Source organism: Telopea speciosissima, chromosome 3 (assembly GCF_018873765.1).
Source record: "Telopea speciosissima isolate NSW1024214 ecotype Mountain lineage chromosome 3, Tspe_v1, whole genome shotgun sequence".
In the NCBI taxonomy this organism is placed as follows: domain Eukaryota; kingdom Viridiplantae; phylum Streptophyta; class Magnoliopsida; order Proteales; family Proteaceae; genus Telopea; species Telopea speciosissima.
Window position 1 is genome coordinate 22294672 of NC_057918.1, and position 107828 is coordinate 22402499.

Sequence of the window (107828 nt, forward strand, 5' to 3'; positions counted from 1 at the left end):
TGGCAAATTTGCATGTTCCTTTATCTGGGCGTAAGAACCATGTAACCAAGTTGCATTCTTTTTCCCTTTCTTTATATATAGACTTCAAAAAATACGATCAGAATAATCTTAAGAATGTAAACCCTCTTGCAGAGGGGGTGATGACGTGCTCTAAGAATCATTTGTAACGAATCATGGTTATACACATTGGTACCAGTGGGCATATCGGCGTTGGTCTTGGCTGATATTGATATGATATTGATACGAATCAGGTTAATATAAAACATAATTTAAAAAATGATCTACTTTTTAACTGATATACCTAATCCGTATTGGTATCGTATCGGTATTGGGTTTTGGCAATATTGATACGTATTGTCTGATAAATACACCGATACAATTCTAATATTTAGAACCATGGTAACAATCCAAAATAACAAGAGGAGTCCATGCTAAGGCAAATGGTAAAATCTGGACTATTCAAGAATCTTATATTTCCAATATCAAGCTCTTGGACTATTCCTCAATAAAAATAATAATCTTTCAAGATTTCAACCAAGGGGTTCTTTAAAAAAAAATTATGTGCTTATCATTGGAAAAAATGTATTGAATTTCATCCTTCTACTTTTAAATGGTAAAATGAAACCATCAAAGTGGATTGAGCTGAAATTTACCAAACAAATAGATGATGATAAGGACAACGGCCCACAAACAACAGAAATGAAACATAATTTGCATTCAGCTCTAGGTCTAAGGTGTCAATTTGGGACCGGAACTAAGAACTGACTTGCTAAAACTTAGAATTAGAATGCACAATTAATAAACATGACTATTCTAGGTTCTAATTTTGGAACTAAGTAATAAACACAAGTCTATTCTGGGACGAATTTCCCAATGGTTAACTGAAAGATCAATTAGGAGCCAACTAGAACTAGAACCACCAGGACCCATTTAACAGACTCTATTTAAGGTAAGTTTTAAAGCTTATGAGGAAGAAGGACTTCACGAGTTGGGTTTGGCGTGTGAGTTGTTTGACAGATCTATATGCATGCTTAGGAGTGCGAGATTTTTCTCTTTTATTTATAACATATATATATATTTTTTCCCAGTGAAGATAAATCTTGACATTCCACATAAAAACTGTATGAAATAACTTTATTTTTTGAAAACTTCTTTTACCTGACATTAAATAATTTTTAAGAATAAAACAAGGGATATCACCTTCATCCCATCATACGGTTATGTACATGGCAATGCTGATGCACCATTTAGGAATTAGAATCACACTATCACATTAAATTTACCTTAATATGGTGAGCACTGAGCAGAGCTCCTCTCCCATGCACTTGTGCGCCACATGGGGTGCAGTGCATATCGTACTGCTGGGGAGCTCTGATCTACATGTCCGCACACATCCCGACGTGCTGGCATGTGGATCGAGACCTCCCCAGCTGCAAACAGTGCCGCGCTGAAGAAGAGCCCAATCCAGACCAAAATGAGGTTTCACTCGCCATTGGTTAACAACCGGTCTGGTTTAGAAAACAGTGACTAGACCTGATCAGGCCTCAGTTAGACCAAAATCAGGTGTGGTTCTTCAGCAGGAAGGAAGGAATCAAAATCCTCTCGGAAAGGCTGGAGCCTGAAAGGGGTTCCAAGTTCAAACTCCAGTTGCAGTGTTCCATGCTCTATCGATTCGACATTCTCTCATTGAAGTTGTTATTCCGCTCGATTTCAAAATCAAAAATGTTGGAGATGTTTGGCTACACTGCTATCAGGCAGTTGTCTCAGATGATTGCGTCTGTTGCCTTCTTTCATAGTTCAGAGTATGTTCTAGCTGTTGCTATTCATGGTAGATCCAATGTTACTTTGAGCTGTACGTGCTCTCTCTTTCTCTCTCATGTTGTTGTATAGGTTTCTATAGTATAGGAAACAAATGGGTAACTGGGTGTTGCGTTGTTACCAGGAGAAATGTTTTAATTTAGTGGGCTCTTATAGCATTTTTTTTAAAACTTTTTCACTTTGACGATTCAAATTGTGTTTAATGGGATTAATGATGAATACTTTGTGTTCCTCACTTCTACTGCTTTATGGGCTCTAGGCCATCTCTAACTCTGGTGTTTCAATTAATTGTTTTGAGGCTGTGTTAGGGTTTATTGAGTTGGTTTCTTTGGTTTGTTCATCTTATTCCTAAATTTCATTAGGATACATGGTTGCGATCCCGGTGAGTAATGAAATTTCTTCTTTGCGTGGTTGGAAAGAAAGTGTTACAAATAACAAACTGGAAAACTAGCGTCATGGACAGTAGCTATTCCAACAAATAGAAAACTCTTGAGGAATCTAGGTGGTTCTTGCTTCTTGGCACCAAGTTTAACCCAGTTTCAATTTTGGCTGAAAATGGTCATTCAGTGAGCTAAAACATTCCACCTCTCTGAGATTATGCATAAAGGTCGTTGTTGGGAAAGGAGTTGGCGAAGAATCAGTGGATTTCTGCTTATAGAATTATTGTGTGTTGTGTGCCAATGAGTCTGTAAAAGAATTTTGATCGAGTTAATGATTAAACTAGTCTACTTGAAGAGTTGAATTCTCACTCGGTGTAGTTCTAGTTGATTTGCTGGATAAAATCCATTAAAGGAAAAAACCTACTTCCAGTTTGTGATGGACTGATGGCAATCTTCCAAGGTTCTGGCATAGGCTGCTTGAAGCCCTCTATGGTGCTCTTTGGTGACTACACCAATGGCTTCACTGTTCTTAGTTAAAATTAAAACCATCTCACCTTAAGGTGTTTCTGTTGAACCATAATGGGTCCTCTGCATGTTGGACAAGGGCAAGAATATGCTTCACAATGGCTACATTTAAGGGTTGTTGCTCGGTGAGATGATGAAAATTTCAGGCTGCCGTCATAAAGACAGCAGGTTTGAGTGGAAGTGTGGCAAATTTTTGCAAAAAATCCAAGATTAGGACTGATTCTAGTCAAACCATCCCAGGATCCTGAGAAAGAAGGACTTGCACCGGGTTATGGCCCTACAAAAGTTGCATTCAGTGAAGCAATGTCTGAGGTCTTTAGCATTGGATACTATCATCGTTGGGTAGCTTGAGAAATTTGGGTGAACAATGGAGACTTCCCATTGGATTCCAGTAATGCCTTTTCTTTTACTCAATTTGTTTACTATTTTTGAGAACAACGGAAATAAATCACAATTTCGAATTTTGAGTGTGTTTGTGTCTTTCAAAGTGGTTGTTTCATATCAATGTGCTTTTTAATGTATATGGTTGTTTTATACATTTTGTGGAGTGCTCATCCCTGTATATTCTTGGACGTACTTCTCTTTTTCGACAGAATGTTTCAGTGAACTGTTAAATTTCTGCCCTCTCTGCTGAACATTGGGTTTTTCTAGTTTAAAGTTAGATTTTGGTTAATTTGCAGCTCTTCTAATCAGCAAACAATATGTTTTGGCAATGGGCTGTTCTTTTTTGGAATACTTTCTCGAAATACTTCTACTGCCATGGTTGAAGGAATATTGGTGGATAAGCAACACTGGTCTTGCTCTGGTGCTAATTGGGGAGGTAATACGCAAAGCTGCTGTTATAACAGCTGACCGCGCGTTCACGCACATGATCAAGGTTCGTCATGAAGACCAGCATGAGTTGGTTACTCATGGAATCTACAGGTACGTGCTTAGTGCTTGTAGAACTCCATCCTATTGTAAAACTTGTGGTTTTCCAGGAGAAATGATCAAGTGTGGATTGCAAGGTTTCAAGTGCTGGTATGGGATTGGGCAGATTTGCTGATCATTATTGCTGAACCTGGCAAAAATGGAGACTCAGTGCTTTCTTCCAATTGATCTCCCACAATCCACCTTTCTGCCTAAAAATTGTTAGGACCCTGACTGGGACTGTCCTCTTTAGATTCTTGCATTAAATCAAAAAAGAAAATAAAAATGACTTGGGTCTAATTCATCAGACCAAAGTCAAGTTTGTTTAGGGTTCTACACCAGCTTACAGTCTTGGTTAAAAATCTTTGATTTAGATCCTTTTCATATTTTTAGGTGTTTTGCAGGAATCCATAGATTGGGACATGTAGATGCAGGTCTTTTTTTTTTTTTTTCTTCCATTCTTTTGTGGCGGATTCAGTTATGTTTCCACATATGAAATGTTTTTCTTCCTCCCTCCCCCACCAAATTGATCAAGAACATACTTATTATTTTATCTTTTCAAAATAGATGTTGGGAATTGGGGTGGGAGGGGGGTTTCTTTCACCTGCTATATGGTTTACGAATGTCTTGCATCTGATCTATTTATATTCCTTCAAAATTCTATTTGTTTTTGTCAGGTTTCTAACAGAAAAAGTAATTATGCAATGACGGTGGTAACTGGTAACTCAATATGTGTGGGACTAGAGACATTGATCAACTCCAATAATTTTCATGACTTTTCATCTTTTTTTGACAGAATATAAAATGGTTCATTTAGTTATATATTCAAAAAACAGATTATATATTAGGTTTATATCGTTATTCTTAAATTTGATATTTGTGGATTGCTTTATGAAATGATTTGAAACAATATCTAATACAAGAAACCAGTGTTAGCTAAAAAAGAGAAACAGAAACAAGAAGAAGAGAGGAGAGAGAGCGGCAAGTCTTGAGAAGAAACAAACTCACGGTTTGGTCAGTCTTCCAAACCATGACCACTGTGATCCGTTATATAAAGTAGTGAGTTCAAGAAATTAGAAGAATACCCCATACTACTAAACATTACATAAAAGACTATTAAACCCAGAATTATATACCCTAAATACCCACTTCACTTTTAACACTCCCCCTCAAGCTGGATCATATACATCATCCATGCCAAGCTTGGAATTGCCTTTCCGGATAGTGGGATTAAGCATAAGTTTGGTAAACATATCACCTAGTTGATCTGCAGAAGAACGAAGGGAGTATCAATCAACTTCCTCATTACTGCATCCTTCACAAAGTGTCAATCAACCTTACTATGTTTGGTCCTTCTGTGAAATATCGGATTGCTTGCAATAAAGATAGCAACTTGATTATCGTATAATATCTTCATAGGCTTAGTAACCAGAAACCCCAACTCTTGAAGCATTGATTTCAACCACATTAATTCGGCTGTAGTATGAGCCATGACCCTATACTTAGCCTTAGCACTAGAACTGACCATAGTTGTTTGCTTCTTACTCCTCCACGTGACAAGATTGCTACCAATAAAAGCACAATAACCTGTGGTAGACCTCCTATCACCGTCAGCACCAGTCCAATCTGCATCAGAGTATCCAACCACATCAGTATGTTGATGAGGTTTGTAAATGAGCCCTTTTACTGGAGCACCCTTAAGATACTTTAATATTTGATATACCTCGCCTCCCAGTGAGCCTTCTTAGGTCACTTCATATACTAACTATTAATCCCTGTTAAGATTATCGTGTTTTAGTTATTTGGGGTTATGGGTTATTTCTATCTTTTATGGTCTCTCTAGTTAGTTCTGTTTAATTTTATGTCTCAAGGGTATTTTGGGTGTTTCTTATTGTAATTCACTTAAGTTTGATTATAAATAAAACCTGCCTCTCACGATTTAGTGATTAACTAAATCGTGAGAAGTCTTCTCTCTTTCTCTCGGTTTTGACTTCTTCTCTTCTCGGATCTTCTTCTTTCTTCTTTGCTTTCTTCTTCTAGTTCTATTGCTACGAGTTAGGTTTTATCTTGATTCGTTACATGGTATCGAGCATTGAATTCCGATCCACGAGATTCTCCTTTGCTGCTGCTTGCTTTGAAGGTTCTTCATCCCTTTATTTCTATCGTGGTCTATAGCAACCATATGTTGCTTCTATTGATCTCGAACTCTAGTCATATATTCATGAAGGACTAGAGTTCCCTGCTATCGCAACGATTGTGTATGTTCCTGTCGTTGTTCAAGTCCTTGAAGATTGGTTCCTTGCTTGCCTAAAATCTTGACAATCGATATTCCAAAACCCTGTGGAAATCGATTTGTTTTTCTTCTGGGATCTGTTCTTCATTATTGCTGCTGGATTTACAGTGATTATACATCATTATTGCTGGTTATCTTCATCAAAGATTATACCTCTGTATTGGGCTGTTCTGCCCTATTCTTCAAGGCTATCGATTTTAACCTGATCAGGGTTTACTTTTGGGCTGTTATCGACATTGGTGTTTACATCTATTATTTTCCCTAATGGCTGATTCTAAGTCTTCTACCGACAACTTTAACATTCAGATTACCAGTGTGAAGCTGAATGGTGCTTCTAATTATCTTCTTTGGTCTCAAGCCTTTGAGGTCTATATCATTGCTCGCCGGAAGATGAAATACCTTACCATGGCACCTCTGGAATATACTGATGACAAATATGATGATTGGAAGTTTGAGAATGCAACCCTTCTTTGCTGGCTTTGGAATAGCATGGAACCCTCCATTGCGTCTAATGTTATGTTTCATAAAACTGCCAAGGGTGTTTGGGAAGAACTCAAGGAAAGCTACTCTCAAGATACAAATCTGTCCCGAATTTATGACCTCTATGAGAAATTCTTCACTTTTAAACAAGATGGAAAATCCCTTGGTGAGTATTACAGTTCATTGAAGGGGATGTGGGAAGAACTTAATGTATACCAGCCTATCTCTACTGATGCTGCTGTAATTAAGTCCCAACGATCTGAATTTTTGGTTGCCAAATTTCTCTCTGGGTTAGACTCTGATCTTCAATCCATCAAAAGTCGATTGTTGACTGGAGAGAAGATCCCCTCTATGAATGAAGCATATTGTCAGCTCCAGAGAGTTGTATCCCCTTCAGTGGTGAAGTTTGATTCAGCTTCTCCCAACAAAGATAATTCTGCCCTTTTCACTTCTATTGGAGGGCGTAGCCGTGGTGGTGGTGGTACCTCTTCTCGCGGTTGTGGATCTACTTTTGGGCTTGGTCGTGGAGTTGGTTCTGGAGGTCGTGGGACTATGTCTAACACTGTTGGTTCTGGTTCTGTTGATGCTGGTTCTAGATGGTGTACTCATTGTAATCGGTCTAATCATACTATTGATAATTGTTGGCTCAAACATGGCAAACCACAGTGGGCCCGTGAGAAGTTTGCAAATTCTGCCGTATCTGATGGAGGGGCTGATTCTGTGCACTCTTCCGACCTTGCTCCGGGATCCTCTACTGATGGTGGTAACTCTTCTAATGACTTAGTCTCTCAACTCTTACAACGAGTCCAGCAACTTGAGACTTCATCTTCTACATCTACAGCTGTCCTTGCCCACTCAGGTACTACTGCTTGTTTTGCGTTCTCATCCTCTCCGTGGGTCATTGACTCCGGAGCATCTTCTCACATGACCGGTAAGCCTAATTTGTTTTCATCTTACACACAGTCTTCTATGTCCTCTCGGATTTCTATTGCAGATGGATCCTCCATACCAGTCACTGGTCATGGGAAAGTTTCCTTGTCTTCTGACATATCTTTACCTAATGTTCTTCATGTTCCCAAGCTTCCTCTTAATCTTTTGTCTGTTAGTCAATTAACTAAAACTTTGAATTGTTCTATAACCTTTCACCATTCTTATTGTGTCTTTCAGGATCTTGCAACAAAGACGAAGATTGGTGGCGGGTATGAGAAGGGTGGCCTCTATTACTTTGATTTGGGAATTACATCTATTGCAGCGGTTGCTACTTCTCCTGGCATATCTCCTTTACATTGGCACTATCGGCTAGGACATCCTCTCTCTAAGCTGCAGCACCTTGTTCCCAGTTGCAAGTCTGTCTCCCGTATCGAGTGTGAAGCTTGTGAGCTTGGCAAGCATCATCGTACTGTTTTTCCTTTGAGTCCAGAGTCTAGGAGTACTTCTTTATTTCAGTTGGTTCATTCGGATATTTGGGGTCCTTGTAGGGTCAAAAGTTGGTTAGGGTTTTCTTATTTTGCTAGTTTTATTGATGATCATTCTCGGATGACATGGCTGTACCTCTTGAAGGATCGCTTTGAATTTGTGTCTGTCTTCAAGCAGTTTTATAATGAAATTCGAGTTCAATTTGGTGTTCATTTAAAAGCTTTGCGTACTGACAATGCACTTGAATTAATTCAGCGTGAGGTCTCTCATTTTTGTTCTGACAATGGCATTATTCACCAAACTACTTGCTCTTATACACCCTAACAAAATGGTGTGGCAGAGCGCAAAAATCGCCATTTGTTAGATGTCACTCGTTCTTTGATGTTTCATATGCATATTCCCAAACTCTATTGGGCCGATGCGGTGTTGACAGCCTGTTTTCTGATTAATCATATTCCTTCTTCTATTCTCAATAATCAAATTCCTTTCAGCATAATGTTTCCTGATCGAGCTGTTTTCTCTCTTCCTCCTCGTGTCTTTGGTTGTCAGTGTTTTGTTCATGTGCTTCGCCCAGGGCTTGATAAGTTATCTCCTCGGGCTGTTAAGTGTTTATTGCTTGGCTATTCTCGTACCCAGAAGGGGTATCGATGTTTTGACCCTGTTACTCGCCAACAGTTTTCTTCTGCTGATGTTACCTTTTTCGAGAATTCCCCTTATTTCGTTGGTTGCTCCATTGATGTTACTCTTGATGTGGTTGGTCGGGTTGTTGCCCCTGCTCCTCTTCCTCTACCGATAGCTGCCCCTCCTATACAGGTTTATGTGCGTCGTCACCAACAACAACCGCTGCTTCCTCTTCAACCTATTGAGGCCGCCCCTTTACCGCCACCAGCTGATTCTTTGACTGCAGATCCTACTGTTGATGATCTCCCTATTGCTCAGAGAAAAGGTACTCGTACTTGCTCTACCCGTCCTCTTTATCCTCTGGCAAATTATGTGTCTGTTTCTCATCTTCCCCTTCATTATCGTGCTTTTACTACTGCATTACATTCTACTTTTATTCCCTCTTCTTATACCATTGCTATGTCTCACCTTGAGTGGAAAAATGCTATGCATGTGGAGATGGAGGCTCTCATCTCTCGTAAGACTTGGTCTTTGGTTGATCTCTCACCTGGTAAGGATCTTGTTAAGTGTCGTTGGGTGTACACAGTGAGGTACAATCCCAATGGTTCTGTGGAGCGGCACAAGGCTCGTTTGGTTGTCAAGGGGTTTACCCAGACCTATGGGGTCGATTATTTTGAGACTTTCTCTCCTATTGCAAGGCTGAATTCAGTTCGTATTTTGCTTTCTTTGGCTGTTAACCTTGACTGGCCCCTTTTCCAGATGGATGTGAAGAATGCTTTCTTATATGGTGATCTGCAGGAGGAGGTGTATATGGAGCAACCTCCTGGTTATGTTGCTCAGGGGGAGGATAGTGTCCGAGTTTGTCGCCTTCACAAGGCAATTTACGGACTAAAACAATCTCCCCGTGCCTGGTTTGATAAATTTAGCAGTGTTGTTGCTGGTTGTGGATTCTCTCAGTGCTACTCTGATCACTCTATCTTTGTTAGACGACAGGGGTCTAATGTGGTCATCTTAGCAGTATATGTTGATGATATTATTATTATTGGTAATGATGCTTCTGGGATTGCACAGGTGAAGACATATCTACTTGACAATTTTCAGATTAAGAATTTGGGTAACCTCAGGTATTTTCTTGGCATTGAGGTTGTTCGCAGTTCTCGCGGTCTAAGCTTGTCCCAAAGAAAGTATGTTCTTGATTTACTTGATGAGACAGGTATAATGGGTTGTAAACCTATTGATACTCCTATGGACCCTCATGTCAAGTTTGGTGCTTCTGATGACAGACTTTAGTGATCCACACCAGTATCGACGCATGGTCGGTAGACTTATCTATCTTACAGTTACTCGTCCTGACATTTCCTTTGCTGTGGGTGTTGTCAGTCAGTTCATGCAGATGCCTAAGCAAGTTCATTGGGAGGCTGCTTGTCGTATTTTACGTTACCTTAAGGGTGCTCCTGGCAAGGGACTTGTCTATCGCCGTCATGGACACACTAGCATTATTGGATTTTCTGATGCCGGTTAGGCTGGATCTGATGGTGATCGTAGATCTACTACAGGTTATTGTACTTTCTTTGGTGGTAACTTGTTGCTCGTTCCAGTGCAGAGGCTGAGTACAGAGCTATGGCTCACACAGCTGCTGAATTGATGTGGGTTCGTTCCTTTACTCATGAACTTGGTTATTTCAGTGATCAACCCATGGAGATGTACTGTGATAACCAGGCTGCTATCTATATTGCCAACAACCCTGGGTTTCATGAACGAACCAAGCACATTGAAGTTGACTGTCATTTTGTTCGCGATGCTGTTCTAAAGAAGTTGATTACTACTCCTTTTGTTCGATCCCAGTTTCAACTTGGAGATATGTTTACCAAAGCTTTGTTTCAACCACAGTTTGCAAGTGGCTGTTCCAAGCTGGATCTTGGTGATGTCTACACTCCAGCTTGAGGGGGAGTGTTAAGATTATCGTGTTTTAGTTATTTGGGGTTATGGGTTATTTCTGTCTTTTATGGTCTCTCGGTAACAGTAAGACAAATTAGTTTTCTGACTAATCTCTTGTACCGGTGCTTGTCATCAAACTCCTCGCCATCATTTGTCCCAAACTTTAAATGCGAATCCATACGCATATTAACCAGTTGGAAACAATCATACCAGTCTCAGACAAAAGATCTAAACGTATTTTTCTATGAGATACTAATCCCTTTTTTACTCCGAAGCACTTCAATACTAAGAAAATACTCGTAAAAATGCTCATGTAGATAAGATTTCACCTCTATAATCCTAGATGCATCATCCCCAAATGTGATAATAGCATCAACATACATAACCAATACAATTACCCTAGAATCCCAGCGACGAACAAACACAGAATGATCAGAATAGCACTGCAAAAACCCGCATTGAGCAATAACTGAGCTGAATTTATCAAACCGACTCTAGGTAACTGTTTTAGGCCATAAATTGTCTTGTGTAACTTACAAACTCTTCGAGCATTCTCCTCCTGAGCAACATACCTTGAAGGTTGCTTCATATACACCTCCTCATAATTTTTAACATCCAACTGATATAATGGCCAATCATAATTCACAGCTAAAGAAATGAGCACATGAACTGAATTGAGCCGAGCAACAAGAGAGTAGGTCTCCAAGCAATCCACGCTATGTTTGGGTGTAACCTTTTGCAACCAAACGGGCTTTTAGTCATTCAACAAAGCCATCTGGATTATACTTAATAGTTTACACCTAGCAACACCACATAAGATCTTTACTAGAGGTAAATCCACCATAGTCCATGTCTGTCGAGAAATCAAGTATCCAATCCCATCTTGTTGGGATAAGGCTGAGTTGTTGTTGACCTCTTACAGCTATGGTTTTGTTTGTTTGGAGGTAACATGCTCAGAAGTAAAATAAAGTAAGGGAAAAGTTGTTGTCTTTTGGCATTAAAATAGTGAGAACCATTGTAAAATCTTACACCCCTTATTTATACTGATGGTGAAACAAACTCAGAATTTACAATTTTACATTCCTTTTATTTATTTATTTACTTCTGCCCTCTTTTTTTCCTGGTAAATACATCTGCCCATATAATGTCGAACTGAGAGGAGCCTATTTTGGAGGCCCAACAAGAGTCGTATGCCTAAGCCCCAAATGAAAAAAAATCCTTTGCCGTAGGTTTCATAAGCCTTTATCAGCTGATGATGCTGTTTCAGCCCAAACTAATTTGATCATACAAAACTGCGTATGACAGTATCAGAACCTGAAATCAGTACCTGTGCTCAAAAGAAGAAGAAAGAAAGTAGAAGGACAGAAGAGAGAGAGGAGAGAAAAGAGAGAGTGAACAAAACACCCCACGCTTATAGAGAACAGAACTAAATTCTAATCATGGGAGGGGGAAGCTTTATAGCATTAAAACTATAACGAAATTACAAGAAAGGACATATGCTTATGTGTAAATTACACTCAAGGATATAAACCATAAAGATACTGACAGAAGTACTCCTTTGACACTAACAATCCTTTAACACTGAGAATTTGTGGAGTTTATGGTCCTTATACCAGTAAATCCATGCTCATGAGGTACTAGAATTAGGGTTTGATTTGATGGTTGATCCTATTGAAGTTTTTGGCTGATTGATCAACACTTCAAGTCATTATAATGATTTTATCATACTGGTCCGGATCTATGTTTCATTAATGTTGTAAATATTTGAATCTGAGATGGGAATGCATTATTTAATGTATTTGACACTAAAAGTTATGATTAACTTATTTTGCTGAATGATTTAAGTTTTGTGTCGGTACACATCTTTTTTTGGGTAGACAAAGAGATGGATTTTTAGTGCTGAATTCCAGCAGAAGTCTGGGTAGGCCTGGACCTGCAAAGGGTCATATTAGTGTTTAAACTCATTTTTCTTTTTAGGGTATCAATGAAATTCTTTGATGCTTGCTGCCATCTGTGATAATATCATAATAGTTTTCAAATCCTAGAGGTTTTATGCTTTAAAGTTGAAGATTGGTAAGTCAACCCTTGGTTTTCAACTGATCCTTTCCGGCGAATTAGATGGTCTTCCTGAGCAGGCCTTTTATTTGGAAGGTAACATCGATGAAGCTACCGCAAAGGCTATGAACTTAGAAGTGGAGAGCAATTTGAAGAAATGACCTTAAATCTTTGTGTACTGACTCCTAATACGATTCCAAATAGAAAAACTTCAATCATTTCGATTTATTTGAGTTTAGTTTGAAAGGGGAAAAAGAAAGGTAATATTTATCCCTAAATATTAATCCGAATCGCCTATGAATCTCAATGACCAAAATTTGGCAATTAACGCAGGAAGGAGCTATAGAATACGTGTTAACATGTTGGTTAACCGTATTCTGAAACACGGAAAAAAATCATTGGCTTATCAAATTATCTATCGAGCCGTGAAAAAGATTCAACAAAAGACAAACAAATCCACTATTTTCCTTCTTTTCTTCTCCACACTTTTGGTTTTCTTTCTGCAAGATTACTGCTGATGATATTCCTATCCAATTGTTATTTTTCATATGGTTTTGTTAAAACCTGTAAAATACCATCATAAACCATACCACCGGAACACCCTGTCAACCAGTAGGGAAATCTTCTCGTTGGTGCTGATTTTCCAATTATTCAATAAACTCCAATTTTCTCTCTTACCACACCATTCCTACCACTTTGCTTGCTTTGAAATCCTCTAGGATGCTTTCTTTCTTTGTTCCTTTCTTCTTTTTTGATAGGAAACAAAAGGAAATCTTTAGTAGCAAGATGCAGGCTTAAAGCCAAGAAAAAGAAAAGGCACAACTATTGACAGCTTGATGAACAAGAAAGACCCTCACCAAAAACCACTCCCTTTAAAAAAGAAAAGAAAATGTATCTTCATTCTTCAGAGACATTCGATAAAAACGAAAGAATACAGACAAAATTAGCATGGCCCTGTGCAAGGATGACATGCACAAACTGGGAAATGATCCCTTTTTTTTTTTTGTGTGCTTATCCAAAAAAATAAGAAAAGAAAAGAAGAAACACAGACAAACAAGCCCTGATGAAAAACAAACTTAAGAAAAATTACAATATTAACTTGTAACACCAGTGCTTCTTTCATGGAACCCTAATTCCTCTCTTATATAGTAACTTTTTTCCTTTCTTGGATTTCTTGGAGCATCATCCATTACCTTCTTTTATTTTATGAATCACTGAAATCAGCCTCAGTGCTTAAGCTTGACCTTAGATCTCCTTAAGCATTGCAAAATATCCTATTTTATGTTTCCTTGCATGGTAAATATACTCTTTACCAATCAAAATTATGTACGTGCGAGCACACCCACGCCCACACATGCATGCATGCAATTCCTTTCTATGTTTATTAAGAAAAAAGAATAGGAGAAACAACCTAGCTGTTATGGCATAGTGGTATGAATTGTTTAGGGTAAATTACTGATCACCCCTTGGTTTTCAATTGAAACTCAGATCACCCCCTGGTTTTTGAAAAAACTCCAATTACCCCCTCTACAGTAATGTGTTAAGTCTGCTGTTAGTTATTGGGGTGAAAGGACTATTTTACCCTTGTACTAAAACATAAAAATTAAATTTACAATAGTACCCTTCCTTCATCTTCAACCTAAAATACCCCACCCTTTCCTGCAACTCCGCTGGCAGCACCACCACCACCGCTGGGAACAGTAACAAATCACTTCAAACCGGAATTCCTTCTCTGCAAATTTTGATCGCATCACATAGAGTTCCAAAACCAGCGGAGGGGGAGAGGAACAAATAAAATTCCCTAGAGCCGAGAAATCCGTGATGAGAGGGTTAAGGGGAGATAGGGATTTAGGGTTTTCAAAATCATCACAATCGTTGAATCTATATTGGGGAAATTGGGTCTAGAGAAGTGAACGTAATTGAAGAGAAGATGATCGACTACCTGGGTTCGATTAGAATCGTAGCAGGAGTTGTCAACGCATGCAGACAGTATTATGGTTTTGCTGTTGTAGCTCTTACGGTGGTGGCTCCTGCAATCGATGGTGTTTCCTGGAGCGATTCGAGAGCCGACCAAAGATGCAGACATAGAAGGTTCTGGTTACCCATCTCCGTCCATGCCACAGCGGAATCACCCATCTCCGCCTACATGAGGAACCTCCAGAGCAACCATTGGAAAAGCTTTTGAACTCTAGATTCCAGATGTATTCCCATCTGTGCCCATCAAAGATGATCTAACCATCACCTCAATGTATCCAGATGAATTATCACTTCTAGGTTGTGGTATGAATAAGGAGCCCATTTGATTTTCAAGTAGAAAACAAGAACCAGAGGAATTGGAATAGAAAAATCCCCAACAAGTACAGTTTGAACAGAGATGTTGGCAGTAAGAAAAATTCACATATTTAATTGGATTTGAGAAAATATTTTCGAAGTAGCTCAAGCTGGCACCTAGACTTGTGTACAATACCGTTGTCGATGAATTCGATTGAATACCACCGGTGCCATTTCTTGATGAATTAGAATTACAAGGAGAAGCCAAGGGATGGGATTTATCTGATGGCAAGCAACCTTGTCTGCTATCTTGATTAATGCTGCGAAACCCAGTAGGACATGAACAAACACCTAGCCTTGATCCAGCAGAAGCTGTGCGCAACCCAATTGAGCCACAGATGTAAGGAATTTGACAACGCGATGTCTCCGTCATAGTTTCTGATGTCTTCGTCGCCTCTGCCATTTGGGAAGCTTCCATCACCACGGGCGCCAAATCACCACCACCATTGCCACAGCGGCGATGTCTCCGTCACAATTTCTTCTCTTTCTTCTCTCCGGTGACTCTTCTGCTTGAGATTGAGTTGCAGGTCATGGGAGGAAGAGAGTGGCGTGAGGAAGAGGATCAATTTTGGGGTTTTTAGATAAGAGTAAAATAGTAACTCAACACTGGTTAAGGGTAGTTTAGGGATTTAAATTTATTTAACTGGCTGACATCATCACTTAATAACAGCATAAAACTAATGGTAGGGACTAATTTGGCATTTTGGGGTCTAAACCAGGGGGTGATTTGAGTTTCGATTGAAAACCAGGGGGTGGTCTGTAATTTACCCATTGTTTTATGTTGTTTAATATACAAATAATTGCAGTGGGCGAGCCTTGGTGCAACAGTTAAGTTGCGCTATTGTAACCTGTTGGTTGCGGGCTCAAAACTTGAAAACAACCTCTCCTGTGAAGCAGGGGGTAATGCAGCGTACATTTGCCCCTCCCAGACCCTTCAGTAGCGGGAGCCTTGTGCACTGGGAGTCTGGGACGCTCTTTTTTTTTTTTTTTTATAGTATACAAATAATTCCAATTCATCCTGAGAAACAAAATTAATTTAACAACCTGATGGCCTACTAGGAAAGTTATCTGGGGACTGAATGCGCTCTGCAAAGCTATCAAAGGAAAACCATTAAGCTGAATGAGACAACTCAAAAAGTGGAAGGAAATTAAAACCCTAAGGTCCTTTATTTGAGAAAACTGTGTAATTCAGTCTATGATAAAGGAATATGAGGTCAATATGGAGATTGAACAATGTTAATGATTCTTGCATGGGTGATACCATTATATTAGCATCATTTTTATTGTCCTCAATATTTTGCTTAGTTTTTCCAACATGCTAAATAACTTAAATTAGAATATTTTAAAGTATTTATAGAATCTTTGCAGTGAGTCTCAGCTCAGGAATATATGATTATGTTTTACATATTCATCAGTACTGAATATTATTAAGTGAGACTGGTGTGTGTGGATACTGTTAAAAGAGAATAATTGTATTTGGAGGGCACAACTGTTTCACTAATATATGTTTCAGAGTGTCAAGTGAGGATGTTCTCATGAAAGCACAAAGCAGCCTTAGTTTTATTGTTCCTTAATAGTCCTAAAGGAGCATTTTAAAGTCCATGATTCAAGCTATTTCTTATTTGAACTGCTGAATCATGTGGCCTTCTTTTTCCTATTTTCTTACCCTTTCCTTTCCTTTCCTTTTCTTTTCTTTTTTTTGGTGGGGAAGGGGGGGGGGGGGGGGGACAGGGTTAGTTTTCGTTTTCCTTTTGGATTGCCTTAACATCGTTTTTTTATTCACTTTGCATGGAAGTCTTGAGGTGCATATATTTGTTTGAGGGAGAAAAGTTTGTTTTGTATTCATGCTTGGAGCATATAGGTATTAATTTGTCTTGGCCTTTATTTGCTCAACAGATTTGTCCGTCATCCAGGATATTCTGGCTTTTTCATCTGGGCAATTGGTACTCAAATAATGCTATGCAATCCCATATGCATAGTTACTTTTATGCTGGTTACTTGGCGCTTCTTCTCAACACGGATACGGTATCCTTTTTTCTTGTTTATGCAGGAGAAAATGAATAGTAACAGAAGTATCTCATGAAACGTCCTTCAGGGACTGCCCATTTTAACATTTTGTAAGCTATGCTTAATCTTTGCCTAGTCCACCTAATATTTCCAGAGTTGCAGTCCTCAATTAGTGAGTTCCTCCTAGTGTTGAATGAAACATCATTCCTTCAATGGGACGTTTATCTTGGAACGTTTCCTATATATAGGATTGCAGATATGAAGAGTATTACTTGAGGCAGTTTTTCGGATCTCAGTATGAGGAATATTCACGACGAGTGCCATCTGGCTTGCCATTTATAAAGTGAATGCCTGAGAAAATTGTGAGCATCCCATTATCTGTCTACCATTGCTTGTTCACTGAACTTCAAAACTTCTTCCATGAAGTGATCTGTTTCTTATCTTGATTGCAGCTGTGAACAGGTGAAGGGCAACCAAATGTTGATTATTGCCCTGTAATAGCACCAGTAACCTTGGGTGGAGAAAGGATGCTCAAAATGGATTCTTCTTTTCTTCATGGGAGGATAGAATGTGAGAAACATGGCACCTGGAAGATGAGAATAGCACGTAGGTTGCTGCCAACTGGACAAATGTATAATTGAGAAATAACTGTCAGCTCTGTATTGTGATTGTGTTCTAATACATTTTAATGTGAAAGAAAAAGAGCTCATTTGAATATTGTTTGTCTGCCTTTATGTCTGTTTAGCGTGCCGATTTTAGATGTTTGAGTATCAGCTTCACACACATGCTCATCCAAATGATTTAATAATTGGTTCCAAAAAAATAAAAAAATCAAGTATTTTTTTTTTTGTCTGCTGGGCAGGTATCAACAGTGATCCTCGACGCAGAATGAATCCCTGGTTGTTGTTTACGATGTGTTCTACATGTAGTAGGTTATGATTGGAAACCATGTTTATCTCTTTTTTGTAAGTGTTCAAGGGCCTGCTTTTAAAAAAGCAGGACAAAGTGAAAACAATCAAGAAACCCCATATCCCAAGGAAGTATCACGACACTCTCTGGTCATGGAACATTTATGAAATCGTGTTAGGTATTTCTAAGCTTATTTTATGTGTTTCTATGTTTATGGTCTCGTATGTCTCTCGTATTCTTCACTTGTCAAGGAACCATGCTCTTTTTCTTTTTTCTTTCAAGGCTACAGTATTACAGGATTACAAAGCAATAGAGGGATACAGAACTGTAGAGAAGTGAAGGATCAGAGGGCAAGAAGGGAGCTGCCGACTCTGAGGACGAGAAAAGAACAGCTGACTGCATTGCATCAACCACTGATTAGTGGCGTCCATCACCGTGCTATAGTAGGGAACAAGACTGCACTGCAGCAGGGTGATGTCACCAGCCACAGAAGCAAGGGGCTATCGATGGAACTATGCTCTTGAAAGTCCATATTATTTTGCAGGATCAAGTTTTCCTCCTCCCGTGGTATGGGATTCCATTCACAACGGGCGTCAGAAGGGCGGGAGAAAGCATCACAAGGGTGTTTTGGGAGTTTTCTAAAACCCTATAGGGATTTGTAGACTTTAGGATGGTGGGTAAACCGTCCTCTATAGGTGGAAGAAAACTGTCCTATTTTTCATATCTTATATTTCTTTGAGATTGGGAGTGGGAGGGGGGGACACTACCAGGCTGCGTAGCTTCTGCTATTGCCTCCTTATGTCTCTCTCTTCCATCCTATGAAATTATATATTTGACCCTTACTGTGGGAGTGTGGGGGCATGGTTTTAGGTATCGGTTTGGGATTGACCAACACTGATACCTAAGCCATCACCTGATCGGTGAACAGTACAAAGGGTATTATTGTTAAAATACAGTCAAATATTGATATCTTTAATAGCAAAATCGTCTTATATGACCGATCAAATACTGATCCCCACCAATACTGATACCAATCCCGATCCGACTGATACCTAAAACCATGCTATGGGGAGAGAGATAGATAAAGGGAGGAGTTAGCATACACTACACAGACAGACAGGGAACTCAATCCCTTCATTTTCTTTGCTATAACTACCAATATTTGTATGTCCTAAAATTTATAAAAGGGCAAATTTGCTGCACTTTTCAAGCATGCAGACCTTCATGCATTTTTAAAAGTAAAAGAAACTTGTAGTTTGCTCATGATTGAGGATACACAGATAGTTTTGTTCACTTCAGTTTCAAAATCCAATCAGAAAACAAATCAAGGATGGGTCTGCTCTCCTTTTCACTGACCTAATGAATGGTGAATGATAAGCGAATAGTTTAGTACACTTCGTTTCAAAATTCATCCAGAAAACAAATCAAGGGATCTGGCCTCTCTTTTTTTTTTTTTTTCCCTTTTTTTCTGATTCATGGTTCCATTTAAATCCAGTTTGACCAACCAGTTGAATCGGGTTCTAAAACTACACAATACACAAATAATGCAAATTATGGTAACTTTGCAGGAATACAACCACATGGGAGGTCCAACTTTGTCAAACCTTTGTCCAAAGTACCTGTTGTCCATGAATCATTGTTGCTAATAGCTCCGAAACATGTGAGCATCATTGTCAACTAAGCCATTAACATTACGATTTTACAAAGGATTTTCTGAAATTTGTTAACTAAGACTCAACATTTTTGGAGAATCTATCTCATTCTAATTTCCTACTCATCAATCATGCCGCCAAATATATTCTATAATCTTCATATAATCAGTTTACAAGAAAAAATAAATAAATAGAAGAAAAATATGAAAAACAGAAAATCTCAAAAAAAATGTACCATAATTCTCTCTTCTAAATATTGTAGATGACAAGCTGGTCTAATCTCTCAAATATTATTGCCTGTTTTGCCTTCAAATTGAAGAGTACTGTAGATGATTCATAGTTCTTTTCTGTCTTAAGAACTTCCAATAAAGATTCTCCAAACATTTACTTCTGCTGAAATGAATGGAACTTCAACTAGACATCAAGTGCAGTTTTTAGAGATGACCTGCAATTTCAGTCCAACCAATCTAATTAGCTTAATGGTATCTTAAGCATTTGTCATGTATGCTTGCATGTTTCACACAAGTACCATGAGAACTGTGGAAAGGAGAAAATATGGAGGCATTTTTAAAAATTCAACCAGCTGACTGGCAGGACCTTGAAAAATATATACGTCCAGAACTTTGGTCATTTAGATGAATTCCGTCATCCAACAAATTATATAGTTACAATGGGTAAAAGATATGACTGGAAAGGACCTTGAAATATATATTCGTCTAGAACTTTGGTCATCCAACAAATTATATAGTTATAATGGGTAACAGATAGTTCATCTCTTGTGTTCTAGGACAGTCCACAAGAACTCAAATTCTTGAAGGATTATAGATCAGATTGATGCAACTTGGCCAAAGCTTCGTTTAATTGAACGGTTTGAACCACAGCAGCCACCCACAAGGTCAGAGGTCAGTGTGATAAAGCAAGAGATTGCCAGAACTCTTATACACACACACACACAGATTTAACTTGCCTCAGATATTAGTGGTCTAGCATGCTCCTCCCACTCTGTAGCCCATCTGGCAGAAGATCCTGTTTGCAAAGCACCACTCCTCAGTGACTTCAGGCCATCACATTCATTAGGGAAACCCTTAAAGAGCATCTGCATGGGTTGACCAGTGGAACAATTGAAAGAATCACTCAGGAAAGTAAAATTAGAAACAACTTTACGACATAATCAAACTTCATGTAAAAAACATGCAGAGAAAAGGAAATCAATCTTCATTTCAAACCAGATTATCCCAAATGTCCTATCCCAAAATTTTCTTATATCACCTGGTCCTAGTCTAAACCAAAAATTAAATCACACTGACTTTTGTTTATGCAATGAGATTTGTCATTCATACTGATGACTGAAAACTCAGGAAGCAATATGGATCAAAGCATCAGGAGTGTTACAATTGCACTGTTTGGGTTCTAAACTTCTAGTTGCCCTTGAACTTCCCTCTATTACCAGGCAAGCAGATTGCTAAATCCCCCACCCAAGAAAAGGTTAGTGTCAATATTGGCAAAGATTTGAGGTTGAAAGATAGCCTTGAGCCTCCTACATTTTGATACCAGATTAACCACATCAAACATGTAGACTTGATTCCAAGGATGCAGATAAAGGTATTGGATAAAAAAATAAAGAGATACTTCGTGCAAGGAAAAAGTGGTGCATATACAGCAAAGAGGTGGTAAGGACACCGAAGACTGCAGTCACAAGAAATTCTGAAAATTTGTCTGGGCACTACTACAAACATCCCCCCTGACCCAACCCTCCTCCCCCTCCAAACAACAAAAAAAAAAGGAAAAAGAAAAAAAATCCAACAATAACTTACCAGGAGTTCATCAGCCAGCTCGGATGATGACGAAAAGAGAAGTCCATTTTTCTCATTTTTAACAAGCTCCTCAATGCTTACATAGAGTCAAAATAGATTAGATTAGAATGAAGAATGAAACAGCATTTCGAAACAAGCAAATACCATAAGGTACTGGAAAAATAGAAATCAAGAGTTTTACCATGAGAATGAAACAGCACAAACTGGCAATCCACACCCAAACATATCCACAACCTAGTAACAGTTATTTCCAAAGATGTCTTCACAAGTCAGATATTCGGCTTCAAATTTCGCAAGAGTCAAAATAAATGATGAAAGTACCTTCATGGGGAGGTCCAAGCCAGAAGAGGATGTATGAAGACAAACCCCCAAATCTGCTGATCCTATAAGTATAGCAAAAGAGTATAGTTATAGCTAGCAAAATAGTAGCAGAGGAAACAAAAAGAGATCAAACAATCCACAATTAATAGCCTACCAAGAAGTAATGGATAATCCTCAGCAGATAGCCACATAGTACGGAAAGCCACACGTTTCAGATGTAACCTCCTTATTTTCTCTTCATATTTCTCTCTTTCTGGCCCTTTACCTTTTACGGTTATGGTAGTTGAGACACTCAATCAAAATTCCCCATGACATAGCAAATTTCGAACAAGAAAATAACACAAATAAGAAGTCCTACCAGTAATAATAAACAACAACCTTGGGTATGGGTATTGTCTCCCACTGTTGACTTCTTTCCAAAAATCTTCTTTTTCAGTTGAGTCATCCTCATTTAAGATTGCAGCAACACGCCTATCATACATAACTGCTGCTTCCAATAGCATACCAAAATCTTCATCTGGCGTCCTGAAATGAACAATCAATATCCAAGACACTTCATTTGAAAACCTTAGTTAACTCCACTGCAGATTATGTTCATTGAAGTATCCAACCCAAAAGCTTAAGCTATTAGGTGGAGAGGCCTAACTGGTATATGAATGCATCCAAGGTCTCAAAGTTTTCAAATATGGGATTATTCCCAATAATATTCAGCCAACATCTTTCATCTATATTATCATCAAATTATATTAGTCATGTCACACCTAATTTTGATGGGAGGAATATGCATTTCACATATGGGTTCGTTTTGATAGGCAAACATGTAACCAACTTTTAGTGAAAAAATGGCTATGCTGTTCAAGGAAACCACACTAGGCTTGCCATAATTTTCGAATGAAAGCAGTAACTTAATTTTCTGCAACAGCAAAACTTATAGCCAACTTAAGTACCTAACCTTCTCTAAAGTTTTCCTTGCAAAATTATCCTGTTTCATTTTCGATAATGGTATTTCATCATTAACCATCATTGTTGCAAAAAATCCCAATATAGCAACCACTACACAAAAGAATCAGAGAAAACTTATTCTTTATCAGTAAAGTAGCAACATTGCTAAGGTTTTTGTGGTTCATTTTCCCTCATCTTTCTTGACATAATATGCATAGTCTTATGGTTTGATTAGAAATTTATTTTGGTGCCATTTTGACCATTTCCCCGGAATCTTTCAGTTTCGGCCATGGTAGAAATGGCCACTGAAATTGAAATTTAGAACCTTGGGCATCAGTATGCATCTCAATCTTGGAAAGATATTTGAGTCTTTGGCCAAGGCTATTTCACGTCCACAAAAATCACCATATGAACTCACCAGCTTGTACTACTAACAATGAGGGCTGGCCGGTTCGGCTTCAAGAAAATGCCACTATCAATTCGGGTTGTAAAGAGAGTCTCATTCAAATCACTGCTACTGATACCTAGGTTTCCTGCAAGAAGAATTAAACTTACCCTGAATATCACTAATTTTTCACTGAACTGCTTCAGAAACAGGAAAAAGTTGATCTATCACTTGATTATACGTTACCAGTATTGACACAATCATAAACACCATGAAGATGAACAAGTTCTTCATTTAGTCTACAAAACAACTAAACAGGTCGAGATGTTACACCTTAAAGCTCCTGTTAGAGATATCATCATAGAAACTTGAAACAGAAACACTTTGCTAACCTCATGCTTCTCCTGAAGTGAAGCAGGACGAAAAAATTCAGGAGGCTGATCATATAAAACAGTTGCGCTGATCATTTAAATCACAGAAGAGAAAACATTAAACACTTCAGACCCCAAAAAATATCCTAAAAAATGCAAACAGCAGGAGACAGTGAACTTGTCAGGTGATCTGCTTACTTGATTCCCCAGTTCTGAGCTAATTCATGCTGCATTGCCTTAGTAACACATAAGGAACCATTTGCCATCTTTCCATAATGCTTCTCAATCCTTTAAAAAAGAACTACTAAAAGAGTTAAAGGATTTGTGTCAAGGTGAGAGACAGACTGTGAAAAACCATTAGTTTTTGCAGGCAAAGACAGTTAATACCATTTGTATACTGCCACAAAACGACTGCTTCTTCCAAGGGACAAACCCAGTAGAGTATATCCAAAATTATGCCAATCAACAACAAATGCAGAACGCCTCAGCCTGCTTGCCCATTTTACAGCAACCAATGTTGGAACAGAAGGTGGATTCTGTGGAAGGCCATGGCAGAAACATAGAATCAATATTGAATTAGATATGTGAGGATTAGAGCTGCCAGCCCAAGAAGAGAAGCATAAACAAAATTCAATGACAGGCAGTATTGCAGCAGTAACTGTATATGGAAATGAAATAATATGAAGAGGATAACCTTGAGAAAATATCCCAAATTAGTGCAATGGTTCTTCTACATATCTCTATGCTCCAGAAGAGCTAGGCAAAGACAAGGTTTAAAGTATCGTATCATATCGGGCTGCGTCGGCCAAGTATAGATATTGGAAGGCCTCGATACGATATGGTACCGATATTAAACTGAAAAAAATGTATCGACCAGATAAGGTCGATACATGTAGGGATGTAAACGGAAATTTGAAAATCTGTATTCGATCCGTGTTCGTATCCGTTTAGGAGAATCCGAATCCGTCCGAAACTAATCAGATACGAATATGATAATCCCCCTATCCGACCGATTATTATCCGATTCATTTAGCAATCCGACAGTAATAAAATATCTGAAATATATCTCTGTGTTCGTCTATCCTTTTAAGTTACCTTATTGGATTTTTTTTTATCTTATTTTTATAAATTTATAAGTTAAGATAATGTGCTTCTTTTTCTAGATTTTCTATTGGTTTATATATATTGTTTTATGCAATGTGATACATGGAATCACATATCTATTAAAATAAATACAAGATAAAATCAAAAGTAAAAAACGTAAGAAAATCAAAGACTAAGAAGAGTAGAAGAAAGGGTAGTTGCTAAACTCTCAAGTCTCAACCCTAACCCTCATCATAAAAATGGTAAAGATGTCAACGGATAGTTGAAAATTCGTATTCGATCCGTGTTTATATCCATTTAGGAGAATCTGTATTCAAAAAATCACTATCCGGAAACTACCCGAATCCGTCTGAAAACCGACAGGATATTATCTGAATCCTTCTGAATATAATTGGATACGAATATGATAATGCCACTATCCGACTGAATTCGATCCGTTTACATCCCTAGATACATGGTCAATACGCTTTATACGCCATATAAAACCTGAAGAACACGATCCGCGACTCTGCAAACACTTGTCAAGAGTTCAGTATTGCTCTCGATTTGTTTTTTTTTCTGCAAAATTAACTTGATTACTTGCTTCTACCATCAAAAAACGACTCTAGCAGTGTTGATTTCATCTTCATTTGGAGATTGAATAGCTTGCAATTAAGGATAGAAACTAGATCTGCACAAGAACAGGAGCAGGTAACCCTCAAAACTCTGATATTTTTGCTCAATTTTTCATTTTTAGTGTCGTTTTTTTGCAATTGATTGGAAATCAATCTTTTTGAAAAAAGTAGATGAAAAATGATACAAAAAAGAAGACAAAAAGTGGTATTGAATTTGAACAAAAAGTAGATACAAGTATTCACAGCTGTATGGCACGTGTAACCCCACTTGCTTGTCGCACTTTTGGATAAACCGCTTTCTTTTGTTACCTTATTGACGAAGGGGAGGGAGGGTGATTTGCTTCTTTTTTTTTTTTAGCTGGAGAAAAAGTCTTCACTGCTTGATTCGCTGAGCCCGGCTCTGTAGGCAGCTTTAGTGTGCGGTGGAGGGAAGGGGCTTAAAGCGACAGAACTCATTAGATTAATGAAAAATGACCCAAATAATTGCATCAAACAGGGTTTTTGCAATGATTTGTGCATCTAAACACTAATTCTTCCCCAAAACCTAAAATACATGTCTTTATGAATTGATCTTTTCCTTAAAAAAAAAATGCTTGTCAACGATTTGATAAAATTATATGTGATGGAGGGCAATGAGATCTCTTAATTCCAGTATTTTATATTTGTAATTTTTTTATTTTCTATTTTTGTGTAAATAAAAATGGACTCACTAATTATGGGAAAAAATTATGCCAACGGATGTTAAATTTGTCTGAAATTTTTTCTGCAAAACATGAGTTCTTTGATTGCAGTGTTTTCTGGATCTGTATTTTTTTGTTCATTTTTAGTGAAATAAAAAAAAGAGAGGAAAGAATATGAAAAAAATATACAGATAATATGTGTTTATTTGTCTGAAAATTATATGTAGAGGATGAAATATATTCTCTCTTTGATTGCAGTATTTTTGTGAATTTGAAATATTTTTTCTTTTTTGGTTTAAACAACAAATAAAAAGTAAAAATAAGAAAAAAATAATGATTATGGGTGTTAATTCGTTTTAATTTTTTGTTGTAAAGTTGAAATACATGACTTCTTTGATTACAATTTTTTTTTTCTATTTTTGTTAATTAGTGTCTATTTGCAGGTAAATATGCTATGATTATGTTTGGTGTTCAAGAAGATGCCGCCAAAAAAGACTAACGTTGGTTGAAACTATTTTCAAAAAATAAGGGGCAACAGATTACATTCAAGATGCAACTTCTGTGATAGTGCCGATTATAAAGGTGGGGTAACGAGGCAAAGTAATGCATGGCAGGAGGGTATCCAACTGTGACCAAGTGTACAAAATTGCCTTGTAGATTTAAGCAGGGCAATGCAAAAATATTTAAAGGCAGCTACAGATAAAAGAAAGAAGGCAAAGGAAGATTAATGTAGTCCTAGATAGGTAGGAGACCTACTAGGAGCCAGTTCAACCAGGATATAATCTGAACAGGTCATCCGAATGGGTGAAACTTGAGTTTTAGGTCAAAATTAGGGTTAAAGTTAGGTTTAGGTTAGGGTTGTCTTATATAGTAATGATGGGCAGGTGTAGGGAAGTCTAATGGTATAGGTTTTATGATGTTTGAGTGAATGGAAGTAGGTTAGGTGAGTTGGGCAGCAAGATAAGGTTATTTGAGACAATTCCTAATGGAGGTAGGAGAAGGGGATTCTAGGGTTTAGAGATATGATTAGGTTACTAATTTCAGAATTAACATGTCATGAAATCAACTACTTATTCTGAGCATGAAATCAGAATCGAATATGGTTGAAGGTCTGAAACTGTGCTTTAATGGAGGTAGGGGCAGAATGGGAAATATGAGAATATATTCAAATCATGCCACAGGAACTTCCCAAATTAGGGTTAATAGAGGTATGGTGAAAATCTGAGTTCAATCAGATGGCTGGTTTGGTAGATCTCAAAAATCACCTTGTATGTGACTTTCTAGAAGGAAGAAGAATAGTTGCAAAATTTCTTACTTGTTGCAGGTCTTCAATGGCAGCAGCTTTGAAGATGAACAATGGGGTCTCGATCTTCACGATGCAAGGAGATAAGTAGCAACCTCCCGATCTTCACGATGCAAGGAGTCGATTGGAGATCCACCAATCCCTTCCACCTTGAGATCCACAAGGATATAGACTCACAAAGAGCAGCAGCAATGGCAGCAAGCATAAAGCTAATTTTTATTTATCAAATTCGTATTCAATGCTGGCCTCCCTTACAAACTTATATAGAAGACTCAAAAATAGACTTAGACACTAAAAAGGAATGGCCTAACCCAATCCTTAACCTATTAGCTAACTTAAACTGACTAGGAAACTGAAATAGACTCAAAATAGAGTCATAATCCAGCCCAACTAAACAACTAAAAGAAAAACTAATAAAATCACTTAAATTGAACCATTGGTTGAACTGATTCAATTTAAAACACCAAATAAAAAGCTAAGTATGGAAATAAAACTAAGTATGGGAGCTAATCCCGTATGCAACCTATTTACCCATATTTTAGGCCCATAAAAGTGGCCTATTACATTAGAAACCCATGGGATCAAAGGCCCTACATGTATGTAACCCAACCCTAGACTTATTCCTAATAAAAGAAGCCCAATTTGGTGATAAATCTGCAGCAAAGATGATGAAAGGTTCATAGAAAAACTGATGGAGGATTTGACGACTATAAAGGATCAGAAATGGAAGGGGAAAGTGAAAATGCAGATTTGGCCCATGCAATGCATGTGTCACCACATGAAAAGAGACAGCAAAATTGGAACAAGGAGCAGTTGAGAAGAACTCATTCTTCTTGACCACAATTTCATGGTACTAGTCAAGCCGCTAATGGCTTATCATCCCATCCAAAGACAGGAAAGAGCAAGGGTAAGGAGCCGGTCAGGGTTAGTAGATCACCTAACGTTCGGGATATGTGGTACCGGTTTGATAGAAGTGGCAAGGGTAAGAAGAAGATTCCAGACATCCTTGACATAAACCTTGCTGCCCTCAATGAGGGTAATGCAGGCCAACAAAGGATAGAAAATTTTGATGACGCTCCTGCTGCTACACAGTCTGCTCCACTGAAAGTGTGTCAGCGGTATAAGAAGACAGTGGAATCTACTTCAGTTCCTCCTGCTTCATAGTCCGCCACACAGTCTGACCCTCCCGCTGAAGCTCCTACTACCTCCTCGGCTCCTGCTGACTTAGCAGCTGCTCTTCACAAGGGTCCCATTCTTGCGCTTTGAAATCCATGACTGATTATCTTATAAAAATTTTTGTTTCTACATCACACCTTCCATCTCCTTTACATAACTTTGCTTTCTCCTTATCTACTAACTCCTTTCCTACAACTCATCAGGAGGCTTTATCTCATCCTGGGTTGAAAGTGGCTATTGAAACAAAAACGGATGCCTAGATTTCTCGACAAACATGGACCCTAGTGGATTTACCTCCAGGTAAGGCTCTTGTGCAGTGTCGTTGGATGTACTCAATTAAGTACAATCCAGATGGCTTAGTTGAACGGCTTAAGGTCCGTTTCGTAGCAAAGGGTTATACTCAGACCTATGGTGTAGATTACTTTGAGACCTTTTCACTTGTTGCTCATCTTAATTCAGTCCATGTACTCATCTCTTTACCTGTGAATTTAGACTGGCCTCTATATCAATTGGATATTAAGAATGCATTCTTATATGGTGATCTACATGAGGAGGTATATATGGAGCAACCTCCAAGGTATGTTGCTTAGGGGGAGAATTCTCACAGAGTTTGTAAGCTACACAAGGCAATTTATGGCCTAAAACAATCACCTAAAGCCTGGCTTGACAAGTCCAGTTCAATTATTACTCGGAGCGGATCTCACAATATTATTCTAGAGTAATAGTTTTGGTTGTGTATGTCGATGACAATATCATATCTGGAGATGATGCATCCGAGGTTACAAAGGTAAAATCTTATCAACATCAGCATTTTCAGATGAAAGACTTGGGTAACCTCAAGTATTTTCTTGGTATTGAAGTGCTATGGAGTAGAAAGGTATTAATCTATCATAGAGAAAATATGTGTTAGATCTCTTGTCTAAGACTAGTATGATTGCTTCTAAATCAACCGATACTCATATGGATCCACACCAGAAGTTTGGGACAAGTGACGATGAGGAATTTGATGACAAGCACCAGTACAGGAGAATAGTAGGGAAACTCATTTACCTAACTGTTACTAGACTTAAGATATCCTTTATTGTTGGTTTTATTAGCCAGTTTATGCAATCAAATAAGAAGACTCACTGAGAGGCAGTTCGTGGTGTCCTAAGATACCTTAATGGGGCTCTAGGAAAGGGACTCATTTATTGACCTCATCAGCAAGTTGATCTAGTCAAATTTTCTGATGTAGACTAGCTGGTTCTGACGCTGATAGGAGATCTACCACAGGTTATTGTACATTTATTGGTGGCAATCTTCTCACGTGGAGAAGCAAGAAGCAAACGATTGAGGTTAGATCCAATGTTGAGGATGAGTATAGGGCTATGGCTCATACAAGTTGATGCAATTGAAGTCACTGCTTCAAGAGTTAGGTTTTTCAGTTACTAAACCTATGAAGATGTTCTGTGATAATCAAGTTGTTATCTACATTACTAGCAACCCAAAGTTTCATGAAAGGACTAAACAGATTGAAGTCGACTGTCACTTTTTGAGGAATGCAGTTATGAAGAAGCTAATTGTTACTCCATTTGTGTCTTTTGCAGACCAGCTGGGTGATATGTTTACCAAGCCTCTGTTTTGTCCTAAATTCCGGAAGGGCTGTTTCAAGTTGGGCATGGGTGACTTATATGCTCCAGCTTTTGTGTGCACTCTCATTGGCCCCCACACTGGTGCAGGGGCTACACAACCGGTTAGCGTTCTCTTACCCTATTTCATATTATAAATAAAGGGGGTGGACCACGATAAAGCTAATCTGGATCTATCGTGGTCTAGTACTGTTCTCTTCTTCTTCCTTCGGTTCTCTCATCTTCTTCTTCAAGCTTCGTGGGGACTGGTTGTTTGGTTCTCTGTTGTTACATTTTTTATTGGGATTAGTTTTGTAATTTTATTTTATTTTATTAATATATGCTTTCTTGGGTCATCAATCAGCAGTAGGAGATTGCGTTCAATTAAGTGTGAAATTCTGTTTTCAGATTCCAAAAAGGAACAGGCAGTTTTGAGTCTATATATGTGATGCAAGCTATCGATTCTTGGATGATTGGAAGTACTTAAAGAAGTTTTTGTTTTACCTTCTGATTGCCAGTCGTGAGTGATGCAGATGCCAAGCTGTTTGGCAAGAAATACACCAAAGGAACTCATGGGAGAAGGGCTGGTTCACTTACCAATTGGTGGACCAACCCAATGGGCCATAGGGCCAACCAACTTTGTGTTGGGCCAGCCCAATAGGGCTGGGTCTCTCAAACCCAGACCGTGGGGACATTATTGTCAATCTTTATTGACATGTTTTGGGACTTCAAGTGTTGGCCGATATTACCCTTGGTGGGGACCACATAAAGACTTCGGCTATCACCTTGGAGGAGTGAAGATTTTATTATGTTTCTATTTTATTTCAGCCCTAGTTAATTAGAGTAGCTTCTATTTTCATGTTGCAACTTATTAAGTTTCTATTTCTATTCTTACTTGAGGTGCAAGTATAGCCCTCTTTATATTGTAAAGGCTGTTAATACCTCCCCACAATTTACTGTTGAATGAAATTTGTTAGCTGCAAAATATGGTTTCCTTTGTAAAGTATGAGCATGACTTGAAGGGCTGTTAGGAGCCTGGCTGGGAGAGCCGAATCCCATTATCTTTCTCTTTATTTCTTCTTCCTCCTCCCTGTTCCAGTACCTGCTTCTGCCTGTGACTGTTGCTGCTACTGAAGATCACCACCCGAAGGCTGAAGACATCCCTCCATCTCAACTATTGCTGCTGCTAATTGATCCTTCGACTGAAGCTGTTGCTGCACCTCTGCAAAACCCCGTTGGCGGCAAGTTTCTAATTTCATAACTCCCCATTCCATCAACAAACCCTGCTGGGTTTTGAAGCACATCGTCCCCCTTTCATTCCCTCCACTCGATCCTCACTTCCACTCCATTCCATAGGCTGGAAGCCTGGAACCCTCCATATTCACAAACCACCTATTTTCATTCTCCACCCTCCATATCCACTTCCGCCCATCAAGATTGACCCAAACTTGCAGACAAGCCTGCTACCATCAAGGCTCCTACACTCGGTTATCATTGAAGTCCAAGATCAGCATTGTTTTGGGGGTTTTCCATAACCTTCTAATTTGGTGTTTCTCTTATATCTCAACATCCAACCATCACAATTGGATGAAATTTGGAGCCAAGGATCCTCTTACCAGCCTCTACACTCGATCCAAGTTTGATCACCATCACATGGCTGGTTTGGTTTAAAACCCTAAGCTTCTAATTCTGAGTTTATTCCAATTTTTTAATTTTGTGGGTTTTTGGGACTAGTAACCTAGTCTTACATTAGTGAGCAATAGTTTCTCTTCCTTCCCTCCATCTCAGTTCGATCCAGAACTGATTCTCTGTCAGGTATGGTTGTTCCTCACTGATTCTTCTCCTCTCTGTTTCTATTTTCCCTTGCGAATTCCTGCCTATTATTGTTGAAATTTCCTACCCTCTTACTGGTTCTTCCTAGTTTGGGCGGTAGTGGTAGCCCAACTGTACTGGATTTGATCTACCTCATCCTTTCACTTTGAAATTTGGCATATTGAGTATACTACTTGGGGCAATTCTGCCTGCAGAATTTGAAGTTAATACTTTTCATGGTCAGGATATTAGCCCAGTTCAGATCTGGTTTGGAGTTGTCCACCTGAAACAATTTCAGTAATTTGACATCCTTTTCTCATAGTCCAAAATTCCAGGTCAATCGGTTTTTCTCACCTGAAAACGAATCCATCTTCCACTGGTTGGTGGTGTCGTAAGCATAGTTGTCAAGGCGCCACCTAGGCGTCCAGGCTCTTTCTTGGGTCCAAGGTGACAACACGCCTCGTTGACACTTCACGAGTTTACATTGATTTATATTTATTGTTTTTTTTATGAATATGCTTATATTATATCATATGTTTTATTTATTATATGTTTGTTTTCTCATATTAGGTTATTATTAGCATAATTATATCCTATTGCATTGATATGGCTTCTATGTTTGCATATAAGCATAATTATATAAAATTATTATTGTGTTAAGAGTGGTTTAAGGAGACCAAAAGAGGTCTCGGGATTAGCGCCAGGCTCTAATCCCGAGAATCTCAATTAGCCTCCTTATTTTTGGTTTTTTACTTATTTGCCCCCAACCCTCCTTTATATGTTCTCTCTTTATCTCGGTGATAGTTTTATGAGATTCTAAAGGCTGTGCTGCAGCACTCTTCTTCCTTCTTCTTCTTCTCTCCTCTTCTCTTCTTCATTATTATTGCAGGTTACACATTGCTATATTACATATAGTCATATACTGCACCCTTAGGCGGGCACCTTGTCACCTAGGCACCCCTCCAACGCCTTGGGTCACCTAGTCATTGGGACAACTATGGTTATAAGGAAGAAGATGAGTAATATTAAGTAATTGCACATAATACCCCTATTTCTGAGAATTATAAAAAATCCCTCTGTTTTCTGTTTTTATCTTCCAGTCTTTCCTGAAATTTCAGCTTAGCCCTTTTCATTTAAAATCATTACTCTTCTATTCCCAGCTACTGCACATAAGAACCTTATTTCTCAGAATTTAAAAAAAAAAAACCCTCTCTGTTTTCTGTTTTTAACTTCCATTCTTTTCTGAAATTTCAGCTTTAGCCCTTTTTCATTTAAAATCATTACTCTTCTATTCCCAGCTTCTGTTCACCTCTTTAAAAGGGCCCTAAACTATCCTGAAATTTATGAAATTACCATAGATCATATTATTGTGAGTTTTATACTTTGGTGGGCCCATAGCGACCAAATTTAAGGGTTTCGTAACCTGTGATTGACCAGAAGTGGAACCTATAAAGAACTCTTTTACTAACATAACAGAAAATAGCCAAGTCTCTAAAGTAACTCACACATATTATACTGCTGGACCCATTACTTATTTCAAAAAAGACTATACTTAATTAATGGTTTACTTAGCTAAGATACTGACAAGGTCCCACAAGGCCTAGACTCCTTAAATAAAAGAAATTCATATGCCTCCTTAACAGTCCAAAGTTGGACCTTCTATTTATGTCCATTAAAAATAACCTAAAATCTAATAATCCAACCCATGTAATAATAGGCTCAATTCTTCATTCTAGATTGCATTTAGGCAGTAATTGGATGGAATCTATATATGTCCAAGCTCAATCAGAGAAGAAGGTTAGGGGGTACAGAACACGTAATGCAGGAGCATACTAAGAGCCGAATTGAATGGCCAGGATTTACTCCAGTAAGCGTAGGATCAAAATGAGTAATAAAAGGACAGAATTGTAATTGTAAATTGGCCATGTGGGCCAGATAGGGAAAGTCTTTTATTTAGTCAAGCAGTGAGGTACAGTAGTACTATACATGTGGGCTTCTTTAGAGATTATCTAAATTTCTATTTTGTTAGTAAGAGTTCTAAATAGTTTATCTTTCGAGTCCTGTCTTAAGCTAGGAAGTCATATGAGTTAGTTTAGGCAAGCTTTGGCCCTTAAATTTTGAGTTTCTTGAGTAGTTTTAAGTCTTTTGACTGCTTATGAAATTTATTAACTGTAGCTAAGGTATCTATCTAATAAACTCCGTCTATATTGTTTTCCTCCACTACATCTTCCATGCAATTCCTTCTTATATATTCCACTATTGATCTGCTGTTTCTTCCCCCCCCCCCCTCTCTTCAATCTCTTTATATGCTCTGTTTCTGTTTTTTTATTGGTTGCTTCTGCTATTGATACAGGACAGAATATCATTGTCTCTCGATTAGAAAATACTGTTCCTTATATTCCTACTCCAGCGCTATGTATCTAATAATAGTTCTAATTTGAAATTATCTACAGTACTATCTCTCATTCAAATTCAGTTCCTATATCATGTGAACTGACATATGGTTAAACTGGTCATTAGGTCCGAGATTTTAAGTATAGTTAAACTGCAAGGTACATTGGAGTATTGGGCCCAATTGAGCACTAGATTAGAGTTTGGTGGATTTCTGATCAACGATTTAAAATTTTTCTCGCATTAAGTCCTAATCTGATTTTAATTCTAAGATTTTCAGATTTAGTTTTTTAACAATCAAACCATTATGACACCAAACAAAGAAATAGCCTATGCAAGAAACTCAACAACAGCATCCCAAACAATAAACTAATAATTACCATTATACCAAAAAGAAATATTCTTCTATGTAATGAAATATAACAACTTTACCTGCACAATGAAAACATCTGGAGAAGGTATTTTAACACACAGAAACCAAAGAAGCATAAAGAACTGAAATAATGGCTTAAGTAGAAGCAGCAAAGGATAAATTATCTTCGGCAAACCCTTGGGAACTGTTGGCCATTGAGCCTGCACCCAAAACGGATAAAAGATGACTATATTATTTCATTATAAGATGTGTATTGTGTGAAAAAGACAAAAAGAATTATTACCATTTTGTGAATATGAATAGATTGATCCTCTAAAAGAGCAGCATGGGGATCAGAACCTGTTCATGCATTAAATCTAAAAATGAAGCACTTCGTAGAATATCAATGTATAAGACTAAAAATTCTAAGAATTATCAAGGCTTTATCATATTAAAAAATAAAAGGACCAAGAAGCAAAATTTTAATTAGGAAACAGGAAGTTCTGTTCGGACAAGGATGACAAAGATATTGACGGGTAATGGAGGAGAATGCTGAAAACAGTGTGCATGAAGCAGCTGACCGAGCTTACAATAGGATGGGATTTCTTGGTTAGGAGGTTGGGAATATAGAACAAATTACCTCATTTGATTGCAGATCTGGGTTTGAACAAAAGCAGAAACAAAGAAAATCCTTTATGGGGTCACAATAAACACTTCTCACTTAATATCTTGAGCAAATGGTGTTTACCCTTAATATACCCTTCAGAACACCAGTTTCTTTAGTTACAAAAACCAGGGGGTACTCCTAGACAATAGCTAAGCCATACTTTGAAACCACTACTCCTTCCAACATTAGTAAACCTTAAAAACCATCTAGAAAGGAGATCTTGTTTATTGTAGGTATGCTTCTAAGGCACAGCCACTAATTTTATGTATTCATGCGTAGTATCCCAGTCCATGAGGTGATAATTATGTTCATCTCTCCATTCAGCTCAAAATCACCACTAGATTGTTGTATCCTCCTTGCAGTTGAAACCAGGACCAAGATAGCTGATATGTAAGGATACTTGCAAAAAGAGCCCTGATTAGAAAAAGCTTATTGTCTTTTAATAAATATTCACAATATCAACAACTTCCTTTCTGATGCTCCAACTACCCTACCAATGGAATTTTATAGTGGCTCAAAGAGGCATTCTGCAAAATGTATAAGGCAGGGGCAGAAGACAGCAATGTATGAAACCCAAAAACTGGTCCAGATTTGGAAAACACGGTACATAACCTGGCACTGCCACTAAACACCACAAAATTCCATCTCAAATCCCAAGTCAACTTCCTCATAGCTATGCTCTTTTTACAGATGTTCAACAATAACCCAACATTTTTTCTTATAATTTAGAATTTGTCCTTATCAGCATTTTATGGAAGCTTCCCTAATTTTACTTGCAAATCTCAAAACATATATGAACCAGTGTTTAATTGATCATTTAGTAATAGATTATCATTTGACCATTTTACTGGTAAAAAGTCTCAAAAACAGTAACCAAACTATAGAAACCAGTGCTATTATGCCACAAATAGTTTGAAAATCAAAACTTTATCTTCACTTTGTAGATGAGAGAAAGAATGGGAGAGGTACAAAGAAAAGGAATATCCCCATAAACAGGAAAGATACAAGACTAACCCCAAAAGTTCCAAGGAAAAAATTCATAGAGGAAAAGTGCTCCCATCCAAAATCCTCAGCCAAACCACACCTTCCATAGCTAGCTCATTAGGCACCTTACTTCTCAATCTAGGCCTCCATGGGGGTATAAGATATTTGCCGTTAAAGACATGACAAATAGTTCCCACAACCCACAAAGCATGTGAGCATCTGAGGAAACTCATGATTGCAAGCCTACTCTAGCACAATCGCTGAACCACCTTCAATTACTAGATCTTTTGGTCCTGCCATTACAACAACAACTCGGCCTTATCCCAACTCAACGGGGTCGGCTACATGAATCTTTGAAGGATCTTTTGGTCCTGCCATTAGAGTGCTGTATATCCACCCAAAGATATAGAAGTTCAGCTAATGTGGAACCAGGCTACCATTGGATTTAGTTGGTTTGTGCTTCTTCTTGACCAACGAAGGTATCATTTGGTAGAGAGGGAAAGAGTATGTTTGGCGAAGGAAAAAGGGGGCTCAGTATAAGACTTGCAAGGGAGATGAACATTACCTTATTAGGAAAGGTTATGGAGATTAGGAGAGTGGAGTTGGACTGGGGGGGTTATGGAAGCAAGTGATATAACGCAAATCTGAAACCAAGGCTTTTAGGGAAGACAATGGTACAATACATGTGCAGAACAGGTGTAAACAGAGATGATAAGAAAAAAATAATACTGATACAGAAACAGAATAGACACATAATTTCCAGAAACAGTAAGAACAGTTGTAGGGTTTTTAGAATGAAATTTTATGACTTCCTAACTGTGAAACTCAAGTTGAGTTCTCAGAGGATCCAAAGTAATAGTTTGAAACCAGAAACTCAGAAATCTCTGGTATTCTACGGGGTGGGATTGGACTGACTTCAGAAATAATAGTAAACAGACCAATGGATTAACAGTGATATTTTAAGGGCTTTCAAACTGGTATTTGACACAATTTTTTTAGCATATATCAAAAGAAACTCTGACAGAATTAGGAGGCCTTTGGGTGGCTTTTGTGGATTTTTGTTTATGCTTTGCATATGCCAAACTTTTATATCCTCCTCTTTTTCGCCATTTTGCTTGATCAAAACTATTAATTCATCAGGGAAAAAAAAAAAGAATAGGCTGATTCGAAACAGAAACACAGTAGCAGTTTGAGCCAATAACAGAGCATTGAGTAGGGAGTTTAAGAACTGGAAATTTTGATCTGTAATGCAGCTCTCTAATATGGAGTATAAAAGAATAGAAAAGGTAGAAAATAAAATAAAATACGCTTGGAATCCAACCACAAACCACCTTAGAAACCCACCCAAACTATAGAAATCCATGTCAAAACTGAACCATGAATTGTAGCAGACAGCAGCAGCTTTCATTCATTAAAAAAAATCATAAACCTCGTTGCATACACCCCTATTTACAGAGTATGGCCTCAACCTTAAGACTTGAGTTACAAGCCGATGACTTACTATTCTCAGAAAAAGAAATTAAAAACTATCCAGGAGCATAGGAACCGATAGAAAAATAGATGCTACTCTATGCCTAAAGCTAGCTCTCCAATTACAAAATAGAAAATCAGAAATAGAAATTAAAATTTGAAAAGAGCTGCTGGCTGCAAAATCAGATAAGGCAGCTGGAGCTTCTAAAAGCAGCCCATGGCTAGGGTTTTCTAGCTGTTTTTCTCTTTCTTTGCATGAATTTTGTATCATGATATGTTGAAGTACGGTTTAGTTGGGAAGGGAACATTTTAAGAAGGGACTAGGGAGTTAGGCTCTTGACAAAGTACGGAAGAAGATGAAAAGCACCAATTGCTCTCTCTCTCTCTTCACAAGACCCAGCACCATTTATCCTTCCCACCTTTCCGCCAATCTCTCTCTTTCTCCCTATGCTTTTGGGCCAGTGCCGAACCCAGATGGGTCAAGTTTGGGCTTTGAGATCCCAGCCTAATGTTAGGCCAAGGTGGGCTTAATTGAGGACGAATAATCCCTGTATTGGACTGGGTTGGGTTTTCAAGGGATCAGGTTTTTTAACAACAAAGAAAACAGAGAAACAAAATCAACTAGAAACAATTTTATTGTTTTGCAATGGAAACATGAAAATTATAGCATGATCATTGGTGTAGGGGCAAGAACCTTAAAGGATATTTTTCCTTATCACTACTCAATAACATGGAATCAAAATGCTTTTGTGGAAAGATCACATGGGGAGAGTAAGTGGAAGAAGATTCTGGGCCCCAACATATACGAAGAACCTTTCATCATGGCCTGGTTCAAAATTTTGACCAAATGTCAAAAAATTGACAACTTATTTTGGTTTTGACATTGGTGAAAACAAAATGATATGCGACTTGAGGGGAGGAAATGTTTCAGCAGAATTGCCAAAATGTCAAAACATTACAAAGCCAACACTAAAATACTTCATTTCGCAAAATGAGGTCAAAATTTCGACCCTTTGGTAGGTTTCAACTTTCAACCAAATTATGCGGAAGCCGGAAAGTTCCACAAATCCCGATTTCTGCTAAAAGTCCTTCAATCATTTGCTGGATCAAGGTGCTGACAAAGTGATTTAGAAAGGTGGCCTGCACCAAAACCGTGCTTACACTTAGATGTCCAGTCGACTGCTGTGCCTCAATAAGTTTCGGGGAGAACCAGCTAGCTCAAGGTTCGAATGGCATTTCACCACCTCTTCCCACTGACCCCCTTTCTCTTCGGTCCAAAGAGACAAAATGTAGGACTGGTGCCAACAGTTCATCACAGAAGAAAGGACTCACTGAACCAGGATCACTAACTAATACTAAAATAATAGAAAAAACTGCCTTTTCTATATACTTTATACTTTCCCCGGTTCCATTGTTACTGTGGGCCTTACGAAATCGATCGCCTCACATAGATATCCCTTCAATACAAACAGTTGCCGAATTGTAAGTTGTACTCATCTACAATGTCACTTTTTGACATTGGTGTAATGTTAAATGGTTCCACACTGTGTAATGTGGAATGCTTTTCAATTGTATGGTTCTTCATAATGCATATTTCAATTGTTTAAATTGAATGTTGTGTGTTCTAGGATTAAATTATGTGTAAAATATGTTATACAAGGAAAAGGATACAGCAGGCTACAATGTATAATAGGCTACTAGCAACCTAGGGTCCGAAACCAAACTACCACATCTAGAATTTTTTTCCCTCAATCTAATGATTCAAACAAGTGTAATCATGGTAAAATAGGCGATCCCCAAACTTTCAGGGAAAAAATCAACTTTTTGGCCACCAAAATGGACATTTCGGTTTTTTTCACTAAAATGGACCAGATTTTAGTGAGATGCCATTTTGGTGGTACATTTCGGTTTCGACAAGGGTCGAAATCAAAATCTTGAATCTTGCACCACGGTGCTGGTTCTTTTCCTCATAAAGTTGTATGGAACCAGTGCATTTCATGAGGACAGCTATTTTGGAGAAGCATCTAATGTTGGACAACCTAATTTGAAGGAATCGGAGGTTGAGAAATTAATGCAGCTTGTGTTCTGAAGTAGAGTAAGGATGTTAATCATTTTTTTCCTTTTTGGTAAGATGTAAGTATGCTATGCTGTTCAGGGGGAGATCCTTTTGGTGGTGGAGGCTGCTTGGAGTTTTGCTAGTTCCCTGTTTTCTGTTATAGTGGGATGGGAAGGGGTTCCTATTGAGTGGACATTTACAATTGTATAGAAAGTAATCCCTTTTGCAATCTGTCAATCTGTGGAGGGACAGGAATGCATTTTTAAGCCAAAGAATAAATAGTCAGCAGAGTGGCAAGGAAAGCTAGGAGATTGGTTTCTAATTGGGTTCTGTGGTGCCCGACTTTTAGGGGGGTGAATATTATAGTAGATGGGATAGTTGGGTTGATTTCATAAATGGGCAGAATGACTTGTGACTTTAACACTGTAATGGTGTTGGTGTTTCTTTTGTAGAAAGTCCCTAGGTGGATTGCTGGCAAGTCTATAGCATCAGGGTACATGTTGCCTTTTTTGACTATTACTAATGCAGATTTTTTTACTTTCTTTATTAAAAAAAAAGAAGGAATCTTTATGGGATAATAATTTAATTTTCTCTTCTTCTTTTTTTGGGGGGGGGGAGGGAGGGGGTTGGTTAGGTTTTATGTTAATTTATTACTTTTAGTAACTCATTTTTATTATTTCTAGTAATTCACAATTTCCATTTTTAGTAAAGCAAACTTTACCATTAATAGTAAATATAGAAATAATATCCATATTAATTTTTATTTTATAATTTCGATCAAGTTTCTGTTTTTAAGTCATGGTGTTGTATCTGATAATGTTTTAGAAGTCTAGCTTCTACTTTTACTTAAGATAAGAGAGAGCCGAGTGAGAAGTCCAACAGACAACTTCAGAATCAAAAGCAATAAAAACCATGCAACTAAGACACTTTGATGTGGAAAAAAACAAAGAAAAACGCTTATTTTAGTGAAAATGAGCCTTGAATTGATAACATCTGTGTCAGGCTTTGGTCCAATAGGTGTTAATCGTAATGGAGGCTGCTCTAGACCTACATTATGGGTAGTAGTTAGGAGCACAAATTTTAGAGTCTACTTGCTATTTCTTTTCTTAATTACTATTTTCTAAAGATTTTTATTACTTTCCCGTACCCAAAGGGATAACTTCAGTCAAAGATTAGTTTCTATTCTTCTATCAGAAGCAAAGCTTCTAGAAGTCTTGCTAGTTTCTATTTTCTGTTTTTCTTAGGTTTTAGGTAGTTTCTATTTTCTGAGTTGAGCAGTTCCCCTACCCGAAGAACCTTGTAGATTTTCCGAAGGTTCAAGTTGAGTCCCTCATTCATAAATAGGGGGCAAATGTAAGATGTGTTGATACGATTTGATGACTGATCAACAGAAAACTGCTGTTTTCTTGCAATTAGCCATGCGGATTCATAGTATAATAGTTCAGGATGCTTCTTCAAATTTGGGTGGATTCCCAGAGCTGATACCAGTGGATTCCACAACTTCAGTCACTCTTGCTCTTCTATTCTATTTCAATACTTCAATTCAAGTTCTCAGATCAACTACCAGATTCTGGAATATTTCTGCCGCTATTCTTTTCTGCTTGTCCGTCCCTTATCAGTTATTATTCACATCCATCCTGCATATCAATTCTATTACTCTGTTTCTGTCCTTTCAAAGCCCCTTGCAAATTCTGCCATAATCTGAACTAGGGTGAATCTTGGAACCACACTTTATTTTCTGAGATTTTGCCATGTCATGCTGATGCAAATCAAAATGCCAGGGGAAGTCCTATAGCTGCTCTGGGACCTCCATATTCCTCCTCAAGTGATGATCCCCAGCTACAGCAGCCATTGGAATAACATACACGTTAATAGCCAATGGATTAATTATAGGACCTCATGTAATTTTAAGTTTATTGGGAGTTTTGGGCTTCCATATTATGGATTGTAATGGACTGTGTTCTAAAGCCCAAACTAGTGGGCATGTATCGAAATAAAAAATTTAAAAAAAAAACAAAAAACAAAAAACAAAAAAACAAAAAAAACATAACTAGTTGGTTAAGTCAGCCACACAAATTTAGCTATTTAGTATTGGTTTTATTTATTTTAAACAAAATAGGAGTTACTTTATTCAAATCCTGGGTGTAGTAGGAGTTGAGTCAATCTAAGCGTCCTAGTTAGGCATTATGAAGCGTGATTAAGGTGAATAACTAATCCATGTGTCTTTAGACTCGAAATTTTTTCTTTTCCCAATTTTGAGAAGAAATTGTATGGGGATACATGAGAGTATGGAGATTAAAGACTGTCTTTATTGGAAATTGAATTATGGGTTTCTTACTTGAAAAGCTTTGGGTTGGAGAAAAACATGGCTTCAAACAGAATTGAATGAGGAAACAGGGATCCATGTAGAAAATGCTTAGTTAAGTTGAGCCATGGTCAGAGCTTGTAAACCATGGCCAGAACTTGTAGTGCCATGGCTACTGCTATTAATTGCTGTCTTGCATTTGTTATGATTGCTATTTGCTATTGATGCTTTACTGGAGGTTTGTTACTACTGGACTCAGAAGTCATTTCTCTCTTTGGCAGGGGTCGGTTTCTCTTTCAAAGTGCCACTGCTAATTCATTATTTTTCCAATTCCAGATATGTAATCTATTTCTGGTAGGGTTTCTTGTTCCCTTCTCAAAGTCGGAACCTGCAATTTATCTGTTTCGAGAAGTTCTTGAATCTCAACCCCAAAATGTACTGGTTTCTTGATCCAATCTCCATTCTTGGAATTGATATTCTATTTTTTATATAACGGCCTTGACTTGATATTTTGTCATTTGGGTTTATCATTGAAGAATTTTTATTATCAGTGGACCAACTAAAGAAGGGGGAGAGAAAGTGACTTTCTCCTTGACCACATGGTTGGCTATGCTTACCTAAACAAATGCTTCAAGTTTCATCAGACTGATTGAATTTAATTGATGATCTTGATTTGCCCTTCTCTGGCCTCGTCACCCTAACTTATGGACTTAAACTTTGTATTCAATAACATTCCCTTTGAAGTATAGATTCCATTAATATTAATTACCACTGCTTAGGGGCTAGGGCTTCCCCATCATACTTAAGGATATAAAATATCTTTGGGATTGGATAAATTTTCTGTAGGGTCAGGGTTTCTCAATCCCTGCCTAAATCACATACTCCCATGTCTGAAATGGACACAGTCACCATTATTTCTGTTCTCAGTACAGCCAATACAATTCTCACAGCAGACTCCATGTAGACATTGGCATCATACTACGGCTCCTGTTACTAAGGTTATTAAAAGACCCTATTAGTCAATGAATCAAATAAAAAAATAATGGTATCAATCACAGAGTGAGTTTCTGACCAAGACCAAGACCAAGCATGAGTGAGATATAGCATGAATCTAAAGGATGCAGCTCAACAAATTCAACTTAACCAAAATTTACCAACAAAGATGACACTCAGCCACCTATATCTATGCAAAGCTTACCCCCATAGGCAACAATGTCCACCTGAAGAGATGCCTGGAACAATAAAAAGAACTCCAATAATCATAATAATTTCAAACCATATACTAAAAGAAAACAAAAGTATGCAAATAAAAAATACAATGACAATTGAATCTCATAAGTTATAAAATAGGAAAAGGTCATGACCGAGTAAGAATAGGTACCCATTTGCCCCCGGGTTCCAAGGGGATCGAGAAGACAAGGGAAGGAGGGGGAAGGAGAAGACAAAAACCAAGTGTCTAGAAATATGGCAAAAAAGGAAGGCACATATGAATGCAAACAAGCACTGTCACAACTCACAACATTTGCATTTTGCAATTTGCTAATAGTTATAAATATGGTACATATCAGTCCGATACGTATAAAGATTGGCCATGTCGATATGATGCAGATCCGATACATAAAAATTTGTACAAAACTGGAATGGTACCAATACAGTACTGATATGGGCCAGCACTCGATAACAGGAAGCCAAAACCCAAAAATCCTAGTTTTTTTAAAAGAAAACTTCTTCCACCTCTCTTTTTTTAGCCAAAACCTAAGTAGAACCTATCTACATTAAAAAACAAACTAGGAGTGATTAAACAAGAAAAAATTGCATTAAAGCTCATCAAAGTCGTGGGTTGAAGCGCTGAAGTATGTTAAAAAAATATTATTTTTTCTGCTTGAAACTTGGATTTTCTTACTTTTCTTATCTCATTTCTTCATTTTTAATCTGCATTCCTCTTACTTTGTTTTTGAAAGGATCCATGTAGCTGACCCCATTTAGTTGGGATAAGGCTGAGTTGTTGTTGTTGTTGTTTTTGCCAAATATCACATCTAAATTAAAAAATTGAGCTATATTTGGATCATCATAATGATTTGTGATCTATAATGTATAATTATGTTTGTTGCTAAGTACTTTTTACTAATAGTTACATACTACTTCAGGTTTGTTTAATATGTTACTAGTAGAGTAGTAGTATGGTTAATGTGTATATAATGAATGTATGTTATTTAATACTTAGTAGTCTGTTTATACTTACAAATTGCTTGCTTGGTTTGCACCTTTAGAGCTTGCTTTAAGTTAGCATCCTAATAAGCAAAAGATTTTTCTTTTTCAAACCTTCTTTCTTAATTGGTTCTAATTACTTATTAATAGATATGATATTGCACTTGCCAATGAAGATTTGAATCACCTAGATATAACCTGACATTGGTTGGACATCATTATTTATAGCTATTTATGGTGCACAATGCTTAAAAATACTTGTTTTGCATGTATAATAAGCATGTATCAAAACATATCTGTATCTAGCGTCTCTCTGAGACGTCTCTTAAAACCAGCTTTCTGATACGCTGCCTGAAACCAGTACTTGACACCATAATTATTATGAAAACTATCAAAATTACACTCTCTATGCATAAAAATAACACCTCTCATTCCTCTTTTATAAGTTACAACCTTCAAGAGAAGGTAACTTTCCATGCTTCAAAAATATAATAAAAGAATTGAATTTCATGGGTCAGGATCTTTTCATACAATATTTGTTCTATCCCACAGGAAAGAAGTTTAACACCGCAAAACTGTAAGTGACAAGTCACTCTTTCACTTCCATATCCTAATTATTGTAAATGAATTTCAAATGAAACTTTTTACACAGTGACCAGTGATGTAGCACATCCTATGATTATGGATTCTTCAAGGCTATACTATAAGGAAAGTATGTGGGAAATAGGGTCGGGTTGACGTCTTATAAAAATAAAAAAGTAGGGGAATAATCAGAAAAAGAAACTGTTACTAAAGAAATTAGTAGAAAAAAGGAAGAGATGTTGATGAGAGAGAAAGAAATACAGCATAAGACAACAATATGTAGAAGCAAACAGCAGCACACAGATCTGATATGTAGGTAGCAGCCTCACAACAAATAACAACTTTATTCCATTCAACAAGTTAGCTTGGGCAGTATGCTTGCCTTTACTTTAGGACTAGTTTCTAATTTTGTGACAGATAACATAAACTTCCTATTAGACGACACCAACTACAAATTAAGCAACTTCTTTTGAGAGTTCTCCAAGTAAAGAAAGTAGAAATTAAACTAGAACTTCCTATTGATTTATTTTTTAAAAGCAAAGGGTTTTTGTCCACGGTCATGCACAATCCGTTGGATAGGGACAAAGGTCCCCTTGGACTACCCCCCCTTTATTTGACGAACCTCATGATCGCCTACCGGCCCTTTTTAAAAATAGGATTCCCTTCACAGCATGTTACCCCTTCAGTAACAAGGCTATACCTTTTTCCAAAACAGGCTCCAATTTGAATGATCTTGGTCTTGTTGAAGAGCAATCTGAAAAAGCTTCCAAACAGCACCTAAGGCACACCAAGAGGAAAGGTTTTGATTCTCCAAAAAATTATCCAAAAATATACCCAAATAACAGTTTAAAAACTTTAAAAGTTTGAGATGCCCTGCATCAACCGCTAATTCATGAAATATCTAAATCAACAAGAATTTATACTCAAATCTAAACAGCTGAAATGGAGCTTTCAGTTCACTAATAGCTGCTCCATGATCCTCTCTCAAAAGGAATCCCGTAATGAGGTTCAGGTCAATTTATGTGACTTAAAAGTAGTAACATATAAACATTTTCTTTTATACTATCATAGTTAATACTTGTTTAACCCTTTTGACAGATAATTTTATGGGAAACACTTGTCTTGCAAGTAGTTTCATCTGTTCTGACAGTTGCTTTCAAAGCATGGAGTGAAGGTGCCTTTGTTATTCTAAAAGCATTGTTTTTGGGGGCCATGTCAAACTTTCTTTTGATCTAGAAGAATTTAAAACAAATGTTTCCCAAAATCTTAATAATGGAATTACATCTAGGACGAGGATAAATTTAAAGAAGAGCACTTTTCATTGCTGTTGGATGTTCAACTTCAAGATGGGATCCTTTATAGATAATTTAGAAAGTTGAGAAGTTCCCACAAAAAGTTCTCATTTACTTACAAGAACCTCCTAATTGTAACTCTGTTTGTGACAGCTGAAAATTCACTGAACTTATATTGCTAGCCCTTAGTTTACAGAGTTGAGCCCTTTATAAAACGGGTAAAGTGTATAATTTCTCTGAAAACCCATATTTCCATCTCCCCATCAATTCCACAAGTCTGTCCATCAATCTAAGGGATAGCATTGGAGTTTCAAGTATAGCTCCATTTGTCGGGCTTTCACTTTGCACATTGCTGTCCTTTTCTTTGGCCTGTCCATCGGCTTTTTCAACATCCATAATTTGTTTTTGTGCATCTTACCCACCCCTCCTCCTGCTCTGTTTGTTTCCAGGTTGAAACAACTCAAAGGAAAATTTTCAGGTAAACAGAGCCTACAGAAAATTTTCCATACATCTAGTCATTCTTGTTTAGGGTTTCGATCCACAAACCCATAAGGTCTGTTCTTTTATCAGAGGCATGCGCCACTCAAGTTGGGAAGAAGCCTTGGATCTGAGAGATATCACCTGATATTCTCCCCATGAAATCTACAGTCAGCAATCGTAGAAATTATAGCTGAAAGAAAGTAATAGCAGTTCTTTTGCATCAGGGCTGACCTTACTAGATACATTTGCAATCCTTAAAGCTGTTGGTTTTAATTAATGATTAAACACTGCCATGATTAAATATTTGAACAAACACTGGGTTAGGTCTTATCTGCCCTTCGTACTCCACACAGTATACTGTAGAAACCCATTCCTACTCCACATGGTGTACCATTGAACCCATTCATGCTCAAATGGTGTACTTCTGCCTATTCTGGAAGGAACCAGATATTGAGTCAGTAAACATACACACTGCTCTAGTGATCATGATTCCGCATCCTAAAACACCCTAACCAGCATCTCCAACTGCCACTAGTATCTGCAACTATTGGCACTTAAGGGCTTACTACATCTACAAATGCATCTTGGTTCATTTCCAATTCACGATGCAATGGGATCTGAGTTAAAAGTTCCCGTCTTCTAATGATCTGAAGCTGCAGATAAAGACAAAGGCAAAGCCTACAAAAATGTTAAAATATACATGGATTAGTTCAGTTTACTCTTTTGCCACCATTTCCAAGATCAGTTGGGGAACTTAAGCTTGTCTGGAACATTTCAACTAGTATCATACGATTTACCTGTTTTCCTCTCACTTAAATTACAATACACCGAAAGGTCTGCGGCAACCAGGAGACATTGACAGATAAATGTCATAAGCCTTTGCATCAAATGGTTTTCCCTCACTTGTTGAGTTTTCCCATTGGCCTGTGTGCAAGCTTGACTAGTGTTTGGGACCTACTGGTGGAAAGAATGAAATAATCTTCCCTTTTTGGGAAAGGGGATAGCTTTCCTAATGTGGTATTGTTGCTTTGATAAAGTATTACTTATCAAGTTCATCAATTCACCGTGTGTCTACTTAAGATGCTCATTCTTGGATTAAACCGGGAAAAAAAATGCATTCACTAAGAGGGATGGTGCAATAAGAAGAAATGACAAAATCAGATAGGGTCCACCAAACTAAGGACAAGCATGACTATAGTGTTTGGATATTAAAAAGCAATAAATCTCTCTCTTCCACTGAAATGGTTATGGTGGTTTGGCATGGGTAACACTTACATCAGCTCTCTGGAAAACTCTACATATGGGGTTTTGCAATCTTCGGTAGAATTATAAAAAGCTTCTTACTTCAACCCCCCCCCCCCCCCAACGTTTTAGGAGGAAGTTGAAAATCAACACTTACATCATTGATAGAGCAATAAGAACAATTCGTTGGATTAAACACAATGGAATCAACAAGGTACTCGCACAGTAAAGTACAATTAGTTGGGATGAAGGCTTTATATAGTTGAATAGAACAGAAAAGTCAATTATGCTCTATTCAAGACTCAACAAAAAATTTGCAAGGCAGGAAACTTGAAGCAGATCATTTCACTGTGTGTAGAACCTTCAATTAAAATAATGAAGTATGTGAATCAAAGCATAAGTTAAAACTGAAAAAATTCAACGAAGGATACCTGGCGAGCAAGAGAAAGAGCATGATACTGCATCCGAGGGCTGCGGCCAAGATCACCAAGAACCACAATCGCTACTCTGCCTCTCTTCCCAATCTTTTCTTGTGTTTCACCTGATCAATTATCCCAGATTATTTCAATGTTCCAAGATTATAGAAGCATTTGAAAAACCCAAATCACAGCAATAAATGGACTGCGATTCTATCACTCCAGATAAAAAGATATCTAGATTGAAAATGAACAGAAGTAACCTTACCAGACATTTTGGAAGAGATGTGTTTCACCTAAAAGAAATTTTGTTGTTGATTATTCGCCAATGACAAGACAAGAACAGCTCCTGTCAGAAAGAACAATCGAACTAGATGATGCCGTTTGAGGGGAAATTCTCCTTCGACTCGTGACTCGGGACTCGGCGGCATAGCGCAGATGGGGTTTCTCTAATTTTCTAATCGCGCAGCGCAGTGCTTCCGTCAGAGTGCCATACGTGGCCTAAACAGATCGTGTGGCCAAGAATGGTTTTTACCATTACATAAACCTCTACCCGTTTTACTTACCAGTCCATCCTAACCCGCCTTGAATGTAAACTATAATCCATAAATCGCGCCTTCCCCTTTTTCTGTTCATCTCTTTGGTTGTGCGGTTCTTTTCATAGGAGGTTGAAATGACCATTCCACCCCGATCGAACACACTGATAGAGTGGGATCCATCACCTTTTATTAAAGACACTAGGGAACCGTATCAAACAGGAAACTACAGGTGATAAAAATTCCACCACTGTCGAGGTCTAGTTTCAGACCTGCTAGAAGGGAAAACCCTCGCGGGGTTTTTTGGGATTCAGACTTGTGATCTTCTACAAGGAGACAGAGACATGAAAGAAAAGATGTAATTGAAATTCTAGATTTCAGTTACTCTTTAATATTGCTTGATTAATATTTTCTCTCTCACCCCCGAAGCAAGGCTTGTCACCGAGCTCCCCTTCCAACAGTTTCAAGCATTCTATGAAATCCTTCTTTGCTGTTTCTTGCTCTTCTCCTCTGGTTTGCTTGGTATGCCTGAATTTTTAAAACCCATTTCCCACAACTTAGCTATTCAGTAAATCTATAATTGAGTTCAGATTCAAAAAATCAGAAAAGACATCTGAAAATTCAGTCCTAGACAAAAAGCCAAAGGAAGTCAGATGAGAAAAGCGCGATTTGGGGGTTTTAAATCTCTTATTTTGTGGATATTTTTTTACATTCCAGTCAGGTTAGGTTGGATCCAGTAAGTAAAACGGATAGAGCTTCATGAAATGGTGCAATCTCCAAGTCCATACTGTATGGTTCGACCGTTCTGGGTTCCCTAACGTTAACGATGGTTAATTTTTATCACGTGTTTTTTTCCTGTAATTTCTTTTTGGGTCCGCCAAAAATGATGTATGTATAATTCTAACGAATGACATGACAATTGAAATGGTCAGATTGATAAGGTATGGTCTAAATACAATCATATACCCGCTCAAAATTTATTTTTGGTATTTCACACATTGCAAGAGTAGAACACATCTCACTGAACCTATAACCACTAATCATAATCAGGCTACATCATCGTACACATCACCGATAGTGCCTTTCTTGTCAGGGAGTCAGCAATTTTATTAAATCTCTCTTGAAATAAACTAAAAAAATATATATTTTACCCCGTCATATGTTTGGCATGCACCTTCTTGATAATCCCTAAAAATTAGTTTTAGTCTTCTTGGTAAAGCATCATTTTGCTACATGACCAATTCCATTTGGCTCGGATGGATTGCAAGGGAAATGAAATCATTTTTTTCAATTAAAAAAGAAACGTCTTGTTATAATGATTGTATAACCTATCTTAAAGTTTTGTTATAATGATGGGCCTAACAATTACGTTACAAATTTGACATGCAAAGAACAGAAATTGCTTGTCTATTAATCTTTATCTGTCCATCAATTTTCTCAATTTCATCTAATAAGAGGGTAGAAATGACTATCCTACCCCTTACCCAAACACACTGTCTGGGTGGGGTTCACCTCCCTCTATTAGAGGAAATTGACTGACAGGCAAATTGAGGTGATAATTTTCCTTAATATTCAGAATGACAAAAATTAAACATAAAAAATGCATATGATTGTTTTGTCTTTTAAGTTTTAACAGAAAGAAAAACAATTGAAACTTAACGAGATGGATTGAGTCATGACTCATGAAGGCGTTCTTTATCATAATTACATCCATCTCCATCTGGGTCCACCAAACTGCAAGTAATTTTTATTTTTTTTTTTTTTGAATAAAACATAGTGCAAGTAGTTAAAGGATAAGAAATGTGACTGGTCATCACTATACTTTACACACCTCTCAAACCTACTATATTTGTGATAATTCGAAACTCGGAAAAATTTAAGAAAATAAGTTTATGAAAAAAAATTGGAAACCTTTTAAAAGACATCTCTATATCTCCACAGATGTAGCAAATGTGCAATGCACTCCTAAATCGCCAACTCCTGAGCATTAAGTCATTGGAGAAAATTTCCCTCTACCCACAGAGTAGGGTAGACCCACCAATCTTGGGTTGTTATTACTCCGTCTCTCCTGTACAAAATCGATAATTCCATTATCTCCATCTGGGTCCACCAAATTGCAAGTAATTTTATTATTATTATTATTTTTTTGAATAAAACATAGTGCAAGTAGTTAAAGGATAAGACATGTGACTAGTCATCACTACACTTTACACACCTCTCAAACCTACTATATTTGTGATAATTTGAAACTCAGCAAAATTTAAGAAAACAAGTTTATGAAAAAAAATGGAAATCTATTAAAAGACATCTCTATATCTCCACAAATGTAGCAAATGTGCAACGCTGTTATGTGTCGATTTTTATTTAGGTGTAGTTCTTTGTGATTAGAGTTAGTTATTATTAATTTATTATTAATTATATACATCTACGGGATAGTGGTTATTTATTAAATGTAGTTATTAAAAGTGGAATAAGTTTAGAGAGATATTTTAGGAATTGAGAGAAATTGTAGGAGTGGGGAAGTGAGTAGTTAATATTAGCCATGTATTTATTGATGTATGAAGAAGTAGAAAGGAAGGAGAAAAATATTAATTAATTCTTACGAGTTTATCTTGAGAGAGGATTGACGACCTCCCAATTGCGCCAGGACGCCATTGCTTCGTCTGTAAAGCAAAACTCTATCCCAAATTTATCTCTTTTCCTCTCTTTCTATCCCTACTATTTCTCTTTTATTTTATTTTATTTTCAGATTATCTTGCACATAACAAATACACTCCTAAATCGCCAACTCCTAAGCATTAAGTCATTGGAGAAAATTTTCCTCTACCCACGGAGTAGGGTAGACCCACCAATCTTGGGTTATTATTACTCCGTCTCTCCTATACAAAATCGATAATTCCATTATTGTGGTTCTTGATATCCACCCCAAGGCACACAAATCCATGGGCAAGGGATTCTCCATTCACCATGGAAGTAGGAAAAATGCCTCAAGTATTTGGGTGAAACAAAACACAGAAGCTGAACATAGTAATTAATGGGAGAGGTTATCTGAGATTGTGTGTCAAGATTCAAGAGTAAACTGCAATTTAAAACCTTGGTTCAAATTAGTGTGATTGTGTATCAAGATTCAAGAGTCAACTGCAATTAGCCTAGCAGAAATCTAACTATAGTTTCAGTTGCTCTTCAGTTTCCTGAAAACCTGTTTCTGAACCCCTCTCCCCCTTCTCATTCCTTTCTTTTTTTTTCCAACTGGAGGTTAAAAAAGGAAATAAATAATAAGTGGTTAGAGCATCAAACACCAATTAGCATCAAATTAACTATCAATGTTCGTTAGGTCAATGGGTGAAATTTTGCTGTAACATAAACATCATTCACTTGGATAAATTCATATTTGCTCATACAAGAACACAATCGTGCATCAAGGATCAATTTGCCAAAATATCATACAAGTGCAAATGACCCATCAAAATTTCATAGCCTACAGTACATATAGGATGGTGGACAAAACCCAATGAGAGAAATCATGGGCCAATAAAGTAAATAGCACTGACTGTGGAAACTGTTGAAATACTAGTACAGGGCTAATCTGAAGTTTCTGTGCCTCCAGAGAAGCAACAAATGAATGGAAACAGATGCCCTTGAGAACCGATGGTCATTGTAGATTTCTTTTCATATACAGAAATAATAGACCAAAATGAAGAAAAGAATGCAGCATTTTGAGCCTGACCTGGAACATTAAATGTGTGCATTTGCTATAAACTTTCCTAAAGCTGCACAAACAAAATGACCATGATGACAGGCCTGCAGGGCTGTTAAAGCTATGCCATTCCCGTACTCGGGTTTAACCTGTAGCACAGCATGCAAGTGTTGCCAAGCATAAAATACATACTTCAGAGAACAATTTTCCTGTGCAGAAGCTCCATGAAACCCACTTTTCACCCCATTACTACCAAAGGTAAGTTGCGTTTCTCTGATGATCTGTGACGGTATAGCTTCGCTATAGCTCGTCTCTCACAATCCTACAATACAAGAAAAGTGAAAGAGTAGTTATATAATTGAGTTTCAACTTTTCTTCTTCCAGTAGTAAGCAGTTTTTTTTTTTGGTAAGATTCCTGTAGTAAGCAGTTAGCATGGGATGATGTTGCACCTTGAACATATTGAGATGGAATGGTTTTCCAGGATTTGTTCTTCTCAGCTTCAGGTACGAATAAGCAAAACTCAGCTGATCACGCGGTGTAAAACGGTCAACTTCATTGAACCAAAGACAAGAGAACAAGTTTGACATTGGCGTGTGTGCTCTCACAATAAAGGACCCTTCAGGGACATCTGGTTAAAGAAAAATTAATGTAAGAAGGGGAAGATAATAGCTAATTCCAAACAAGTTCACACAGCAAGAAAGTATCTTAATGAAATCTAGTAATCAATCTCATACAGCTTGGTAGAAGTCTGTTGGGATCTGAGGCATTGAATCTTCTCAGGCCATCAGCCTGGTAGAAAGCAAATTGTTGATCAATGACGGTATGGTTAAATTTGTTCAGCTTCTTATTTTGTGCCACCTCTTCCCACACGCAATGCCGATCATAATGATTGGAAATTGCATACTCATAACCTTTCCGCCACAGAAAGTACTCCAAAATAAGGAGAGGATCACTTTGGAGACGTAATTTGCTATCAAGCCAGATTGAATACCTGCGAAATATTATATGCAAAATATGAGTATCAGGCACCAGAAGAGGTTAGAGTGGAAACTTTAAAGAAGACATCTAAGAGAATATACAACAAAACAAAGGTAAATGAGGATGACAAGTGATAGAAATGTGAACTCTCTAGAATTACATCATAATTATTAAACTAAAAGTCCCATGCCTTAGAAGGTCTATATCATTCATATACCCCCCCCCTCTTTTCTTGTTCTTTCCATTTTCTCTTCAGTTGCATAAATTTGAGCTCATTTAGGGGTCAACAGACAACTGAGCTACAGGCTTTTAGCACATATTTCACAAACACTGTTATCACCTTTTCTTCTGTTCAATTTATTCAATGAAAGAAGCTGGTTTCTATTTGAATCATTTCCCTGAGGATGATCTCACAGCATGACTCATTAGTCCAGCACCTTCAATTTTTCAAGCATCATTGAACAATTCATGCCACATGGATTCTTCGAATTGGATGAAATCATGACAGCAGATAAATGTCAAATTCTGATACCAGGTCAGTTCTGCATTTTTCACTGGAACTATATAATTAGCATTTTCCAAAGATTGAGTACTAGTCTTTCCTATGAAAGTTCTACAGGAAAATACTGACTTTCATTTAATTTTATTTTTGTACAAACGGGTGTATGGTTCAATTCATAAGAAATTAGAAATTGAAAAAAACATCAGCCCATCAGATGGGAAACAATCATACCAATATTCCATGATCTGAATTTCAGACATGAAGAATCATGTTTGATTCTGATGTCCGTGCCTGTGCCCAGACACCTTGAGGTCATGATTTATATTTGAACTAGTAGATCATGTAGTAAAATACCAACCACAACATATATGGTTAAAACTACTCTTCCTTCAACCATACTCCAAAAGATAATTAAGCCTGGAAAAAAACTCAGTAAAGACTTTCTAGGTAAAGTCTGAAATTAGACAAGGATATGGACAATGAGGATGTTAGACGTTATATCAGAAAAGAAAAGTGAACCAAAGATAAAGACAACAATGAAATGAGCTCTAAAACTAGTGAGTCCAGTAACCAACAATAGTGTCTGAAGATCAAATTCAATTCACATGCCATGTATAAAACTTAAGATTTTCAACTTTTTTTTTTATCAGAATGAAAATTTATTCAAACTTTAAGAAATAAATGAAAATATACATCCAAGAAGGAAACAAACTCCCCAGGAGCCTCACCGAAACGAGCAGAAAATCAGAAAAACCAAAGCGAGAACAGTACATATCACATAAGCCAAACAACAACCTACCAAGATGACAAAACAACTGCATAAACACCCCAAAAATAATCCTCGAAAAGAATCAACCATCACTACTACTACCACCTACCAAATAGACTTGAACTGCTAAAACTAGCACACAATATCCCCCCCCCCCCCCACAACAAAAATAAAATAAAATGAGGAAGATTATTATTTCGCTTGACCCTCTACCCATCCCTCCCATTGAACTGTAATCAACTCTTGCATTTCAGAGGACTATTTAACCAAGAATTCGAGCTTCCATCAGCAACTCCTTCACGCCTGATGTCACATTCATAATCTCTATGACATTCCTGTGTTAGAAATGAAATCAGAGGTATTGCTGCAATCCGAATGGTGAGATTGGCAAGTGGCAACACCACAAAGTACCAAAACAGAGAGGAATAAGGGAAACTGAAGGGTATAGCCCAATAGATGACAAGTTGAGAGAAGTAAACTGAATAATTAGGTAGAGCAAAATGAAGAATGATAATGATACTGAGTTATTTTGGCACAAATTGGGAAACGGACAACGGGAAGGCTGAAAAGCACATGGGTGCATAAAAAAAGGGCATATCCAGTGCCCGAGGCTCCTGCCACTCCAGGGTCTGGGGAGGGTCATAAAGTAAGCAGCTTTACCCCCGCTTTCGCGGAGAGGCTTTTTCCTGACTAGAACCCACAACCAGTTGGTCGCAATGGCGCAATCATAACATTGCGCTGAGGTCCACCTTCTACATGGTTGCATCTAGTGAAAAATAAATATTTGGCCCTAGAGGGAGGACTAGCAGAAGAATTCATGTAGCCAATCACCAATAATCTTAATAATGCTTTAATAATGAAGTATAACTTTGCAAAGAATATCTGAGAACTATAGTATATATTTGAAAAAATTTCGTCAATTGCAAGCATAAGAATAAGTTTCAAAAACTTGGAGCTGAGCATTTATCAGAAGCATGTCCAATAACATTGCTGGGAAATATAAGTATAGTAGTTTCTCTAGTCTGGCAGGTCTAGAAAGTACCTCTAGACCAGTGCAAATATCTGCCACATGGCAGATTGAATTATTAAAAAGAGCTGAAACTAGTAGACAGGTAGACCCCAAGGTCCCCTATTTCACATGTCAAGTTTCAGCCCACGACAGAGTTGGCCAAGTTCAAAATAAAGCCTTAAAAAACCAATGAAAAAATGGAGCTTTTCTAGAGAGTATTGGATGACTAAAAAACAAGGGAATCTGCCAATACATGGAAGGGTATATGGATAAATATGTGTCTGAAACATAACATGTGGTCAATCTAGACCATTTTCTAGATATCCATATGATCGAAGTTGCCACATCACCCTTCCATGTGGCAAAATTTGGTACTGTACTAGAGATACCCTCCTTGCCAGACTAGAAAAACTTTTGCAACATAACAAAACAGAAATCTTGAACAGGATGATAGAAGCTAAAAGCAGCATGACTAATAACTAATAAAAGTTCAACTGTATGTTGTAACCAATGAAATACTGATGATCTGTGTACCATACTACCATTACAAAAGTAATCACCAATACATCCAACATCTACCTATGTTTTCATACCTTGCAGAAGGAAAGAGTCTGTGAGTTAGAAATTTTGGTATTTTTCCCACTCTCCGCATGTCAGTAAAAGGTAAATTCTTTACCACTACAACCTTCCATAAGCCAATAAAACCCATTCTGTCTGGCTTTTGCCCCTCTGAGGAAAGTGTTTGCAAAGTATTTTCATCCATAAACATAACAAAGCAAACATTTTTTCTTGATAAACGTGTGACCTGCAAAGAAAAGCAAAGAGTTAGTTCAAAATCATAATCTTGAATAGAAGACTAGCATAATTTTAAAATGGTAAAAACATGTTGAGGTAATTAGCAGAACCAGGCAAGGCACAACCCTTAAGGCACATGTCTAAAACTTAATAAATAGCCCCTTAAAATTTATTAGAAATTAGAAGCTACATAATTTAAAACATCAAAGAAGTGAGATTATTAAATTAAAAAAAAAAAAATAGTTGGAGACCTTGTGTCGTGAACCAGTCACATATGTATACCAAACTCAACCAAGCCTTATCCCAACTACATGGGCTCAGCTACACACTCCTGCTTTGCCATTCAATCAGTAGCAATTGATTTGTTACAAATCAGCAACCTTCGTCTTCAACCCTAGCAGCAAATCGACTTACAGATGATGGCAGATGATGAAATTAACATCAGCAATAACTTTCGATCAACAGCAACCAGCAGCATAATACGATACAGCAGGAATCGATTAGGGCATCAACGATAACAGAAGCAACCGAGGCAAATTGATGATCACTTCAGCAGTAGCAGTAGCAACAGGTATGATCTACATACAAATCAATCTTCCTAGAAACCCTAGTTCTTCTTCTCCTATCAACTAGGGTTTCAGAAATAGAAAGGGAGAGCATAGGTGGCTGTACACCAGAAACCTAGGAAAACTCTCAAAACAGCTATCAAGGAGAAAGCAAGTACTGGTTATAGCTCTGATACCATGTAATAAATCAGGATCCGAAACCAGTACCTGCACAGTAGAAGAGAAAAAGGTGGAAGAGGAGATATGCTGAACCTCAATAGATTTAACTTGTCTATTGTGGTGATGCTTTGTTCTATTTATAGGAGAGTAAACAGACTCTTAGTAGGAATTCTACTAAGAATCCAAGTACAGTTACAACAGGAAATAAAATAAGACTCAACTACTAACTAAACTCTCATAATATGATAGGAGGGACAATCCCCCTTAGCGTGACAGCCACTTACCACTAATGCACCGCGGTACATATCTTAACAATAAATAAAGAGCAAAGGGCACACTAGCCCACTGATTTGATATTTGAGAAAACTATGCTCTATGTGAGTGTGTGCTGCTGTCCTAAGTGATGAAGCTTAGGATTGGGACTAGTGGTGAAGCCTTTGGTCATATCCCCTTCCATCTTCTCATCTTCTTCTTTTCTTTTCTCTTTCTTCCTTTACTGTTCTGCAGAGTTTTCCAGCAAGCTTCTTCATCCAACCGAGATCTATTTTGGCCGACTTCTGATCTATATTTTGTGTTTCACTGATATATCAACCTTTGTTTTGTTCCTCACATAATATTCTGCAGGCTTCATCTTACTGTCATACAATTTATATTCTGTCCATTCTGTGCAACAGAACTTCAGACATGCATTCCTCTCTAATCCATGGTCGGATAAAAAAAATGGCGTACCCAGTGCACGAGGCTCCCGCCACTGCGGAGTCTGGGGAGGATAATAATATATGCAGCCTTACCCCTGCTTTCGTAGAGAGGCTGTTTCCAGACTCGAACCTGTGACCACTTGGTCACAATGGAGCAACCTTTACCACTGCAACCTAATCCATGGTCAGATGATCTTCAATTTTTAGTATGTTGTTATACTCCTTCCCCTCTACATTCGATCAAAGTTTGGTGTTCATACAACCAGCCACTTGTGAGCTCTAGTTGGTTTCTTCGAGTTTCTAATTCTGGGTTTTTAGTTTCTGTTTTCTGTCCTTGCTTGTTTTTCCCAATCTAACCATCATCTTGTTTTGATATTTTAACCAGTCACCCCATTAGGGCCTCCATTTTATGTAAGTTTCAGCCCCATCGGTTGAATGGATTGAGAGTTCTAATCACGTTTAGTTTCTGCAGTGTTTTAGTTTCACTGTCATTCTGTTTTCTGTAAGTTTGCTAGTGTTGTTTTGTTTCAGCCTAGCATACCTCATCACCAAAGGCCCAACATGAATAGAAGCCAGCCCAAGCCTTATTTCTACTAAAATAAGTCCACGTTTGCTGATTTATCTGCATCACTATCTTGGGTCTTTGCCATCTCTCTCTTTCAAGATATTATACCCATCTTTAAGAAGAAGAAAATTCCTTCAAGGATTGGTGGGGATAAGTAGGGAGTGCAACAAGGAGGGTCAAACCAGGCATCACGACTCACCCCGACAGGTTTTGGTTTAACCATTTATGCCTGGACAGTCATTCGACTGGCTATGATGTTAGATGTATGGTGCGGAAAATTGGGCTGTTAAGAAGCGTCATATAGATAAACTAAGTGTTGCAGAGATGAGGATGTTAAGATGGATGTACGGAAAAACCTTGAAGGATAAAGTGAGGAATGACCATATTAGAGCCATAGTTGTCACGTCATCATGGCGATCCAAGTCGGTGGAGGGGTGTCATGTCGATATATCGACATGTCGCCCGCCATGGCATTGCCATGGCGATCATATCGACCATGTTTTATTTTTTATTTTCTCTATTTTTAATGTCATTTAGTATGCTATAATAAATACCCTATAACATCAAAAATTAACATGAAAGTGTACTACTAATCTACTATGGTTTAATTCATGAAAGTGTAATATCCGTTAGTGTATATGAAATCATGGATTATCAAATAATTGATAGCAATAGTCTTGCTGATAATAAAGTTGAAAAATCATGAGAGTTGAGATATGATTCATATGAAAGTGACTACAAAAATAACAAAACAAAAAAACAATTACAAGAACTTAATTTATATTGAGTGAATAAAGCTAATAAACAACCCATCTAAATAAAAAAAAATTGTTGATGTGAATATGTGATTGTGTATTAGTCAATAGTGTATTAGTGTTTTCTGTTTGATATTTTTTTATGTTAAGGAAAAAGCATTAAAATAAAAAATGGTTAAAAAAAATTATTGTTAAAAAATTAAGTTTTATAATTTGAAACAACCATGTCGCCCGATATGGCCATATGTCGTGGTATGGTGTCCATGGCGGCGCCATGACGACGACATGGAGACCATATCGGTCAATATTCTTACATCATCTATATCGGTGGTCGATATGCCCACTTCTCCAGCGATATGATGCCATGGCGGCAATATGGCGACGCCATGACAGATATGATTAGAGCTGATTTGGGAGTAGCTCCAATTCATGATAAGCTACGAATAATTTGATTTAGGTGGCACTGCCATGTTCAAAGGAGACTGTCGGATGCCCCAGTTCAGAGAGGTGATTTAATTCAGATTGAGGGAGCTAAAAGAGCCAGGGGCAGGCCTAAATTAACCCTAGGAGAACTGGTAAGGAAAGTAAAAGAGCTAAAGGCAGGCCTAAAATGACCATAGGAGAAGTGGTGAGAAAGGACATGCATAGTCTAGGTCTTGTACCAAGTATGACCTCGGATAGAGCCTATTGGAGGGCAAGGATCCATGTAGCAGACCCCATTTAGCTGAGATTCTCCTGACGTGCTGGGTTGTGCCTCTTTCCTCTTACTATCCTTCATCTTTCATCTTTCATTTTTCTATTTATTTCCTAACTTTCACTGGTCATTTTCCACTTTTCATTTTTCATCTCTCTTTCTTGGTTGACTCTGTTTTCCCTACTTTGTTTGTTTGCATCCATGTAGCCGACCCCATTAAGTTGGGATAAGGCTGAGTTTGTTGTTGTTGTTGTTGTTAGGGCTGCAACAGGGTCGGGTTGGGCTGGGCTTTATAGAACCCTAGCCCAACCCTAAGTCCCCTTAGCTGGGCCCAAGCCTGACCCGACCCTGACTCAGGGCCAGAAAAATCCAACCCTGACCCGCCCTCAGGGTCGGGTCGGGCCGACCCTAATTGGCCCTGATCATGGGGAGGGGAAAAGAAATGCATGGGTTGGAATGGGCTGGGAAGAACTTATTAATTTTACATAAAATAACAATATAATAAATTATATTATAACACTTATTGTCTTCATATATAGTATATTATATAAAAAAAATGTGGGTGAAATTTAAAGTTCATAATGTATAAATTATATCAATATATATTTTATAGTATAACTTAAATCAGGGTCGGGCCGGGCCAGGCCAAGCTTAGCTCGAGGCCTCAACCCTAACCCGACCCGACCCTAACTCAGGGCCAGAAGTTTCTAGCCCTGGGCGGGCCAGGGCGGGTTCGGGCCGGCAGGGCCAAACTTGCACCCCTAGTTGTTGTTGTTGTAGAAGTGGTAAGGAAAGACATGCTTAGCCTAGGCCTTGTTTCAAATATGGCGTCGAATAGAGCTGATTGGAGAGCAAGGATCCATGTAGCCAACCCCATTTAGTTGGGATCAGGCTGTAGTTGTTGTTGTTGTTGTTGACCCTCTAAATTTGGTGCACCCTTACATGTGGAAAATGAGGGGTCAGTAATAGGATTGGGATCATAATAGAGGAGACCCTAGCAGATCCAACCCATTCCGTTACTTACCTGGTGAGGAAGTGGGAAGAGAGTTTCATAGAAACGTTTCCAGGAAGAAAAAAAAAATCCAAATCAGAGAAGCAAGAGGGTTTTCCCAAAAAATAATATTACTTCTATGAGGATGGGTGTATTGTTGTAACAAAACAGAAAAAGGTTTCTGTTTTGAAATGTATTCAACATACCCACTTGGGTTGGCAACCAATATTCTTCATTCTATTATCATCACAGTTATTATTTAGTAATATAAATTTGTGCTGGATTGTGCAGCAACCTATGAGGCATCATATTTCTAGTCAACCAGCTGTATGTTTCCTTCCTATAAGAGAATTTTAATAACTAGCATCTGAGTTGAGAAACCAACTCATTAAGAAAAAACTCCTGCTCATAGTAACAAAATGAGGCTTATTCTTACTGTCATATTGCTTTCAAAATCTGTCACTGAAAGGTAATAAACAAAATATATACACTTATAGTAGGAAGCAAGGGAGAAATGTCCTAGTCACTAGTGCACAGGAGATGCAAATAGACTGTAGAGAATCAGGCTAATGCATTTCTATCATCATATCAGCAAGCCCTTGCAGCAAAAATGAACAATATGCAGGGCTGTTATCACAAGTTTGTAAAGAAACTTTGATTTCTCTACGTAGTTTGTATCTAAGACAAGAAAGTAGTTGTAGATACTTATCCCCTCACCGTTTTATCATTAGGTGTTCTCAACTTATCTGAGTTTCCAAAGATGCAAGAGGATACAGCAATGTGGCAACTACTCATAAATCTTGCATCATCTTCTGAAATATCAAATCCTGTACTTGGATATCCTTTAGGACCTTTAATAAAGCCACAATTTATATTTTGGTCACGTGCAATAAATGATTTTTCCCTTTCTTCGAGACTCTGATGCCCAGCAAATCTGGGCTCCCATTGCTCTTGTCCACTACGCCTCTCTTCTACTTCTGTATATTGCAAGGAAAATCTTGAAAATTTGCGACTTTCTAAAGGCTCGACTAGCTGTGCAGTAGAGTTTGAGAACTTCATCCCACACGAAGAACCTGAAGAAATATAGACATCACAAAGTTCAGGGAAATGAACGATAGTAGAATGTGAAGAAGCTCATCATTAGAATAAGAAGAAGATTTTACTTATTCAAAACAAAAACATATGCATAATGACTAACCCAAAAACCTAAGGGTAACAATATCCTGAAAAGGCATTAGCATTTTGGACAAGCACTGACAAACATCAAATTCAAGAATACTCCTTGTGCAGACATGTAAGGAAATTATGTCACCTTTACATAAAGATTCCAATCTATGTTCATACAAACGCACACACCCACACAAATTACAGAGCACAGCTGGATGCATGCACATGCACAATGAAATTTTAAGAGGAACAAAAAAAGGGGGGAAAGAAGTAAGAGGATTGCTCAAAACAAAGGAACTGGGTAACTCTTGTAGAACGGCCAGGACTAATCTAAAAAAAATTTACCCTCCAAAAGAATATAATAAAACACAAAACAAGGATACTTAACATAATAGATCAGCATCATCTAATAGTAATTGTGAAACATCACACTTTCAGGAGACCACAGCATAAGGAAGTCCACATTGTTCTTTTAAACAGTCCCATATGCTTTACACGGACATATCATAAATTCAGAATGTACCAAAAAGGATTAAGGCCCAATGCAAAAGCTGACGTAAACCAGATTGCAGCTCCGTTTCCTCTTTCCTTAGAAAACAGAGAATGCAAAACAGCAACATAAGAAGGAGAAGAAGAGGACTGGTTATGCCAAATTGCTAGGCCAAATAGGTCTGATAGGAGTAAGCTTTTTTATGCACATAGTAGTTAGAAGAGGTTGCTGGCCAGGGGAGAGAAACTACGAGGAGTTTTAGATCAAGTAATAACTGGCTATACAGGCTGCCAATTCTGGTTATCAGTTTTTTTATTTTAAATTATACTTTGAAGTTTTATTAATATTTTCTTTCCATTAGTTACCCCTGGTCAGTTGTTATTAGTGGGGGATTTTTCCAGTTTACAAATTTGTTTAGTTGGGTAATAGGCAAAACCATAAGATATACATCTGCTGGAATAACAGAGCATGCAGTCTTCATCTATTGTCTTACTAAATTCAGTAGCTATCTAGCTATGTTCTCTCTTTAATTCTAGAATTTGAGATCTTGGGTTACTGGTTTTGTTCAATTAAATTCACAAATCAGTGGCTACCATGCAATCTAGCTTTGGATGCATCTGGTAGATACTTGACCTTTAACTCTTCCTTCATCTCCTCCCAAGTGGTAAGCTCAGTCTGATGAGCTTGTAGACACTGCTTATGAATTCTCCACCATTCTTTTATCATGTCTAGTAAGCTTTGCTCGAGCAAATTTCAGCCTCCACTTAATGCAGATCCGGGGTTCAGAAGACCCAAATCAGATCGCTTATGGCCCACCCAAGTGTTAGATAACTCAAAACATAAGCACCAGTGGCAAAACAGTAACTATTAAAATTGTAGAGAAGCAATGGCAGAATGGTAAATAACTGAGGTTATATTGGAATGGCAGTATCGTAATTAAAGGTCATCTTAAAAGGGTAAATTGGTGGTTTAAATGGGTTTTGGGATATGGAGGGGAATAAGATTCATTGTAAGAGGGTAAACCTGGAAAAAGGGGGTACCCAGTGCATGAGGATCCCACCACTGCGGGGTCTGGGGAGGGTCATAATGTACGCAGCCTTACCCCTGGCTTTCGCAGAGAAGCTGTTTCCAGACTCGAACCTGTGACCTCTAGGGTAAACCTGGAAGTAAGATAAAAATAAGGACATGAGTGAGTTAGAGGTAAAAAAAAAGGGTAATATGGGAAAGTCTGAAAAAAGGGTTAAAACCCAACAAATCGTGGGAGTCTTCTTCAACCTCTAGCCATCGCACAAACAAGCGACAAAAGGGAGACTTGTGGCGGTAGATCTCTCTCGGGAAGGCTCTAAAGGCCCAGAATTGCAGGGAAAAGGTCTAAATAGAGGAGCTCTCTCAATTACACACCCTCAACAGTTAAAACGGGAAGGGATGAAGGCCTTCCGATCTCAGCAGTTGATCCAGGCGATAGTTGCAGGTCAGATCTGTTTCAGGTGAGTCTCTCCCAACAAGGTAGCTTGTAGGAGGAGGGGTGTTGGAGTGTAAGTCACCTAGGGTGGAGAGATTCACATCCCAAGTCTCAGGCCAATCGATTACGGGTTCATGATTCAGCGAAGTTTCTCCTGAATCTGGTAGTACCGCCCAGCAAAGAGGACTTCAAGAGAGAGAAAATAAAGAGGAAGAACTCGAAGGAGAAGAAAGGTTCAGAATAGAAGAAGAGAGAAGAGGAGATGAGAGAGAGAGAGAAAGAAGAGATTTCAGAGGAGGGGAGAGAGAAGAGAGGTCACATGACCTGTTATGTACCACTTCGGCAACAAAACCAAACCCAAATTCACATTCAACTCTGATTATTGTCTGATTACAAGCTAGTATTTAAAGAAAATAAAACTCCTAATCGTAATCTAAAACTGAAATAAATTCCTAATGGAATTCTATCACTAATTAATCTATTAAAATTAAAATAGAAGATTACAAGATAAATCCCAACTAATAAAAAACCCTAATAAATAAATAAATTAAATATCCTATTGAACCCAAAGACCCAATTGAACCCGCTTCGTCTTGGTTTGGGTTCTTAAACGGGTTCGGCATGCTGCCAATCACTGTCAAATGCTTCCATACAGGCATACACTGCCAAATAAGCCCCGATACCTTAGAATCACAGCCAAACTGACTCTAACTGCCATGGCACTGCCTGACACTTCTAACACTACCACATCACTCTGTAACACTATGATACATGTGTACACCATCAATACACACATGTACTACCACATCTGCACTGGTACACATCACTGTCACTGTGCTAACATATCTGCATTGCCAACCTGCCAGCTGCCACTGTTGTTGTACTCTGTACTACCACATCAGTGCACCTGCCACTGTATCCTCACTATGCCATCTCACTGTGGGTATACCTATGCCAACTCAGTCATCCTACTGAAACTGACCTATCTCAGTCATCTGCAGTTGCTCTGACCCTGTCTGCTGACACTGCCATCTAACTGCTGACTGTGTTGCCATGTCGCACTGTCATCTGCCTGTTCACTGAAACATTGTCCATCCACCAATGACACTTCCTCAGCAACCCCTGTGACCATTGTGTGAGTGTGTTGACCCTGACTATGTTGATAACAATGACAACACCAACTTCCATATCCCCAACAATCTCCCCCGTTGGAATTGTTGGCAACACACAAATATGCAAATGCATCTCCATACTATACTAGCCTGCTACAACACACGAACACAGAATACATTCTCCATACTGTACTCGCCTGCTTCAACATACGAACACAATACATATCACTTCACATCTGAGCTCTTGCATATGACACTCTCTCCCTTTGACAACAAGTCCAAAGGGTACTAGTGAATTTCCCGAGTTCAAAGGGTAAAAATTGTGTTGCCGTAGACTACCAACCTAGGGTCCGAAGTCAAAGTACCATTTTGGGTTTACAAATATGTTTCCATTGGGTGGATGTCAAGTTTCAGGACCTATCTTGGCCATATGGCCACCGAAAACCACCACAGAGTCTTGACAGCACAAAAAATACACCAACTCGCTGAGAACTCAACAAAACTCGGTTTCGTGGCTGGTCGAAACCATGGGCAAAACCAAGTCCTAAAACCTTGTCTACTATGGAAGTGTCCACAGCATCTTCCCAATCCCATAAAGATAAGAAATTCCCCCTGCACAAGTACACCATATGCTCAACTCATTCTCCCCCTTTCTAGTAAATCTCCTGGAACAAACAATTGAAGCCTATATCAATCTACTGACAATACAAGAAGGTGACAAAGAAGTCCTCATATCTACCACAACATGGCTCATCATGCACAAATGCCGCCTCAAGTGGAATTTCTCCATTGACTTCCATCTTTATCACACAATGCTCATAGTACCAGTTGATTTCCATTTCTCCTCTTTGCATCCAGTCAACAATGTTGAAAAATTCAACTTCCCCGAGTAAGATAATGGTCCCTCTCAAGTGATAGATATACAGTCTAACACTGTCGCAGATGACAACAACAACTTCAACATGGTTGATGCCACAATCCATACTGGAGCAAAACATAGCTGCTGGTTACCAGTTACCACACGCAACTGCAAACTCATCATTGACATCTCATCAAATCTGCTCTTCCCTCTGCATGACACCAAACCTTCCTCATCTGTTGATGACTCATCCAAGATGCAAAAATCATAAAGGAACTTCCTCTGTTTCTGTCCAAGCAAACTTACTATAGACTTCTCTGTTGCCTTGCCAACTGATGTACTTACTTTTCCAAAGTCTGCCTGTGCTACCAATGAACTGACATCTGCCTTTAATCTGTTCTTTTCTCTCCAGATTCTGTCATCGCTGCCTTGGCCATCTGTTTGGTTATCTCAATTTGTGCTCATGTCTTTTGCATAATTTTCTTCCTCCACATACTGCACAATGCAACTTGAGAACACTCACAAGATGGTGACTGTTGCTCCTTAGGCTTCCTTTTCTTGGTCTTCTGTTTTCCCTCAAATTGCCTTCCAGAACCTTTTCTTGTTTACATGGTTCTATAAGGCTGTCTCTTCTGAGGTTGGCTAGATGGAAATACCACTCTACAATCTCTAGCCATATGCCCAAAGTGGTGGCATCTAAAGCATTCCGCCAAATATCCCATCTGGGATGATATAGGATCTCTTCTTTCATAACTAGTAGGCCTCATACTGTGCTTGCACTCAAACCTCCTATGACCATACCCATTGCACCTATAGCAGTAACCATAAAAATATGGGCTAAATCTGGGTTGTGGTCTCTTCCATTGTGAGAGTTTAATATATTCTTAGTTGGTGCTTAGATACACACAGGCCAGTGGTTTTAAAAAGACTTTTTAATTCGGGATGGTGGGGGAGGCGGGGAGCTGCCAGCTGTTTCTCTGTCCTAGATGGAGTCCCAACCACCAAAAAAAGAGGGACAGCAGGGACAACCATCAGTCAATCTGAGCTTCCTGGATGTTCCTCTAAAAAACTGATATAAGCACATAAGAAGAAGCAAAAAAAAAAATGCCACTAATAAAGTGAACAGTGGCACATTGTTGATTCTCCAAGTAAGTTTATCATAAATGGGAATTGCTTTACAACTCATACACTGATGCATATATGATATTAATTTAAAGGCAATATAAGACATCAGCAGAAATGTACAATCAGCATATCATACATGTTGAAGAGCAAGTAAAATCCTTCCACTTGGATAAGGTTGAAAAATTACCTGAAAATTTGTGGTGCTTTGCTTTTCTCCTTGAAACAGACTTTTTCCCAGATCTTGACCTTCTAGTAGTAGATTGGGCACTGGTGACCCTCATGTGTCTGGAACTTATTTTACCATTATTAGCACTAATCAAGGGAGAGTCTTCCTCAGTTGAATTATTGAAAGATTCTTCAGTGTCATCGGCCTCCCTGGCAGAACGTTGGTGCTCAGCTCCAGCATCAAGGGTATCAGAAGACTCTCCAGGATCATCATCATCCCAGTCTCTTGCTATATCAGACTGATCTTCATCGTCATGTCTTGCATCACTATAATGAGCATCATGAGAATCAATGCCATCATCATATTCATCATCAGTGTCAAAATCCTCAATCTGTAGCCCTGTATCCTCACCATCAGATAGCTCACGTTTATTGCCAGTCTCCCGCCTTGATTGCCCAATGTTCTTCAAAGAGGCTTCAAACTCTGCTTCATATTGTTTCAGCTCATCGCGCCCTGCTTCATTATACAATCCTCCGCTTCCATGATCCAGTCTTTGCTTTTCGTTCAACTTTTTCCCAGCTTCACGAGACAATTGTTTTTCTCCACTCCTCTCTTCCACCCCAAAATGGCCCTTATCCATAGACCTATTGTTATCACCAACACCAGCATTATTAAGCTCTAAATCATCCTCATTATATTCATCGTCCCTTCTCCGGTCATCCCGGTCCCAATACCGGGAATCCTTGCCATGTGACACAGAGCCCTGACCAAAATCGAGCACTTTAGACCTCCTCGTGCTAGTTACATTAGCAAGAAAATCCAAGTCATTTTTCATGTCATTGTCCTGACCATGAAACCTGTTTATTTCTGCACAACCCACCTTATTCTAGTCACTAAATGCTTATCATCATGAAGCAAACTCAAAGGCTGCGAGCGGCAGATAGCCACTCAAAATACACAATAAACTCAACGAAACAACAGAAAACAAACAAATTAATAGATAAACAACAACAGCAATTGCTTAAATAAAACTATAAGAATGCATATGAGACATCAATTCTTCTCATTCCAAATTATTTATTTTTTTAATATATTTTCTCTAATTATTGAGAAGGCAAAGAAATTAATCTCACTCGTTCCTGTTCAAAATCGGATCTAAGACAAAACCTCCATGCAAAAATTGAGCCTCTAACTTTCCAAAAGAACTAAAAATAAAGATTGGCGAACAAAAACACCCACTGTTTCTTAAATCACCATAATCATCAAAACCAGAGAAGTAAGGATCGACCTTTATCTCTGGACAGGTAATAGTAAGCGAAACCAGTGACAATGAGGACGAAACAGAGAATCACAACCACCGTACGAACCGAGATCCTCCGCCCCTTATCAGACCGACCAGATCTCCTTGCCCGTCCCTGCTTACTCGTTCCTCGAATGCCAATAGAGAAGTGATCCGAATTTGAGCTTCCGCTTCCATGGTGGACATCATGGTTTCGAACACCGAATCTCTCCGTGCCTGCTTGCCTGTACTGAGCCATTCCAACATTGTTCTAACAAATCGCAAGCTTCGATATTGAACCGTCGTTAATAGTTTTTCAACCCTTACAAAGAGTCTCTAGTCTCGGTGATATCTCTTTGGTAACAGATTTCTAGGGTTTTCGCTTTGCCATTAAAGAAGATCATATGCTCCGGTTCGTCGATTAGCAGTGATAGTAAGATAGTAGAGACGAGAGGAGCGAAGAATGGTAAAACAGAGAAAGCTGAGGCTTATAATACAAGAAGATGTTAAAGTCCGTGACCGGCGACATATTGCCGGTCATACAATGTCGAACATTAATAAAAAAAATATTAAAAAAAAATCCCGTAATTGCAGAAAGGCCCTTTTTTGATTTGGTAATTACATCCTTTTATTTTCAGATTTGCCGTTTTGCTTTTACTCCTTTTATCGCTATACAGGTTTCCACTCTCCAAAACAAAATACTACGGGGTGACTGCAAAAAAACCGTTGGGTTAATAAAGATTAGGGAGAATGTTCTCTGTGCTGTAGCGTGTGCTGTGTCCAGGTACATGGATAGCTTGTGCAGGGGGACAAGGTGATTATCGCATCCACCCCCCATGTGTCTGGGCGCAGCTTGCTCTACAGTATAGAAAACAACATCCCTAAAGATTATTTCTGGAGGCTGATTCAGGTTCCAGTACGAGAACCATGAGCCTCACAGGTGGAATCCAAGAGTGGGACCCACTTCTTAGGTATGGCCCATAGTTAGTAAGTTCGGGAACGGATACGTACGGCAGTCAAACGGACTATATGACAATAATACTTTTCAAAAAATCCGACGTAATAATACGCTACGATAATAATACGGTATGTGTATAATATATCTATTCTGTAAAAATCTGGGAGCAAAAATACGGGCATATATTCACTATGCAACAGACATGTACACCTAATAAACACAATAATAGTATTTAATAATGTGCCTAAATGTATAGTTTGATTGGTGTGATCTGCATGGAGCTGATTGATGAAATGGTTGGGAAGCAAAGTATGAGTATGACTTAACCAACTTATGAGTTTAAGTAGTAATAAAACATGTCAAAGGCAAACATCGATTGTGTTATCCTATATGTTATCAACAAAGTAACTGATTGATGATGCGTTAGACATTGAAAATTTCCTGAGTTTATATCTATTTTTTCTATGACAACTAAGATGCATTTCAAGCTTAAAAGTACTTTGATCTTATATTAGTTATCTAAGCAGCAATGAAACAAATATTGGAACAGTAATGTGTGAGGAATTAAAATGAATATTTCCGTACCTGCATCATTAAGGCTGTCTGGTTGAACATAAAAGGTTACAATGTAAAATGTTGTTCGAAGCAAGGCTTATAATCCAAACACATTCTTCCTAATTTCTTCTCTAGTTTCATATTCTATTTTCAATTTCTAATTTCAGGTTTCGGTTCTGCTATTGAATTTAGTATTGTTATTAAATATTAATTAAATCTGAGTTTATTTCATGCTTCATGGGTTTTGAACTTTAGTAAATCCCAGAGTCTGTCTTTTTTACCATAAAAAACAAAAAGAATGGATGATTTTGAACTACAGCAATTGAGTTTTTTGCTAAGAAAAGCTGAGTTTTCACTAGTTGTATATGTTTCGTTTGGTTGGATTTCTTGAAAAAAATCGAACAAGTTGGCTTGTGTTGCTGTAAACACCTTAAGAATGGAGGGGAAAAGATTTGGTTGGGCTTCAATTTCTAAGCCCTCCCTGTGATTCTCCTCTATAGAATGGAAGGAAAAAGATTTTAAAAAAATACCTTAAGAGTTGTCGCTTTAAGTGCACCGTTGCAATCGTCGGCTTGACGAACGGAAGAACCACCGCTACAATCGCCGACAGAACGCAAGAAGAAGAAGAAGAGACAAAGAGGAATAGAGAAGGGGAACCAGCCGCTAGAGGTTTGGTCTTTTGCTGGAGAAGAGACGAGGTTTTGGTAGATTTTAGGTTTTTTTTAATCTAACAGTTAGTATTAGGAATTAGTTTAACGGTTAAGTTAGATTTTAGTTTTTTTTTTTTAATATATATGTAAACATATTATACGTGTATTATATGTAATTCATTCGAGTATCATACGACGACCCATAAAATGTGCATATTTTTTCGTCTCTGAAGTACTATACGCAATATGATATTTTTTTCATCAAAGCGTTTGGATACGCATATTTACTAACTAAACAGCGCCCCTAAAGATTTTCTCTGGAGGCTGACTCAGGTTTCAGTATGAGAACCATGAGCCTCACAGATGGAATCCAAGAGTGAGACCCACCTCTTATGTATGGCCATATTTGGAAAGTTTTTTGTTAGGGAATTGGAGGAATACTAAAAATAAAAAGCGGATTTTGTATTACTATGTAGTATTACAAGGGCATACTTCCAAAAACTCTTACCATTTTCACTAATGTCACCACTCAACTTCGGGAACTCCCTTCTTCAACGATGGAGGTTAAGGTTTAGAAAACCTATATGAGCGAGGAGACAAAAGATTAAGAATTCAAAAATCTAGTTTTTTGTCACCGTGATTTCTTTCTTCCCCTTAAGCCTCATTATAAAACGAAGGGAACCCCTACTCTAAGTGGGGCCCACAAAACAAGTAGCGAGATTCTATATAGTGATCTAGCTAGGGTTGATCAAACAAAAAAAAAATCTAGCTAGGATTGTTGCACTTTAACTTTTATTTACCAAAAGGTACTACAACTACCAATCACAGAACTTTAAGCGGGCGGTAGTATAAGATCCACATATTGGCTAAATTATTTACCTCTTCTTGGTTTCTCCAATTAATAATATCATATGACATATTAACGGGCCAAACACATTAAATTAGAGAATCTCGACTGTGGATTGGACATAAAACTTTGATAAAATATTTTAAATATAATTATTTAAATTATATTAACAAGGCAAAAGATTTTCTAAAATTTAATAATAATAATAATAATATTTAATACCATTTGTAAACACTTTACAAAAATTGCCACATATCTTGAAATTTTGTCCAATCATTGTCAACAAATCCCCACCCGATATTCTTTCTATTAAAGAAGTGGATTCTTTATTGAGAATCGCTTACACTCACAGATGAACGTTATGAATCCAGTGTATTGATTATTAGCTAGTATAAGCATTACTTTTTAGTGCATCAAAATGCACAACATCCAATTGCAACAGTAAGAACCTTTGTTAGAATAGATAGTTGAGAAATTGAACTTATCTAGCATGTTTAATCCTCTTTAGTGAAGTAACTGTGAATGGTAGGAGATGTTGGTACACAAACAGAATTATGAACAACACTTTGTGGGGCTTGATTTGTGCCACTGATCACTCTACTTAAGATCGTAATCACCCCCTGTGGTGCAATTTGGGTTCTTGCAAATTGATCTCCAATATAAAACAGTCCCCAAAGCCTTCTATTAGTAATTGCGCTCACTTACTATCGTTATTGGGCCACACAAGGATACTCGCAGGTTGTGTTCAATCAACCAAATTAAAGAACAGAAAAAAAAAAAAAAGGATCATGTCTTTCGAGAAGAGATACACTTTGTTATGATAAGAATGTATGATTTAATTCCCCAATACAAAGAAAACAATTCTGCCAACATGTATTTTTCAAAGGCATTTATTTTTCCAAGCTAATCATCATCTTTTGATTGTGTTAACATAAGCATTCTGGGTAAAGAATGATCATGTCTTTCGAGAAGAGATAGAATAATTATTTGTAGAATTCGAATTTAAGATGACATAATGGTTGCCATAAACCATAATCCATTCTAAAGAACAAGTTCCATGATATTGTTTTTCAAAAACAAAATCAAGAAACAATGTGTTTTAATATAAGGTTCAATCTAAAAAGGGACTAACAATACTTTGAATACAACAAGAAAACACATTAGCAATATAAGATCCACTTCCATGAAACTGTATAGATATGACATAATTTCAAGGTTCCCCAATTGCCAAAATGAAATTATACTAAAGGGTTGCGATAAGAATTTGTAGGATTTCCTAGTTCTTGAGATACATATTGCATAGTTGGACGGGATCTTGGATTGGTATGCAAGCATGCAATTGCAAGCATCATTGAGAAAGACAGATCTTGTGCTACCAATTGTGTTGGTGGTGGGAGACGTGAGTCTAACACATCATTTAGTATTAGATCTTTTGCATTTGGCAATGACAATGAAGAGACGAGTTCACCAGGATGTCTTCCCATAATTGTCTCTAGTACCAATACTCCAAAACCATAAACATCACATTTTTCTGTCACAACCATTGTATATGCAAGTTCTGAAAAATGAAGGAAAAATAAAAAGAACAAATTTAGCTTCTTTATATAACCTTATAAGAACATTCAGATTAAAAGATTACCAATTTGAGAAATATGCAGTTCTTGACAACAACGGGGGTAGCACTTTTTTTTATAGGGGTAGATAAAAGAAAAATTATAACAATGAGGACAATGTTATGTTCATCCAAGAAAAAGGGAAAACAGAAAACAATCAATAGAATCACATAGCTTAATTCATAAATATGTATACCATATAAAATATTGTTCTTAAAACCGGCCTAGCCCTTGACTCATTAAGTCTGGTAGGTAGGGGTGTCATAATTGGGACCGGGTCGGGTAAAAAGGCCTGAACCAAACCGAAAATGGGTCGAACTAAACTGAATTGATATTTTATTGGATAGGTTTTGAATTGGGATATTATGACCCTAAAACGGAACCTAACCACACCAGAATCTGAAATAACCCGAAATCAGCTCAAAACCTAGATCGAAATGAAACCAAACCGATCTACCTTGATAAGAAATTGCTAACAACCCGAAACCCATTTTAAAAATCAGATTTTTTCATAGTTTTGTATAAATATGTATGTTAAACCGAACCCAAATTGGGCCGAAACTGAAGCTGACCCCAATAACAAACCAATACAATCCAAAACCGAACTTTCCTTATTGGTTTGGTTTTGGATTTACCATTTCCACACCGAAACCGACTCAATCCAAACTGAAACCGGCCGAACTGACTGATTGACACCCCCATTAGGTGTTTGCACACTTTCGTGACCTAATAAATAACAATTAAAATATGAAAAATACGAGAAAAGTAAAGAAAAACAGGAAGAAAAAAGAGTAGATGATAAGTGATAAATTTTATGGTTTTGGGCACACCGTCGTGGGCACTAAAGCCTGACAGAGCTGATTCCTGGCAGCCCATAGCAGCTGCCCACCAAGACTTCGTAGCCCATAACTATATTAGATTAATGTTGAGCAGCAGAAATTGAACCAATAAAATCTAGGTTCATCTAAGTGGGCCTCGGGCCAACTTTACATTAGTTATGCCCTTCCTTCGTCCCTATTTTAGATCCGACTCCTCTACTTCCGCCTGCTCGGTACTGCCGTGCGTCTTCATACACAAGCGCGGCGGAAAGTATCGCCTTACTCCCGCTCGGGCAAGGGTAAGCAGTACATTCCACCTTGCTTGTGTGTGGGGCGCACATGACAGTAGGGGCAAGCGGAAATAGAGGAGTCGAATTGCTCTATTTTGGTGTGCCAAAAATGATTGAATGGTTGGTAATCATATCAATGTTTTCAAAATTATAAGCATGATAGAATATATTCGTAACTTACCTGGAGCAATATATCCATATGTGCCTGCAAGTACAGTGCAATTGGATGAATCTGGATTTAGAAATTTAGCCGTTCCAAAGTCAGAAAGATGAGGCTCGAGATCTACATCCAACAAAACATTATTGCTCGATATGTCTCGATGAATTAATGGTGGCGTGATATCATGATGCAGATAAGACAAAGCTTGTGCAACCCCTTTGATGACATTTAAACGTTTGCTCCAATCCAGTTCCACAGCTTTTGCTTCATTTCCAAGAGTGTAAGTTAAGCTTCCCCTTTCTATGTATTCATAAACTAGAAATTTGCAGCTTGAATGGGAGCAAAACCCATAAAGTTTCACAATATTCCGATGTCGAATTCTTGTTAATACATGTATCTCATTAGTGAAGCTTTTCTCATAAGTTCTCTCATCAGATTCAAAGCGATGAAGCTTTTTCACAGCTACTACTCTCCCTGTAGGTAGTTTTGCTATGTAAACACTTCCATAACCTCCAGTGCCAATACAATATTTGATATCAAATTCTTCTGTTGCTTTCATGATGTCACTATATGCAATCGTCCCATCGTAGTTCCATATGGAAAATATATCTCCATTTTTTTGTGGTCTTGTTTCATTGATGCGATTTATCGACTTTTGCCGCAATAGAAACGAGACACCAACAATTACAAAGGCCACAACTATGATGGTAGAAAGATATGAAACAATGAAAATCTTGATTTCAAACCCTTTCACACCAATTTTGTCTGTGTTTTTACTTGGGAAATCCCTACGATAACTATGCAAACCTTTGTTATTCTTCCATGCTTGCGTTGGAGTTTTCTTGGCTATTTCATCTGCAACACGACCCTTCAAATTATTGTAGGACAAGTCCAAATCGAGGTAATGAAAATTATGTTTCCCCATCTGTGCAGGGATTGAACCATTTAGCTTGTTGTGACTAAGATTAAGTAGCACTAGCTGTTTCATTTCTCCGATTTCGCTAGGAATTGAACCAATAAACATATTGTTACTCAGGTCCAATTGTGAAAGATTCTTAAGATTCCCAATTGTTGCAGGTATTGAACCTGAAAGATTGTTACTTCCTAAGAACAGCTGATTGAGATTTTTGAGATTTCCTATCTCTCTTGGTATTGAGCCATTGATACTATTGTGAGAGAGGGAGAGTGTGTTGAGGTTTTTCAACTTACCTATAATCAAGTAATTTGGTAAGATTAGCTAGATCGAGATAAAGGCAAATTCCCAGAAAGATTAGGGTGAGTTTGGAAAGCATACCTATGTCATCTGGGATGATTCCATAAATTCTGAAATTTCTACTGAGATTGACTCGCTCTAGAAATTGGAAAGATGAGAAATTCAATTTGTTGAGCTCAGCATGTATGAAGAAATAAGATAGTTCTATCTTTGTTACTCTTCCAGCTGCGTTGCAAGCTATTCCTGTCCACTTACATGGACTTGGATCAAATGAATCCCAGGAACCAGGAAAGCCGGTGCCACTGGCTTTCCAGTTGAGCAGAGCCTTGGTTTCAGGTGATGATGATGATGCAGATGCCACTGCTATGGTTGCAGGGATGAAAGAAGCCCAAAGAATAACTATTTCCAATACAAATGCAATGAAGGACGCCATGGAACAATTTGATTCTGTTTTTGGCTTAATTCCAGACTTCCACTCTAACAAATGATATATAGCATTCTTATCTGAATTTCTTAGGAAGTGGACGTTGAAAAGTACCCTCAACTGATGCGGTCAAGTCAATACCATGCGTTCCTAGTTCATACCCTTATTGACACAACCATATGTGGTATTTTTTTTGGCATTCTGCTTTTTGGGACAGGGGATTCTGGGTATTCTGAAACCCGTACGTGTTCCACGGATTAGGCTCCACTCCCATGCGGCACGGTCTGCAGCGCACATCATGAGGCTGCGAGGCTTCGATCCACATGTCAGCACGTCAGGATGTGTGTTAGCGTGTGGATCGAAGCTCCCCAACAAACCCTCAAGATCATTAGTTAACCCAGACCTTCCTCCTCCGATTCTTCAAGAGGACTTACTTTTAGGAGACAAATCTGATCAAGACCGAATACGGATATCCCTAAACAAATACGGATGCGAATCAAATTCAGATTTTCGACTATCTGTTTATATCCTTAATTTGTGTAACTCAGACCTTCCTTCTCTGATTCACTCTCAATCCATATCTCTTAGTTGTCCTCATGATTCTCATTTCCTCAGTCCTTAGAATTTGTTGAATCTCCAAAAACCCTCAAGATTGTTAGTTATTTAAATTTTTATTTTTAGTTGGATATCTACTTGAATTAGGAAATAAATTTTTTTTTGGATTATTTGAATTTTTTTTTTTGTAAATCTTTAAAAAAATACGGATACCCCTAAACAAATACGGATGCAAATCGAATTCGGATTTACGAATATCCGTTTACATCCCTAAATATTTTCTAGTGGGGGAGTTGCTTCTGCTAACACACTGCACCCTCTGTCTCCTTCTCTCACCTCCCCATGGAATGACTTCTCTACCCCAAACTGATTGCACGCGGTCAATGTGTTTAATGGTTCAGCCAGCCAGCGACCGAACTCAGCATCAAGTCATCAATGCAAGATTCTAAGCTTGTAGTTGTTGAAGATTTTTGAGCCATTGTAGTTGGGTTTTTTTTTTTTCCATCTTTTTAATTTTCCTCTGTTAAGATATTCTAGTAATAAATTTCAAATTTGAAAATCTGGTTTTTGAATCTCGAGACTCCTTACTCTTGAGTCAAAGTCATCAAGACTCTTGCCTGGAACAATTTGATTTTGTTTGGGTTAATTTTATGCTCTCACTGCTACACATGATATCAAGCTTCCCTGAACTTTCTTAAGAAGTAGAGGTTGAAAGGGATACAGTAGGAATCATACACGTGTTCACAGTCCAAAATTGTGGTCAAGTCAAGATCAAGTATAGCTTCTTACTCCCTTCAATGGGATATGAAAGCTACAAAAATTCCAGATGAGCTTATTTGACTTGGCTGCATTTACCCGTTCTACTTCGATTGTGATTTTTGTTATGTTAGCGATTGTGTTCTTTTTGGTGATTATCAGACGCACTTCAATTCAGATTCCAAAGTTTGGTTTTTTTTTTTTTTGGTTTTCGAGCCTCCTTCCTCTCGAGTCAAAGTCATTAAAGTCCCTTGCCCCTTTTCATATGGCAGTCAAAGTCCCAAGAACTCTTATTTCTGGGATTGTGCTCTTCTTCAGGGAGCTCAGCGCCCAGGGAGTGCCCAGGGGGCATCCAAAGGTTGGGTTATACTGCACACATCTCGGTGCATGCTTAAGAATGTGCGTGGCACAACCCAATGGTTGGGCGTGCTGAGCTCCTTGGAGAGGAACCGAATCCCTTATTTCTGTTAAGACAAGTTGAGATAGAAAGTCAATATGTTCATTGGCACAGACTACGTTTACGATTGAGCTCCACTCTGGGGAGTGCCCAGGGGGCATCCAGCCATTGGGCTGTGTCGCACACATCCCGATGCATGACTAGGTGCACACTGGGATGTGTGCGGCACAACCCAGCCCTTGGATGCCCCCTGGGCACCCTAGAGACAAGCCGAATCCATATGTTTGGATGGCAAGAAAGGAAAAAAAAAAAAAAAAAAAAAGGTAAAATACACGTACCCCCTATAATGCACCCAATATTCCTCATACCCCCTAAGCGGCTCAATATTCCACGTACCACCCTTCAATATTTCACGTACCACCCCTGTTTTACACCCCAAATGCCAGATAGGTCCAATCCGTTAAATACCACCGTTAGATGCCAAAATTGTGACCATTTTACCCTTTGCTCCATTTTCTTAAATATGAAAAGACGTAATTACCCTCACTTATTTGTTGCCCTAAACTAATTGAAAATGACCATTTTACCTTTTGTTTTATTTTTATAAATAAAAAGACTCAATTGCCCTCATTTATGTATTATCCTAACCTAATTTGAAAAGACTATTTTACCCCTAAATACTTGTTCCTAAAAACCCCAAAATGCCCTCATCTTCCCCAAATCATCATCTTCTGTTACATACCCACCACCACCGCCACCGCCACCGCCACCCACCATTGGCTTTGGGTTCTAAGACAAATGCCAAATTGTTGTAATAACAAAATTTGGTATTCAGACATTCACAACGAGGACATTTCTGTGGCTGCTGTGGTGGTTGTTGTTGTTGATTTTCACCTGTTGATGGCTTCACCCTCCGATCTTGCTGTTGCAGACTACCCATTTGCTCAACTCTTCCTCTTCCTCCACCCTCCTGCTGCATCTCTCTATCCATTTCTTGATTTCTTGATTTCTTCTTCTTCTTCTTCTCTTTCTCTCTCTGTTTGTGCTCTTCTAATACACTAATATATCAGAGGCAACAAAACAAATAGGTATGGTGCATCATGATTTTGATTTTGGTGACATGGGATTTCTGGGGGAGGTGCCTTGGCGGTTTCAGAATTAGAGAGAAGGAGAGTAAACCACTAACCTCAACGTGTCAACCTTCTATTCTCTAGTCTTAAAGAATCTATGGAAAGAAGAAAACAACGGCGAGATCGTTAGCGTTACCTGAGTACAGATTCCTCAACACTTTCCCTTACCCTCATAGTCCTTATCCTTCACTTCCTCCCACGAGTAACAAAAGCGGGGGGCCAAGTAATAAAGAAGCAAGATATCTATACTATCCAACAAAATCTTCAAGGATCTTTCTCTCTTTGCGATAGAAGAAGACCTCTTCTCTTGAACCCAAAGAGAGAGCAAACACAGAAATGGAATAAATTACTCTTCCTGCAAGGCTGATGAGAGTAGGTACTATCTCTGTGGGACGAGAGAGAAAGGGAAACGTCCAAATCCGTGACGGAGAGATTACAGAAAAACGAGTTCAGTAGAAGTACAATCTGGGTTCCTTAGCGTCTGAGTAATCGTAGTCACCCAGAAGAAAAAGTAAAAGGAAGGAAGACAGAAACCCATTTCATTCCATAGATAAAAAAACCCAACCCAACTCATACAACAAAACAAACACATATACAGGACAAAGACAGCGGAGACTGGAATGGAGAGAAAAAAAACTCAAAAAGGGTTCCCTTCAGTTCACGGCGGCAGCGATTATCGATTGTCGATAGTCGAATTGGGTGGCAGTGGTGGTGGTGGTGGCGGTGGCGGTGGCGGTGGGGGTGGTGGTGGTGGTGGGTATGTAAAAGAAGATGATGAACTCTCAAGTCTCAACCCTAACCCTCATCATAAAAACGGTAAATATGTCAACGGATAGTCGAAAAATCATATTCGATCCGTATTCATATCTATTTAGGATAACCTGTATTCAAAAAATCACTATCCGGAATTTATCCGAATCCGTCCGAAAATCGACAGGATATTATCCGAATCCATTCGAATATAATCGGATACGAATATGGTAATGCCACTATCCGACCGAATTCGATCCGTTTACATCCCTACTCCAGTGAGGATAAGTTAGCTGGATTGGTTTCCACCTTCGTTCTCAACCGTAGTATCTTACTTGTTTGCTTTAAGTGTGGGGGTTTTTTTTTTTTTTTATCAAAGTTAAAAATGGAATATTCAAAAGTGGACCAATGACTTGAGCCTATCTCGGAGAGCATTACACCTCACCGCGAGTTCAGTTCCTTTGCACATTCGTGCAAGTACATGTTTGAGGGGCAACCACCTATCTTATTTTTGCCATTTATCAAGGGAGGAGTGGTATTTATGAAAATAAATTAAACATGTAATTGACTCTAAGATGTACGTTCACCTACACGTTTGTGCAGATGATCAATATTCACCTCATAGCCCATCATACCATCATCTTTCCCCTTCACGCGCAACATACATGAAAACTAAGATCTTCTCTGACTAATTTTCTTCATCCTTGAAGACATCCGGAGTTGCCACGCCATGGTACTAATACCTCTTATTGGTATTCGGGTAGAAGTCGCCTTTAAAAATTGGTTATTAAGGACAGGATGCCAAAGCTTTAATAAACCATCTTATCCTGCTACTCACACCCAATGTTGGATTAATGTTTTTGCGTGGAATCCCTATAGAGCCATCAATAGAGACTCAACATAGCTGGTCCATTGGGACCCTAACAAGCATATTTTAGTAGATTCAGGAAAAGCGCTTTTGTAGTATAAACTTCAATACCCATGAAAAAATGGAGAGGACACAAGTCCTTCATTGCAAATTTTTGTCTAAGCAAAGCAATAAATTCATGTAGATACGTTGCATAAGTTCCAGCAAGAATAATACCATCAACACACAAGGGAAGAAGAATAGTCACTCGTGAACTTTTAGAAACAAATAGGGATGAATCCACCATGCTAAAGAAATATTACATGCTCAATAAAAATATGCCTAATCTATCAAACCACCCCCATGGAATGGATCACCCTACCCTACCCCTCCTATTTCGGATTCGGATCCTCTACTGCCGAGCTGCCCCAACTTCCCTACTGTGCAGACACAGCAGGGTGTGAAATGATTGCCTTACCCCCCCATTTGGGCAAGGCGCTTGGGCAGGGGTAAGGTGGTCATTGCACCTCTTATTGTGCCTGCACAATAGAGTGCAATACGGGCTGTAGAGGGATCCGACCCTCCCATCCCACCCTGTCTCGCCCATTGATCAAGGCCACGTACCCACATACTTGTAGTGGGCGGCGTACCCAACCTCTGCCTTCTTTTAATAAAAATTTTATTCAACCCAAAATAAATAAATAAATAAATAAGCTCCTAATTCTATCGTGTGTTCCATATTTCCAATGGTAGAGCTCTGATCCAATTGAATGGGTGACCACACCATATAAAATTCGAAGTATCATACCTAGAGGCTATAGGTGAAGGTCTTCCTCATCTACCATATTAATAGGCCCATTCCATGAAAAAGAAAATGCATATATGCCAACAGTTCATCCCTAATCCATTAAGTTTGAGCTTTCCACACACACACACGCAGAGGGTATACAGCGATTCCCATAAATAGAAATACATCAACTTTAATCCCACTATCATATCAATTCAGGATAGTATCAGTAGCTAAAAATCTATACATAACTAAATCTTTGATATGACCTTTAAGAAAGGAATACTTCCTCAACATACCCTCTTTAAGGAACCCAGCCTTTTCCAGGACCCTCTGTGAGACTTTATTTTCTATATCAGTAAAAGCTTGCAGCCTCATCACATCAGGTAAATCTTTAAATACAGAAGCCAAGGCCATCTTCACAGCTATGGTGGTTATTCCTTGACCCCAATACTTGACAGCTAAAGCATATCCAATATCAGCACTACACCTGTCCTCGCCGGATGCCGAAAAAATCGAAACAAATCCGTTGATGGATAATGGAACTTAAAAACCAAAAAAAAAATAATCCCACCACCTAGGGTTAGGTGAACTTACCACGATGAACTTTGCTGGAGAAGATGGCGCTGGAGCCTTGTGGAGATCGTGGAGATGAGACTCCAGTCTTGTGGCGCTGGGTCTATGCTGAAATTGCCGATCTCTGGTGGAATTGTCCCATCCACTCCAGCTTTCCTGTGGTCGTTTCGTCTTCATCAACATCAAGGAAGTTCACCAAGTCCGGCACCGAGCGTAATCCAGGGGTTGAGGGGCTTGAGACAACGGCAATGGCGGAAGTAGTTGGGGAGGGATGGTGTGGTTGAAGTAGTTGTGCACCTAAAATGACCTTTTCATAAATATTTGGTACCTGAGGTATAATTTATCCTAAGGGTAAAATAGATATTTCCATTTAAACTCTAACAGTAGACTAACACTGTCAGGTTTCGAGAAATGTTAGGTAATTGTTTCAAACGTTGATAATCATAAGCAAAATGGCTATAGTACAAGGGGTGTCTAAGTAATTTTTCCTAATAATAATAATAAGGGAAGGGTGAGTGGTAGCAGAATGTGCGTTCTGCAATGTTATTTTCACGTCTTTTTAATAATAACCGTACATGTAGAATAAGATTAATCTCGACCATCCAATGAATATGAATAAAAATCAATGGTTACTTGCTATTACGGTGATACGGATTCAGTTTTTATTTTACTATATGTAAACAACCCATCAACAATGCTATTCCCTGCCCAGATTGGAGTTATGGGTAGAATTGTAAGAGTTTCCAGAAGTGTTAAAGTTCTTGCTTTCGAGAGAGGGGATGAAATGAGGGATTAAAAACGATGTTGCTATCGTCAAAGGAGGCAACGCATGTGCTAGAAGGCATATGCTTGTAAAGATCAAAATCCTTGGAGACAACGGGTGAGAGTCCCCTTTCTGAAAAATCAATAGCATGTACCGAACTCCGTTCGACGGCATTGGAATAGGTCGCAAGCTGTCCACCATATCTTCGGCCATCTGCGGTGACGACTGAACTAAAGAGAACGGAAACGATAAGCCAAAGCACAAAGAAGAAGACGATGGGTCCCATGTCTATTTATGATGGGTGTGTGTTTCTAATCAAGATCATATCAAAGATTGGGATGTTCCAATTCCAAGTCTATTATGAAGCTTTAGCCTTTGAGTAATATCCATTTTGTTTCCTTAACGATGAGAGACTTGAGATGTATTATAATCTCAAAGCTTGGGTCTTTGTATATAACCAAATAAATTATTGGCATGAGACTTTCATCCATGTTAAAACCAGTAAAAGTCAGAACCTTAGCCAATTTCTTGAAAAGAAGACTTGCGATGATCATATCTTTAATCTCCTATAGCTGCAGCTTCCAGAAATGAAACTATGATCTTCTTGGCCATCTCAGCAATTGTAACATCAACAATGTCTTTTGAAAACTCATGATCCGAGTTGCAGTTGCTCAAGGGTTTCTTACGAGTACATGAAGTTACAAATCCGGTTTGATTTTGTGGTTTCAAGGGTTTGCAGAGATTGTCACAGGGTTTTGCAGAGGTTAGCGGGAGAGAAGGCATATCGGTAACAAGATGACTCAGTTAATTGAGATAAAAAAGTCCAACGGTTGAGATTTTAATTGCTTAAATGGACGATTAAAATCAAACAACGTATTGCAATGCTTTTCTTACGCACGCACAGCGACACTTTAGCCAGGGAAGCGAAAGTAAGAAAACCAGTGAGAACTGCAGCGCTGCGACAGTAGATCGAGTCCAGGTCGTTAACATGTTGATAAACAGACTAAGGAAAGGATCAAAAGTCGGGAGAATCCTCCGATTGATTCGAAAGGACCGACCGAGGATGAAAGAAATAACTGAATAAAGGCAAAATGTATCGAGAGGCCCACTCAATTGAATTCCCTTGAAATGGCCACAACTACATGATTATCGACATTTGAGTTTTCTCTTACAAAATTATACATTCAATGTTTAGGTTTACAAAACTAGCCAAAACGTTGACTCTCTCCGCCATGTATTTTATTTTACCTTTATACCCCTAAATTCTTCCAACTTCTTCTTCTTCCCCGTGCGGGCACTCCCATCCCGTGACCAGCCCACCTCTCCTCCTCTTGCAACTTATTGTTCTTCTTCAACCGCCTTCATCCCACCCCTAATTTTCTTTTTCTTTTTTTTCTTTTTTATTCCTTCTTCCTCTGATCACCTGCGCAATGGAAACAGAAATAGGTATCTGTGGGAGTCAATTCTGATCCTCCGGTTTCGTATACGCCAGATTCTTAATCTTTGAAAACGAAGGGAGAACAAATGAGACGGAAAAGTTATTCTTTCATCCATCTCTCTCTTCATCCGAGGTGAGCGTCGGGTTTTGTGGAACCCTCTTAAGTTTTTTGCCGTCCAAGGAGGAAGATGGTATTGAAGAACCGGCATAAGGTTGATCAGCCCAGATGGATAAAGTACTCGAAATTATATAGAGAGAAAAAGACGAGGATACTAAAAAATGGAGATCGATGATCGATCCTTGTATAGATATACATTTATTTTTTTTTCTTCTATTTTTTTAAATTGTCGGACTCTTTTTCTTTGGACTAAGGAGATGAATTGATCGTGGTGATGACTGTTAATGTGATTGTTACTCATTTGAGAAGAAAGACATGAAATCTAACAGAATATCTTCAGTTCCTTGGATTCCAATTTTTCCCCTCTCCTTACAATCTTGGCTGAATCATTTCCCCTTTTGTAAGAGTGGGATTTCTGGTTTCATGTATGTTCTTGTTTTGGCTTTAGATCTAGGCGATGCAGTTGACTGTCGTTGCTAGTTGGAATCTGTAGTGCTTCGCTCTGATGTTGACGATGTGTATTACAGGAGAAGGTGTGGGGCGGAAGGGATTGTAGGGGGTTGCAGGGGGATGGGGATTGTAGGGAGTTGTTTGTGTTCTTCGTCGATGGATAGAAGCAGAAGAGTGGGTGGGGGCAAAAATGTCAAAAATTATAATATAAATGAGCAATGAATACTGTTTTGGATAGTTTTTGTAAACTCAAACTCAAAACAATGTATTTTTGTTAATTGAAAGAATGAGTGGTTAGTTTTGTAAACACAAACCTAATACTAGTTAATCAAGTAATTTTCTCTAATAATAATGATGATGATGATGATGGAAAGGGATTCCAGTTAGGAAACAGCCTCTCCATAAAGGTCAAAGGGTAAGACTGCGTACATTATGATTTTTCCTAGACTTGACAGTGGTGAGAGCATTGTGCAATAGGTACAACCCTTTTTATTCCCAATATCAGCTCTATATGCACCTATCATCACTTAAAAGCTAGAAGACCTAAAACGGATCCAATTGAGTAGTTATCTAACCATGTGGAATATTGATCGACGCCAAGGATGGGGTATGTATTGTATGCAATCTTTCATGTTAAGAATCACTTGTTTATCATAGACCCATTCCATGGAAAAAAAAAGACAGAGAGAATAATTACTCATATCTCCCTTGAACTTTGTCCTAATTTCAATCACCTCTCCTATGTTTTCAATAATTACTCTCCTTTATCCTAATCGGGCTAATTCTCAATCACCTCTCTTATAATTCTTGAAAATAAAAGGTAAGTAGTTGGAATTAGGGCAAAATACAGGGGAGGTTTGAGTAATTTAATCCCTACCGGACGATTAAATTACAGGAAAGATGATTGAAATTAGAGCAAAATACAGGGGAGATCCGAGTAATTTTTAATATGCATATATGTCAATGGTTCATCCCCAATCCATTTAATTAAGTTTGAGCTTTCGAGAGAGAGAGAGAGAGGTTATGCATTGATTCCATAAATAAAAATACATAAATTTTTATTCCTTCATCATATCAATTTGGGACAGTTTCAATAGCTAAAAAACTATACATAACTAAATCTCTAATCTGACCTTTAAGAGAGAAATACTTTCTCAAAATACCCTCTTTAAGGAACCCAGCCTTTTCAAGGACCCTCTGTGAGGCCTTATTTTCTAAATCAGCCAAAGCTTGTAGCCTCATCACATCAGGTAAATCTTTTAATAGAGAAGCCAGTGCCATCTTCACAGCTATGGTGACTATTCCTTGACCCCAATACTGTGCAGCTAAAGCATATCCAAGATCAGCTCTACACCTGTCTTTGCCGGATGCCGGAGAAATCGAAACATATCCGATCGAACGGTCGTCTAAACATATGGATCGACGCCAAGGGTGGGGGATGCAAACATCTTTGATGAAACTGAAAGCCTCATCCCTTGATTTGAAGGTCTCCCGTCTAAGAAATTGAGTCACCCGATCATCGCCTGCCCATTCCATGATATCATCTACATCTGAAAGTTTAAACGGCCGGAGAGAGATTCTCGATGAATCCATCCTTTGATTTGTTCCTAAGCTCATGAGTTTGAAATAAAAGTAATTCTTTTGGAATGGTCTAGAACGCTATTAGATCATCTCATTTGATTTGGATTATAGATTTTTCTTTTTTTAGGGGTAAAAATTTGGATTATAGATTTGGTGCTTTGGTTTTGAAGTTTTGGTCAATGGAAGTGGTTGATGAACGGTTTGATTAAAAAAAAAATTAGCTGGTACCCGGGTTGTAGGTAAGTAGCTGCAACCCCTACGTGGCATTATCTCATTGCACTAAATGTTATTCTCTTCATAAATTGGTTTTTTTAATTTCTATTTTATCCTTTACTTTTGGATTAAGGGTAATATAGGCTATGTCTTTTTTCTTTTTTTTTTTGGAATTTTTTGGTTACCTAGGTTATGCATTGTCTATGACCAGAGAATGAAAATATTTTGTATTTTTGTCAATTTCTTGAATATATAAAATTCTAGATTTTTTATTCTAGAATATTTCTTCAGTCTAGCTCTAACAATCACTTGAGGATATTGGATATCTCAGATAATTGAGACAAACTGTCAGGAGTTGGGTCTAAGGCTTCGATCCAAATATTGATATTGTTTCAAAAGAGATTGTTTCAACTGATTCAAGTGATCAACCAAGGTTCAAAATCCTGGTATCGGACTCGGTATCAATCATGGTCAAAACCTTTCTAGATTGGGATTGGATCGGTATAAATCGGTTAGGATCGATAAAAAAACCCCCAAAATTGTTTTTTTAATGGATCAGGTCGTGTATCGACCAGAGTTGGTAGGTGTTGTGATCTCGGGATCGGACCGGTCAATATCGACTGGTATCGGTCAATATTAGTCAAGATAATATTAAAAAAAAACATAAAAACTTTGAAAACAATCCAAAAAAATTCAGTCAGATCGGACAATCTAAGGAGCGATATAGTCAAAACTTGCCTTATCGGTCTAATCTCGGAATCGGCCTCAATCAATACTGATCCGATCCAACCTATATCGACTGATCCGATCCGAGATTACGAACCATGGACCAAACACATCAATACCATTTTTTTAACCAAACCATTAAACCATTTAATTTACAAGGAAAGTTTTGGGGATAGGATTAATCCATTTTTGTTTAAAAAAATAAGAAAGTTAAGGGTGCTTAAATCATACTGTTTGAAAATGAATTTTTTTTAATACAAATAAATATTTTGACATTAGAGTGTGTCCATCAAATCCAACTTAAAAAGATTAAATTAATTGATTATAACTTTATAGTAAGTGTTTGTTGTAATTATTCTTTTATGTGCACCTGCTGAATAGTATTGTATTTTTGTTTTCAGCTAGTGACAGATATAGGCATTTTGTTTAAGAATTGCCACATTGAATATTTCTCAAATGGAGATTAGTATGGAAATATCAATACAGACACATTATTATGTTGAACATTAATCAATAGAAATTCCTGAATGGTTCATCGCCAATTGTGTTTGCCAAAATGAATTTCTGGTAGTCTCTTTTTCCTGTACCTAAGAGGCACTTACTATTGCATTCATGTTTTGTGTATTTGTGGTGTATCAATGGTTGATGTCTACCGACAGGACTGACTATACATCGACTACTCGACAAACATGATATAGATGTGAGTAAAAGTGACAATAAGGTATCCACGTATTGTTTGTTTATGAGAGAACATCCAAGTGAGAGAGAGTTTTGAATTGTGCTTAATTGAAATCGGACCAAATAGTTGTTTTTGTAAAATGTTTACAAAAAATATTTTATTTAAGGGAGAGTGATGGGTAATAATTGGGTATGTTAGTGGTATACCGTATGCTATCACCCTATGTGACTATCTCTTTCTTCCTCCCCTTTAAAATGACTCACTTACCTTTCAAAGGAGAAAGAGAGAAATAGACACATAGGGTGCTAGCATACGATGGAAAATTACTTGTTCCATTTCTTGCCCGCTCCTTCCCAAAGTGCCTCTAATAAGGGGTGGACCCCACTCGGGCAGTGTGGTCGGGCATGGGTAGAGTGGCCATTTCCGCCCCCTATTTAAGGAACTTAGGGGAAATGGATCTACCCGGGAAATAGAGCAGACAATGATCCAGCATACGGTATACCACTAGTATACCCAACATTTTCCTTTTGTGTAATTATTATATTAAATAAAAATTATTTGAAAAAGATGGGCATTGCCTCGAGAATGGATCATTTGCAAGTACATGCAGGTGAATGTACATGTGACTATGTGAGAGATAACCACTTGTCCTTTTGTTTCCATTAATTCCCCTCCTCCCTGTATAGAGGAATTGGACTCGCATGGCGTCGAGGTGCCCATCTTATGTCTGTCCGCAGGGGTGTCAAACGATCGATTTGGCTCGGTTTCGATCGGACGGAATCGGTTTTGGCCTTAGAATTAGTGAAACCAAAACCAAACTGTTAAGAAACTTCAATTTTCGATAGGTTTCGTTTTTCAATATCGGGTTAATACCGGCTTAGATCGATTTATTTTCGTGTTTGAACCACAATGAAATCTTACATTCATAATTTGTAGTGAGAAAAGATTCAATAAAAACACTTTAATTCACCTTTCCCAAGTCAAAACAAATACACAACCATGAATAAGATATGTTCATGTTGTAATCCTCAAAGAAGAATAAATTGTAAGGGGAAGAATGGAAAATAACTAATATTTAAATCAATGGATAAATAAAGTTTGTAGTGAAATCATTGTCATAAATCATATAATTATTTATCATCATTTGTAAATGGAAGATAATTAATATTGAAATCAATGAATAATTATTGGAAAGATAACTAATATTGAAATCACAAAATGAATCATACTATCAAATCATTTATTTGAATAAGGAGATCAATGGAAGAAGTATTGTTACAAATCAATTTCCCTATTTTCATAACCTCATACAGTATACTCATTGATTTGTAACAATTCTCCTTACAACCATAAATTTGCTCACTAATATTGAAATCAATGGATAATCAATTCACATAATCATAACCTTATACTTAATTATTTTTATATCGATTTCATTCGATTTGATATCGGTCAGTTCGATGCGATCTGATTTTTAACCAATCCCATCATACCCCAATCCAATAAGGATCGAATCGATTCGATCCGAGTTTTTTCGATCAGTTTCAATCGATTTTAACGGTTTAGGCTAGGTTTTGACATCCCACTTGCTCCTTTCATCCCACCCCACCCATTTGGTCAAGGCCGCCTGCCTAGAGTGGGCGGGGGTGCCCAACCTCTCCGCCCCTAAGTTTAAAATAACCTTTCGATGACTCTTGCACCCTTACCAAAAAACACAAAAAAACAAAGGGGCAATTACTATCACTGCTCTACACTTAGCCTATATTTATTAAAACTATCCTACCTTAAACTTCTTTTCTAAAACTACCCTGCTTTTAAACTTTTACATCTCCTTCTACCCTCATGTTTTTAAATACCCAGATTGCCCTTCCTTTTCACCTAGTAACCTGCTAATCTATTTAACCTCCCGTTCATCTTCTACTTTTTGCTATTTTTGTCATTAAAATAGTAAAAAATGAAAGCACCCACCCACTTCTTCTCTCTCCCGTTTTTTATTCCATTCGTTTTTTTTTCTTCAATATTTCTATTTAATTAATTTTTTATTCAACATTTCATCCTCATCGTTCTTCTTCGAACAGATCATGGTTCTAAGTATTGGTATCGTATCACACGTATCGGGCAATACGTACCAGTTTTGCTAGTCATCGATATCGTGCTGATACCGTATCGGTAGCACGGTACGAAAAGGGGGTAAAATGGTAAAAAAAACTCACTTTAAAGGAGATTCAGGGGTAATTTTGCTTGATATAGCTGATCCAGGCCGATACTGTATCGATTTTGCACGTTATCGATACCCGTTCCGATACCGTGCACTAAAAACATGGAACAGATGGACTCTCTTCAAAACACCCCACTTCATCTCTCTCTTCCTCTTTTTATTCAATTTACTTTTTACTATTTTTGATGAGAGTCGATCTGTTCCATGGTTTTAGTGCACGGTATCGGAACGGGTATCGGTAACCTACAAAATTGATACGATACAGATACGGGATTGGCCTGGATCAACTGTATCGGGCAAAATTACCCTTGAATTTCCTTAAAAAATGAGTTCTCTAACCATTTTACCCCTTGTCATACTATGCTACCGATACAATATCAGCATGGTATCGGTATCGGTGAGTAACAAAATCGGTACATCGCTCGATATAGGCGACACGATACCAATACTTAGAACCATGATCTGTTTGAAGAACGATGAGGATGAAATGTTGAATAAAAAATTAATTATATAGAAAAATTGAAGAAAAAACAACAAAAAAAAAACTGAATGGAGTAAAAAACGGAAGAGAAGAAGTGGGTGGGTGCTTCATTTTTTACTATTTTAAGGATAAAAATAGTAAAAAGTAGAAGATGAATGGTAGGTTAAATAGATTTGCAAGTTACTAGGTGAAAAGGAAGGGCAATCTGGGTATTTAAAAACATGAGGGTAGAAGGAGATGTAAAAGTTTAAAAGCAGGGTAGTTTCAAAAAAGAAGTTTCAGGTAGGGTAGTTTTGATAAATATAGGCTAAGTGTAGGATAGTGATAATAATTGTCCCAAAACAAAATAAAGAGAAAATTTCACAGACACCCCCTAAAGGTATCCAATATCTCAGAAACTTACCATACTTGGTCAAAAAAGCCCTTATTTTATGAAGATATTTGAACTTAGTCCACTCCGCTAGGCTTTTGGGGTTAAGTTGCTGTTAGTTTTATCGTAATGGCCAAATTATCCTTAGAAGGGATAAATGTATCATAATACTCCTTAAGGGTAAAAGCCTCTTTTACCCAAAAAACAAAACACATCATCGTTTTACCATCGCTAGGCTGAAGGAAGAAGACGGTAGAACTGTGTAGTACAGTGAGCTTCGACGCCATTGCTGGATCCATCTCCATGCTCGAAAGACGAAGAAGGAAAATCACCAACACAGGTATGTTTCCTCCCCTTCAATCTTTCCTATTGATTGTAATATCTAGGGTTTTGAAAATCCAGTGTTACCTCAGGCATTCGACCTTGATCGTCGGTTCAAGAGGAAGCAGCAAAGCAGGGGGGCAGAGTGGAGCCGGGAAGAGGAGGATAGCAGGTGGAGTAGCGGAGGAGAGGAAGGAGACGATAAGACACTGGAGCTCTTCCCTTTACACTCAGAAGGCAGATGAAGGAGTTCTCCAAGTTCACAAAATTTTGGGTTTCTTTCATGTGAAATGTTAATTTCCTCTCTCTCTCTCGGAAAGAAGAAAGTGAAGTTAAGCTCTGGTGTAAAACCATACTCTCTTTAATTTCTCTCTTAATTATTCCTCTCCAGCCAAGGCACTTGCAGTGCGCAAACCAGCCTTGATTGGTGAATTTATCTATGAAATGCCTCCATGAATGTATCCTCATCATAGTGTGTTTATGTCGATCTATATGAATAAAATGTGATGGTTGATTGTAGTTGTCCAACAGGCATATTCCATATCACTTCTGGAATGATTCAACCTGCAAATGGGTCTATCCTTCATTTTACTCAATAGACAAAGAATATATTGAATGAAAATTATTCCGGTGAAAAAAAAAAAAAAAGAGTCTGTCAAGGTGGGAACCAGTTTAGAATGCTAATGATTGGAGAGTGCTTTCATCAAATTAGGCTCTGACTTATTGAGTCTGTCAAGGGGGGAACCAGTTTAAATTAAGTTAGCTAGGAGAAGATTATTGCAGCTGAAGGATGTGAATGAGGTATATTCAGATTTCTTGTTTTCCCTTTCTGTAGATGGATGATGATTAGTTGCTGCAAGTAATCATCGCCGGAAAAGAAATCGCAAAATTTTATTCTTGACAAAGCTGAAAGAAATCGCCAGAGATGACCTCGCCCATGGTGGTTCTGTTCTTCGCTCCAACGGGAAGGATCTGCTCTTTCCCTAGTCATTTTTCCCAAAAAATTACTAAGAGGGTAAAATCGACATTTTTTAATTTGGTTGATACTAAGAGGGTAAAATCAACATTTTATCTTGGAGGTCACCAGCTTAACATCAGGGGGAAGTTTGCTATTTTGACCAAGTATGATAAGTTTCTGAGATATTGGATACTTTTAGGGGGTGTCTGTGAAATTCTCCCAAAAATAAAAGATGACGCTTGCTCGAACGGTGGGGTCAAAGTGAGTGTGGATACCCACCATCAACTGTTCCTTCTGGAACCCATGTAACCAGCTCTTGTGGTCCAGAACTCCAGGAGAGCTGATCATTTGAACGAACAGAATAACCATACCTTTCGGAATATACCCCAAATCTCTCTTTTCTCTCTCTCTCTCTCTCTCATAGAAATAAAAAAAAAGAACCGCTGGTTTTGATTCTCGTTCACAATTTCACAAGCAAGTGACCATAATCAGAAGTGGGTGGAGGCGTTTTAGTTTGTGGAGACGATCTTCTTTACTGGGTACTAATCTTTCTGCCTGATTTACTTTCACGCTTGAGTTTTATTGGGTGCCTCTGTTTTCCATTTGTATTCCTTCAACCTATGTTCAATTATACTTCTACAGTGAACTGGTACCTGTAAAACCATTAGGGAACACCGAAAGGAAATTAAATATATGTATTGAAGCTCTGCAGTTTGACTATATCCATCTGCAATCTAGATAGTGGTTATAGGTAAGTGGGTGTCGAAGCCCTGAAACACTGGTTTTCCACAATTTGGATTGACTTGCTACTTCATATCATTGTACAGAAGAGGAATCGTTAAATTGTGTCATTCACTTTCAAGTCAAACACCTCTGTTGTTGAATTAACGCAATCTAGGATTCGTAGCAAAGAGAAAAGCTATGCCAAAACATAACACGAAAGAAACAATCGGAAGCAAAGGCACAGGAAATTTATGTCGTTCAGCTATAAGCCTACGTTTATGGGCGAAGAAACTACGACTATCAAAGATTTGAAAAGAATACCCAAAAGATTTGAATAGAATCCCCAAAGATAATTTGAAAACAGAAGAGTCTAGGGTACAAATTTACAAGACGAAAGGACCCCCAGGTGGCAATATCCAGCTAGTCCTAACGCTGCAGAGAACTAAATGGATAGAATTTGAAACCCAAACTCTTAACAGTTTTATTTCACACTAATTGGTGTGGAAGTCAAGGATTAATAAAGATGTATGTTTTGCATTGGTTAAGCTATTCTGCAAATGCACAATGGTTTCATCGTTGGTTCCAATGTTTTCCATTATGTAATTTTTCCTTTTTCTGTGGGGAACTCTGTCACAGTGTCTAAACTCTGAAGTTTGGTTGATGGAGTGCGGTTACTAGGAACATTTTCAGTTCAGGGTTTCTACTTCTAGGGGTGAAATTGTTGTAGGCCCAGAGTTGCTGCTTCTGGTGGTTTCTGGGTGGTGACAAGTTTGTTTGATTGGTTGAAATTGACTCACGAAATTTGGTCAGTTTAGATACATCTGGTATTTAGAATGAGTGATCTTAAGATGGGGAATTTATTTGAATGGATGGTGATGGGTTTGCTAGGTTGAAAAGACAACACCAGAAAACCAACTGGAAAACCAGAATCACAGAGAGACAATACTGAGAATATAGGATGTTGCATCCAATTGTTCTCCACCAATTCCATTGCACACTTTCTTGTTGAGATCCTATTTGTGCTTGAGTGCATCTCTTAGTGCTCAGTAGGATGCATGGTTGACTACGTCTTTCCATCCTGGATCTACTTCTGCACAACTCATCTTCTATTTTTCTTTTTTTGTGTATACGTATTTCTTGGGTGAATCATGGTATTGGTTACAACCAGAGTAACACCAGATGCTGTTGGAGCATCAAGATCAAAAGGTTTCAAAGTTTTGGAGTGTCACTAAAGCATCAACCTATATGTGTTCCACTAGAAGTAAGATTTAATGACCGATGACATCAGATTAGATTATCTTAAAATGATTGCCGAAAGAAAAATAAATCCAATTATTAGGGTTTTAAAGGGGGCCAGGGGTGGGGGGTGGGGGGTGGGGGAGGGGAGTGGCTTGTTTAAGCATTATACATTTGAATGAGAGAGATTGGGAGGGGGGAGGTTGTCAACCGTTAGTTAGAATGAGTTGATTGCAAGCTAATTTCTCTCTTGCCCCCTTATTTGCAGTGAAAAGTTTATATTCTAACCAGCTCCTTTAATTGCGTTAACTGCCGATGACAAGGAATGTGCTGTGGCTGGATATAATTGGCTGTTGAGATAGGGGTGCCCTGTATAGGCTTCATGCTAGAATACAGGCTTTCAAAATTTCCTAAAGTCAGCAATGAGTATCTAATAACCTTGATTCCTTGTTTTGGTTTTCTCCCCGTTCGCCCCTCGCCACTCTATCTCATATTAGGTTTTTGAATCTTCTTTCTACCCATCCATGTTCAGAAAAACCAGTTAAGTGTTGGGTTAAAGTTGATTTTGATATCAGATGATCAGAGTGGTCCCAATTCCTTCCAAAATTCAGCCAGTTGAAATCCCTAACTAAGCTGGTAACTTTCTGTATCAATAACTTAAGTGTATAATAAATGTTATTGTATTTGGGTGGTTCAAATAAAATGTGTTTCTATATCATGGTTATTTCCTTTTTCAAATTTTATTAAAAAAATTTCTGAGGGGAAATATTTATGAATCCTACAACTACATATTGTAATTCAACTGTGGATTTTTTAGAATCAATTCCTTATGATTCTTTAATTTTTCATCGTTATGAACTCTTTGGTTGTCTTGATTCCTGCTTTGAATTTATTTCGTCTCATATTTTCTCTTTGGTCTTGTATTCATTTGTTCTTTCTTTCATCTAGGCTTTTAATAGTGAGGAATGGTGGGAAAATCATTGGCTTCACCTCTGCTTACCTTTCAACCTGCAATAAATTGTTCCTTTTCCACTGTGAGTCTTTCTTCTTCATAACTCTTTGAATCTGTCTCCAATCTTAATTATTTGTCAAATAACCTAGAGTTAGAATAGTGGATTGCATTGGTTGGTGCTAACATTTTCTTATACATAAGATTGAGTTTTTGGATTGCTGAACTCCTTAATTAACAAAATAATATGGTAGAAACAAGGAGAAAGAACAGGGAAATGTTTGATAGAAAAAGAAAAAGTGAATCAGAAAAGATCTGCACAGCTCTTGAGCACAAACATCCAATTTATGCTTATTGTTTTCATTGTTGAAATGGAAATGCTATAAGAAGAATATTTGCTTTGGTTGCTAAAAAGGTGATTGGCAAATGATGAAGACAAGATATACAGGGAAAATCATTCTCGATGTACAGAATTTCTATGGATGTCTGAGAAAGAGATAGCTGGCCGAGGCTGATAAGAGCCCAGCAAGCAAAAAAAGCAGAATAAAACAGGTAACCCCTGAAACAAAACAAGTTTTACCAACCACAAACAAACTGCCCCACTAAGCCAAGAGGACAATAACCAGCCTCCTGCAGCTCCACCTATTCATTACATTTTCATGAATGTGATCATAATTATTGGATAACTTACATGGTCCTAGATCCCACAAAATGCATTGGTCTTTCCACACGTAAGCAGCTCCCAGAAGAAACTCTTGGTAGATATTAAGTACTTCACTAGTCATGAAGTCCATACATGATTGGTATGTATCTCCATAATGGGCTTTGTTTAGGTAGTCCTTGAATCTTGTCAGTATTGATATAGATAATGCACAAGGTCATTTGACATGGAAATTCTTGTGGATTCCGCCCCTTGTAAGAAGACTTTCTGATGCACGATGAACCTTGTGGAAGAAGTTGGAGCATATTAGGATTACAAGAGCAAATGGAATCCTCAATTTGCATTAGATTCCAAGATTTTTCGTTTTCGATCTAGATTACCTCCTAAAGAAATCTTCATATTAACTTCCACTATGTGGCTTTCAATCATTATTGATGACTTCCTTATTAATATTGTTGTCATGCGAGCCTTGGCGCAATGGTTAAGTTGCGGTATTGCAACCTGTTGGTTGCAGGTTCAAAACTTGGAAAAAGCCTCTCCTGCGAAGCAGGGGGTTATGCTGCATACCTTTTCCCCTCCCAGACCCTGCAGTAGTGGGAGCCTTGTGCATTTGGTAGCTCTTTTTTTTGGTCATGCAGAGCTCCAATGGGCAAGGTATAATGGTCATTGGGGCTGGTCTTTGGTAATGCAACCCTGAGTTCCAAACCCTGCTTTTAAATCGATATAGGCCCACCCAAGCTATAAAATACCAATTATAAAGAAGCAGTGGCAATTCTGTAAATATTTTGAAGTTCAGGATCATTTAAATTAAGGAAAACAGTAACAAGGACTAATTGGTAATTAAATTTGAAAGAGGTACTTTCTGAAATTTGGAATAGAAGGCAGAAAGGCCGAGCTGAACTTAAGAAAACAAGTGCTTTTTGTGGTATGATGGATCCACAAACACTCATCTCAGCCCCAACAGTATCGTTCAACAGTAAAAAACCAGAAAAAGTATTGAATATCAATAATAAAGAAAAGGAATCCAGAAGGAAAACTGAAACAGAAATGGAAGAAGGAAAGGAGAAGAATCAGTGAGGAAGATGTACCTGAGAGGAGAGGCTCTAAATAGAACCAGGGAACAGAGAGAGAGAGAAGGAACAGAAGCACGCACACTCACTACCCCTGAAGAAACTTAAAAAAAACTTGACTTAATTTTCAGCTCTAATCTCCCTATAATGATAGGAGGTTTACATATGTGATGGTAAACAAAAAGGACTTCTAATCCAAAGCTAGAATAGAATTATAAAACAACTCAAACTAGGAAACTTGAATAAAAAAAATGAAGAATAGAAGAATAAACCCAAGAAACGAATAAACTCTCTACCTTATTAGGCCAAAATCCTGGTTTGGTTCTAGTTTATCTTGGTCTGGGTTTCCAGATCGGGTTATGTCGGTCCAAACACGCACATGCAACTGCATCGTATGGTATAGAGTTTACATTGCTGGATTGGATCTTGACACTGTGAAACCTCTTTTCAGTATCTTGGCAAGGCTGTTTCATCCCCTATGTCTGCATTGTCACAGATTTTGCATTTTGTTTCTCAATTTCCTTGATGGCTAGCTATTTCTTGCATTTTCCCCAGGTTTATCCCCCCTACAACCATAGAAGTCACAATCCTAACTGGGTTTATGCAATGAATTGAATGTGATTAATGAATCAAGCTAATGTGCTAGAAACCAAGATAATGGACCAGGAAGCTTAGTTGGAGAAGTTGCCGGGAATCATCATCACTTCATTCTTTTCCTCAACTATTTCCTCCTCCAATTAAATCTGTTTGGGCCCTTCTTGTCATTGCCTCAAGACTGCAAACCTTACCAATGCCCTCCATAAAACCTTATTAAAACCATAATAAATGCAGGCTTGTAGTCCGTGGCAACAATTCTATGATGTAGTACACATCCATCACCCATTCGTAATTTAACTCAAATACAAAATGGAAACCTTCTACCTAAATGACTGCTTTTTTAGAGGTGAACTATACCTTATGAAATTAATTTTTTGTGTATTTACATGAGAATCGACTCCCTGCTGTCCAATTTTCTGTTCATCATACACTACTGGTGGGACTATCTTTTCAATGCCAAACATTTATCTTTTTGTTTTGGATGAATAAATAATTTCATTACCAAAGGAGAGAAAAGGGGGGGGGGGGAAGGGAACAAGCGCGAACCAAATACAACACCCGCCAAAACGGCAAGGGCGAGCAAAAACAAAGGCAAGAGCCCACACAAAAACTACTCACTAAACAAACCAAAAAGCAAAGGACCAACAAGGCAATCCGAAGGCAGCCTCAGAGAAACAAGGCATCTACCCCGGGTCCACAGTCGCACGGTAGAAGACATGATCTCTTGTAACCAAACTCAGAGGCAAGATCTTCTCAGCGCAGGGAAGGGAGTAGGCAATGTAGGGACGAATAAGGAGGGGAGTTGGGGTTACGGTGGCAGAAAACACGAAGAGGCGGGGGAGCATTAGGCTGGGGCTTGAAGGAGGGAGCAACAGAAGAAGAACTAAGGCCCAAACCAGAGTGGGCCAACAAAGGTTAGAGCAAAGGGGGTTAATAGAAAGAGTTTGATGGGCCCAGCAGGACCAAAAAGCCCAGCCGAAACAGCGGAAGAGGGGAGGGAGGGGGAGGTGGGCCAAGGAATGGAATGGGAAGACAAAGGAGAGTGGTTCACCGTGGGGTCCACTAGGAGGGGACCACGTGAAGAGGACAGGAGGGGATTTTTAATGCTATTGAGATAGCTGGAAATCACGAAACGAAGAGGGGAGGAAAAGGGAAGGTTATAAATAGAGGTGTCTGGGGAAGGAGAAGACAAGGCGACAGCGTTAGAAATCGATTCAACAACGAAAGAGGAAAGGGGCTCTTCAACAGAGGAAGGGGACATCGCCAGAGGCACAGAAGAGGAGGTCAGAGTGGCAGGGTTAGCAGAAGAGAAGTCAGGCAGTGATTCCAAAGGGAGGAAACGGTTGAGACCAGCAGTCCGAAGACCCCTGGAGACCACCGGACAAGGAGGAGGAGCTAAGGGGAGGCCGCGAACAGGTTTTGATTGCCGCTGGCGGCGACCACAAGAGGGAGAAGGAGAGGGATCTTCATCACCACCGTGACGGGAGGCGTTAGGGGGAGGGTACAGGAAGTGAGAGGACAGGAGGAGGGAGAAGGAGAGGGATCTTCATCACCACCGTGACGGGAGGCGTTAGGGGGAGGGTACAGGGAGTGAGAGGAAAGGAGGGGTTCGAAAGAGGGTAAAATAGGGGGGGGGGAAGAATCTCTTGATTGATGGAAGGAGGGATGGTGAGAACAGGGGGCTCAAGGGGAAGATGATGGAGGGATCTAGAAGAGGAGGGAAAAGGAGATGGATTTTACTGGAGATGGCATTTACCCTGGGAGTGACCGAAAACTCGACAAGAAGCACAAAAGGGGGGGGGGGGTCCAGTCGAAGCTCATAGGCTGCTGGAAGGAGAACCCTTCGTAGTCAGAGACTGTGATGCAAGACGGAAGGGGGAGCATCAGCAGCGACCTCCACACAGATTCGGGCAAAGGCAAGACTATCTTTTTTCTTTGTACAGGCTGCTGGTACAAACCTTTTATCTTATTTGAAAATTTATACTGAATTGTAGGTTTGATACCATCCATTCCAAGCTTAATTACATACTAGGTTTCCATCGTTAAACTTTGTAGAGAACAAAGTCTGCTCCTCATTCCTTTTCAGGAATGTTAAAAAAAAATACTAACCTCTCCTTGTGAGCTAACAAAACAGGAAAGTCCATGTTTGACACAGATGCAGACATGGGTGTCCAATACAGCATAATTTTAAAAATGAAGTGTCATTTCTAATTAACAATGGTTCTCCAAAAAAGTGCAGAAAATAGAAAGACCTACAAAGTCCTTTTAGGGATTGGTGTGTCTCATAAGTAGACTTAGTTGACCACCAACCTGTAATTGATGTTTGGTACATATAGCTGATGGAAATTATTGTTCATCTTTTCTGAGAGCGATGGGTATACCCTTTTATTGGTTATTTTCAGTAGAAAACTGTATGTTCCTGTATAAGTAAGTGCAAGTGTCTGTGTAATTACATGCATGGTTTTATGGAAATAATTTTATCCTCCTCACTGGTGCACAGAAGCCTTATTTTTCTTATTTCTTCTGCCTTGTTTCCTTCTTCCAGTCAGATACTGCCGCATCTGCACCAAGATTTTCAGTGCTCAAATTGTCGTCGTTGGATGGCCTAACTCTCAATATACGAACTGATGCAATCAGAGGAAGAGGTTGTATCTCTGTTTGCACATCTCAGAAATGGGTGATACGTTCAACTGCAAAAACCCAAACTATAGTTCTGGGTGATGAAGAGAAAAAGATGTGGGAAGCATGCAGGCAAGCACTGTCTGCATTCAGCTTCAGTGACGAGGAAGAAGACAAGATATTAGGAAAAGCATTTGGTCAAATCCATTCACCTTATTGGGGTGAGGATAGAGCAAAGGAAGTTCCAAAATTTGAAACAGTGAATGATATATTGGATTATCTCAAGAATTTGGGTCTTTCAGATGATGATCTTGGAAAGTTACTTAAGAAATTCCCTGAAGTTCTTGGATGTAGTCTTGAGGTAGAGTTGATGACCAATGTCCATGTTCTGGAAAAGGAATGGGGAATTAAAGGAAAATCTCTTCGGAACCTTCTTCTCCGTAATCCCAAGGTTCTGGGTTATAATGTGGATTGTAAGGGAGACTGTATGGCTAAATGCACACGTTGTTGGGTTCGATTTTAGCTGCCTCATTTTTTACCCTAATAAAAAGGGAAGAATTAATGTATGCTAGGTTCCAGATATGTTTGAACAGTTGAAAATACCTATACAAAATATTCAGGTTATTCTGTGGTTTTCCTTTGATTCTTGGAAATCCGATGAGCAGGTCAGATGTAACTATTTTTTGGTTTTTTGAAGGAATAAGTCATTTAATTTTGTGCCAATTTAAGTCTGGTTTCTGAAGGTACCGAAGTGAAATCAAACTGACCGTGTTGGTCCAGTGGTTGTTATTGTAGGGGGAAGAACATTCGCGGCCATTGAACGATCACAAACTATGCACAAAAAGACTATTAGGAGTTGGTTGTATCAATTATCCAGAAATGATTAATTGTTTTCCATGGTGGTTGGCTGGATGATTATCTCGAATTCTATAGGACCAAATGGATCTGATTACTGCTAGAAATAAGCACTTTCATAAACATAATGTCAAGTTTTGAGATGTGGAAATACTGAGATCTGGAAGCTGCCTAGATGATAACCTGATATGTTGAGGTTTCCTTTTCTTTCTCCTTTCCTGGAGAAAGCTAATGTTGGAGCAAACAAGATCTGCAGTCAAAAGATGATCTGGATCTGGATCTTCCTTATAAAGTTCACAATCCCTAAGATATTGAACTAAATAAATGGAACCGAAACAATAAAAAGGAAAGCAAATAGTCAAATAAATGGCTGCAAGAAACGTTGAGTACCATATTTGTTACACTATGAACACCCAAAGAACATGCTCACAATTATATGATTTAAGGAATGACTAACACCGATATGTTTTAAACAAATATAATTTGGAAAATAAGTTAACAATACAAGTTTGACTTGCAACAGATTTCATGGATCACCACACAAAAAAATAAAAAATTCAAAATTTAAGAAAGAAACTAACAATACTTTAATTACAGTAGGAAAACATCTTAGCAGTAGAAGATCCACTTCCTTGAAACTTTATGTATTGATTTTATTTGGTGATTTCCTTGCCACAATGGAACTCAGCAAAAGAGTTGTGAGGACGATTCGCAACATGTTCTAGTTCCTGAGAGATGTACTGCATAGTTGGACGAGATTTTGGGTTGGTGTGCAAGCATGCAATTATAAGCATCATTGAGGAAATCAGATCTTGTGCTACAAATTGTGATGGTGGTGGGAGACGTGGGTCCAACACATCCTTTAGTATTATATCTTTTTCATTCTGCAATGATAATGAAGTGATGAATTCACCGGGATGCCTTCCCATAATTGTCTCAAGTGCCAATACCCCGAAGCTATAAACATCACATTTTTCTGTCACAACCATTGTATAAGCAAGCTCTGAAAAGGTGGGGACGGGGGAAAGAAAAAAGAGCAAGTTCAGTTTCTTTATATAATCTTAAGAGGATATTCAAATTCAAAGATTACCAATTCAAAATATACAACATTTGACAACAATGGAGAAAACAAAAAAAAAATTCCAAAAGAAAATACTAAGATGAAAAAGAGATTACAAAGCCAACAACATTCAACCAGGGGGTTAATTATCAAACCAAGATATTCAACAAGGGTTAGTAATTTGTTGGTAATCTTGTTTGGATGGATTTGGCATTTTTGGTAGGCATGTTTGTTCCTTATCACTTGTACTTTTACAAGGTTTTCCTTTGAGCTTGGGCCAACCAGTGAACACTCGAGGGATACTTGGATTGAGAAATTAATTTTAGATGGGCCTCTGCTTAGATTTGAATTGGGAACTTTAACCAACCCCTATTTTGTTTAGACTAATCCCCCCAAATACACTGCTTAAGGATGTATTATCAAGATGTTCTAAAGAGAAGATAAGCATCACAAAGCCTAATTCATAAGTATATAGACCATATAAATGCAGGGCAAGAAACAGACACCTGGTCGTGTAGCCCTTGCACCAGCGGGGCCCAATGAGAGCGTACACAGGGGCATCAATATGAATGGGATTTCTGATTTCAGGGGAGGTAATTTCGTGCGCTCCTTTGTCTGGGCAGAAGATCCACGCATCCAGACTGCATTTTTTTTTCCCTAGAAGCAATGTTTTGAAACCAGCACAATCCTCAATCCGATATGCTTGGAGTGGTGGTGGCGAGTCATCCATGAATTCGTGACATAATAAATAATTGGAAAAATGTTCTCTACAGTGGGGGCGCAGGCTGTGCCCATGTCACATGGGGTGTGGGTGAAATGACCGCCGCCCCCCCCCCCCCCCCGCCCCATTTGCTTGGGCTCAGCCTGTGCTCCTGGGCAGAGAACACCGCCCCTAAATAATTATACACGAAAAATCCTAGAAAAGTAATAAAAATTCAGAAAATATCAAAAGTTTATGGTTTTGGGCAAAGACCATTGTAGGCACTTAATTCTTAATCCTTGTGTGCCTATCAAGGATGGCTTACGAGTCATACCTAAGATGGATATTGATCTGAAGTCTTTCGCATGGTGAATTCTTGGATTTTTTTGGATAAAAATGATTGAATTGTTCAAAACCATTATCAACATTCTTAGAATTATAAGCATGGAAAAAGGATGAATATTTTGTAACTTACCTGGAGCAATATACCCATATGTGCCTGCAATTATAGTGCGGTTGGATGAGTCAGGATTTAGAAATTTAGCAATTCCAAAGTCGGAGACATGAGGCTCGAATTCTTCATCCAACAAAACATTATTGCTTGATATGTCCCGATGAATTAATGGTGGCGTGCTGTCATGATGCATGTAAGACAAAGCTTGTGCAACTCCTTTGATGACATTTAAACGTTTCCTCCAATCCAGTTCCACAGCTTCTGCTTCATTTCCAAGAACATAAGTTAAGCTTCCCCTTTCTATGTATTCATAAACTAGAAATTTGCAGCTTGAATGGGAGCAAAACCCATAAAGTTTCACAATGTTTCGATGCCGAATTCTTGTTAATACGTGTATCTCATTAGTGAAGCTCTTCTCATTGGCTTTCTCTTCAGCTTCTTGGCGATGAAGCTTTTTCACAGCTACTACTTTCCCTGTAGGCAGGTTTGCTAAGTAAACACTCCCATAACCTCCGGTGCCAATGCAGTATTTAAAGTCAAACTCTTCAGTCGCTTCCATGATGTCACTATATGCAATCATGCCATCGTAGTTCCATATGGAAAATAGATCTCCATTTTTCTCTGTTCTTGTTTCGGACCTTTCAGGCATGAGATTTTTCAACTTTTTCCTCGAGAGGAACCGGACAGCAACAATTACAATTCCAACAAAGATGATGCTAGAAACAGAGATAATAATCGAGATCTTGATTTTAAAGCTTTTCTCTTTGCTTTTAGATGGAAGATCACAATTACTACACAAAACATTGCTATCTGGAACAGGAACCTCCAAATCATTGTTAGACAAGTCCATAACCATGTAAGAAACATTAGTTGTCCCCAACTTTGCAGGTATTGAACCATTTAGCTTGTTGTGGCTGAGATTAAGTAGCACCAGCTGACCTAAATCTCCAATTTCCCTTGGGATTGAACCAGTAAACATGTTCTTACTCATATCCAGTATGTGGAGATTCTTCAGATTTCCCATTGCTGCAGGTATTGATCCATTTAGCTTGTTGTTGCTTAGGTCTAACTGGTTCAGTTGGCCCAAATCCCCCATTTCAGCTGGCACTGAACCAGAAAGAACATTCTGCCTTAGGTCCAACTTACTCAGATTTCTCAAATTCCCCATCTGTGTAGGTATTGAACCTGAAAGCATGTTACTTCCTAGCTCCAACCTATTTAGATTTCTCAAATTCCCAATCTGTGTAGGTATTGAACCTGAAAGGTTGTTACTTAATAGGTCCAACTGATTAAGATTTTCCAGGTTTCCTACCTCTTGAGGTATTGATCCATTGATACTATTGATAGAGAAGCAGAGAATGTTGAGGTTGATCATCTTAGCTATGGTAACAGGGATTTTTCCTTGGAGAAAATTTTGGTGAAAATTAATGGAAGAGAGGTTGGTCCAATTGGTGAATAGAATTTCATCAATTTCACCATTGAATTCATTTTTAGAAAGATCCAACTTAAATAATCTGGTAAGATTAGCTAGTGAAGAAGGAAATTTGCCAGAAAAATTGTTCTTAGACAGATCCAGATAGGTGAGTTTGGAAAGCATACCAATGTTGTCTGGGATAGTTCCAGACAATCCATTCAAACTGAGATCGAGAAGTACTAGATCTTGGAAAGAAGAGAAATTCAATCTGTTGAGCTCAGCATGTATGGAGTAATTAGATAAGTTTATCTCTGTTACGCTTCCAGCTGCGTTGCAAGTCATCCCCTCCCACTTGCATGGACTTGTATCAGTTGCATTCCAGGTACCAGGAAAGTTGGTACCACTGGCTTTCCAGTTGAGTAGAGCCTTGGTTTCAGGTGATGATGATGATGATGCAGGGGTGAAAGAAGCCCATACAACAACAACTACTACTTCCAAAACAAATGCAATGAAGGACGCCATGGAACAATTTGATTCTGTTTTTGGTTTAGTTCCAGGCTTCTCACTGCTGCAAATGATATATAGCTTCTTATCTGAACTTTCTTAAGAAGTGGTGGTTGAAACTTGAAAGGGACCTTACCTAGGATCAAAGTCTTGTGTTTTACAGATCAAAATTGTGCTAATTAAAGTCAAGTCCATGGGTTCTTCTTACACACTAGATTAATAAATGAAAGGTACAAAAATTCAAGATGGAACCTATGTGGCCGTTTTTGAGCCCTTGTAGTTGTTGTCAGTTCCTGTTAAGCAATCTCTGTAATAGCCTTCAAATTCAAGTTTGATTTTTATTTAATTCTTGAGTCAAAGCCATTAGGGTCTTGATTTTGTTTGCACTTGGCTTTTCTTTCACACATGGTGAAGAGAGAATGTCTTAAACCGACTCAATTTTTGTAACTAGTAGAGAGTTCTAAGCTGCCTTCTTTAGGGGTCTTTCTATTGAATTTCACCGAAAAGGAACTTTCAACAATTAAATCTTGGATCATCAAAGTCATCAAGGCCTTTGCTCATGCCCATGCCCAAGATTTTGGAGTGTTTCCTAGACTTACAAATTCAACTAAGCCTTTTCCAAACTAATTGCGGTCATATATGTCCATTTGTTAGCCATTCAACCCTTATCTTCGTCTTTATCCAAGTCATGCTAATGCCATTGTTTTACTTCCCCCTCCCCCCCTCCCATCCTCTTCTTTTTTCTTTGGCAAAATCTGTCATTATCTATGTATAGAAAATTTTTACAAATTTCTACCTGTTTCATTATTAATCTACACCAATTATTCTTTAAGTTTCCTACAAAATGTATTTTTTAATGTGGATACAAATTCTTTGTATAAGATATTGACACAAGTTAGGATAAAAAATTACAAAGTTTGCAAAAATATCTGGTAGTTTCAATTTAACAACAATAAGTGATCCACAAGAAAATATTAATATTACATGTCCAGTTTAACTTGGGAAGTAAGGAAAGAATTGAAGAGAAAAAATTGTGACATGAGTCTCTTTCTTCTAGTATTGTGGGGTGACCAATGAGATTTCTTGTCAAACAAGAGTAATGAGATTTCTTCAGTCCACACCCAAATGCAACCCCCCTGCATGCCTTTTGTGAGAGATATAGAGAGGTGGGAAAGGGAACCAAAACCAGTTGGATTAGTCCATGGGCAGCCTCTTATAGGCTCACCAAGATAACCTCAAAGTCCTCTTAATTTCTTCTCTCTTTCCCCACTTCATGGACTGATCCAACTGGTTTTGGGTGCCTTTCCCAACTCTTTGTATCTCTCACAAAAGGTAAGGGGTTGCTTTTGGGTGTGGAGTGAAGAAATCTCATTACTCACCACCTCAAAGTCATCTTAATTTTTCTTTTCCCACTTCATAGGTGTTGGGACCCAACAGTGATTAAAGTTTTTTTTTCCCCTGGAAAAAGTTTCTTTGCGAAAGCAGGGGTCAGGCTGCATACAATGGACTTGGCTCCTGTCCAATCATGGCGGGAGCTGGATCGTCCAGCCCCCCTAAACGACAGGAAAAATAGGGGTGAGGTGGTCATTTCACATGTGGGGCCCAGGTGGGACCCACTTGTGAAATTACCATTCTACCCCTGTTTTTTCTGTCGTTTTGCGGGGTTTTACGATCCAGCTCCCACCACGGCTGGACAGGATCCTTTTCTGTGTACAATATGACCCTCCCCAGACTCGGCAGTGGCAGGGCCTTGTGCACTGGGTATGCCCTTCTCTTTTTTTAAATCATTGAGCGTGTTGTTGCTGAGATCTGAGCTATACAATTTATTGAGATTCCCTTTTTCTTAGGCTATTGAGTCAGTTAGTTTATTGCTGAGATTGTTTGTGTACAATTTATGAAGATTTTTCAAATTTCTCATCCCTGTAGTTATTTAACTGATATAGAGCAAAAAAAAATTTTTAATGTTGGTTAGTGAAGTGAGTGAAACCAAATTTAATAAAGAAGGCTACAATCTATAATAAGTACAGATGTCAGCATCATCCTTTACAAAATTACAAAGATCCTCAGAAAATTTATGAGGGTAAACAATGATTTCCAAAGATCCAGTAGCCAAAGAAGCAATATGATCCATTGGCTGGTTTTGCTTACACCAAACATGCTAAAGCTTGTACTAATGAAGTTTCTCAATAAGTGAAGGATTTAGCTCTTCAAATGTTGCACCTTCCAAGTGTCTGTGTAATTACATGCATGGTTTTGATGGAGAGAATTTTATCCTCCTCACTGGTGCACTGAAGCCTTCTTTTTCTTATTGGAGAGATCCGGAATGAAAGCTCCTTTACAAAACATTTACCATATGCATTTTGTTGTCCATTGAAAAGGTTTCCAGATATTGAGTAAAAATTTTGAAAAACTTAATCAAGAGTCGTGTAGACTAGGCCAGGGTAAAAAATGACAAGATTGGATCATAAATCGTCCAAGTCAAATAAGACTTTGTATTTTTACCAAAGTCATGATAAACACAGCGAGTTTAGTCGTTTTCAAAAAAATCATAAAACCGGTTCGCTTAGAAACTGAGTTGAATAAAATAGTAAATCCGTATTCTAACATAGTAAGAAACTCTCAGCTCGTCGACTCTCTTCTCTTGTTCATTGGTATAAACTCAAATTGCATTGATATGGAAATTTTTTATTTATATATCTATTTTTAAATTATTTATGTGAACCAAAAAATTTTTAGCGAGATGTTGCATTGAAGCTACCGAATTGCTGAAATTTTTTTATTTAGAACCAAACGTAAACAGCTACTGAAACGGAATTACAACTCAGGTAGTAATATTCAGATCAACAGTTTATGGGTTACGGCAATAAACGAGGAGTTAAAAGATTGAATTTGGCGAGCTAATTTGATAATTAACCAATCACACTCACTAATATGTTGTAACTAGGTGGATATAGAGTCTTCCTATCTTGGTAGTGCAAAGGGGGAGGGTTGGTTCAGATGTGACATACAAGAAGAGCTTGAGTGATTTTTTTTCTTCCTGTAATCTAATTGATATATCTAA

The 107828-nt window shown here is 38.2% G+C and overlaps 7 protein-coding genes and 1 pseudogene across 9 annotated transcripts; 3 read left to right on the plus strand and 5 right to left on the minus strand.

Moving 5' to 3' along the window:
- Positions 1–1609: 1609 nt before the first annotated feature.
- LOC122655985 (protein-S-isoprenylcysteine O-methyltransferase A-like) lies at positions 1610–17124 on the plus strand. Its single transcript, XM_043850395.1, has 4 exons — positions 1610–1852; positions 3404–3647; positions 16663–16791; positions 17030–17124. The coding sequence occupies exons 1-4, from the start codon at positions 1660–1662 to the stop codon at positions 17118–17120; spliced, it is 657 nt and encodes a 218-aa protein (XP_043706330.1). The 5' UTR covers positions 1610–1659; the 3' UTR covers positions 17121–17124.
- Positions 13327–13435, plus strand: LOC122657176 (annotated as a pseudogene).
- A 2446-nt stretch (positions 17125–19570) lies between the features above and the next one.
- Positions 19571–48248, minus strand: LOC122655984 (UDP-glycosyltransferase TURAN). Of its 2 annotated transcripts, XM_043850393.1 has the most exons (17): positions 48177–48248; positions 47924–48033; positions 42887–42920; positions 34511–34566; positions 34287–34427; positions 23555–23703; positions 23366–23455; positions 23189–23255; positions 23043–23106; positions 22830–22944; positions 21828–21994; positions 21624–21734; positions 21470–21531; positions 21330–21382; positions 21149–21224; positions 20302–20430; positions 19571–19779 (listed from the first exon to the last, which is right to left on the minus strand). In XM_043850393.1, the coding sequence occupies exons 1-17, from the start codon at positions 48181–48183 to the stop codon at positions 19756–19758; spliced, it is 1455 nt and encodes a 484-aa protein (XP_043706328.1). In that variant the 5' UTR covers positions 48184–48248; the 3' UTR covers positions 19571–19755. The 2 variants fall into 2 exon arrangements, with proteins under 2 accessions (XP_043706328.1, XP_043706329.1); XM_043850394.1 differs by lacking the exons at positions 19571–19779; positions 20302–20430 and adding an exon at positions 21046–21075 and having other exon boundaries at positions 21107–21224.
- Positions 48249–51792: 3544 nt separating this feature from the next.
- On the minus strand, positions 51793–68764 carry LOC122655639. The gene is made up of 7 exons (XM_043849891.1): positions 68293–68764; positions 67026–67871; positions 61341–61696; positions 55994–56205; positions 52877–53133; positions 52592–52770; positions 51793–52463 (listed from the first exon to the last, which is right to left on the minus strand). Exons 1-7 carry the CDS (start codon positions 68540–68542, stop codon positions 52380–52382), a joined length of 2184 nt encoding a protein of 727 aa, XP_043705826.1. The 5' UTR covers positions 68543–68764; the 3' UTR covers positions 51793–52379.
- Positions 68765–72531: 3767 nt separating this feature from the next.
- Positions 72532–75820, minus strand: LOC122654974 (probable leucine-rich repeat receptor-like protein kinase At1g35710). The gene is made up of 3 exons (XM_043849228.1): positions 75469–75820; positions 74196–75383; positions 72532–72851 (listed from the first exon to the last, which is right to left on the minus strand). Exons 1-3 carry the CDS (start codon positions 75818–75820, stop codon positions 72532–72534), a joined length of 1860 nt encoding a protein of 619 aa, XP_043705163.1.
- Positions 75821–85452: 9632 nt separating this feature from the next.
- On the minus strand, positions 85453–85974 carry LOC122654030 (uncharacterized N-acetyltransferase p20). Its single transcript, XM_043848002.1, has one exon. The coding sequence runs from the start codon at positions 85969–85971 to the stop codon at positions 85453–85455; it is 519 nt and encodes a 172-aa protein (XP_043703937.1). The 5' UTR covers positions 85972–85974.
- Positions 85975–92380: 6406 nt separating this feature from the next.
- On the plus strand, positions 92381–100473 carry LOC122656234. 2 transcript variants are annotated; one of them, XM_043850713.1, is made up of 3 exons: positions 92381–92464; positions 94844–94918; positions 99707–100473. In XM_043850713.1, the coding sequence occupies exons 2-3, from the start codon at positions 94850–94852 to the stop codon at positions 100301–100303; spliced, it is 666 nt and encodes a 221-aa protein (XP_043706648.1). In that variant the 5' UTR covers positions 92381–92464; positions 94844–94849; the 3' UTR covers positions 100304–100473. The 2 variants fall into 2 exon arrangements, with proteins under 2 accessions (XP_043706648.1, XP_043706647.1); XM_043850712.1 differs by having other exon boundaries at positions 92446–92464; positions 94829–94918.
- A 710-nt stretch (positions 100474–101183) lies between these two features.
- Positions 101184–104934, minus strand: LOC122656233 (probable leucine-rich repeat receptor-like protein kinase At1g35710). The gene is made up of 2 exons (XM_043850711.1): positions 102871–104934; positions 101184–101638 (listed from the first exon to the last, which is right to left on the minus strand). Exons 1-2 carry the CDS (start codon positions 104783–104785, stop codon positions 101289–101291), a joined length of 2265 nt encoding a protein of 754 aa, XP_043706646.1. The 5' UTR covers positions 104786–104934; the 3' UTR covers positions 101184–101288.
- Between the last annotated feature and the right edge of the window lie 2894 nt (positions 104935–107828).

Excerpts from the sequence above, each read along its gene's own strand:
- LOC122655639 (XM_043849891.1), bottom strand. The coding sequence starts at position 68,542 with ATGGCTCAGTACAGGCAAGCAGGCACGGAGAGATTCGGTGTTCGAAAC. Across the intron at positions 56,206-61,340 it reads GAACACCTAATGATAAAACG|GTCACACGTTTATCAAGAAA; the intron begins GTGAGGGGATAA and ends TTTTCTTTGCAG. Across the intron at positions 53,134-55,993 it reads AGACTCTTTCCTTCTGCAAG|GTATTCAATCTGGCTTGATA; the intron begins GTATGAAAACAT and ends AATATTTCGCAG.
- LOC122654030 (XM_043848002.1), bottom strand. The coding sequence starts at position 85,971 with ATGGATTCATCGAGAATCTCTCTCCGGCCGTTTAAACTTTCAGATGTA.
- LOC122655984 (XM_043850393.1), bottom strand. Across the intron at positions 34,428-34,510 it reads CTATTCATATTCACAAAATG|GCTCAATGGCCAACAGTTCC; the intron begins GTAATAATTCTT and ends TTTTGGGTGCAG. Across the intron at positions 22,945-23,042 it reads TTATGATTGTGTCAATACTG|GAAACCTAGGTATCAGTAGC; the intron begins GTAACGTATAAT and ends TTCTTCTTGCAG.
- LOC122656233 (XM_043850711.1), bottom strand. The coding sequence starts at position 104,785 with ATGGCGTCCTTCATTGCATTTGTTTTGGAAGTAGTAGTTGTTGTTGTA. Across the intron at positions 101,639-102,870 it reads ATATGGGTATATTGCTCCAG|AGCTTGCTTATACAATGGTT; the intron begins GTAAGTTACAAA and ends CCACCTTTTCAG.
- LOC122656234 (XM_043850713.1), top strand. The coding sequence starts at position 94,850 with ATGGTGGGAAAATCATTGGCTTCACCTCTGCTTACCTTTCAACCTGCA. Across the intron at positions 94,919-99,706 it reads TAAATTGTTCCTTTTCCACT|TCAGATACTGCCGCATCTGC; the intron begins GTGAGTCTTTCT and ends TCCTTCTTCCAG.
- LOC122654974 (XM_043849228.1), bottom strand. The coding sequence starts at position 75,820 with ATGGCGTCCTTCATTGCATTTGTATTGGAAATAGTTATTCTTTGGGCT. Across the intron at positions 75,384-75,468 it reads AATCATCCCAGATGACATAG|GTAAGTTGAAAAACCTCAAC; the intron begins GTATGCTTTCCA and ends ACTTGATTATAG. Across the intron at positions 72,852-74,195 it reads ATATGGATATATTGCTCCAG|AACTTGCATATACAATGGTT; the intron begins GTAAGTTACGAA and ends TTCATTTTTCAG.
- LOC122655985 (XM_043850395.1), top strand. The coding sequence starts at position 1,660 with ATGCTCTATCGATTCGACATTCTCTCATTGAAGTTGTTATTCCGCTCG. Across the intron at positions 1,853-3,403 it reads ATCCAATGTTACTTTGAGCT|CTCTTCTAATCAGCAAACAA; the intron begins GTACGTGCTCTC and ends GTTAATTTGCAG. Across the intron at positions 16,792-17,029 it reads TTCTTCTCAACACGGATACG|ATATGAAGAGTATTACTTGA; the intron begins GTATCCTTTTTT and ends ATAGGATTGCAG.